This window comes from Melospiza melodia, chromosome 2 (assembly GCF_035770615.1).
Source record: "Melospiza melodia melodia isolate bMelMel2 chromosome 2, bMelMel2.pri, whole genome shotgun sequence".
NCBI classification, from domain to species: Eukaryota; Metazoa; Chordata; class Aves; order Passeriformes; family Passerellidae; genus Melospiza; species Melospiza melodia.
In genome coordinates this window covers 17,316,063-17,460,241 of record NC_086195.1, presented here as the reverse complement: position 1 = coordinate 17,460,241, position 144,179 = coordinate 17,316,063, and the positions used below count along the sequence as shown (strand labels likewise).

General features: G+C 41.0%; 3 protein-coding genes across 4 annotated transcripts in view; 2 read left to right on the top strand and 1 right to left on the bottom strand.

Annotated features, from left to right (window-relative positions):
• TXLNG (taxilin gamma) overlaps positions 1-6,195 on the top strand; it is a 24,389-nt gene extending 18,194 nt beyond the window's left edge. The window contains 3 exon segments of the mRNA XM_063182987.1: positions 1,222-1,314; positions 1,843-1,938; positions 2,933-6,195. Coding sequence (XP_063039057.1) covers positions 1,222-1,314; positions 1,843-1,938; positions 2,933-3,253 — 510 coding nt within the window. The 3' untranslated portion in view covers positions 3,254-6,195.
• A 4,608-nt stretch (positions 6,196-10,803) lies between these two features.
• RBBP7 (RB binding protein 7, chromatin remodeling factor) lies at positions 10,804-19,704 on the bottom strand. 2 transcript variants are annotated; one of them, XR_010031839.1, is made up of 12 exons: positions 19,579-19,704; positions 19,177-19,309; positions 17,273-17,415; positions 16,633-16,806; positions 16,217-16,332; positions 15,504-15,664; positions 14,467-14,593; positions 14,300-14,377; positions 13,654-13,730; positions 12,663-12,736; positions 12,047-12,157; positions 10,804-11,234 (listed from the first exon to the last, which is right to left on the bottom strand). XR_010031839.1 is itself a non-coding variant. In XM_063182972.1 (12 exons), the coding sequence occupies exons 1-12, from the start codon at positions 19,592-19,594 to the stop codon at positions 11,166-11,168; spliced, it is 1,263 nt and encodes a 420-aa protein (XP_063039042.1). In that variant the 5' UTR covers positions 19,595-19,703; the 3' UTR covers positions 10,804-11,165. The 2 variants fall into 2 exon arrangements, 1 of the variants encoding a protein (XP_063039042.1); XM_063182972.1 differs by having other exon boundaries at positions 12,679-12,736; positions 19,579-19,703.
• Positions 19,705-46,914: 27,210 nt separating this feature from the next.
• REPS2 (RALBP1 associated Eps domain containing 2) lies at positions 46,915-143,807 on the top strand. Its single transcript, XM_063182968.1, has 18 exons — positions 46,915-47,136; positions 80,624-80,747; positions 84,186-84,334; positions 85,830-85,953; positions 88,738-88,835; positions 90,499-90,637; positions 92,109-92,172; positions 94,468-94,610; positions 97,688-97,782; positions 100,937-101,006; positions 102,843-102,908; positions 107,205-107,247; positions 110,168-110,304; positions 121,729-121,793; positions 133,140-133,223; positions 135,735-135,880; positions 137,980-138,085; positions 138,677-143,807. The coding sequence occupies exons 1-18, from the start codon at positions 46,915-46,917 to the stop codon at positions 138,743-138,745; spliced, it is 1,944 nt and encodes a 647-aa protein (XP_063039038.1). The 3' UTR covers positions 138,746-143,807.
• Positions 143,808-144,179: the final 372 nt, after the last annotated feature.

Sequence of the window (144,179 nt, the reverse complement as noted above, 5' to 3'; positions counted from 1 at the left end):
AATCATGACAGTGTCTTTGAAAGCTATTCCATGCCCTTTTTTCACACATACTGTACCCAATTCTTTCCTAGCCTTTCCAGGAGTTAGGTTTAAAGTGTGTGTGTATGTGTGTAGTTAGATGTAATCATACACATCTCCACAGGAATATCCAGATACTTCCAAGTAGGTTGTTTACCAGGCTTAGTCTTCTATTACTTTTTTCCAAGTTGGTTACCCTTTATTTAAAATCTAACTGCCTCTTTTGTTGTTTTTAATAGTTACAATAGGTGTAGTTAGTGGTTTCTTGGGGACAACAGATTTTTTTGTAGAATAAGATGAACTAGAACATTCAGTGGCAATAATGGCAAAGAGTCATAATGTACTGCTGACAAGCTAGGCTAATTCCTGTTATGAAATTCCCTTTACTAATAGAGCAAACCACAATATTTCTATGCTCTTAACTGTATTGTCCTGCAACCCCCAGTGTAAGAATTAAGAGAACCTACTACTCTTTACTGAGAGTAAGAAGTTATTCTGAAATGTATTCCTAGAACATTAAATCACACACTGATTAGGAATAATTTTTTCAAAACTGTGTTATTAAACAGATTTTGCAGTTTTTTCTTGGTGATTTACCTTGTGGTGCAGGGCAAGAAAATTTTCTGTAATTGAATGTTAATGCTCTTGACTTTTAAAGGTGTAATTCTCTTCACTGTTCTGTGAATTTCTTTTCAGTATTCACTTTCTTTGATTTTTGTTCACTGGGCAGATTACATTGGTTGTGAATGAGTATTTTGATTTTTGAAATCTGTCCTGTTTATTTTGTTCCAGCCTTGGTTATTAGCTTTGGCTGGTTATGGTGGAAAGGTAGGTAATGCCTAAGTTTTAATTCCACCAACCAGGTGCTGAATTTCCTATATTTGTATATGTCCACAGAATTTTTTTTTCCAGTGGGGAAGTAAAAATGAGGTAGTGATGAACTGTGATGTCTTCCAGCACTTTAATAAACACAATATTCTTTTTACTTCAGAATATATTGCTGTTCTATAAACACAGAACTCTACTTCACATATAATTTGAATAGCAGGTCTGTGTGTTCCTCAAGTGGAAATTGTAGCATAGTTTAAAAGAATATAAGGAAGTTAATGTTTTACCATTTTTAGTTTCATTTTGCCACGTACCTACATATTTTTGTATTTGTATACACTGCTCAGATTAATGTTGCTGCCTTTTTTCCAATAGCTTTCTCTTTACATGGATAAGTTTGAAGAATTCCAGACCACCATGGCAAAAAGTAATGAGCTCTTTACAACTTTCAGGCAAGAAATGGAGAAGGTATTTATAGGATTATCTAGTTTCATAAAAAGTAATATGGAAATGCATGCTGTTAGTGGGTTGTGTTTTAGATTTTATAGACATTGGCCTTCTGAAAATATAAAGAGTATTTTGACAATTTAATGTGGATCATAAGATAGGGTATAAGAATTATGGAAGAGAAATGTAATGTAATTTTTTTTTCTATTTTAACATACTTAAGTAATGCTTAAATTGGAATTTCAGTGTTCTACCAAGTATTGATTCTCATTCTCTTTGGCTGTGCTTATGTTTTAAAACTTGTTTTCCTGAAGGTTTTTATTACTTGTACTTGAAAGTTGATAGTCTGTTTCTTTTTTAGACTCAATATTGTTTTCTTTGAATCCAGAATCTGTAGTTGTAGGGTTGATTCTGTGCAGAAACACTTTCCCAAAATAACTTGTTCAAACTGGACTTGGAAAGTAATACAAAGTTGTCTAATTAGTCATGTAAAACCACCTATGTTGCAGCACAAGCCACAAAATTAAATCTTTTATTTATCTTTTGTAGATGACAAAGAAGATTAAGAAACTGGAAAAGGAAACCATTTTGTGGCGTACAAAATGGGAAAACAACAACAAGGCTCTTCTGCAAATGGCTGAAGAGGTAACCATCTTTTAAGCAGCAATGTAGTTCAGCTGGAGCTTGAGCCCTAGAGAACTTCCAGCAGTTTTTCAGTTTTAGAGAACTGGAAGTAATACACTGCAGCCTCTTCTTGGACTGTCTGCATTATGTTTCATGTTATGTGAGTTATTGTCCTCAGGCATGGAAAATGAAAGGCTGCTATGTAAATCTAAGCTGATGGCACAAGAAGAAACTGAGCTTGGTTATTACTTACTGTTTAATTGATGAGATGTGTATGAAATCATACGAGCTGAAGGAATTGACTGCATTTCAATATGCTGAGCAAAGTTCAGCCAATGCTGTGATAGAAATCTGTTTGAAATGCACAAGACTGACATGAAGGGAGTAAGCCCCATGCAACAGATTGATTGCTTTCTTGCATTGCTGCTGCTTTTGAGGTCACAAAAGGCCATTACTGACTTGCAGGCTGGCAGGAACTGCACAGTGCAGCTGTGCCTGCTCTGTCCAGGGCCTGGTTCAGGTATGTGAGGTCTGGCCTTGGCAAACAGTGCTTGATTGAGTAGGATCTGCTCTAGTGCTGTTTATCTTTCCCTCCCTTCTTATAAGGAGCTAGTTAGGAGAGCCCCGAGTGTGGTGCATTCTGGCCTGGATTCTGCAGATGGATTGTGGATTTCTTATTTCTGTGCCTTCTCCTCCCTACACTTGCCACTATTTGGGTTGTAGTTGACAGTGTTATGGGAGTTCATATCAGGGTCCTGGTTGATGCCCAGCCCTTTCTTGTAGCTAGCATTAAGTGGTTATGTATTTCCCCGTGCTTGTTTTGAAAGGCATCCATTGCCACTCCAGCTCCTGGCTAAGTGAAGTATTCTGAGCAAATTGGTTCTAGTTCAGCTGGAATTTGGCCTGCTGGATTAATTAAGACTTAATATTCAGGATTAAATAGTGGTGATTCTTTTAATTAATTTAAGGGGGAAAATGGTTGTATCACAGAGTTTTTATTTCCTTTGTCCTTCAGAAAACAGTAAGAGATAAAGAATACAAAGGCTTTCAAATAAAACTGGAGCGTTTGGAGAAGCTCTGCAGGGCGCTTCAGACGGAAAGGAACGAGCTGAATGAGAAGGTGGAAGTGCTCAAGGAGCAGGTTTCTCTTAGAGAAGCAGATGTGGATCTGGCAGTGCAGGTGTTGCAGTCCTGCACCCTCAATTCCCATGAGGAGCTGGGAACTCCCATTGACACGGAACCAGGAATCCAACCCGATGCGGAATCACGTGCGGGAAGTAGCTCAGAAAAGACTGTCTCAACAAGTCCTGTTCCTGGCACTGAATCTGTAGACTAAAATGAAGTGTAAACACTGTATTGAGAGATATATTTTGTGTATAACTTTCTCTGTTGGTGGTAACTATTTGGTTTTGTGGTGAAAATTTTCTTACTTTTTCTACCATATCTGTATTTTCTTAGAACTACTGGACTTATGTGGTACAGGAAGCTGCATAGCAGCTTTAAATAGCTTAAACTATAAATTTTCCACAACTGTGTTGCACATCTGCCTCATTTTTTAGAAGAAAATATTTTTCCATAAAAGGATGCATGTGCGTTTCCTCCCCACAACACAAATCACTGTCATGGAAGACTGTGTACAGACCTGATATCGTTTGGGGAAAATGGTGACAGCAGGTCACTCTTTTGTTTTAAAGAACAGCACTCTAGTTTTGTTCATTGATTTGCCACTCGATATACTAAAGATTATCAATTTTTCAGTAAATTTATCTACATGAGGATGTCTAATGGCCAGTAAAAAAGTCAACTTTCCCCCTATATATGTTTTCATATATATGAATGAAAAGCAAAGGTCCAGAATATAGTTAAAAGTATGTTTAAAGGGTTTTATGTACTTTGTGGTATGAAGAAACAACTTTGAAATACATTAACTTGCAGCTGGTGAAACAGGGTGTACAGCTTTTTGCAGATGTCTCAGGGCTGTGTTGTAAAGGTTAGTTTGGACTATTTGCCCTACCTGTGAACATGTTAAATATAAATATGTGGGAAAATGTACAGTGATGCTACCAAGTGGGATTTTGCAGCTGTGGAGCCTATTGCACAGGTCTTGGTCACATTCTTCCCTCTTAGCTGCAGTGTGTCCACCACATGGTTATCCTGACTAGAGAAGTCCATTCGTGTCTGAGCAAACCTCTGGATTATCTGAAGAGCTGGAAAATAAGACTCTTCCTGTTGGAGGTGTGGAAGACAGGAGTCTGGCATATAGACTTCCTCTAATAGCCAGGTATGCAATGTATTTAAATGTTAGTTAAGGCTGTACAGGTTATGATTGAACATGAAGATTCAGATATGTCTCCTGAAGAACAACGTGGAATTTCCTGCACGTTCAACCTCAAAGCTGCACCAGTTGGCTGAGTGCCTTCCCAGGCAGGTTATCTGGTAAAGATGGTACTTCACATTCTCACACTAACATACCACAAGCACAGCCCCCTTGTTAACCTTAAACCATAGTGTATTTTCCTAGAAAATTTGATATCCACATTGTGACGACTTTTCTTGAAAATAACTAGGACCAACATTTTTTGGCAAGGCAATGTGATCTAACTACATGCTACCCCTAACTTTAGTTCCCATGCATTTACTTTCTAGTTTTGGTTGCTGTCATTTTAAGAAATATGAACATGTGTAGCCTTTTCTGGTACTTAAAAGTTTTTTGCACTTACTTGGGAGGGGATTTCTCAGTCAAGCACATCTCAATGAGCTTCCTACCCCCATAGCCCTTGGCAGTTCAGTGGCTAAATTACTTGAATGTTCAGGCTGCACTGAGCTCCCAGTCCTTTTCCTGTAGTAATGTATGTTGAAATACCTTAGCTGTCTCAGAGAGAAAGGTTCTGTAAGGCCTAATACATGTGTTTTAGCTCATACCACTAAAAGGAACTGTGCAAAACATACATTTCTGAAATAGAGCAAATGGGAAGCTGGCCATCCTAGATTGTGTGGGTTTGGTGTTTGTGGTCCAAGCACAATGCAGGAATGAAAAGAAGGTAGCAGTGAGCAGTCAGATTAGATTCAGAGCTTTGAAATGCTGATCATGCAAACCATATGGCGTAAGAATAACTGGAAAGAAATATTTCAGATTTGCTGTTCAAATTACTTGCTTTATAGAATCAAGCTTGAGAAAACAGGTGTTGTGAGAACTGGTTTTCAGCTAACACAAAGTGTGATGTAATTTTCCTGAGGAAAAGCAAAAAACTGTGTATCTGGTGCATCATACCCTTGGCAAGGTAGGACATGCAGTTTTCAATTTTTACAATTTGTTATTTGGACATTTGTATTCCAAACAATTCTTTCTGTAGTGCTTGTTTTACATGGAGGCACGAGTGAGTTTTTGGACCCTGCTGCAGGAATAAATTAAAGGGCTTTTAGAGACACGACAGATGTATGCAACAGCAATACAAGTATCTTTGACACTGGCTAAATATGTAAATGAAGCTGAATGCCCCAAGTGAAAGGCTTTTAGAATGGGGATATTTTCTCTATTTTATACCCTCAACATACCCTTATCATAGCAACTTATCTGGCCAAGGCAAACTGTATTTTGCTTCCTGAAACCAGTCAGCAAAGTTTCATACATTGATTAAAAAGTGTTGTTTTAAAAATACAGACTGATGTTAGGGATAAGCTCAGCACTGTCACTGATCTGCCATATTGCAGGCTATTGCACTGCCAGGCTGCAGCCAAAGGGGCTCCAGTAGGGTTTTTTAGTAAATTTCTATTACTGCCTTTCTCCCACTACTACAAACCATTTAACCTGGATGTGAACTGATGTAGCCTGAGGTGAGTGTGTCTAATTGTCAAAACTGGGGCCTGATGGGCAGTTTCACCATGATTAAGCTGCAAAAAGCTGAATTGTATGTGATTCAAGACCCAAGTACGTGTATACACACACACGTAAGTTAGGGCTGTATCTGTATTGTTTTGTCCTTCCTTTCATTACACCTGGTTATGTTACAGTTCAATTCTCAGGTGTTGCAGAAAATCTACCTCTTTGGACTGTAGATGGAAATAACTGTGAAAAAAGTGATGCAGAAATCTAGTTTGTGCTAAACACACTGCTTTATTTTTACAACCCATGTCTGCTTTCATGAGGAAAAGTGATAAATGAACAGGCAGTCTTTGTTTTGCTTTTCAAAAACATTTTGTAGAGATTTTTCACTAATGTGAATCTGAAATTTTATCTACCCAATTCTGTATAGATTAAGTAAATAAGTATGCTTAATATATTGGACTCTGAGTTTTTCTTTAACATCATACTCATGTCTTGTCACTGAATCTGCTGAAACTGTATTTATTTGGAAAGTCAAGAGTGAAAACAAAAAGATGTGACATTTGATTTCAAGCATATTGTTGGAGGAGCTGCCCTGTGAGGGGGCTGCTCTGGGGTCGTGGCAGTGCCTTGCACATTCCTGGTGCTGTGTGGTGGGAGCAGCCCGGGGCAGGGGGTGAGAGGTGCTGCACTCTGCTCGCCTCACCTGGGGTGTCTTAAGGTGAGCGTCACTTGGACCATGAAGGGCAGGAGCTCTGGCTGAACCTGCCCCTGCCTGCTTCAAATTCTACTCATGCCTTTTCTCCAAAAATTTACCCACCATAGTTCAATTGGGTGTACTGTAAAAAATGTGAGGATTTATGCTAAAAAATAAGGTTTCCTAGTAAGTTCATCAAGTGCTTCACATTCTGTCGTACTCTGTGGGGTCATTTGTTCCTAATGTACACTCCCTTCCAGTTTCCTAATACTGAAAAGTGTTCTGTTTGCCTTTTTTGGTATATACTCTAACATTTGGCAACTTCCCTAAACTGGGTTTTGTTTTGGAGCTGGTTTTGAGTTCAGTTTTCCTTTGTGTCTATTTTTTCTAGGTAGCATTTGGAATTGCTCTACAATACCATACTCTGTGCTCTCTGACTCTTTGCAGATAGCATTAATTTTATTAATTTAAAAACATTTAACTTGTTTGCCAATACCATTGTATAAGAAGTGAGCAGCATGGGTCCTAGCCCTGAGCCTTTTCTAGAGCTGTGCCAAGTATTTTGAAATCCAACCACACTGTCTGGTCTTAGTTGTTCTCCTTGTACTTCAAAGTATTCCTTTGTATCTCAGACTTTGTATCTCAGTCTCCTCAAAGGTGCTGCCTCTGCTGCTGTGTAAACACGTCTCCCCCTCCTTTCTTCCAGTGCATGCTGGTACAGAGGTCAAATCTGGTATTATTTGTTTCTTTGGATCTTCCCAGTCTTCCTAAGTTCTTTACAAAACTGGTCAGATTTGCAAGCTTTTGCTAGAGGGAAGTTTGGTTGCAGTTAATAGCTGGGGATTTTGGCTTTTTCCTTTTTTCAGTCAAGTGCTAAGTCTCTCCTGCTAATGCACATGCATTATGTGCACACACATTGAGCTGTACTTGTCTAGTGAAGAGTGGGTCTGAGGGGAGAACCTTTTTCACCAGCTGCATTCTGAGCCCTTCAGGTACCTGTGTTTGATGTAGCAGAGATATTTGGGTTTAGGCCTTTACAAAGTTACTCCTCACAGATACTTTTTGTTCCTTTCTGGTTTGGTTGGGGGTTAAGTTTTACATTTAAATTTTGATAATTCCACCCTTCTTGTTTAGCTATTTCTTGAAGGAATGCTGTATTTCCTTCTTACAGCCTAACTCAGCCTCATCTAACTGTGCTAGCTTTTACAGACCTTGCTGACTCTGGCACCCATCGAGCCTGAACTTTTAAGTAATTTAAGAATACTGTGGTGCCTGAAGACTTTATTTTAATTTCCTTTAGAACTGTTTGTTATGTTTTAGCTTTGGGGCTGCATGTTGTTTTGGATTTCTTGTTCAAACAGGGATCTGGGCTGTACTTGTCTCATGGACTGGGACACTTGAAGCAGGCCTTTGTGTAATTCCAGACTATGCCAAGGACACTGCTCTTCTTCAAGAAAATAACCTCTTAGAGCCTTTACAAATTTAAATACTCTGTTATATCTTGTGATATTTCAAGCTGAGAAAATGAATTTAAGTCACTCATTTTTAAAATGTATCTGAATACAGCCATGTGACAAATAGTCCATATTGATGTAGTTCAGTATCACCTCTACCCGGTTTATGTCCTGGTATTAAGCATCAAAATAACTACCTCAGTTCTGCCAAGTCCATGATGATACTGCTATTTAATCCATGTAATCTGTTGGAGTTGCTTGGTTGGTTTCTACCCTTTATGCCTGTATTCATATAAAACCATTTGATCTTGGTCATGCTGCCTGTTTTATAAATCCTTTTCATCAAAGCTTTTGCTGGCTTTGTGAATCTGGTGTTTCCTGCTGGGTGGTTACTGACTCTTTTCCTAACCCTTTTCTCCAAAATATGGATTTTATGCACTGTTGATGTTTTATCCATTCCCTTTTAAAGGGGAAGAATAGTTGAACTCTCAAAACATTCTGTTATCCATGTTTGATTCTGCTTAAACTGGGGAAAGCTTTGGGTTTGAAATTCACAAGACAAAAGTTGATGTTGAAAGAATTATGAAGACTCTACCCCACCAACCATCTCAGTGGCCATAAAGCAGCAGGTCAGACTGGGTGTTTGACTTAAATACTTGCTCCCTGTACAGAGTTTACATGGCTTTCCTCAGCTGTTTCAGTGCTGAAGAGGCATCACATACACATGGAAGACAATAAAGTATACTATGGATAATGGCATAAACTGTGTGGCTACATAGAAAAAATTACCTGCTAAGGCTCTCAAGGGTCTTGCATTTTACAATAAAAGCAAATACAGTTCTTCTTACACAGTAAAGGAAAACCCCAAACCTGCTTTTTGCCACACTGAAGCAAAATGCAGGAATGTTACACACACTCTCGGGTTTGTTGTTATATAGATATCAGTCTTCCAAAATATTTCAGCATCAGTTACACTTAAGGCCTTGCAGCTCCTCACAAATACTTCTGTCAAGTATATCTTCAGAGGAGTTGGTGATGCAAACCATCCCATTCTTGGGGAAGAGTGGGAGCAAAAATGTGTGATGCACAACAGTAGTGAGCCTTGGCTTAATTAGCAATAAAAGACCACTCTGCCACAGTGCTGGTTGAACACACAAAGCTGGAATCACCAATTCTATGGATGAGCTGTGCTCTACATGTTGGTGCCAAGCAGCCAGGAGGTCTCCTTGAAGTGAGCACTGAAGAGGACCAGCAGCAGGGAGGGGTCATGTCACAGAGCACTGCTCTATCTGTACCAAGAGCAGCCACCACCGTGCTCTCAGGGAAGTATTTCTGTTCTGTACAAAGAGGAGCCACCATCATGCTCTCAGGGAAGTATTTCTGTTTTTCCAGAAAGCTGGGCCACTGACATCTTCATTTCCTGCTTTTCAAGAGCTGTGTGTGTGTGTCAGAATGATTGCCCAAAAGAATGTAGGGCCAGACCAAAAACCACCCCTGAATGCAGTGTTAAATGCTTATCATGTGGTGTCACTTGCACTTCCCCAGCAGGGTGGGGGAGAGAACAGGAAGAAAAGCTCCTGGGTACAGCTGGAGGAGTTCCAGAAGTGGGTGAGGGAGAATAAAATCACTTACCCCCTCCCTGACACAGGTCACTGCCCTGCCACCATCCAAGCAATGGCCACCAGGAAAGGCCCTCTTCACCTTCCTCACCCATTTTATTGCTGAGCATGGCCTAAAGTAAGAAATATCCCTTTGGCCATGGGGGTCAGCTGTCCCAGCTGTGTCTCCTCCCCAGCCCATGCCCCTACCCGCCATGTGCAAGCACTGCCCAGCAAGCACCAAAGCACAGCTGCCTTTGCAGCATTCCAGCCATGAAACCAAACCACAGTGCCCAGCAGCCCAGCCCTGCTCAGATGGACAAGCTCTCCATCCCAGCCAGGCCAGCACGGGCAGCTCCAGATACACAGCTTGAGCCCAGTTGTCTGCTGACTTCTTACAGCTCCAGGGAGAGGAGAGCAAGGTATCACCCTGTCAGTATCAGTCACCACTGTCATTTGTTTTTTTCAGCTTGAGCAGAAAGATCAGGATAGCCAGCAATTAATTTAGTAAGGTCTTAAGTAGCTAAGAGCTATGAAATTCATTTACACTTCTCTGACAGCTCCCAACGTAACCCATCACCTATGTGTAGATCCATGATAAATATGAACACATTTTGCTTCTATATAGGCAAAATTCTTGAGCTTTTCAGTCAATCCAAGGTTTAGAAGCCAACTGTGTGTTTGTCTATTATTTGTTCAGACACTGATGTATTTTAGAAAACTACCCAATTGCCTCACTTAAGTAAAAAATGCAACAGGAAGGCTCTAACCAGACACAGGTGACACCAATTCACTGGGAGGGCAGTGGCACCTTGGCACTCTAAGAATAAAGGACAGTGCTTTTATCACCACCCAAAAAAGCCCCACAACACACTAACACAGACAAAATCCAAACACTAATCACCCATACACAAAGAAGTTACTTAACTCTGCTCAAGATTTGTACTTGAACGTGACAGGAGATCTACTGGCTCTCCCCATGAATTCCCTAAACCTCCTCCTAGACCCATGCCCTTTGTGAAGAAGTCAAGTTCTGTACTCCAATGGTTTTTTGCATGAAAACAACTCAAATCATCCCAGATTATTAACTGGGCTAAGTTATAAACTAAAAAATATGTAACTTTGTCACCAGGCAGCAATTAAATTCTATTCTATTATTGAATGCAAGAAGGCATTCAACTTATGCCAGTGGATATTAAATAGACCAAACACTTTTTTTTAATAGATTTTATTTATGCAAAACCAATCCAAAAGTGGTGTGGGAAAGTGAAAAGCTCTTTTTACGTATTAATAGAAAAGGTGTTTTTTATACAGTTTCTATGTGTGAAAAGTGAGGATTTCACCATTTTATTTACAGAACACACAAAGTTTATTTAAAAATATAGACACAGGTATTTAGTCATTGTCAGTTTCTCTAAAGCTAACTGCTGTACAGTATACAACAGCTCAAAGTGCCCACAGAACCAAGAGTATCCCATGACAACTTGATTATACAAGCTTTTTGCTTAATCCAATTAGGAGTATTCCTGTTTTGATGCAAGGCTTCTGCCCAGTGATTCTGGGGTTCTTTGGTTTGGTATTTGGTTTTCTGTGTTTTTTTCAGGACTTTATTTTATGTATACAGTAGTCAAATTACATTACTATGTCATTCCCTCTAGTTCCTTAAAGAAGAAAAGTTACATTCCTTGAGCTTCCAGTTCAGCTGCTGTTATATCTGGCTCTTCATCACTGTAAATGTTTTCTGCCTGAAGACACAAAACATTACAAATGATACACACAATTGTTTTAAAACAATCTTCTACACTTCATACAGAAAAAACCCTCAATAACACCACAGTGGCACAGCCATCATCCCCTTCTTGAAGGGATTTTCTCCCTGCCCCTTCTTAAAGGGCTGCCAAATTTAGAAATGTGTACACAATGGCTACATTTTGGCAGCTGCCTTCTTACACTGCTCCATCTCAACAGCAAAAGCACTAGCCACTTAACCACTAGCCCTATTATGAACATTTTATTTGGAATTATTTCAACCACAGTCTAAACACACAAAACAAGAGCAGGTACTAAAAAAGAAGCCTCACCGGTGGCACACATTTTAGTCTGTTAAGAGTTTTTAAACTCAATTTATTCCCAAATTACTTTATTCCACATTTCTAAGGTAGCAGATCAATTTCCTGTGATGTAAAGTAACATGAAATAACTGGGGATTTAAAAGGCATCCTGCTTTAGAGGCAACATAATGGGGAGGGAGTTGGGCAAGAGTAAGTCTTGGCTAATACTGGATATAAGTTTGCAACTGCTTTGTTAAGAATAAATCTTAATGTTAATTAGTACCTAGAACTTGGAATCAAGAATTAAGTAGCAGTTGCTTTTATTCAAGTTGTTTTAGTCTTGGTTTTCTTTTTAAAGTCTTACACTTTTTGATTAGATCAAGAAGTATACGGCACAGACAACTTTCAGTCCTTGAAGGCACAGGCTGCCCCAAGAAGAACAAGCCTTTTCAGTTTCGTTTGTACAACAAGCTTTAGAGTAACTCAAGAGCTGTTGTGACACTCACCATCTGCCATATCTGCATTATGCTGTCCTCTGATACAGAACAGATTACCCAAGGCTCATTAGGATTCCAACTGAAGTCTGAAATTTTGGCAGTGTGTCCTCCATGAATAAACTGTTAAAAAAAACCCCACAAGCTTCAGTAAGCCATTTCAACTTTGGATAAATCTGTTTAAACCCAGGATTTTTAAGTAAAATTCATCATGCTAAAGACTACTCAAAGAAAACCCTGCTACTAGAGATTCACAACAGACATAAGGAAGGTGTTCAAGTGCTTCCATTTGCTGCTTATGGCCACAGATGCAGTTGCTGGGACAGCATTTGAGATAACAGTTCCTACTATGACAGCAACAACTGACATCCTCAAAATGGTCTCTCTTCACACAGGGCTGGGCTGTGAAATCAAGCCATATTTCATTCTGATTATCTCTAAGAGCACTTACAGAGTCACACAAGACATGGGGAAACCTTCAGAACTGAAGAGAGGAAGCCTACAGCAAATTAAAGCACTGGACTGGAAACCAGGGAGGTGAAAAGATTTATGAACAGCTGCAGTTTTAGCAGCACAGTGACAAGACTGCGACATCCCACTGCCACACAGCATGTCAGCACACTGAAACCTGAACAGAAGGGTACCAGCAGCTCAGGAGGCCCATCTTCTGCATCCTCTGCTGACTGCTCTTCTCCAATTTTACTGCAAGAAAGTAGTTTATACTTTTTATTAAAATGACAGTTGCATTCTCTGTCAGCTTAACTGAACAGTTCCTGGCCTTTGTTTCCCATATTTGCAATTTGTGTTTCTCACTGTAAAATATCTATAAGCACCAGGTATAAAACATCAACTGTCTGGCACTGTCATTACTGAAATGGAATCTTAACTTGTGAAGCACATGGAGGCAAAAATCACTTACTGATGTGATGCCCAAAGATTTTTAGCCTTTTTCATATTTGTAACTTTGTAGATTGTTAATATAGAGTTGTATGATTTCTAGTACTTTTTCCTGCCCTCACTCACATTTTAGAATGATTAGTTAAACCTTTCTAACACATCCCTGAAATTCTGTTTAGTCTTATTCTTAAGAACAGAATTTCTGACAAGGACCTCTTGTTTTCCATCAGAAGTTGAGAGACATAACAAGAAATAGGGCAAAGAAACCCCTGGACAAACACCAAAGGGGCAGACCCAAGGGTGTTGTACTGGGCCAATTGATCTCCTACTGGATGTACCTGCTAGATAAACTAATTAATTAACCTTTCTAAAATTGCAGAAAATTCTTTTTTCACACATACACTTATAGCCATATTTGTGCACCTGAAAGCTTTCATTGAAGAACTGCTTTTTATCCTACCACTTTAACACTGCTGCAAGTTTTGTCTTTTGAATCTAGGCAACAAGTGGACAACAGAAAACAATGCTATTAGCAAGAAACCCTGATGGAGAAGTAACTTTAGATGTACTGTGCTGTTTCTATTTATACTCAGAAGACCAGACCTGAGGTAGGCAAGGAAAGCTGGAGAACAGCACAAATGAAACCTGCCAAATAATGCAGGCCTGCAGCCTTTTTTTAACCATCTGTTCACATACACTAAGAGACAGGAATTGTTCCTCACCTCAGATCCCACACGTGCAGGCGACGATCGGTACCACTTGAAGCAAGAATGGTTTCATTATGAGGAGACCGGTAAACCTGTTGAAAGGAAACAACTTCAGAGAGCAGTTACTGATTCCTAAAGCATGTCCTGAATAACCAGCACCCTGGCCACTAATTTTTAACTATACTCTGTAAATCAGTTTCTTCCAGCACAGAGGATATTCAGCAGCTCAAACAAACTGCTTTAGTCTTTAAGATTTCTCATACTGAACAGACAACATTATTTCACTATTACAGATTTACAATATTTAATGAAATTTGTCTAAAAACCACTGTTACATGCATCTAATTAAGTAGGTAAAGTTCACAAAATTAGGTTTGAATCCAAATCCTCTCTACAGCACATTATTTTAGAGAAACATTCTACTTGTATTTAAGGTACTTGTGACACCCAGTATCTTTTTAGCATTAAGTTGTTGACTATTTGCTTCAAGTGGGGAAGGGTAGAAATAAACTACATGATACTGTTTGTAATTGTCAAACTCAACATAGTGAATTTTGATTCAATAGATTTATTTGTGTTGCAAGAACACAAATCTACATGTTTTTGTCCAAGTCACTACTCCTCTTGGGTTTTTCCTACAGATTGTAAGTAGTTTACCCACCTGAAAAATCTCATCCTCATGAGACTCAAAAGAATGGAGTTTCAGCTTTAAGTTTCGAAGATCCCACAGAGCCACCGTCTGGGAGACACAAGCAACAAGAAATTGGTTTTACTATAAAGGCTTTCATCTGCACTGCTCAGGAATGTAAAGTACACACAAGTGAAAACCTTGTCAGCAGAGCCAGTTGCCAGAATGAACTCGCTGTAGGGACTGAAGGACAGACAGTTCACCTCGGCTGTGTGAGCATCTGCTGAGTGACTCAGCTTGGACGTGGCATTAGATCTTGTGTCCCAGCTGTGGCAGTGAAGGGTTTGGGGAAGGGAGGAAAGAGGGAAAGCAAACAAACTTCAGTTTTTATAAGAAGCTCTTTTACACTACAGCTTTTACTACTAAACTCAACTCTGAAGCTACAGCATTCATGCCAATATCTCCAGTATTTTGTGTCTGTTGTATATAAGCAGCTTGCACCATGAAGCTGACACACATATTAGTTACATCTTCTTATCAAGTGATGTGAACACACTAAGTGGAATGTAGATTTCAGTGAATCTGCACCAGCACTGTAGCTGACTGCCATAAAGAACTACATGAATTCACTCCAAAACTCAGACCTTTTTTTAATCCAAGTGCTGTAGACTAGGTCCAGTGACAGTGATGCTGTTTTGGTTTTACCTTTTTTCTTTTATATATTCTCTGTATTCTTTACACATACATTTGTAGCCTATTGTATTAGTGGTTAGTATTAGCCTATTAGTGGTTAGTTTTCCTAGAAGTTTTCCAAGCCCTTTCCCTAGGCAGAAAGACAAAACATATTCCAAGGGCCCCTATCCTATTTTGGTTCTCCCTGGCTACCAAGGTTGAAAACAGCTCATGGAGACACATTTTCATAAACAAAGTACAGCCAGTACCAAGGGGGGTGCTCCAGAGAAGGAGCTTGACCTGGGGCTAATTGCACCAGCACTTGTCCTCCTAATTGGTGTTTTTTTAATAAATGACCATAATTGAAAAACTTATAAAACAATATGCATCCTCATGGGAGGTGGGCTTTTGTGGACATTCTTCCATAACTGCCCTAAAGTCCTCCAATAAAGATCCACTTTTATATTACCTCCCATACTAATATCATCCCAAAAGTGTGTTTTGTTTGTTGAAAAAAGGCATCAGCAGGACACAGCAGGCCCTACCCAAAAATCTCCTAACTTACATCATAAGCTTCTGATCATCTGCCACAGATCCAAAGAGAGACTCATGGAGCAGGTGCCATGCCACATCTTCCACTACTGCAGAGAGCCCAGTGAAGATGGCTTTGGCATCAACAATCTTGCCCTCTTTGGGTCCAGCACTTACATCCCATAAACACACTGTCTGTAAATAAGCCACATTCTATTGAAATGCAGACTCTGATTGTATAATCTTTCAAATAAATAATCAATCCCACACTATATATAAAGAGACAACATTCCTGAAGAAGTTCCTTGCTTTTGAAAAAGAACACTTATTATGCCATAAATGAGAGCTAAGTTATCAATCAGCCTTCTGCAAGTTCAAGGGCCAAGGATTATTTAGAAGGACACAAAAGCAATTTACACTTTTAAAGTTCACAAAGAAATTTATAAGCTATTAGTTATTGATCTTTGAGAGTCTTACTAATTTATGGTCTTGACCTAATCCAGTTTAAAGGGTTTTTTCCAGTAGACAACTATAAAAACATTCTGTTCTTACATCAAGAACCTTAAAAAGAACTTGTGGTTGATGACAGCCTAAAACCAACTGACAGCCTTTAGAAATGTAATTACAAGATGTGAGAGCTTCCCCACGTAACAATACACAGCTGCTCTAGGACAGATTTTCTCCAATTTTCTACTACAGCATAAGGAGTTGGGCTCTTTTTACAGGGGAAAAGTTGTGGTTTTTTACATGATCATCTGATGCACTGAGAAGATGTCCACTCAAATTTGAGTTCCATGATAAGCCATAGCCTTCCTTCTGGTGGCCTCTTAATCTAAATTCAGGATTACACTCCCCACTTGGACCTGAAAGATAGAAAATTCCTTTCATTTAGCATGTGCTAACACATCAATTCATAGAAGCATCATTATCACCCAATTTCTGTTGTAATAATTATATTTCATATATAAACCTCTTCAGAGAGTGCTATTTCTACCAAGATTCTTTTATGAAAGTGAGCATAACCAGGAAATTAAAGTCACTGAAGATATGGGCATTCCCCTTTGGGTTCCAGAGCCCAGCAACTCTGTCCCAGTCACAGTTAAACACAAGTTTACCCCTCTGTGACAAGAGGCATTTGCTTAGCTCCAAGGAGCCTGACCCACCTGGTTCTGAAGGATGTTTAGTGCAGTCAAACACCAGCACATCAGCAGAGGGTGTTTTTGTCGCGACGATGCGGGGATTCTGCGGCATGTAACGGGCACGGTTCACTTCACCCTCATGGTTAATTTTAATCTCCGTCTCAACTTTGCCAGTCACAGATCCAAAGCCACCAAGTTCTACAGTTGTCAGAAAAATGTTAGTTTATTCCATCCATTATTTTAGACTACTGAAACAGGATTTCAGAGCATCTTCCCTACTCCAAGAAACGGTGGTAGCACCTTATTAAACCTAAAGACTAGGAAAGACTCACACCATGTAACATAAAAGCATTAACACTTCTGATATTTAGAATCCTCTTTCAGAGCTTTAGTTTTTATTTGAGGTGTTTATACAGGTTTTATTTTATTTTCAGTTTTCACCACAACTGAGAGTTGGTAGACATACTAGTAGGGATTGCATATCAGTGTTACATAAGCTCTTCTGAAACAAACAGTTTCTTCTTTTTAGTTGTCAAGAATTAGTGTGGACTGGTAAGTATTTGTCCACTTTTGTATTTAATAGAAAGTTAGAACATCATTATCAGAACAACTGAAAGCAGTAATGATACTGCTCAAACAGAACCTAAGAATGCTGCATACCCACCTCCTTTCTCACTGTCAGACTTCAAAGAATCAAACTGATAATTGTTGGGAATCTGGACTCTAGCAACAACCAGGTGATTCTGTTCATCAGACGTGTGTGTTCCCAAAAGCAGCCAGTGCAGAGCATAATCCTTTCCTTCTGGCCTGTTTAGAATAATAAATGTTGGAATAAAATTATGTGCTCAGTTCCAGAAGTTCCATAGCTTGCATCAATAACCCTGAAGGTGCAAACCTCTTCAGGGAGCCAGAAAAGAGACACTCCCCTTTGGTGCAAAGCCTGTGTAATAAAGCAAACTGGACTCTGCCATGGCAAACCAAAGACACAACCAGCAAGGCTCAAGTGACAATACAAGGCAGTAAACATTGCCACTGGGGCTTGAAAGGGGCAGTTACAGTTTGCACAGCAGTTAAAGGAGACACCAGTACCTACTTTGGTCTAATTTCCCTAGAGTCTCACAGTATTGATTTAGGAAACAATCAATACTCCTTTCCATAAAACATAAATCCTGAGGAAACAAATGGCAACCTATTTTAGTTACTTCTCTTAGCAGCTTTTACGAGTTATCTGAACTAGAATCAAATTTCTCTTCTGGTGGTTGAATGCAGCATTTAGTTAAAAGTGAACAGCTGGATGGATGGTGCCATTCATCTCTGAAAGGACAAATGTGAGCAGTAAAAACCAAGCAACCTCTGCATTCTTGAATGCAACAAACTAATTATGTTTCCTGAATCCAAGCAATCCAGAATTGTTTGGGCAATCATAAACTACCAGAGGTACACTTCCAAATGTAGAGGGGGGAAAAAATACAAAACCAAACAAGAAACACAATGCACATGCACTTACTTGCATCCGGAACAGCTGTCCCATCATGTCAGATGCCATACAAAGAGGCAGTCATTGCCTTAAATGGCTAACATATTTTGACACTGGATAATTGGAAATACCAGGTTTTAAAATGAATATTAAGTCAATCTGCAAAATACGAGGCAAGCAGAAGTGTTCCTCATAAGAGCTCCACACCCTCAAATCCCCACTGCATTTTCTCCATGCCATGACTAGCTCGTATCTCTCAATATCAACCCCAAACATTCTGGTACCCCAAATGAAGTGATCACCTAACCAACATGTAAAACATCCCATATGTAAAGTGGAACTTAATAGAAGAAAGAGACCATCCTCTGATAACTGCATGAAGCTCACACACAGGGTATTTTAAAATCTACCTAAAATCCCCATTACACCAGTCCTTGTCCACTACCTCAGTGGAGCCCTGAGTTGTTACTGCAACATTTTAAGTTCTGTAGTAGTTGGCACATGAACAGAATCTATCCTCATCTTCATAATTCTTTAAGAAATTAAACTGAACCCACAGTTTGTTTTTTTTTTTCAGGGGGATGTTGGAAGAATGGGAAATTTAAACACGTTAATTCAACAATGAACCAGGGACAAAACCAGGATGCAAAGAACCAGTTTTAGAATATTCTCTGAAGTGCAGGCTTAAAAGATATCAAGTTTATACTATACTATAGATACTATGGCTTGGATGGAACAATATATACAGTGCACACCAGGAAAATCATTCTTTATGAATGAGCTAATTTAGTAAATAGATTTCTCGATCCGAATTAACTATAGATGAGCACCAGATTTTTTTATTTAGAAATGAACTGAGAAAGATTTCTGTGTTCACACCTCACAACACCTTCTGCTAGGCTAATCTAGACGTCGGTGAAGTATCAACTTGTGACCTTTTTAATGTAAGCAAAAGAAAGTGCTACAAGATAACAAAAAGAAGTCTAACCCAAATTGCTCTCGTCTAGCACGGTTTTTATCCTCAAGGTACTCAGCACACACGGTTAACAGGAAAGGAGCCGAGCGCCTCTCCGGCACCTTGCCTCCCTCACCTGCTGACATCAGGCAGCCACTGCACCGTGAGGCTGGGCCACTCCAGGGCGCGCGTCAGCAGCAGGTCGTACAAGAAGGGGCTGTTTTTCTTCCAGATCTTGTACTCCCCGCTGATGACACGCTCCTCCAGCGCTGCAGGAAGGGAAGGAATGAACCCAGGGTGGAGGGGCTGAATGGGGCCGCAGCCCCGGCCGGGATTCTACCGGGGATGGGACAGAGCGGGGGTCCCGCAGGACCTCGGGGGCGGCCGGCGGGACGAGAACTGCAGCCGGCCATCCCCGCTCCCACCGCCCGCGGGAGGAATCCCGAAGCGCCGCAGCCCCGCTCCGCCATGCCCGGGCACACGCACCCCCACACGCCACAGCCCGGCCGGGCAGAGGGCGAGGGACGGGGGCTCCTACCGTCCGTGCTCGCCATGGCGGGGGAGACGCGGCGGGAGGGAGCGGGGGGGCAGGGAGAAACGGAGGAGGCGGGGAAGGAGGGAGGGAGGGCGCTCAGGAGCCCCTGGAAAGGCGGGAGGGAGGGAGGGAGAAGAGGCGACGGTGCACAGGGGCGAGGAGGCCGCGGACAGGACCCCCGGCCCTGAAGGGCTGCTGGGCTAGGGCGGGGAGAGGTGGGGCGGGCGGGAAGGGGCCGGGGGATGGCGGAGGAGGGGCCGGGGGAAGGCGGAGGCGGGTCCGGAGGAAGGAGGAGGAGGGGCCGGGGGAAGGCGGAGGCGGGCCCGAGGCTGGGGGAAGGCGGACCCGGGAGAAGGCGGAGGAGGGGCTGGGCCGGGGGAAGGCGAGGAGGGGCCGGGAGAAGGCGGACCCGAGGGAAGGCGGAGGCGGGCCGGGGGAAGGCGGAGGAGGGGCTGGGCCGGGGGAAGGCGGAGGAGGACCCGGGGGATGGCGGAGGAGGGGCCGGGGGAAGGCGGAGAAGGGGCTGGGCCGGGGGGAAGGCGGAGGAGAGGCCGGGGGAAGGCGGAGGCAGGCCTGGGGAAGGCGGAGGCGGGCCCGGGGAAGGCAGAGGAGGGGCCGGAGGAAGGCGGAGGCCGGGCTGGGGAAAGGCGGAGGAGGGGCCGGGGGAAGGCGGAGGAGGGGCCGGGGGAAGGCGGAGGCGGGCCCGGGGAAGGCGGAGGAGGGGCCGGGGGAAGGCGGAGGCGGGGCCGGGCGATGGGGGAGGTGGGCCTGGGGGAAGGCGGAGGCGGGGCCGGGGGATGGCGGACGAGGGGCCGGAGGAAGGCGTAGCCGGGGGATGGCGGAGGCGGGGCCGGAGGAAGGCGGAGGCCAGGCCGGGGGAAGGCGGAGGAGGGGCCGGGGAAGGCGGAGGAGGGGCTGGGCCGGAGGAAGGCGTGGCTGGGGGAAGGCGAGGAGGGGCCGGAGGAAGGCGTGGCCGGGGGAAGGCGGAGGCGGGGCCGGGGGATGGCGAACGAGGGGCCGGAGGAAGGCAGAGGAGGGGCCGGGAGAAGGCGGCCGAGGGGCCAGGGAAGGCGGAGGCGGGGCCGGGGGAAGGCGGGCCCTGAGGAAGGCTGGGCCGGGGGAAGGCGGGGCTGGGGGAAGGCGGGGCCGGGAGAAGGCGGAGGAGGGGCTGGGCCGGGGGAAGGTGAGGCCGGGGGAAGGCGAGGCGAGCCCGGGCCAAGGCGGAGGCCGCTGTGCCGCGCTGCGGCCGCGAGGTGGGGCTGTAGCTAAAGCAGCGCCGCTGAGGACACCTCTATTAAGTCAGTCTTAACCTAATGAGCCTAAATCGCACTAGAAACGTGGATATTGATCCCCCTTCGCAACTAGAAATGATAAAATTATTGAGTCGTAGACTGGTTTCGGTTGGAAAGGACCTTAAAGATCAGCTCATTCCAACTACCCTGTTGGGCAGAGGTGCCCTCCACTAGACCAGGCAAATAAATCTGTAAGGAAAAATGGTTACAGTGGCCGCAACTGAATAGTTACTGTTTTTTCAGCAATGGTGCTGAATATTGCTTTATTTTCTAGAAGAAATGTATGTTTTAACGATTTTTAGTTGGAGCTTTGGCATGGAAGGCACTGAACTTCATTACTGAACTGTCAGACACACAGGATCAGTCACTGTTACAGAGTTTTAGTTTCTATCGCTCCCTAATGGTGTCAGTGGTGATGTCTCATACCCTGGCAAGTGGCATGGCTTTGTTTAAGCAGCCATGTACAAATCAAACATACAGCCTTACCACCATACAAATCAAACATACAGCCTTACCACCGTGCCTGCCCAGCCTTGATGATCTCTCCTTTCAGCTGTCAGTGCACAAAAGATTGTTTAAGGCCAGCTGGATGGAGCTCTGAGCAACCTGGTCTAGTGGAAGGTGTCCCTGCCCTGGCAAGGGCCATTGTAACACATGATCTTTAAGGTCCCTTCCAACTCAAACCATTTTATGACTCTATGATTTAATTTCACTGCTTTCAATTCAACTTAAATGAACACTTGCCTTAACCAGGGTAGATCTTTCTGGCAGCTAATAACACTTTCCAGAACAATAATGGAAATAGAGGCAGTTAAGAATCAAGTTAGATTCTCCCAAATGCCCTTAAAGATTCAAAGGAACTTTTTGTCTCCAAATAGCATGTGTTTTCTTGCCATGTTGTAAATTACAGTCTTAAGATGAATCCTTGCTTCAGTGTTAAATTCACAGAGATGAATCCTGTGTCACCAAGGCTCATATGCATGGAGTCCCAGAAGGGAAGGAAATCAACTCTGAAGTGGAACTCAGAGTGCTTAGCGATGGATGGTGGCAGGAGAGAGAGGGAAACAGCCAAATAATAGCTGGCATTTCATTTTAATTTCCCCTCTGTGAGGACACTCTTCATGGACTGAGCCTTCTAGGGTCTGGACACCAGTTTTTCAAACTAGGAATCCAGTTCTGGAAAATGTTTATGTCTAGCAAAGGCAGGAGACTCCGAGGTTCTCAACAGCAGCCAAAGGCTACAGCATGGGAATCAGGGAATAAGAGTGAGGAAGGCAGCCAGCTCCTCCAGCTGGGAGCTTTCCCTAATAAACCATTGCTTTTCTGACCAGAGTGTTAAAAACCAGAAATCTATTGGTGATGTTAAATAAGTATAGATTAACCTTTGCCTTAACCCGCACAGACTGGAATTATGCCTGTGCATGGCTTACTTATTTAAAAAGAGAATCCTGTTGAATTGCAGGAAGCTGTACAGCAGTCAGCTCCATAGGAGTGCACGAGTTAACACAGACACAGGGCCTTGTCCTGCCAGATGTGGCACCAGCTTCCCTTTGGCACTGCTTACTCCATGCTTTGGTGTTTGCTGCCAGGAATGTGTCTACTCCTAGGAAGTGCTGAGGCCTTCCTAAAACGTTTTCAGAGTGAGGACTGAACCTTTCAGAGCCTGTGTGTTGTTACAGAGCATTGATCACTTAAACTTCAGGTAATGGATAAAGGAAATCTCTGTCAGGCTTCCTGGCTTCAAGTGACCTCTGTTAGCTCTCCCAGAGGGGTGATTATGTGGCCCCTTGACAGATGAAGCATGTATAAGCATTTGGCTGTGATGCTCTTTGTGATTTTGCTGTAAACAGCAGTATTTGTGGCCACAGCTCACCTGGAATATGATATGGAAAATGTGAATTGGTTTTGAAAAACGATGGACAAAATTGTTCTTCAATGATATCATGTAGGGCTTGGCTAAATTATAAGTGAAGAATTGCTCCCCAAGCCTCCACAAGTTTTTGTTGACTCTGTTTAGGATCTGGAAATCAAGTTGGATTGTAATAGATTCCAGAACTAGAACTAGCTTTGGTGAACAAAACCTGTTACATCTAGATGTCAAAATGGCTGGTAAGTGACCAGCACAGTTCTCCTTGTTAACAATTACACTTGCACACAACCACATTTTCTCTTTATTTAAATCTGTGCACCAAAAAATCCTGCTATTAAGTGCTCTTCTCCTGTTGAGATTTATCATGGAAGAGACAATTTATAACACTACATCTATCAAAGATAGCACATCATCAACTCTCATGTTGGTTATTTGCAATTCATTGGCCTGGTCATATCTGTGGCCACACATCTAAAACGTATCCTTTGATCCCCACACTTTGTAAGGAAAGCAATTATGCAAGGCTGTTGTTCATCATTTGCAAGATGTGTAAAATGCACCATAAATTAGTTCTGAAGTGAAAGACTGACTTGAATCATAAGCTTTTATTTTATTAAGCTAATACTTCTTTCAAACCTAAGAATCAAATACTGCATCTTCATTTCAGTAAAAAACCATCTTGTGCATCCTCAATTGTATGTGCTGCATCATGCTTCAAATTGCAGATATATTTATAAAGAATTATATTCCCTTGTTAATTTTAGCTTGAAGACAGGTATGCTGATATATTATTCTGCAAAGAATTAGCTGGCTTGCTGTTGCTTCTTTCTCTTATACATTATGCAGAAGAGAGGGATGTTCTTAGCATAACTCAGCAAGTAGGTGTAGGTATTACTGTGAATGACCATCTCAGTCAGAAAATTGTGTAGGGTAAAACAAATTTGCACAAACCCTCAAAATTTGCCATTGGAAAAGTAAAATAGCAGCCCCAGCAGTTATTGTACTCTAACATATTTGCTGTCATTGCATAGTCACAGTAGCCTGTTTGGAATAATGCACAATTTTATTAAAACATGTTAATAAGAAAAGCACACTTCATTTTAATTCACTCAGAATTTCTTGAAATGTGACCATGTTTATTTTCCCCACTGCTCATCCAATATTTCTTTTTATTTATCCAGCAATTATCATCTCTCCAGTATCAATCACACCTAACCAATATCCTGCTGTCACAAAAGATCTGGAGCTGTAGCTGTGTCTTGGACATGTTCTCTGTGATGCAGGTTGGGATTTGTCTAATGACAGCACTCTGACAGCACTTCTAAATATCTGTGACTGTATTTTATCCTGATGTGCAACATCTGTGTGCTGCACAGCCATGTGCAATTGGCAGCTCTTGCTTTGCGTTGAATAAAGAGCATTTATGGCAATGTCAGTGCTTAGGGGAAAGCATGACTCACTGGATTATATCCAGCACTGTGGACAAAAACTCCTCTTGCACCTTCTAGGTGGCATTGCTCCCACCACTGGGATGCTGCAGTGGGAACTCATGAGCTGCAGGGTTTGGGTAACTAGCACTGTTTGTCACACTTGCAGCTGAGTGCTGTAGGTTGTATTGAATTTCAAGCTGCAAATGAGAGGAAATCCTATAGCAGTCTTGTGAACTCTTTCAGTATTCAGGAATATAGAGTGTTTTACCTTTGAAGTGGAATATGTTTATTCTGTAAGAAACAAACCAAGCTTGTTCTCATATAACAAGTCTCTCCTTCACCTCCCAAAGTAGCACTGCACTAAGACTAATCCAACCCTGCTGAACACTTTTTTTGTTGCTTGCATGGACATGGTAATATTCCCTCAACTGGGCTTGCTGGGCTATTTCTGTGCTCTGTGACATTTATTTAGCATTTTCTATACTTTTTTTTAATAATTCCATGTAGACTAGCAGGTAGATTATTTGAGAAATAGATATCAATGTTTAAATAACTGGCTTGGTACACTTTTATTAATTTTGCACAGAGTACTGAAACTGGTTGAATTACAGAAGAGCAGGGGAATAGTAGTTTTTAACATGTCATCTTATGAAACAGTGCTGCAATATGTGCTGTTTTGCATGCTTTATATTTCCAATATGTGTTTTCATTGTTTAATCTGCTGTAGCTCTGCAGCCTCTGGCCTGGACACGTTATTGCCCATATGTGGAGTTGCAGACCTGTAGGGATATTAAAAGAAATGGCAGAGAATATTTTGCTCCGCAGAAAATACTCTGGCTTTTTGATAGATGTAGCAGAGAGGCAAATTTTTACAACAACCTATTTTCCTAGAAGTAAAAATGCTCAAATTAATGCCATCAGGGAGATTTTCAATAAAATGGAAGGAGAATTCTGACTTCTGAAGCTTCCAGCACTTGGCTTAATGGAGTTCCTTGCTGCTTGTTGCCTTGACCTCCCTCTTTGTGATCTTGGAGGAACTTGGGGAGCATGAATTGGGAGTTCCAAGTTTGTGTCTGGGTCACGGGAATCAGAGGAGACTGTAATCCAGACACTGCTGTTTTCAGTTATATGAAAGGAGTCGAGGCAAACTGCTGCTCTCAATGATGTGCTGAAGCACAGGAAAGTCTCAGCCTTTCATGCCAAAGAAGGTGAAAGGGAGTTGTTTATTATAATCCATTTCCTCTTCAGCTTCCACTCTAGGGCTTAAAAGCCTCTGTGAGTATTCAGTGAAGGAAAGTGATCTCTGCTCTTGCCTTCTAATCTTCAGGAATGCCTCTCCCCACCTGAGCTGCCTGCCCTTCTTTTTCAGAGGCTTCTCTGAGGTCACCATATGGTTTCTCTTTGTATTCTTAACTCATACTCTTTTGAGATTTGAAGCAATTAATAATGGCATTATCTTCAAGGTTTGGGATATCTTAGAGGCGAATCCACTGAGACAGGAACCATGCCAAGCTGTTTCAGCTCACTGGTCCTGTTTTTGTGGTAATGAAGGTTTTTGTTTATGCTGTTTGATTTACTCAGTCATTATGGCAGAACACCCTCACATGCAGTCTTAGAAAGGTCTAGAGATCTTGATTTTTATATTGCCTTCTTTCCAAGGTTTGAAATACCAAGAACCCACAGTCCTGCACAGAGTGTGCATTAATGGACAGGTGTCACATCAGACATCTGTGCAGCTTTTTGCTTCGGGAGGCAGAGGCTGGGGCCAGAGGAACTGTGGACTCACAGCATGGGCATCATGTAAGGGAAGAAGGAACAGGCAGACACATCTGCTGAGACCAGGTTGGTGCCTGTTTGCATTTCTGCGGTCACTTCTAAAATTGGTGGCTACCCAAGCAAATAAACTTTGCTGTTGTTTCTGCTAGTTGCTCACTGGTGACTCGGCTGAAGTGGTTTAGCTGCAGGTTCAGAAATGAGAGAAACAGGGATAGTGGCACAGCCCCATTGTGCCAATACTTAACACATTCTTATATTCCCTGTGACCAGTTCAATGCTGCTAAAGCCATCTTGCTAAACATTTCAGAGGATATTTTTATGAACAGTTTAAGCCAATGTAATACCATAATAATATTATGGTCTCCCCTCTTGCTCACCACTCTTCTGCTCTCCCCAGTGCTAACATTCATGAGGTCAGTGGGGAGCTGAATCAGATCCCCGGGGTAGCTGACTTTTGGTTTCTTTGCAGAGTTGATTTTCAGCCAGATGATCAGGCTGAGGATACTCATTGCATGTCTTCCTGGTTTTAAGCTTGGCACCAAGGGGAGGTCATGGCCATGGGCAAGAGCAGGGCTGGTTCATTCAGGCTCTGGTTTCAGATTAGTTTGCACCAGTTGTGAGACTACACCATGGGCCATGAAAGTTAATAACTGTAGCACTCTAGTGCTGGTTCAGTGCCAAGTCTGGAGTGTTCAGGTCTGTGAACCACCCAGCTAAGAGTATTGTCTCTGTGCCACTTGTCTGTCTTCTGCAGATGAAAAACCTGAGACAGAAGGTGAAAACTCCATTCACACGCTTTCATTTGCTGACACGGGAGGAAAGCTTTAAAATTCCTATTTAGTTACTGGTATAAGCGGGATATATAATTAGGACTTTGGTGGGAGACAACTGAGCTAAATAAGAGTACAGGAACTCACATTGTCATGGGACACCATTGAGACCTTATTTGACATACATTTAAAATATTCTTCAAAGAGGTTTCTTTAAAGGAAAAGGGTTTAACAAAATTGCTGCTTTGCTGAGAGGCAGCACAAGCACAACTGGATCAAATTAAATAAAACCTGAATTTTAAAAGCATCTTGTGATTTGAGATACTGCAGAGAGCCTCTTTAAAAGGTATCTGAGACTAAGCATCCATCAACTGAGGAAATCCCTAGCACTAGGGGCTTTAGAAAAATCTACTCTTTCATATTTTAACTATTACTCCATACAGCTGGAAATCTAATGTAAACAGGGCCTAAGCAACTTGGCCAAAGTAATTTAGGAAATCAGAACTGCTGACTGCTAGTCCTAGCTCAGGTTTCTAGCCTCATGCCCAGAATGCTAATGTTTAGCTTTACTGGTTTGTTTTTCCATGATTCTCTGCTGTGAGGTGCAGTGGGGGAAGAGTAGAGCAATGATAACTGTTAAGATAACATCTCTGCCCTGTTTCTTAGGAAGGACCTGTTTTCTTGCTGAAGCTTAGGGAGACAAGTATAGATTACATGACAACATATGTCTGTGTGAAAAGTAATTTTTGGCTCTGTCTTACTTTAAAAACCACTGCACATGGGAGGTTAAGGAGGGCGTGAATAACTCCATTTCTTGGTGGAGGAGTGACGCAGATGCAGCAGGTTGGATGGCAGAATGGCTCTGTTATTAGTGATGTGTTGCTGCAACATCTCCATGCCACAGGCACAGGGCAGCACCTCATTCTGTCAGAGCTCTGCAGACACTGAGGGGAGATGCCAGTCACTGACCTGAAGATCAGTCCTTCTCTTGGATTCTGAGAACAGGACAGTTGGATACAGGAAGACAGGGCAGTGCAAGGTGGCAATTATTGGTGAGCAAAATAAGCAGTCCTCATGGTTGCAACCTCCCTGGCAGCAAAGGAAATATAGAAAGATAATTGAAATTTGAAATTGAAAGAGACACAGTGTGGCTTTGTGAATACTTAGGGAAGAGCTGTGTCTGGATGAAATAAACAAGTAAGAAAAAGGGATAGATAACTTTTCAGATAAACCAGGTTGGGGTTTTTTTGTTTTTAATTTGGTTACCTCTCAAAGGAGTTGTTTTAGAACCCTCACTGCAAGTCTTGTGGAGTTAATATTAACATTTTAGTTTGGACCAGGAGTGAACTTGGAAGCAAATCTTGTGATTGCCTTCACTTAGTGCATTTCAGTTCACACTGCAGACAGAGCACTGCTCACTGAATCCTTCTTGAGAGAAACTAAATCAGAAATATTTTCTATCTGCCAGTAAGGGGGGTCAGATGTACAGAACCAAACAAAAGAAAATCTAAAATTATTAACACCCCCATAAAATATATTTAGCATGGAGTCAACGTCCTCAAAAACAATTGTTTTACTCTACAGATCCACTTTTATTCATGGTACTATTTGCTAGTGTTAGACATAAAGTACCTTGTTTCTTTGATATTTTTTGTTGAAAGGAATATAGCTTTTTGGTAGACTTTCAAGTGCTCTTTGCGTATATTTCTTAAACATGTTAGTATCTGATCATCTGTAATGCCTCAGTGGCATTTGCTTAGGTAGCATTATATGCTGTTTAGTATTTGCAGTGAAATTGCACCAATTTCAGATCAAAGTTTCTGGATTCACAGTAAGCATCTTGTAAGCTAAAATGATGTACTAAAGATAAATCTCAAATGCCTTCTCAGCATTTTGGCAGTGGCACATATGGAAACACACAGTTAAAGATACTGAAGGTCAGAAATTATGTCTCAGGGGATTTTGACTTGAAATGTGAGAGTTTTAAAAAATATGTTACAGGTTTTAACAGAACATTTGGAAACACTTTTCCCTCTTTCCCATGTGTGGCCATGGAGTCATTCATCAGTCTCTTCTCTCCACTTACTTGGCTCAGCAGTGGAAATATCTAGGGGCAGTATACTGTTGATCTTTCATGTGTTTTATTAAGGCCTAGCATGCTTTCAGATCCCACAGAAGAGTTCAGAAGAGAAATATTCTGGTAACATGTGGAACACAAGAAATTGAAGTGGGCTGAAATGTGGAAACACTCCCAAGTCTCCATACACTTAGAGAAGGGGAAGGGAAGAATTTACCACAGGTTGTTAAGGGGCAATGTAGCACATTCTCACAATCAGCCACAGGGAAAAGGAGGGCCCCAGGGAAGTGAAACCTGGTTCTTCCCTCAGACTTTTCCTTGGACTGGTACAGCTACCCACAGCCTCTCCTGTAGTGAGGCATTTGTGTCTCTTAAGGCTTAAGTATGTAGGAGATGGTGGTCAGAGAGTGTGGACACAGAAGAATCCCAGTTTCATTTGGACTGAACTGCTACAAGAATTAAGGATAATAAATTTCCCCTCCTTTCAGCACAAATCCCAGGCACATTTATTTAACAAGGCTTTTGTAATACAATACAGATAAGTAGCAACATGGGCATTTAGTAGCAAGGGGGAATAAAAGGTAATGCCAAAACTGACAGCACAGAACCCACCTCCTAAGAAGGGATAATAGAATACTAAACTCCATGTTACAAAAGTCAGGTAACACTTGTAATTCATTCTTAAGACTCAAAAGTGCCATGAAGACAATAGAGCTATTTTAATATAATAGAATCCTTGAAATACATTGTATTTAAGTAGCATTTTTCTAAGTAACTGATAATGGCATTTATGTGTTGTTCACATAACAATGCAAAATCAGATCTGTGTAAAGACCTGTTCTGAGTGGGGTAAGACAGCATGTAATAATATGCCATAATGCCTGGTTTTTTTCAGACATCAGCTTGCCCTTCTTTTTTCTGGGATAACAGCAGCTTAACAGGAAGCCTGAAGAAATGCCAAAGTAGCTACTGTCTCAGAGGAAAGTGAGAAATCAGCTGCTGCCACTGAAATCTTGCAAATGTTGGGCAACAGAGCAGGTTTGGGAGTTGGTGCCATACAGGAGGTCAAAGTTTTATTCAGGATTCTCATTTATTTATGTTTAGAGTGCAGCAGGACCTTGATAATGCCTACTAAGTGATCTTACAGCATAAAACACAGACTACCAATGGGTCTTTGACCCTTTCTGCTAACAGGATCATGTTCAGTTCAGAAATTCTTACTAGCATAGAGATCTTGTGTTAAAAGAGGACAAAAAACAAACCTTTTTTTAGCATAGGTGTTGCTGCCAAGCAAAGAGAAAAGCAAAATAAGAAACTCCATGAAAATTAATGAATATACTGCGTAGCAAGTAACATTTGGCTTATTGCATAGAGTAATGCTGAAATAGGAAGATGGTTTACAGCATCCTGCAAACTAATTTTCTCATGGGTAAGTGAGGGCTAGAAGCACCACCTATCTGTGCCATCAGCTGGGTGAAGGCATGTCTAACTAAGTTTTACACCAGCAAGTGCTGTGGAGTTCTGTGCAAGTGGGCTATTGGCTATATTTCTAGACTTTTTTGATGGCAATATCAAAATATCTGGGTTTGTGTGCATGTGCACATTGCTCTTCACTAAAATTATCATTTTCTCCCCAAAACAAAGCAGATATGGAAAGAACAAGCAAAGGAATGTGAAAAAACCACAACTCTCATAGCTAAAACATTCTGTTTCTTGTGATGTCCTGTTTGTTTGCTGAAGGGTGAACTGTGAGAGAATTTCTGGGCCATTTTGCTCTACACAGCTGTATGATAATAGCATCTGCACTGACCACACCAATTCAGGATATTGATTTGGAAATTACAGAGTTACCGGAGCCAGCTCTTTCTTTGCATAAGCAACCATGCTATATACTCCATCCAAACTTGTCCAATTTCACTTTCAAAACCATTAACTGAGTTTGACTTGCTGTATATATATATTGGAGAATTCCATTTGCCCACAATTTCCCAAACCAGAAATTTCTCAAGGAAGTGTTGTGAGAACAGAATGAGAATTTCTGATTCATTCAGCTCAAGACAAGAGCATGTCCCCAGCAAAATATTACATAACTGGAGATACATAATCCTCATAGTTTGTTAGTGCAACAAAAGACAGTACAAGACCATAGGTGAATAGAACATGATTTTAATTTACAATTCCCTAAGTAAGTTGATTTTACCCATTCACACTCTCATGCCCACATACTTACAAGCACTGAAATATGTGCACGCCTGACCAGTTTTGCCAGGATCACCTGCATGCCATGGAAGGCAGCAGCAAATAGCTTTCAGGTCCTCACTACATCTCTTGGGTTCCTCTCTATGGGTGACAACAAATGGGTCTGGACAGGTTTTTAAACTCTCTAGGTGTCAACTGTTATTATGGGACAATATTTTCACTGAACAACCTTGTTTATTTTATCCCCCATAAATATTCAATAAGATTGCTCTCTGTTCTGTTTGCTTCTCCATTTCATGTATCTTTATGACTATGGTCTGTCTCAATGCTGAGATAACAGGGAGAGGAATGGCTCTTCCACTGTGCTGCAGCTTTGCTGCTTTGCTCTGTTGTTCTTCCAGTGCTGTTGTGGATTTCCACCCAGACCAATGCCAGTATTTCTGTTATCCAGCTTTATACACTGTAATGGCAAAAAAAGCTTTTCCACCTTTTGCTGTTAAGAAACTTGCAATACATCTGCGCATACTTGGCTGAGTATCCGAGGCTATGGGCCCAGAAAACTTTGAGCAGCATGCCAGATTTGCTCTCAAGTGCATTACCTCAAGGGACATCATTTGAGTGTAACTAATTATCACTCTGCAGTGAAGTCAACTGAACATCTTTTTACATGCCTGGATACCTGCCTTTGACCCCAGGCTACTACTCCTGCTTTCTAACCAGTATTCCTCCTAATATCCCAAAGAAAATGGTGGGTGAGTGTCTCACAGCTTATATAAAAATGCAAAGCTTATATGAAGAAATTAAACTTTTTATTGTCAAAACTGAAACTCCCCCTCCCCCCAAACCAAGCATTCAAACTCAGTTCTTTCAGCAGGTCACTCAGGGTACAAAAACATTTTAATGATGACTAATGTAAGCCTTGCAAATACGTATTTCAAGCTGTTTCTTCTTGCTGCATACATTCAGGGGTACAGATGTGCTGTGTCAGGTCAGCTGCAGAATAAAATGGAGCCTTTCATACATTTTCCCAAGTTCTCCATTTTTAGTGCACATGAAAAAATTTTGATAAGAACCTTTTAAAATCGATACTTCATTATTTTCTCCTAAGATTAGGCACACTAGGGTTTGACACTTTTTCAGTATTATGGGTTATTGACTATTTCAAACTGGCATTCATTGTCTCTGAAAATAAAGAGTATTCAGTTCAAATTGCAATAAATTTTAGTCACAAGACAGGAATTGCCAATATAAGAGATTTACCTCTGAAAGATAACCTGATGGAAAATATTTTTTCATCTGGAATATGGGATTTGTCATCCTGGCTTGAATCAGTCTAGTGGAGCTCTGTCTCAGCAAATGCATCTGGCCAAATAATGAGGACTATGGAGCCAAAGGGAGTAGTTTTTCTTTTATGATTCTTAGAAAGGTTTGGTTTATTTGACTAGATTTATTTAAGTGGCTTGCAAGCAATTAGGAGTCACTAAAATTACACAGCACTTAGAAAATGTTTGTGCAGTAACTAACTTGGTGATCAGCTGCAGAGTTTAACTCTGCATTTATTCCCTTTGGTTTTGCAGAATTGTAGCTTAGGTCTTGGAAACACATTCAGTGAAGAAATAGCTGCAACAATATAAATTGTTATTGACCAACTCTTTGTTGTTCTCTTGCCAGAGGTGAACACAGCCATATTTTCAATGCCCTCCCTTTTGGAATCAGGAGAGCAAAATGATCCTTTAGCCACTTTACTGTGAAATGTAGTAGTTTAGTAACAGAACCCAAATTACTGTGAGGCAGCTGATCCTGAGCTGCTAGATTTCATATGATATTGGCTTAGAATCACATAAATGTTACTTGTAAGAGATTTGGAAAATGTAACCAGGTCTGGGCAGTGAGGAGAGTAAGGATTGGCAGCCTCTTAAATCACTGCAACCGCTTCTGAAATGAAAAAGCACACAAGCCTTGGAATTCTAATCTGCCATCCCAGTAATTTCTGTACCACAGCTTTCTGTCATCCTTTACAAACCCCTTGGAAATGGTGATAAGGATGTTCAGAATAGAGATGATGCTCACTTACATCAGTTCCAGAAGTATGGCCATTAGTCTCTCAGGAGATAATTTACTGAAAAGTTTCTCTTTTCCACCATATGAAAAAGGAGATATTATTTGATTTTTGCCTTGAAATGCAGCTTTCAAAATACTGAATTGGAAATTCTGCATGAAGAATGAAAGGCTAGAAGTTCACTGATTCTAAAATTTAACAGGTGTTATGTTTTTGTCCCTAAATTGTCAGTTGTCCTCAATGAGAGGTAAAAGAATGTGTAAAGTTCTCACTAGAATTTAGTAAATTGTAATTGCTAGCATGCTAGGACTATGAAACATCTTCACAGAAATGCAGCTAGGAGCAAAAAGGGTACCAGACTAAAGAAGCTTGGAGGCTCTGTGAAAAAATGAGGTGCTCTGTTTCCCATTCAGCACTGTTTATGCACAGCATAAAAGCCACAGAAAACTGAGGAGGAAAACTCTGAAAAGACCAGCAGTTATCATTCACTGTATTTTTAGCATGGGATCATAGCCAGACAGCATCACTCAGCAGCCTCCCATGGTGTTCCTTGCTTCAGCCAGACAATCTGAAAGCCCAAGGAATGACTTTGCACTTGTGCTTGTACCAAGCAAGCTGCAGGAGGCTTTCCATCCTTGCTTAGCACAGTCAGTGGTACTAAGAGCTGTATTTGTCAACAGCTTTGTATTGCTCTCAGCATCATGCCAGTTATCCTTGCTCCTGAGGTTTCTGCTGGCAGCACTGGCCATGCTAATGCTGCTAACAGCACTGCAGCTGAATCACTGAGAACAGAATTCTTCACAGTGCACCAAACTCAGGCTGACTCAAAATAGCAGTGATGCACTGTCATCAAAAAGTACCTGCAAGTAGAAGAGCTCTCATTAAAGCTGGTCAAAACCTTCCCAGTGGGATCAGCTCTGCTTCTTGTATCTAGCTGGGGTAGACAGTAAATTTATCTTTTTAATACAGTAGTTTTGTCAGAAGGCAGCAGCTATTTGCAGTGTTCACAAATACACACAGATGAGGTTGGAAATGTGAAAAAAAACATTAGTGGGAGATTTTTAGTGATGCTATACTCAGAATATTCACCTTTCCTTCACCAGCTGTGGTGGTCAGGTCACAGATCTCATGGCATCTCTTCTGTGTGGTATCATCATGGTCAGGTCACAGATCTCATGGCATCTCTTCCCTAAGGCAAAGACAGAGGTATGACCTAAGTAGATGTACTGAAAGTAGCTTGAACTAGCTAAAGAGACAATAGGAGATGATACACATAGGTCAGTAAAGGCCCCAAAGCCCATTTAAAAATTCAGGTAAACATTCGGTGTGCTGGCCACCCTGAGATGCTGCAGCATCTTTCTCCAAACCACCTGACCATAAGTTCACTCTGGAGTGTCTCTGCAGGCTGCAGTCACACACTGATTGCAGTATGGACACATCCTCAGTACTTCTAGTGGTCAAGCTCTCTACATAGGGGTGACTGGAAATCAGAAAGTATTTCTTAACATGGATTTTACATCTCTGCCCAAGGCACTCTACTGACACAAGATTATTCTCAAATATGTGTGGAATAACAGTGCTTCTTTCTGCATTAGTATATTCAACTTTTCTAGTGAGTAATACACTAACATGAACAAACATTCCTAATTCTGTAGTAGTAGTTGTGGACACATGGAATCCCTCTGCAGAACTAGCCTGTAAATTCTCCCTCTTTTTTACTCCAGTCTTGTTTGCAGGTTCCCTGGTTGGAAGGGGGTAGTTCACTGTTATTTCTAGAGCAGCTCTGCAAAACATTTTAAATACCTTGATATGGCTTCCTCCACATGTCTCTCTCTCGAGACACTCTGACTGAAGGCCTGTGCCTCTTCTGCTGGTAATTCAGTATCTTCTTTGCTGTAAGCCCTGTCCCAGCTTTTCTGTCTGTGCAATCTATTAAATGCAATGTTTAGTACCTGATTAAGACATTTGCCTGCTCCCTCACACCTGCCAACAGTAACATTTACATGCTGTGTGAGTTTAGGAGCTTGCTTGAAAGCTGAGAAGTTACTGGATCTGAGCAGGCAGGTATTTTGGAGGAGAGCTGCAGGCTCTAGCCTTGCTTCAGACCCCTGCAGCCTTCTCTACCAACAGAGAAAAACTCCATGCTTCCATCCACACCCAGAGCCAGCTGGGCACTCCTGCTCTGCAGCAATTAACCAAAGTGGCGTCTCTTGTGACGCTGCCAGTGAGACAGCACAAGGATGCTAAGTGCCTGCAGCTTATCCTCTGCCTCATGTGTGTGTGGGGGGGAAGAATGCCAAGGATCTGGCTAGATCCTAACAAAACCATGCTCCAGCAGGTGCTTGCAACCCACAGATAAGGAGCAGAACTACCCCAGGACACTGGCCCTGCTGAGCCAGCTCTGGGGGGAACTTCAGGCACCTCTCAGGAGCACTTGGGAGGGACACCAGCACCGCCTCATGCTAAAAAATGCAAAAAACACGTTGTATGCTGCAGTATGCAATTTGAGCCATATGTGTAAATAGGCATAATCTGCTCTTTTTCACTGGCCACAAGCATTTGTAATCTATAAACCGGCTGATTTTTTTCACTTTGCAGTATTTTCCAGAGTACTGAACTCAGTGATTTTTATATTGAAATTATTTAAACGGTAAAAAATAAACAAAAAGTTAAAAAAATTATACTGACAATAAATTCCACCTTGCTGTCAATCATCATTCTCTGGGGTCTCAAATGGAAACAACATTGCCTTCCTCCCCAGACCCTCTTGCTGCCCTTGACAGGAGGCAATTTTATTTAATGAAGACACCCATACTTCAGTATAAAGGTGTCAAGTGAATTATTCATGAGCTCTTTTGTCTCCAAAGCATTCCGGCTGCTTCATCTCATTGTAAAATTGTAAAAGAAAATGAAAGTTTTTTTGTGAAAGTGCAGCTGTTGCTTTGAAAAGCATCTGTTTACCAACTATTACTGGGAGGCAGAAACATCCTCAGCTTTTGCTGTTAAGTAGCAGAAGTAAAAGACCAACAGAATTGGGCAAACAGATGACACTGGAGAGAAATGAGCACAACTGAAAACATCAGCACTGTGAGGAAATCAATATTCAGATATTTTAGGTGCTTCATGTTCAGCAATTAATATCTTGAGCAGTATTGAAAAAAAAGGAAGAAGCTGAGCTTTTTTCCCCCCTCTGTATCCCTTTTCTCTTAACATATGACTGTTCCTTACCGTGAGGAATTTTGATACAGACCAGCCCTGTCATTAGTGCAGTATGCCGATAGGGATCTTTACTCCTGAGGAAACCAATACAGTCAGCAGGGCCATAGGTAAACACAACAGTCTGCATTTCATCTGATTTCAGAGCTGAGATCCACACGGGCTCATCCAATTACTGAGTAGAATTCCCTACAGCAGCCACGGGCCTTACTCTTGCCTCATTGGCTACATAGTTACTTAAATTTGCACAGATGTGTAAAAGTGTTGCAAAAGAAAAGATAATTTTTTTCCTTTGCGATATTTTAGTACTGTGGAAGTAGAAGCAAGCTGTATTATGAAATGTGGCTAAAAATGCGCCATACCCTTAGAATTCAGACTAGACTGCATATATCTGTGCCTGTGAATATTTGTACAGAGTAAGGCACATCTACCACATTGCAGATCATCTGGTAAATGCCATCACTATTTAGCAAGTATGGGAGAAAATTAAGTAACTTATTTTACCTTTTACTTTTCAGCCTCTGTGCCCATAAAAGGCTAAAAATAACATTGTGTAGGCTTCTTGCTTGTGGTATTTCCTAATTATGGGCCACTTTATTTCTTAAACTCAAACTTTTTTTGGTAAGATGTTTTATCTAGAACAGTCCTAATACAATGACATCTATAATCAGATATAATTTTCAGTTATCATACCAAAGTAACATTTAAAAATGTGATCATAATCTTAAAGGTTTGAACATAAAGATAAGAAAATATATATTCATTTAAAAATTACTCTCTTCAGTGTGGAAGTAGATTTCAATTACTCTTAATTAATTCTGGTTCTGCTGAGATTGGTATCTGGTTTAATATAGCTGCCTTGCCAAGTGCATGCTACTTTCTTCCTCCTGAGCATGAAGATTTTTCTCAGTATTCATTTAGCAGATAATATAGGGTTTGGCTAACAGCTGCTGTAGCAGCTACAATGCTTTCTCTCCAGGTAGCATGGAAAGCTGAATTTCATAGATGATCCAGAGAAGCTACAAGCAAGTGCTTTTGGAATTTGAGCAATACACATCTAGCCAGGACAGAAGAAAGGCAAGAGGGATCAACAAGCTGATTCTTTGCCATCAGTAACCACTGAACTGCAGAAAGCAAGAAAAAAAAAAAAAAACACTGGAAGTTCTACTAAGGAATTAGAAAATATTTCAATAATGGTATGAGATTGCCATGCACTGGCTTGAGTGACTGCTGCACATAAAACGTAATGCTGACATCATCAAGCCTTCAGAAGAGAAAAACTTTTTAACTAAAAAAGTTGGTTGGTTTGGCTTTTTTTTTTTTTTTTTTTTACGTCAGGAATGCTGATAATTAAATTACTTTCCATTTTCATATCTCTGAAACGTTTTCTCACGATAATTGGATTTTTCTGAATCTATAGGATCAAAGATTACTAGAGCTGACATTAAAAAAATCCAGAAAGGAGAATCTGTCCTTCTTGCAAACTTCAGCATCTATAATACTTGTCACAGGGTTTTGATTTGTAACTACTGCAAGCAGCAGACTCTCTGAACATCTGTTCACTGAATGTCCCAGAAGGACTGGTTTTCTATTGCGAATTTCAAGCATCTCTGATATTACCCTGCAATACCATAATCTTTTCTCTCCTTGCTGAAATGCTTTAAATGTGGATATTTTAGAAGAAATATACTTGTCTGAAAGCTGATAATTGCCTATATGTTTTTTTAATTCCTACACATTTTTTAAATATTGAAGGGTTTTGCAGAACTTACACCCAGTCATTCTGCTTAGCTATTCCTTTTAGCTTTCCATTTTGTTTGTATTTAATTTTCTTTCCATGGCATTTCTTTTAACTGGAAAAGTTGTTTGACTTTTTAGATGATGACTTTAATTTATGTGCCTGCTCAGGATGCACTGTCCCATGAAAGCCTCGATGACAATTCACTAAAATAGAAAATCCTACTGAGATCCGGCCTCATCTGGCATGGTCATTTATTACAAATCTATTGCAGTGATATCTATCTTACAGTAAATTTTTAGGCCATTAACCAGCACATGCTTAATTTAGCAGCTGTGTCCAGTCCTGTGCAAATTCAGTATTCTTTCACAGATTTCAGAGGTAAGCATGTACAAAAAAGATCTTGCTCTCAGGGTACAGGATTACCTGACTGTGTTTAGACACCAAGAGTTAGCACCAGAAACACTCAGTTATGCTACAAAGCACAGTAAAATTTCCCTCCCCTGCAATTCCCCCATCCCATACTCTGTTTTACTGTAAATATTCATACTTTATGAAATTATTCATATTGGTTTATTCCAATATTGCTAGTTAATATGTATAATACTGACAGTATAAATATAATATTGACAGCTACTCTTTTCTAGAAATAAGTAGACTCTTCTCTAACTATATAAGAACATACATTTAACAAAACTGTATTTTATTTACCTGTATTTAAGACAAAAAAAACCCCAAACAAACAAACAAACAAAAAAAAAACCACAAAAAAGCCCCAAAACCAAAACTTAGCAAAAAAACCCCACAACTCTCCCACCAAAAAACCAACCAACCAAAAAACCAAACCCCCCAAAAACCAAACCCCAAAAAACTCAAATTAGGATATCTGAACAATTCTTACTCCCTCAAATTAACTACATGGCATGTTCATTAAATTATAACCAACACATGAGAAATATTCCTCCCTTTAAATATGCACAGAGAAGGCAAGTCTTGCCAAATGTTTATTCTTTAAACTAAGTGCAAAGTACAACAGTGTTCAGAAATACAGCTGTTCAAAAATGCTTGTCTGCTTGCTAGTACATATTCACTACAAACCCAGGGATTCCAGGAGCAAGGGCTTTGCTTTTGAGCCATTCTAGTTTGAAATGCTTCACCTGTGGCTTCAGCAGATCCCTTTGAGGTTTCTGCAAGGCTACAAGACATGGACATTATTAATTGCCTGATAAAGCAAAACCACCAGGCATCTGTGGAAGTTTTCATGTAGAATGTCAATCTTTTGTAAAACCTTTTGTCTCTTGCTGTGCTTTTTCAGGACAGAACTAATCTCAAATTTCACTGCACTGTTCCTGCACCTGAACAGGAGTCATTGAAATATTAGTTATGGGCAGAATTGGAATGGTATTGTAGGAAATATTTGTAAACATCTAACTGACCAAGCACGAGAGAGTAGCTACACATCCTGTGGCCCAATTCCAATTGTTTTTCTAATATTAGGGCCAGGAGCAGTTGATGTACCACACCCAGAGTAGTAAACAGGAAAGGCTGCATCTATTGCTTTGTCCTGCAGCGCTTCATGACAAAGGGAGACACAGGATATGTCCAGGAGAATCCATGCATGCAAATCTGAGCTCTTCAGTGCCAATGCTCAGACAGGAGGCAGGTTGAACCAGTGAATAGAGCTTAAACTCTGCCTATGCAGAGATATCTTTTTTTTCTTTTTTTTTTTCTTTTCTTTTTTTTTTTTTTTAATATTTGATCCCCTTCACCCTCTCAGAACATCTCAATGCCCAATAATCTCACAAGAGATTGCCTATATATCACAGGAGATTGCCTGTACCTCACAAGACTGCAATATGATTGGAGAATGTTTCCTTTTACTACTACTGAGATACACTCCTCAGTCACAAGACTAATTTCTCTTTCTTGCACACACCTTTCTTTACCATGATGAGATTCAATATCTCATCTCTGTACTGAATAATAATATGTCAGCTGTCAACTGCCTGGAATTTTTACACTGAAAAAATGATGTGTGACAAAGCAAATAGTACTCTAACAATATTTAGTCTTTGCCAATCAAATACTGGCAGTATGAACACATGTACCTAAAAATATATGATTTTTATAATAGCTGATATGATATTGGCTCAATAGCACAAAAAGTGTATATGCACAGACTAGCCTTTATTTCAGGCCTGATTCTATTCCTATTTTAAATTGTGGCTTTAGATGCCTCAATATCAAATCTATGAAAGACTTTATATATATTGCAAAGAATAGAAGCCATTTCTTTTCTCACATTGCTGGAAATTAAGAATACCTTCAGTGAAGTTGGTCCAGAGCTAAGAAGCAAGCTGGCAGTAGCCTGTGAAGAGTGGGTCAGCCACCCTTACTCCTTCCTGGAGTCTGTGAGCAGGAGACACAGTTTGAAGAGGGATTTGGGGAGACCATCATGCTTTATTCTGCCAGTGAATCCCAGGGGAAAGCTGTTCCTGTGACCCTGCCATAAACCATTTGTGTTCTCTCTTCACTGTGGCCCATGTGTAACCCATGTGGGACCTCTTGTGTTCAACTGTGCAGCGCAGCCTTCCCCATGGGAGAGAGGCGCTGAGTTCCTCTGTGCTACCTTCCCCTGCTGGCTGGCTGCTGACCATGAACGGGCTGGTGGTGTTTGGGCTGGCAGTGACACTGAGAGGCCAGCTGTGCTCTGTGTTATTTTCCCTGTGAAACTCCCAGGCCTCAGGGGCTCTGACTGTCCCTGCTATGGGAGGGCTTTACTAGAAAACAAGATCTTCTCCTGTGCTGCTGAGAAAAAACACCTGATCCAAACTAGCACCACTCAGGTCTCTCAGGTTTCTTATCTTTGAAAACAATATCCCAAGTATCTGTTGTGAACTTAGAGGGGAGGGAGAAGGGAAAGGAGTTTCCTACATGATGGTGTCAGAGTGGTTCTGCAGCTGGGCTGTGGCTGGCACATCTCAGAGCAGTTCCACCACCCCATCCATGCTCCTGAGCCCTGCCCACTGCCCTGCACCAGGCACAGCTGCCCAGCTCCCACAAAGCCCACTTGTGAGAGCTTCTGAGGAGGAGTGAGGCCGGGCCATGGTGCTGTGGGTGAGGGAGATGCAGCTCTGGCTGCTAGGGAACACGAGCCACTGCGGCTTTCCCCATCTTGGCACGTGGGATCTGGGAGCTGGAGCTGCTATCACATTGCAGCACTGGCTGCTGTCACCGTGCCTCTGGCGTAAAGGGCCATGCAGTGACAGTGCAGCCCTTCCCAGGCTGATGCTGAATGAAAAGCTTTGCCATGTGCAGGTTACAAGCTCTGCAGCACAGTGCACACTCCTGCTGAAAGGGCCTCCCTGGATACTTTCTGCAGCTGCAACGGGTCTGTTGTAGCTCGTTTTGGTCTGGCAAAATTAGTCATAAATAGAATTTATTGTTGGTTTATCTCCACTGTCTGTACTAACAGCAGAAGCCAGGGTGAATTGCAGCTGATTTGTTTGTGGTTTATATTGAGTTCATGAATTAACTGAAGGACAAGGTGGACCACTTGCTATGCTAAAATGTAACCAGGAAAATGGCATAAGGGCATATACTATTTGCCCGAAAGGGAACATATTTAGGTCAAAACTACATAGAAAACTTGAGACTGCAGTAGCAGCACTGAAAACCCTTTAGGGTCAATAGGTTATTTGACAACGGAACAATTACTAGAGTTTGTTTCCAAGTCTGAAGGTGAAATTTTGAGTAGCTGTAGGACACACAGATGAATAAATGTACAGTGACTTTTTTTTTTTGCTTGCTATTTCTTCAAATGGAAAATATGCGTTTTGCTTTGCATTAATGGCTTCATGGCTTCATTGCATTGATTAATGGCATTGCATTGATTAGTGTCTCTGTTCATTTCTGTGATTATTTTTCACTTAGGAGTGTGGTTACCAGTAACAGGTAGTTAAAAGAAACAAGCAGTGGTACATGAGCTGCCACACAAAGCACTAAGAGATTTTCTTTAATTATCACCTGTGTTCTTATAATAGCCCCTTCTGCCTAACATGTGTTGCTCTCCTTGTCCCCTTGTCCATGAGAATAGAGTTAACTTTCAGAATATATTGCAAGCTGTACGGGAGAAGACATTAATAAGTTATTTTACTTTATTTATTTACTTTTTTTTTTTTTTTCTGCGTGGGACTTCTGGGATTACATAGACTTTCCCCTGGCAGCATTTCTTGGTTCAGGCATTCAAGTGTCTGATGATAGGACCTTTGGGGATGATCTCCCTGCAAAGTAAGATTTGGTGTGTTCTCAGTTAAACCTGGTGTTTGAATAGTGGCTGAAGGCTTTGTGAATTTCCTAAGCTGAAGGACAAATGATAGAGGAACAACATGTTTTAGTGCTTGGTTTGTTGAGTGACCTTTTGCTTCTGCAGAATACAAAAGTAAGTGGATATTTCAAAACTTAAACTAAACTAAAAACAAACATGCACCTTAATTGTTTTTCAATTTCTCATGAAGCCATTATTTTAAAAGAAGTAAAATGGAGGCACTGTGGTGGAAATCAATGGAAATGTGGCTGTGCTTTCCTGAAAAGCACTGTACTTTTTTTTCCTTGCTCTTACAAAGATGTGTGCATGGGCTTTGCCTTCTGCAACTAAAGCTCATACTATATGCATTAATCTTCATAAAAGGACTTTATAAAAAGACTCTCTAAACACAACTAGTTGTAATATCATTTTAAGCTACAAAACTTTCCTGGAACCAAGAAACTTTACAACCAGTAAATCAAAACAATTCAAGTATTTATTGTTTGCTAGAAAAAATTATGTCAGTTATGTAAACTGGATTGAAATTTGACTTATGAAAGTATGGCTTAGATCTGTGTGTGGTCCTCCTCCCCTCCTTCCCTCCTCTCCTCCCAGCTAATATATGGATATTTATAAAATATTTTGTGACACAAACCCTAATTCTCCATTATGTACTCAGTTGCTTACACAAAACAAACAACCTGCCAGGAATTGCATCTTCCACAATGTGAAAATTATGATGCTATCTAATTTTTGAAAACAGTGAATTGGTCAGAGTAGAAAACAGTTACTATTTCTTAGTCTTTTTCATGCAATAAAGGTGTTAACAAGCTGGAGAATAGGGAATCAAATTGTACAGTTCATTAAGCATTTCTGCTGTTTTTCTTAGAAACAGGAACTCTTCATGTAAGCAACAATGCAAAGAAGAATATGAGCATTTGCATGCTGAATCTATACACTAAACAGCAGGCCTGTCAAGTATATTCCAAGCATGTCTGATACCAAGGTCAGGAAACATGCCCCACCAGTTGCTTGCCATCAAAGTCTTCTTTGATTTTGCAAATAAAGTAAATAAAAAGAATTGTTATGAGGAATAGTGGGTGAGATTCGCTTGAGCTAGTTTGGGAAACGCTAAATCACAGTTTTCCAGCCAACTATTTGCATGAGTTTCCAAAGCTTTACTTGGCGATATATGGAGTGTTTCCATTGTCAGCTGGAATGCAGATCTCGTGCCTTTTGGGCCAGGACAAGTCTGACATGATCTCAATCCTAAGACTTGTGAAATAACACATTAATTTGAGTGACTAGTGTTTGGTTATACTGCTCACATAAAAATTCCCAGAATCTCCTAAATACTAAAATATTGAGAGAATTATTTAATGGAGGTTGTGTTTTATGTCATGGCAATTTCTACCAATTTATATCCTGAACAAAAATATACCTATCATCCATATTACTGTTATTTCCATTAGCACATCCTTGGAAGTAGTATTTGTTTAGGTTGTTTTTTTTTTTTTACTGCAACCTCTGTCTCCCTCCCACATGTGATCACAGAATTGTCTGCAGGACTGCTGCTGGCTGACTTCAGAGTAAGTAATTGCATTACTAGTTGGGTGGGGAGGGAGGGAAGGAGGACCACACACAGATCTAAGCCATAGTTTGATAAATCAGATTTCAATTCAGTTTATATTACTATTTTTTCCAGCAAAAAAGAAATACTTGGATTGTTTGGAGTCTGATACTGACATGCAGCATTTCTTAGTTGTAGGGAAGCTTTGTAACCTGTAGTGATGTCACAATTTCCATGTAAACAGGAAGGCTGAGTATCTCTTCCTATGATATTTGTATGGCTTTTGTTATCATTAAGTGCCTCTTAGTCTGAACTAACGTACCCTCACAAGAACTTTAAGGCACACAAAGGCCACAAATGTCATTGCACAGGGCTCACTGGACTGTACAGAAAGTGGCTCTGGCACATGGGGTGGGTTGGAACTCCCCATAAGCAGTGGGTGCAGTGAGTAAATCGGTGTGGTTGGCACTGCTGAGTGCAGACACCTGCAGGGAGCGGGCAGACACCTGAGCACCCATCCCCTGTATTCCCCAAAGGAGAGCAGGGGTGGTCAGCTCACACCAGGGGCACCTCTCGGCTCACACACACCTCGCAGGCACAAGAGGCAAGGAGCTCCCTGCCTCCCCCCTCAGCTTAGTGTGGTTCACCTCTTTCAGGTCCTGGACACAACATGTTGGAGACAACAACACTGGGGCAGACTGGTTGTGAACACAGCCACTGTGTAACTTCTGATGAGAGTGGGCTGTGTGGAGAGAGGAATGCAAGTTTTAAAGGTCAAGGAAGAAGAGAAAAACGTCCAAAGGAGAAAAAAAAAAAAGCAGCTGTGTGTGTTGGCAGTAAGAGGTGTGGCTGGTGAAACAGACTATTGTGTTCTGGACAGTGTGTGTTTCCAAAATCCTCCTGCCAGGTTCCACCTTAGAAAAACTTTGAAAAATTGGCTAATACATCAACCAAGATCAAATGGTGTCTGCTGGAGTGTTGGCAAAGGGCGTGCTCGTTGTGATGAGACATCACAAGTATTGAGCTGGTCAGTTACAAAGGAGCATTTTCAGGCACAGAAAATTGCACAATTAGTACAAACTATTGACAGTGTTTTCTTTTGCTTGTCAGGATAACATCTCTCCTGTTCAAGTTCACGTGGAAGCCAGCTGTTCTTCCATAAGCTGGGTTGAAAGATATTCTATCATGAGTCATACAGTTAAATATGGCAATAGCTAGGTATGGTCCTACACCCTCTCCACATGGCTGGCACCATTTCCTCAGAGCAGCACCTTGTACCTGGCTAGAGACACAGGAAAAGGCCAGTGACATCTCAGGACTCTCCAGGTGATGTTTCTTGCAGTCAGGGGGTCATTCACTCTCTGCTCTGCAGAGCCTTCTCAAGAAGACTTGCTTTTTTTTTTTTTTTTTTTGTGCTACTACAGATATTTGCCACTTTAAGTTGGGCTACAAGATTCAATTGCTGAAATAATCTTGCCCTCCTGCATAACAATATGTTTTAAAATGAGAAAATACCATGACAATCTCTGTCCCTAAAAGAAAAAAGATTTCTCCATAAAACTCTATCCTTAAACACATGTATCAATTATTCACCTGCTAATAGCTGTATCTAACAACCCATTCAGCTTTCCACACGTCGAGAAGCCAGGAACAGATCTTCAATTTGGATTAGAGGAATTAAGAGTTTGCATGTTTTGTGCAAGTGAGAAGGAGGCACACATATGTGGTGTGAAGATGATAAAAGTAGTTTAAAAAAGATTTTAAAAAGAAGTAACAATGTTTGGTTTACAAGAACAGAAGTGATGAGCTAGTAATTTTATTTTTGACTTTACAGATCATAAATTGAACTATTTTTTAGTAAAATTGTTCTGTAAGATAATTAAATTTTGATTTTTTTTTCTGAATTAATAGTAAAGAAGCATATAAAAATTAAGCCACATTGACTTCCCAAATGTTTTGCATTCAGGAACACAGGTAACAATGTTGGCCTGACATTGCTAATGGTACAGGATGGAAACAAACAAGAGGTAGTCTGATTTCTCCTGGACCGGGCCACGTCGATGCACCAAAGCTGCTGTGAAAAGAATTTGTTGACTCCTCTGTGGATCACAGATATTTACAAGGATCAGTCAGAGATATTTATAAGGATCACCTTGTAAATATCTGTGATTAGCTTATGCCTTGAAATTCCCTAAAGAACTGCTGGGAAGAAAGGCTGCAAAAACCAGTATGAGGTACACAACCAAACTCCTGGCTGAGGAACAACCTCCCCAGCCCTCCCACCTCGCTGGTGACCTGCCTGACTTTTGAGGTGTTGCTCGACTTGTAAAGGGAACATTTACAGTGCCACTGCTGACAAAGGAGTAATAAAGAGGAATCTCGTCTCCATGAACAAGGGGCTCTTTGCCCTTCACGTTAAAGCAAAAACTAGAGAGAGAACACGGTGAGATGCTTCTCTCTCGAACCGTCGTGGCTAATCGATTAGGACTCACTGCAGGGTATCGAATGACGCCATTTCTTTTCTGTGCTACCCACGAGGCACGTTCAGCAGCAGGTGGAACTTTGAGAACGCTCCTGGTGAGGGATGCCCCGTCCCTGGCAGCGCCCAAGGCCACGCTGGATGGGGCAGCCTGCTCCAGCGGGAGGTGTCCCTGCCCACGGCAGGGAGGTGGGAACGAGACGTTCTTTGAGGTCCTTTCCACTCCAAGCCATTCCGTGATTGTGCGATCCGGGGAGAAGCCCGTGTGCTGCTGAGCGCCGTGAGGGCGGTCCCGCGGCGGGGCAGGAGCGGGAGGCCCGGAGCGCAGGCGGCAGCCGGAGGGGCCGCGGGAGGGCAGAGGCGGGGCCGGCCGGGGCACTGCGGAGCCGGCGCGGCGCTCACCGGGCGGGGACTGCACCTTCGCCGCCGCAGCGCGGCGCCGCCCCCGGGCCCGCCACACCTCCCGCCCCGCCGCCCGTCCCCCCGGCCGTCCCCCCGCTCCCCGGCGGCGCGGCACCCGCTGCCCGCCCGAGCGGCTCTGCCTGCGCCGCCCCGCCATGGAGCAGGGGCCGGCGGGGGGCTCCGGCCCCGCTGCCGCCGCCGCCGCTGCCTTTGCCGCCGGCACCGGGGGTCTGCTGCTGCCCCTGAGCGAGACCGAGCAGCAGCGCTACTCCGAGCTCTTCTCGCGGTGCTGCCCGCCCCCAGAGGCGGCCGCCGGGGGGAGCAGCGTGGGCGAGCTGTTCCGGGCCTCGCAGCTGCCCCCGGACACGCTGCACCAGGTGGGTGCGGGGCTCTCCGGTCCGGCTCCCCCCGGAGCTGCGGGGCGCGGGCGGTTCGGAAGGTGCGGGACGGGACCGGCTCCCGCAGCCCTTCGGGAGAGGGGCTGGCGCTGCCTCCGCCGGCAAGCTGGGGGCTGCGGGCGCCCTGTCGGCGGCGGGGCAGAGCGGAGCGGGGCCGGTCCGGTCCGTGCGGCGGTGCTGGGCTTGCTCCGTGCCCGCTTGCCTCCTCCGGACAGGCGCTGGCAGTGCCGGGGCAGCGCTCCGCGGTTCCGAGGGGTTCTGAGGGCCGGCCGTGCCGCCCTGTGCCGCCCTGTGCCGGGCTGCGCTCCCGCGGGCTCTCCCTGTCAGGTCGGTGGTGCCGTCGCCTTTCTCAAAAAGGCCCCGAAAGTCATAAAAGCAGTTGTATGAAAGGACGTGCCATGTGCTGAATTCCTGATTTACCACTGAAGGCTCTTGCCTAAATGTTGTTTCAGCGGATAAAAAGTCCGCGGGTAAAATGATGTTGCGGTGTTTTCTGTCAGTTCTTGAGCGCGAATAGAGGGTGCGAAGTGCGGGGCTCTCCCTGGTAAGAGCAGCAGAGCCCCAAAGTGTCCCCAACAGGGGCCGTGGGGCAGAGCTATTGGAGTTATTCCTGACTTCACACCGCAACACAGAGCCCTCCTGCCTTTTGAGGGAAAGCTTGTCCGGGGTGGCAGAAAGCTTGTGGCAGCCAGTTTCCAGGAACAGGGAGGAACCGGACTTGGGTCCTCTCCACCTGCGGATTGGTAATTTAACTAACACACTGTAGTTACCTCATACTTCCTGAACAGAGATAGGAGATTACTGATTGTTTATTTATTTATTAATTTAACTTTTATTTCCAGGAATTTAGTTCTTCAGTAGCTTTTACTGATCAAGCAGGAAAAAGTTACAATGAAATAGAAATCAGGTACCTAGGCACTGCCCAAAGGTACTGAGCTCTGCTGCTGTCCTGGTAGCTGGCAGCTCATCTCAAAATGGGTTATATAAATTCGTATTGCACAGGGGATTCTGAATGAAAATTGTGGTGTTTCAAGGATATTTTTCTTCCTATTTGTGCTCTTTACCAGTTCAGTTAAACAAAAATCTTACCAAGCACTATATTACTGCCTTGTATTGAGCCACAGTGTGACCTTGGTCTTGCAGGTGAAGGGAGTAGTGAAAGTAGAGATTTCGCACAGATCCAGCACCAGGAGTGTTCTTCCTCTTTCCTCTTTTTGCAAAGAGGAAGAACAGGACATTTAATTTCAAATAAAAAGGCTTATCTAAATAGCCACTTAATTTTTCAAAGTATGGAAAAAAACCTCATATTTTAGCTATGTAGTTTCTTACCCTATCATTTAAGTGAAATTTATCATTTTGTTATTATCATAGTTTGTTTTCAGGGTTGCTTTGGTACTAATGTGCGATTTAAGCCTGGAAAAGGGTCAGGTATTGATTTTGGTTTTGTTTTGGGGATTTTGTTTTTGGATTTGTTGGTTCGTTGGTTTTGACATTCAAGGATTTTTTTAAACTATTATTTCCAGGTATATTTATGCTGTGGTGAGAACATTACTGGCAAAGAAGCCTGTAATTGGCTTCAGGAATATTCAGATAATAAGTCCTGCGGGATCTGGGTCTGTTTTTCTTTTTCCTTCCTTCCCTCCCCCTCATGTTTATAGGGCACTAATCACAGTGGCATTCTGCTCTACTGCTGGTGTGCCTGTCCTCAGAACCCACCCCTGTCAGGTATTCTTACATTTACTGAGACTCCAGGAAAAATGAATTAATGGAATGAGTTAAAAAGAATAAATTGCAAATGGGGATATTTTAATAGGGAAAATCCCACAATGTTATTTGAGATGTTTCGTCTTACTAGATTCCAAAAATGCAATTGAATATTTTCCCATTAAAAATCCTACTGTTCTATCAGTTAGGGGAGCAATACACAGAGATTCCTGGTATTCATTTTCTGCTAGTACAGGGAACACCTATTTTAGGCCAAGACAGCTCATTTGGGTTAAGATAAAATGCTTTCTTTGAAATAATTTTTGAGTATGAACATTTTTTGGTCTTTTTTAATGCTTTTTAAAATCCCCATCTGTCACTTTTACTGCTTTGTATACAGGCAGCATCCCTACTGACCGACTGAGAAATGGTCATGCTGAGTTTATTCATGTCAGAAATGGGGAGATTTGGTTTGGAAACCAATTCTGGATTTCTACTAAGCAGAGCCAGCACAGTCCAGAAGGTACTCAACACAATTCTCTGGCCTTGCATGGGTATAGCAAGAGACAGTTATGGATGGTTTTGTTAGCAGTGTGCAATTTGCAGCTTTTTATTCTCAAAGCATTCATTGAGGAGTGGTTTTCCAAATCAGGATGCTTCCAGAAGTGACATTTAGTGCTGTGGCAGTCTCAAACCTGAGCTGTTGTCTTCAGTTGTACTTGTGGGATAAATAAGTGGGATAAATCTTTGAGAAGGAAGGAGCTTTTCCTTATACTCTTTGATTGAGATTTATTACTCATCAGGATGATGCTCACAAGCATCACAGGAAATCTGCCTCCACTTCCTTACCTGTAATGGCAGGGTTTGCTGTTAAGACAAAAATCAGTGGGTGCATCCTGGCTGGAGTAGTGCCCTTTGGGATGTCAGTTCCTAGGGGAAAAGCAGTGGTGGGTGCTCTCAGACAGCAAACAGACAAGGCTCTGGTTTGGTTTAAAGGTTAGTTGGTTAATCCAAGAAGTTACATGGATGAAATAGGCTAGGTAACAGAGAGCAGGTAGGGAATGCCAGAGCATGTGGCAGAAGAGGAAATGCTGGAATAGATGGAAAAAATCCAAGAGCAGCCGGGTCAGTCGGAGCAGATGGCGTGCACCCGAGAGTGCTGGGTCTTGCTAAGAATGAAGTGATTGAACACAGATTCATTACACCCAGGCTCATTAAAAGCAGCAATTCTGCTGGGCAGTAGGGCTCAGCTGAGCTTGTACTGATTTTGCTTTACTTACAGACAGGATCGAACAATGAACTCAGCAAGTTATTTCAGTTCTGGAAAAAAGGTTGCAGTTAGCACTAAAATTAAAAATGTCAGACACTTCATAGGACAGAGAAGGGCATGACAGGGACAGAACAGCGTGGTATAATCATACCTCCCCAGTGTACTGGAAGTCTTTGGATAGACATATTGTTTCGTTAAAGGCAGAGCTATTAAGATTGCATTTAGACTTGAACAAAACCTATGGCAGATCTTTTACCAGGGGCATTTAAAGTAACTCTGCAAAATGTTTGCAATTATTTGCCTGAAAGGTCTGTCCTAGGTTGTTTTTATTTTTTACAATATTTATGTTGAAGGAGAAGGAGCAGACTGGTCATGCACCAGGCACTTATGCAGACTGTCAGAATGAGAAGAAATTCAACAGCATCTGCTGGATTTATATGAATGCAAATGTGTTGATTAGGTTGAAAATGGTGTTCCCTATGGTTTAGGCTCCTAACAAAGGAGAAAAGAACTGAATTTCTACAAAGAAAAAAAAAATTGAAAAAAGTAAATGTTTTGAACACATTGGGCCCACAAAAAATCAATGCTCCTGCATCATGCTTTGTTACATAGATCAGTATCAGTAACCCTTCTAATGAGGGGAAACAGCAGGCAGAGGTGTGGGAGGAAGGCAGGAGGCACCACTGTTGGTCATCAGTGGATTACTAAAGCAGGTCTGTGTGGCCATGTGGGCAAACTCTCTGGGGGTTTGGGTCTGTTCCTTGTTAGATCTGTTGGATTATGCTCCCCGAGTGCACTGGATGTCAGTACCCCACACTGACAGCTGTGCCAGGTGCTGACCGCGTCTGGTTTGCCCAGTCTCATTGGGGGCAGCTGATTTGTGACCCTGTTTTGAAGCTGGCCACCAGCAAGGACATTCAGTCTCGGCTGCTTGAGTCTGGGACCCCAAGTGTGCCTGTGGTGGCTGCCAGCTAACAGGGGGCTGATGTCTGTAGGCATCTCAGGTAAAATAATGCTTTACAGAGTCACTGCCCTCTGATCAGCAAAGGCAAGGTACCTTGTGCTAGTTTTACTGTCTGTTGACATTACTATTGTCTCTGAATATTTTGTCTTAAGAAATTGAGGAGCAGAATTGGACTCAATATTTACACTAAAATGCATATTTCTTTTCATTAGTTTCCAACTTATTAATTCTCGCTTGGTTGTCTGACAGTATCTTTAATTCTCACTTTTATAAACCCTAATCTTATTGGTGGACTTGGCACTATCAGTACAGAGATCCAATTTTCTTAAGAAAACGCATTCTTTCCTCTGCAAACGAACACACTGTGTTATTTTGAGCTCCAAGGATGACAAGTACTAATTGTGTGATGCTGGAGCTGTACAGGCACTGCATTTTTTAGCTGGGACTCTCCTTCCAGCTCTGTGAATAGAGAACACAGACAAACGGTCGTGCTTGTCTTCCACAGACTTCGTGAGTTAACTTGTGTTTATTGTGCCTTGTCTCTATAGCTACAACTCTACACTTTAACTGTATTATGTTCAAAAAGCAGAAGTGTGAATAGGCTAAAAAAAATGGTTAAGTTGATATTTCTTTGGAAAAATGCCAGGAGGGATTGGCTTTCTGAAATTTGTTTTTCTTCATTCCCCAGGTATAAGTTATTACCTGCATGATAGCTGGGGTGGAACTAACAGTCTGCTTCGAACAGGCAGAAAGGAAAAAGAGCTGTGGCAGCTACAATGTGAGCTGTTTGAGTGAGGAAAGTCTGGACTCAGTGTTACTTTACAAAAACCAAGTTCCCTCTGCTGCAGCTGTTGACAGAACGTGGCATTATGTTTGTGCTGGCTGTGTGATTTTGCTGAGTGAACAGTTGATCCATAAAAAAGTGGTGTTAGAGAGAAGTTGCATCGTACTGACGTCTTTGGGTCAGGAAAAAGCCTGGTACATCACCATGTAAGCACTGCAGCAAGAGGAGGAAAGGGAAACTGACATTTCAGCATCAGTGTTTCTGACCACAATCTCCTGAGTTGTCGTTGCCTTTCTAGAATCACAAGCAAACCTGTGTTTATGTAAGTAGGGAAATAAAAACCCAGATGTAAAAGCTGCAGCGGTATTGTTAATGAGAAAATTTCTAACTAGTAACAAACTAAAGGATAAAACTTAAGCTGGAGCTATCTTGCTGATGTGTTCCATTAAAAAATATAAAATGATGATCTTAATACATCTTGAAACTATTTTTTATGATGTAAACTATCACTTCATAGTTGCTGCTTACACAAGATTAATAGTTTTGAGTGCCTCAGTGTTGACATACACAGTACATGATTTGTAGAAGCCATTCCTTCCAAGTGTGTTTCAAATCACACTGTAAAACAGACTCTTGGACCTGCTTGTCACAGACATCCAGTGGGATGGTCAGGGCCTGCAGCCTTCAGTAATTAACACTCATAACAGCCAAGTGTCAATTAATTATTGAATATGCCAAGAAAATAATGCTTTGCTGTCCAGTGACTTCAAATAACACAAAAGGGGTGAGGGAAGAAGATCCACTGGGGTGAAAAAGAGTTAACTTTTTTCATGAGAGGTTGCTGCAGTATGAGGTGGGGACAATGAAGAATGGTTTTCATTTTTGTGTTTCAGTAAGTGGTTTTGTCATGGTACTTACATAGGTGCAGTGGGGTTCACCAAACAGTTGAGTATAACCTCTTCTAGTCTTGTGTATCTCTACAGCACTCTGCTGTCAGTACTGTGATGTTTATACACAGATTGATGGTGTTGCCACAGTCTGTTTTGCAAAGGAGATGTTGAACACAATTCACTTCAGTGGCTGAATTTGGCTCAACAACCCCTGTGAAAGAGGGAAAGTCTGAAAATATGAATTTAGCTGAGGTGAAGAATGAATTTACAGAGATGGAACAAACATTTCTTAAGCAAGGAATCAGGATAAATGACCTATTTAAATTTAAAATACTATGATATGAGAAATACATCTGATATAATATTTGTAAAGCAAGATTCTTTGATGTATTAACTTCTGAACATACCAACAGTATGGTAAAATAAAACTTTAATGAGCCATATGTGCTAGTTCAACTTTTGAGACAGTCAAACAGTTTAACAGCTGAGTTAGTGGATAATTAACTAGAAAAGGTTGCTGGAGTGGAAAATCAGCTGTGGGCATATAGCAATCCCCTCTTCCTGAACAGAGGGAATATTTTCTTTATCCATTGTATTCAGCAGCATTATTGGGTGACACTACATAAAACTGAGAACTCTGTAGGGAATAACTTATTTTTGGTTGTAATTTTTTTAAATTTCACTTTTATTTTCTATTCCTGCCTTTTAGATAGGATGACGAGGTGGAAAGTTGTGGTGGGATGAGATCCATTCTGTGACCTGGTAGGAGATAGGGACCAGAAATCATCAACTAAATCATTAACTGCAAATTATATTTACTTCATTTATCAGCGTGTTTGAAAGGCAAAATGTGTTTATAAAGTTCCAAATCTTTGTATATATGAGAAATGCGTAGCTTTTGGTTTTTCAGCAGATGAAGACGTATTTTTAAATGAATTCCAGTTTTCAGCTAAATTTAACTTTGCATATGTCATACATACCCACACAAGTAGGTGTGTCTCTTATTAACAATTATAATGGAGCAAATTTCGTATTATAATTAAGAATTAAATTAATTCTTATAATAAAATAATTAAATAATTAAATGAATTCTTATTATAAAATAAGTATTTAGATGTTTATTAGGTGATGTGGTTGTGCAAATATATTTTAAATTATTACTTTGTGGTAAGAGCCAAAACGTTGCAGTAATTTTTTTTTTGTAAACATAAGAGTCTTGTTTTAATGATGACCAACTAACAAGACAGGTCTTTATCTAGATAAGTGTGAAATTAAGCTCTTACCTCTTTGGACTTAAATAATGCTTTAAGTAGCTTATTTTTCCCATGAACCTGCCCTGCAAGCACTGCAGTTCAGACACCTGGTGCTGCCAGTTGCTTCAGACTGGGTGGGACATTTGCAGAGGGGTGTTGAAGGTGTTGAAGAGGTGTTGAAGGTGTTGCAGGGGTGTTGAAGGTGCTCCTCTGTACCCTGGCACTCTCTGGTCTGGAGCAGGCTGCTGAGAACCACTCTGAGGTTACACAGTGTGGTTCCAATTATCTCCTGTGCCTGTTTGGGCCATGCAGGCCTTTACAAGGAGCACACATTGCTGAGCAGAGCTACAGCAGTGCCCCAAGTTCAGCACTGCAAAAAATGGGGGATCTGAGTAGCTTTGGATAGCTTGGCTACCAGAGCACATCTTCAGTGTTTTCTTCTGCTTTACTTTTTATGTCTGTAGGATTTTTTTCTGCCCTGCAGTCTTTCCCCCATCCAAAAAAGCTGCAAATATTGGTTCTAGTATTTTAGCCCTGCACCTGTGTAGTCCCCCAGTCTGAACATGCAGGACTGGGTTGGTCCCCTTCACTGTCAGGAAGTGGTGGGGAGATGCTCCTTTGGGCCAAGCCATAATAAAGTGCTGGATTTGGGCCTCATAATTCCCACTGTCTTGGTGGCACTGAAGGTTTAGTGTTGGCTAATGGGAAACACTTGGCTGAGCTTGAATTCAAACTGTCTGAACATGGCCCATGGTGTCTGCTTGCTCACTCTGAGTCATGAAGCTGAATTCTACTTCTGATAGCAAATATCTGTAGCATTACTTTATTATGATGATTATAAATTTCAAGTGGTTTTTTGGTGTGAGCCTTTCAAATGAATGCACCTTTTTTTTTTTAATAGTTTCTTTTTCTTAAAGTCTCTTTCCACACCGAGAAACATTAGATCAGCTTTGGCATAGGCAACATTTCACATTTCATGCATTATTTACTTCTGGCATAATTTACACAATGATGTCCTATGGAAGCCAAGATGATGGTATTGGGAACAAAACAATGTGTCTAATCATTTGCAAAACAGGGTGACTGCTGTGGGCTAACAAAGAGAGTCAGAATTACTTTGTTGTGAACAGTAACAGCAGTGAAACAGTAAGAGGTGAAGTACTTTGAGATCCCAAATGCCAAAAATAAGAATAAAAGGGGAGGGAGGCCAAAACTCAATTGTGTGATTCTGTATGTATTTATTTTTTTTATAAGAACATCTGTGTATTTTAATAGCCATAGGCTGCTTTTCCTTTACTGTGTACAGATAGAATTGCAAATACAAATTGTGGTAGGAAATGTGCCATAAACGCTGACATACTGTGCACAGGCACAGGAGACAGTGTAGTGTTTGACAGTGTTGCTGTTTTGAAATCCTGTGCTCTTTTGCTGAATCAAGGACAAACGTTTGGTTTGGACACAAACAAGTAGATTCTCACTGACAGAAGGATGCATTTCTGCACATAAGGTGCAAGCATGTTGGGTGGAATTGTGATAATTTTAGTGTTTTGTTTAATTTTGTGTAATTTTGTGTGGTGTGGAAGAGAGAAAATTTAACCTGCTTTTCCAAAAGATGTGTTGATTCCAGCTAGAGGTAAATGGGATATAAGATCAAGGAAGGGCAGGAAGTGTCTTCAGCATACGCCATGTGCAATGGAATTAGCAACAAGGGCACACCTTCACTTAAGAAAACTTGTGACAACTCTTCAGTCTTATAAAAGTAGTCCATAACTGTCAACTAAAGAAGGGGTTTAATACATGTTATTGATTAAGACAACTGCACAGCTGTAGAAGTAAATGTTTTGTGTGTTTCTGCATTGTCTTTAAAAGGACCCGCTGTAGTTGTAAGCAGTAGGGAAGTGAACTCAGGAAACATGCCAAATATGATAAAACAGGAGGGGTACAGGAAACATCAAGGTTTTATTGGGGTAGCCAGTCCAAAAGTCACATAACAGTAACTGTGGAAGAAAGAAGCTCATTTGAAAAAAAAAAAAAAGTGATGGAGCGGGAGATATGTCTGTAAGAAATTTGTTTGTGGCAAAAAGGCATCATGTGTCACAGAATTTCTGTTTACTTTTGTATTAGTTAAGTCTCATTTTGTCTGAGAGCAGAACAAAACCCAGAACTGCATTTTTATGGGAAATGCCAGAATTTGTTCCTGTCTTGTAGGGAAAATTTAATGATGTTTGCACGAGAAGTTGCTTTGGAAATGTTTAAAAACTTGTAATTTGTTGAATTAAATCAAAACCCTTTGTTTTGAACTGCTTGGATGTTGAAGCATTGTGACACCTTAAACACATGAATTTTGGGAAAGAGTTTGTTTGTGTGCATCACCTCTAGTTCCTTTCTGTTCCTTACACTAATTCTGCCCTTACAGGTAAAGTGGTGGTGGCCAGGCAGAGCCTGTTCAGAGGGGAGACTGTGGTGCCTCAGAGATGTCGCCTGCTGAGGAGCCACAAAGGTGTGAAACATCAAAACAACAGCTTCCATGGGGCTCTATGGTTCCTTTGTGTTAAGGTGACCTGGAAAGAACCCATTTCATTTCCTGGTAGAAATTTGAAAAGTTTATTGGAATCCAGTTAATTGGAATTGGTTTGGGTTTTTTTTTTTCAGGAGAAGATTCAAGATGTTGCAGTATTTTCATTTAGTCTGGTTCAAGATGACTGGATCTGGTGGCTACCATCTAGCTGGGGAGGATTTCTCACCTTTTGCATGCAGTGTTTGCTGCTTCCTGGATATTAACTCCAGTGGTTTTTGCAACTTTAAATGATTTCTGCCACTGCTTTTGGGGTGAGGGAGACACCAGCTGTCAGATCTGCCATGCAGCATTGTCCATAACTCATTCTGATAAGCAAGAAACAAATATTTAAACCTCTGAAGAATGAGCTTATCCTCTATTCTTGCTGAAGGTTGTAGTTGTAGCTGCTAGAAGTGTTCTCCTATTTAGCTACATGGACATGTCCCCTGCCTTCAGGCTGTCTCTTCTGTAAACTCTGACTTCGGTATTAATGGAAACAAATTTTCCTTTGGACCTAATATATGGTAATCCCCTTTCAAAGAAGCATGAGAAGGAGAAGCAAGCCTATTCCAGAGCAGGTAGTACATTTCTGTGGGTCATGGTGGGCTGATGTCTGGGTTACTGGCTGGGTTCCTTTCTGGGTTTGGTACTTGTGAAATTCATGCATCCCAGCAGCTTTTTGTGCTTCTGGTGCACATCAGGAGATCCCTTATGGTGCTGGTTGGAAGCATAAAGAGTAGATAGGCTGAAACAAGTTTTCCCTTTTAAGAATGTATAAACAAAGACCTCATCTGAGGCTGAGGGAGATGAGTAGAAGCAGGACAGCAGTGAATGTCATTGCAAGCAGTGGATGTGAAAGAGATTGAGGGAGCCTGAAGGAGTCATCCTGGTGGCCAGTGTTTATTGGGACTTCTCTTTGGGAGGAGATCAGGAGGCAAAAATAAATAAAACCCAATTATTTTGTTAACAGCTGCTCTCTGTTGTTGAGTAACAAAAGGCAGGGTCCAGGAAGCTGCTTGTTTCTGGTTTTTATTAGCTGCTTTAGGTATCATGGTGATGAGCAGGTTATAAATATAAATATCTGCTGCAGAAGGAAGGTGAAACAGGCTAGAACCCAGTGACCTTTAAAGAGAGATAACATAAGGTTTAAAACTCTGCTGAGATCTGAAGCTTCCTAGAGTCTTTGGGTAATCTCTTGGAAAGCCTGGCAACAGCAAGAGAAGCACCAAACCCAAAACAAATAAACAACCCCTCAAAATTCCCCAAAACAACCCCAGTTTTGGAACCAAAATGTTAGCCAGTTTTTAGGTTGAGTTTTTCACGAGGTGCTGCCAGGGTTAGGAATGAAGAGAGCCTCAGCTTTCTGTTTTCTGTGCCTGATGTATGATGGAGATGTACCCCTGTAACAAATAGTTACGCTTGGGGTTTTTTGCAGTTGTATTGTACCCTGCTAATACCCTCGCTTAGCCATGGACTTCTATTTAAAAACAGCACTATATTATCATTCTGGAGATACAGTGTACCTCTAAAATAATACATCTGTGAAGTCATATCTGTCAAAACATACTTTGAGTGTTGTGAGAGGAAGGAACCAGGATGGGGAGCCCTGGGGTTGACTGTGTTGCAGCACCTGCTGCCTCGCAGCCTGACAGGTACCAGGTTCACTGGCCAGAGCAAATGTTGCAGAAAAAGAAAGAGCAGCATTGGGCAGTACTGATGTCAGCAGGAAAATAATTCTTAGTGTTATTTACATCAAGTTATCAGTCCCTTATTTTCTTTCTCCCTCTCTCCTCCCCCTCCTCCACCCACAGCTGTATTATAGTAATTATATCTTTTATTTGATCTAGTCTAAATCAGGACTGTCCTTGAGGAGTATATTCTCCAAAGGAGTATTTTTCCATAGGAAATACTCATTAGCTGTTTTTAGATTGCATTACTTACTATGCATATGTTTGATTGCAGGGGAAGTGTGCAAGAGGTAAAGCTTTAGTTAAGCCTAGCAAGGCACTCTGTATTCAGTATAACTACTGAATTTAAATCCTGCAACAATGAGATTACTCTGGAAATGGAATGAAGGTCTTCTGTTCAGGTACTGAAGGATGGACCTTAAGTGAGGGAGAATTGCAGAAGGGCAAAAGTAAAAGAGGCATTTGTGAATATTTTTTCTTTTTTTTTTTTTCTTTTATCCTTACTATATAGTTTAAATTATTTGGCAATATGTAAGTGCACATATTAGTCACCATCTAATTAATAGCTGAGCACCACAGTACTTTTATAGTCCTTCTAGTAAGGTCAAGTTAAGTTTCAAAACATTGGTGTTTCACATTTTAATGAAAAGAAAGAGAAATGATGTGTCAGGAGCTGTAGATGTGAAATACATTTAAGAAAGTGGATGAGTAGTACTGTCTAGCTTTATGTGTTCCTGTTTCCCATCCATATGGAGAATCCTGGTAATATTTAGGCCCCTGAATTGGGAGTTGTAGGACCATCCTATGATCAAATTTGCATTGGCCCAGAAAAGCATTTCTGCAGTTTTCCCAGCACTGTCTCATTGAATGGCTTGGGTCATATGGGACTCTACAGATAAACACTTCATTTGGAGCAGTGAAATTATTTGGGCCAACTTTAAATACCTGAAATTCTGCTTTGCTTCCTGATTACACTTTAGGGGAAACATTGTACAGAAATTTTCCTTTGTAGAAGAATATTAACCTATTTCAAAAACATTTCACCATTGCTCTAAGGTGGCCAGGGCCATAGTTTTATAATGAAAGAGCATAATGGAGTTGTGTAGTTCCAAGGAAAGGTGTGTTTGAATCATAAGGTAATACACATTGCCATAGTGGACCTCTTCCCAAACTTAACACCTAAAAAATGTTTAACTTCAGATGGCTGCTCAGTACTATGTCATGTAAAATGTTTCTTTTGCTCTGCTGCTGATGTTTCTATTCTGTTAGAATTGTCTGTCAATGCTTTTAATGATAGTCTTGCTCTCTGTTGAGTTCCCCTTTTCTTGTGGTCTATCTAGAACTGCTGCAAGCTCAATGCTAGAAGTACTTATTTGCAATAGAATATTCAGTTTACCCCTCTGTAGCAGCAGTGGCTCAATTATTACCAAGGTTGCAAGGAGAATGTGAAGGCTATTTATATCCTTGTGTGAACACTCATCAGTCTCATTAACCATTAAATGGTCAGATGGCTGAAGACACCTTTGAGTTTCTGAATGTGCAATGTGTGCTGCAGAAAAGGCATCCCTCATCTGGTTTCACCTTAGGGGCTGGCTTAACATGTCACCCTGTTCTTTATTCAATTCAAGATTTTATCTCCTGCTAGCAGTGACCTATCAACTAATGGTCTGTTTGTTATCACTGTATGACTAACCACAAACCTATATTTCTGAAAGGTTTTGCCGTTTCCTACATAGCTGTGTGCTTTCAGAAAAAAAAAAAAAGGTATTACTACTTATTCTATTTCACCTTTCTTACTGTAATCTAAAAGTTGTCAATTTCCTATGTCCTGGGCTGAGGTTTCTTTGGTCTGATTTTCGAAAGAGGTGAGGCTTGTGCAATGATGCTATTAATTCAGCCCTGTAATAACTTCTGAATGTGTTAACTATTTCAGCAAAATTTCAGCAAAATTTCAGCTAAATTTAGAGACTTTGAAGAGTACCTAAGAGTTATGTGGAAGTCTTAAGTCATCTGGTGAAAGAAAAGCCTATTAATTATGCTGCTGAGAGGAACATTCCCAAAAGAAATAAGCCCAATCCCTATAGGAATATCACCTCAAGACAAGGGTCTAGAGAAAGTTGGGGTTTATTGGTTCTGCTGCTCGAAGACAACTCCTTGACCGATGTTGGCTGCCCAGGGAGGTCAAGTCACTGTCTCTGGAGCAGTGCTGGATTAACAGCTGGACTCTATTAGGGTCTTTTCCAACCCAAATGATTCTGTGATTCTAAAGAGTGTTGTGGGCATGAGGTTAAAAATTACTGTCAAATAGCATTTAAAACCCACTGTAGCAGTGAGTGGGGAAGAGCAGAGGGGCGGGCGAGTGTCTCCCTCTCTGCTCTGTGTCGCTATTTTTGTGCCCCTCTCTGCTCCCCCGTCTCTTCCCACAAGGCTCCACCTGCGCTGCTCTTTGTTCCCCGAGTTTCCAGCTGGCGGCTTCCACCAGCCAAGAGAGCTGCTGCTTCAGCACTTCTCTGCATCTGCCAGGAAATAAATAAATAGAGGGATGAGAAACGGAAGGGATGCGTTCTTGTTCTTTTTGTCAGCTTTACATAGGGCTTTTTTTAAACTGTATGCCTGGCTAAAATGCATTACTTGAGAAGATTTACTTGAAGCGAGAGCTGAATCCTATCACTTCCTTGGTTTCCTTAGTTTTCTGGCATTAAGAAAAATGCGAGTGCTTGGACATTGGTGGAGATGGTTTCTCATATATTCTGTTATGTAATAGGCCACAGCCCCTGAGAGGTTTAATGTTGTCCCCTGAGGGCTTGCCAGGAGTTCTGTTTGCAGGCACACCTTGCTCACAGAGTGCTTTGCAGAATGACCTGCACCTGCACCCCCATTTGATCACTGCAGGGCTTTGGGAGCTCTCTGTCCTATAAATTCCCTCTAACTCCCCATAAAGCTGAAGACAGTGTGCTCCAGCACTATTCCTGTTCCTTTTGTACCGTTTCTTTCTCCCAGTGTTTCCAGCCTTTGTGACAGCCATCTGCCTGGGAGCTGGAGAGACTATCTGTTCCTTTCCCCACTCCTCCCCACTCCCTTTTTTTTTTTTTTTTTCTAAATTGTATTTAGGCTCAGGTTCCCAGTGACCCCAAGTGATATCTCATATTGTGGATTGATATGAACAGGTAGATTATCCTTGGCACAACAAGGAAATGAAAATGAGCCCCTCACACACAGTGAGCCAGCTCAGGATATTGCATTTGATGGTTGCTTCTAAATTAAATACACAACATCATTGCCATTTGCTCATTCCTCACTCATTTATGTGAGGAGGCATTAATTTCTTCAGCTATGTCTAAGAAGTCTGGGTCATTTAGCATTGATTTCACTGCAGGTTTCAGTGCCTGTGGTGAGAGAACTGCCCTAGTTGTGCTGGTGTGCAGGAAATTCTTCTGCTTGTTTAAGTCTCCTTTGCAGCAAGATTGTCTTATTACAAAACATTTCTCTTGTGATATATCTATCTCATTAATTATCTCCATCTCTATTTCATCCTTAATTAAGAGGATTTTGGAACCTTCTGAAAGTACTTACAAATTTATTTATCTTTAAAAAAATCCAGGGTTTTTTATTATGAGTAAAAATGAGTAATAGACTTTCCTAATTTCTTACTATTCCTGTGCTGTCAGTTTTTCTTTACTTGGAAGGAACATTTGTCTTTTAAATTTTTGTTATAGAAATGTTTAAGTATAAACATTGTAGGAAAGTACTTTTTTTGTATAAAACCAGCACAACTATGCCCAGTGGAATTTAAAAATAACAAACTCCACCATTCATTTCATGGCAGAAGTATTTTTGCTGATACTAAATCCTGGAAAAATTATGTAAGGTTATCTATTTATGAGCCAAACTTACCTTGACTATGTACCTTTTGACTTTGTAAATGTGTTTTTAGATCTTGAGCTGTGTAAAGTGCTTGTGACGTGGTTTGTTTGAAAGACTATGTGGAATGCAAAATAATTTCAGAGGATGTATGCTTGTGTTTAACCAGCCTCCCCAGTGTAGAGGGATGTTTGTGCATGTTCTGAAAATGCCAGGACTGAGCTTCCTCTGAGAAGCAGGATACAGGCAGTGGCCAATGCACACCTTCATCCCTGTAGCCCTGCTCAGCTGGGTCTGGGTATTCCTCTGCTCTTCATTACTGACTCTGCTGCTTTTGGGGCAAGAAGCTGGTAGGGAGGAAGACCAGTGAATCTGGAGTGGTCAAGGATCACTTTAGTGTACAAAAGGAAGAGGGTTTGGTCATTAGTAAGAGAGGCTGCCCAGTGAGACCAGACTTCGTAGTTTTCACTTTTCAAAGCATTACAGGGAATAAAACAAAGCATAATCAGTAAAAACATGTCTGAGGTTTTTGTAGATGTCAGGTGTCATTGAAAATCAGTGATCTTTCTGTACTTTTTTCTTTAAATGGCTGCTGAGGTATGGACCAGTGGACACAGCCTTGTCTTTCAGGCCTTAGGACTTGTGTCCTCAGTTCCCCCTGGGTTGCCATCCCTTCACCTGGCCTTTCACACAGCCTTTTCATAGGAAAGGCAAGTGGCAGCCTGAGCACAGCGTAGCACTTTTCATGTGCCAGTGGTAGCAGAAACATTAACTGGTTCAGAAACAGCTTGTGACACCTGATGGCTGTGTCAGCACAGAGAAGGGGCTGAGCTGCATCAGCAGTGCTGATAAGACTGTGAAAATCATGGTCTGGGAAATGCTTTTCTTGACACCTCTGCCCTTCTTTCAAACCAAATGGACACCAAAGCTTATGAGTTCTGAAAAGTGTTGGAGAGAGTATTGTGTGGTGTGATAACATCAACCACATCTTTACAGGAGGCTGAATAATCCACAAGCATGGAAAGGACCTTGGACCATCCCTAAATAGCCTTTCATGCCCATAGCAAAATCCCATTGCCATGTATTGAGCAATTTGTTAATCCTTGCTGCTAACTCTACAACTTCTATAGGTAATGGACTCTACTGCTACCTTATCTTTGGGTTCTAGGTGGTTTTAAACCCTGATGTTGTTTGTATCTGGTGTAAAGAACAATTATTCCTCTCCTTTTTCAAGCCTACTGCTACCATGCCTCCTTTTAGTTTAGTGCTGCAAACTGACATTTACATTTGGACATTCCTGCAGGATGTCTTGGGAAAGTGCAAGCAGAGAAAGTTTTTCATCAAGAATCTTCAGGTAGCATTTTCTAGTAAGACAGAAAACCAGGCAAATGGTCACATCAGATGTCAGAATAAAGGCCAGATGCAAGTGATTCTTCAGAGAAGTGGGAATTCCACTGTGGCTCTCCTCTGGGTTCGAGTGGGGAGTCCCTCGTGCCTGAGGCACACTGGTATGGTTTCAGAGGCCCCGGGGAGCTGCAGTGCCAGGAGAGGTTCTCCCTGTGGACGAGGCTGTACTGCCCATCCTGCTGATCAGAACCACTGACCACAGCCCTCAAGATAGTCAAAATGCATCAACCAGCTGCAGGATTTTACTGTCCATCACTGAATTGTGTCATTGCCTGCCCCAAAACTGTCTCCTTGCCCCAGTGGGCTAATCCATAAAGAGTTCATGAAGAGTTTGAAGTTCATAAAGGCATATTAGCTCCCAGAAAGTCAGGGTTGGAGTTTCTACACATGTGCTGAAATGGTGGATTGTGTTGTGTGGTGTGTTCACCTGTGTTCTTTCCTTTAAGTTCTAATTTTAAAAACATACTACTGTTAGTGGCTTCCTTGTGTGATCTTGTACACTTCTTGTTCCTGAAACCAGCATTGGTTGTGGACCAGAAAATAAAAGCCTTGTAACAGCCCCTAGTGTCCAAAGGGCCCTTAGCTGGAAATACTGGCACCAAACTGAGCAAACAACCCCAAAATTAGGTTTGAAACCCCACCCCCCCCACCCTTCCAAATCATCCCTCAGGAAGGGAATGAATTCACAGTAAGTTCCTTGTTGAGTCGGAAATGATTCTTATTAATTCCTTTAAAACCAAGTCATATATGAAGCTCTTGGGAGCAAAATAATGCCATCTCATATGTCTGTCAAGACTTACAGAAGATCAGCAATTACTATGTAAACAATTTCATTGCAGAATGCTTAATAAGGAGACTTAGGAGAAATGTTAAACTCTAGAATTGGTTTTTTGTTACCTTCCATTTAGTTCTGCCTATTCTCAAAGTTTCATCCGATGTGGACTCGTTCAGTGTGTTGGGTTTCCATGTGCTGCGCCCTCATCTATGGGTTGTGTTGTAGGTTGGGACCCAAATGGAATATAAATGTCTTACTCAGGAATCCAATGTGAACCCTTCCCAAACTTGTTGTAGAAAATTAGTTTCCTCTGTGGAGTGTCAAGGTTTTTAAAGTTACTCTGTGGAAGTACCTCCAGCTTTTTTAGCAAGAAGGGAAAAAAATAAATCTGGTATTCTTATGCAATCTGAATTAAATTTGTACTGTTGATGTGCAATAAGTGCAATTATATACCTCATTAAAAGTTCTTGTTTAAAAGGACAAAAGGTTTTGTATTCTTTCAGTTTGAATTAATTCCTTTTGACATTCAAGTATAGTGCCAAACATTTTCGGTGTTGTGGGAATTATTATTCTGAAAGCAGTTCTGAGGGATTTAAAACAATAACAGCCTGGGTATGGTGCCCAAATATTGTGACATTAGAAAGAAAGGTACAGAATACAAATAAATTCTGTTATAAACTGTAGTTTAATTGACTCATTTCTGCATGACTTGTTCATTGTGAATAAAAGGTTTTCTGTATTTCTGAATCTGGAAGGATGAAACATACAGGTAAGCAAATAAAATTCTAAAAGGGCATGGCTATTTTAAGAAAAAGGCTATCTTTCTGAAAAATATTTTTTAATTGGTGTTACTAACTGTATTATTTATGTGGCATTTTGAATGCTTTTTCCTGCATAATGCATTGTGACATTTGCAATTGTCACAGTTTTTCTGTAATTGTTTGCATAGGAACATACAGATTATCAGTCAATTTATGTAGTTCTAAGGGTCTATATGAGAGAAAAAAGTAGCACAGTTTGTTTTTTGTCAGAGTTAAAATCATCCTGGTTTTGCATGTACCTCAAGATCAGCTGAATCTATAGGCACAAAATTCCTCAAAGCTGTATTTTATGTGTCAGCATTAAATACCCTCTTTGTGCCAGTAAGGTAAGTACAGTGCTGAGAGTCAGAATTATTTGTGACATCAGTCCCAAATGGGGTTTTGAAATCATAGTGAGTAAATGCAGTGTATCTGCCATACATGTTGAGAAAAGGCTTTTTTTTTTCCCCCAAATATTTTAAGAATTTTTACTTACCAGAAATTTTTCTGAGAATTAGGAAGTTCACATTTTTTGAAATGTATAATGGACAGTGCTGCTTTTAATTTCTTGTTGCTAGTTAGAGTAGGCAAGTTGTTTTCATTCAGAAATACTGTCATACCATAAGTTATTTTAAAAGTAATTTTATCTTGATGTTTCACTTTTATATAAAACCAAAGAGTCTTTCAGATAGTATTGCAAAATTATTTGTTTCTAGAGTAAAAGTGCTTGTCGGTAAATAGTTTGATTTTTTTTTCTGCTTAAAACAATTTTTTTAGAGATTGAAACTCCTCAGTACAGATTCTGTAGAGCAACGTAGAAAGTTATTATGGCTAAGGACTTAAAGAAAGAAGAGACTTCCATTCATGCTTGTCAGCAGTGAGCCCACAACTGTGGTAAGAAGCAGATCATCAGTGGAGGTGCTTTTTTGTTTTCTTGGTGGATGGGTCACCAGGAGAGTAGATGTTAAACTGGCATTTTCCCCCTGCCCCTGTGCAAGCCCTAGCAACTTACAACACCTCCCTCTTCCCCCAAAATTCCCAGTATCTTGCATCAGCCCTTCTCTCCCTGTCAGCCTACCCTCAAAACCAAGGATGAAATGTAATCTATATTTATTTTAAGTATTTACACAGGGAAAAACTACTCCTGATTTCTGACTGTAGACCTGGTTTCATCAGCAAAATAAAACTAAACCATAGTTGAAAAACGACAAGTGAAGAAATGTGGCAATAATGTGTTTACTGTTGTATTTAAATATTTTCCTCTTCCATTTAAACTTACTTTCAGTAAGTTGTCAGTAATAGGAACACCTGAAGTTTAATTTCCCAGTGTAAAATAAAACTTGAGATATCCCAAACTGGCAGCACTTTCTGTGCCAGTCGTGCTGGGCAGCAGCTGGGGAGGTAGAGCAGTATTTGTTAGGTGGGACCAGGGTGAAGGGCAGTGTTGGGAATAGGACTTTCCTTGTTATCTTGCTTCTCATGCCTAACAAAGTGGTTGTTGTAAGTCTGCTAAGCCAACAGATTCCTGTGCAAAGGCACTAAGGGAATTAAAAGCTCAAGCGGTTCCTGCACTCTGAGGAGTTTAAATGGTTTAGTCAAGGAAAATAGGGGAAAGAGTATATATTTGTTAAGTACTTCTGCTTGTTCTCAGTTAGGCTTCAAACTGACCTAGCAGTTAAGAAACACAGGAGTTTTCAACCCTTCAGCTTTCCTAGTGAATTTCCATGGGGTTGTTTTAGTGTGAATTTGAGAGAGAAATTTAGAAGAAAAGAATTTCTAGCTCAGTTATTCAAAGACTACGTGCTTAGTAAAGTATATTTTCATTAAAATCGTCTGCAGTTTGTTTTTTTTCTTTTGAGCTGCTGTACTTTGACTCCTTTTGTGAATATGTTGTGGGGTTTAATTGCATGATAAACTATTTGTGCTGCAAGACTTCTCTTGCATTTAGTGCAGAAATTGTGCAAAGTGTAGGGCAGAGGGCTAGGAGAGGGAAGATAGGCTGCTGCCTTTAAGAATTGTTGTGCAACACAGGCTTGGGTTCTGGCATTTAGTTTTCATTTACTTTAAGCAATAATTTGCCTGGAGACTTCTGCCTAAATATAAAACTTCCCAGTATTAAAGAACAAGAAAGAAAATAAAGCATTTGAAAGGAAAAATGATTGCTAACTAGTTCATTCACTGTCCTGGTGCATAGGCTTAATTTTCAATACTGAAGCAAAGTAATGCTAAAAATGAACAGATATTTAGAAAAGCTGCATGTGGCAAGCTTTTGCAAATAACTTTTTATTCTGATATGTAGTAATGTGTACAGATGTCCTTTTGTTTTTCTAGATTAATGCCAGAAAGTCCTGTGAAAGTCATAAAAGCCTTACAGCTAATATTCTTAAATGCTTTGCCTGCTGTGTTTTCTCCTCAATAATGGAGGTGCATTAAAATAAGCATAATGTTAATTGTTGCATTAAGACCAAAGAAATGAGAAACTGAATAATTTTGCATTTCAAATACCTTGAGCTCCTCTTGCACACGCAACTGTGCTGGGAGCTGGGGAAGGTGTTCCAGCAACAGCCTGAGTGGAACTGGTACACGGTTGCTCTTTCCCAGTGCATCTCTGCTGAGTTTCTTTTTCTTGAATGATGGGCCAATGCAAAGTAATTGCTTTATAGAATAGTTATTTAAAGCAAATTGTAAATATTGAATATGCAGCACAACAGAAGACAAGCAGAGAACTGCCTTCTGATGGCAAATGCAGACTTATTGTCCTGTTTTTGGGTTATGCTCCATTTGGGAATTGTCCCAATTGATTGTAGAAGGATTTCTTGTAGGGTTAAAGAAGTGCTAGCTGATGTACTTTGTGTCAATCACAAATAGATTTCAGTATAGCTCTTTGTGATTCAGGTCTCATTTGATACAGAATGCACAGAGTTTTTTGAATTCTGTGTCAGATGAAGCCTGGATCACAAAGAACTCTACTCAGATCCTTATAAAATCACTAAGATTTGACTGGACCTTTGTTTCTTGCTTTGCAGATAGTAGCACATTTCCTGCAGTGATCTTTAGTGCCTTTGGAGAGCTGAAATCAGCATGCAACACTGGTCACAGATTTCTCTCCATTTTACCCATCTCTTCAAAATCGAATAAGTCAGCAGTCTTTTCTTTGCACAATGCTTTAATTTCTCCCTTATTAATTTGCAATTTTGAGCCATAAATTTTTGTCGAAAGTTGTGCCAAGAATGGAGAAATGAAACAGGGATTTGCATACCTATCACAAACCTCTGCCATTGGGTTGCTCCCCTCAGCTCTGCAAGTGTGAGTTCCTTGGTTTGGTGCACAGATTAACCTGTGTGGAGAATTATTGATGTCTTAGAAGTCCAAAGCAGTATTTGACAGTGTTTTGCAAGTGTAAGTTAGGCTATCATTATCTTTATAGAACAAGGGAGAGAAGTTGAGCAGGAATGGCTGCAGCAGTGATGGATCATGCAGCATCTCTGATAGCTGAGAGATAGGCTGCGCCATTGAGTGACTTTTGCCTTTCCAGAGTGAGCCAGCCTGAGCTGTTCCACACAAATTGCCATTGACCTGGTGGTTAGAAAACCCTTTGACAGAATTTCACTCCTGACTTACCTCTTTGTCAGTGTATTATGCCCATTTCAATTGAGTGCAATGCTCCTAATAACATGTCAATTAATTTTAAACTGCAGAAATCTTCAGTCTGCCATGAAGACTTGGAAAACAGGCTTCATCACTTGCTCCCTCTGGGGTTTTGGAAAAGGCATAATTTAAAACACTGTAAGACTTTTGGTCTCCTTTTATAATGTACAGAATTTAATTTTTGTAACCACAAATTTAATTTTAAATTAAATTTAATTTAATTTTTGTAACCACATTGGTTAAAAAAAAAGTAGTTTTTAAAAATAGTTTCTGAATCTTTAAAACCATGTTGCTTAAGTTTAATTTTGGACAATTATCTCTTTCTGTAGTGCTATGGAAGATTTTGCAAGACAGTGTTCTTAAGTGGTGTAATATTTATTTTTGCATATTGTGTTGTTTGGGTCTTAGAGTTGTTTTAGGCAATTAAAGAGTAGGGAGGAAATGTAATGAAAAAAGGCATAAAGGTGATGTGGAGCTGAATGTTTAAACACTCATCTGTATTGCACTGGCTGGAGTGAAAAAATCTGGTGTTATAAATTATATGTTAAAGAAAAATGTATAAGAAAAGCTTTATTCCATTTCTTTACTGGAGTCCAGTCCCATTGAAAACAAATAGATCCAGAGGGGTCAACTAGAGTTTTGTCTTGAAGAAAAATCTTGCTGTTGAAGAGTCGTGCGTGGGAGAGGCCATCCAGCTTTGATCCATCTGCCAGGCTTTCAAAAGTTCAGTCCAGAAACCTGGAGCTGATAACTTCACTGCTGTATCATTTTGGCCAGCTCTGCTGTGTATCACAGGTTGGGGTTGGGTCACTATATTTTTGGGGGGTCTGAGAATATTTCCGAGATGCATATCCAGAGTCTCAGCTCAGTTTAGGGTCATTGCTTCTGCTTTAATTTCTTTCAATAATTATGGAAGCTGATTACTACTCTTGCATTTTAAAGGGTTTATCCCAAAAGGAATAGGAAACCTGACTCAATTGCTAATTTTTTAGAGCAAAATGAGCCTGCTCTAAGCCTTTGTCAGCACATCTCCCAAGGGAGGGGTTTTCCAGACTCCTCTGAAGGCCCTCACTCAGGGATATGAGCTCATGGATGTGAAGATCTGCAGCTGGGCACTTTTGGGTGCAGCCTGGCTGCCTGTGCCCTGAGCTGCTGGGGCATTCTGGAAGGCACACAGTGCTGGCAGTGTGGGAATGAGAAGTGGAAATCTCTTGAGCTTTGGACTGGGATTTTGTAAGGGTATGTGGAAGGAAACCTGAAGAACAGATCAATGCACTTACAGTCAGCGGTGCTACTGCTGCTTGAGGCCAAAAGAGCTTGGCAAAGTTAGTTAAGCGATGATGACTGCTGAAAGGGGAGTTTGATTACTGCCTCCGCCAGTGACCTTTGCCTATGGCTTTTCAGTTTTTCAAAGTACCTCATTATTTGGGTAATACTCTGTGTATTTGAACTCAAACAGCAGAAAAGTAATGTTTATCCTGAAACTTCAAAAGATTCTGAATTTCTTTACAGGTCTTGTACTGCAATGATGTGAGTTGTCACTAAAATATAAAGAAGTTAAACACTGGATTTTTTTCTGTAATCTCTCTAAACAATATTAGGTGTCCTCTCTGATCTTTTGTCATCTACAAACATCTACAACCCACACAAAAGTTTGTCCCACACAATTAAACCATGGCCCGTGTGGCTCAGCATCCAGGTGTTTTGTCCCTGTGCAGAGGGGAATTGAGTGAGGTGCATTGTTTAAGTATGATCAGAGATGAAATATTTAGTTAGACCTAATTTGTGACTGGATGCATCAAGACTGCAGTGGTGGCTGGAGGAGTTGTGTCCCATCAACAAGTAGGAAAATGTTTGCTAAGAAGAAAAGGCTGCCCACCTTCCAAGATAAGTAGAGAAATGTTTTTGCCTGGATATGAGAAGATAAAGGCAATGTCATGAGGTTTGCTGTTGGTCGTTCTTGGTATGCTTTCAGATGTGAGAACGCCTACAAATGGAACAGATTGTAAAGTTATCCTGGCATAGCACCTGAGAGTGAAACTCCTGAAGTATTTCCTTGTAGTTACAAAGAAATGTGGAAATAATAAGGCAGCTGTTGTAGAGGCAGCAGGAGCACGCTGCAGTACTGTCTGTAGGCAGTCCTCTAGACCTCTCGGTGGTGACCTAAAACAATTTTGTTTTCTGGGGCTCACTTACAGCAATGCACTTACTTGGACAGATTAGGAAGAGAAAAATTTGACTGTAAAGGCACGTATTTTGGGTAGCCTTGGCTTGAGTTTCACAGTAGAACTGTTGAAAGAAATTTCTGATAACAGTTAATTTTTATACTTTTGCAAAAAAGATTACAAGCCTTTCTGCCCATTTTCCTCCATATTCTTGACTTCAGCATTTATCTAGCAGGAGTCTGCATTGTTTTTCCTTAGGTGCTAGAAGGGTCTCTGAATTTGAGAAGATGTTTTGATTGTTCCTAACACATTATGGTGTGTCCACAGGAGATGTTATTTCCTTAATGCTAAGATTTTCCAGATACTCTTTTTCAAGATACTCTTTGCACCTTAGGCGAGCTTGGCAAGCTTCTTTATGGGTGGTGGGGCAATGATTTCACAGACTGTTACTTATACTCAAACTTTTAATGATGATGTTTTAACATAAGAACAAAATGGAGTTGTATTGCATATGTTGCTCATATGTTACTCATTTATTGAAGAGTAAGTTGCAACAAAGAGTTGATGTTTGCTTTTTCAAAGGGTAAATTAAATCCTGTCTAGCAGCACCTTATGGAATTTTCTGTAATACACATTTGTTTTGTATGAGTAATACCCCAGCTGAATTTGTACTCCAACAAGAAATAAGGCATCAACCCAGCCAATGAGGGTTTATTTTTTCTTCAGAAAAATCTGTTATTTCTCAGTGTGTGGTACGCTGTTAAGAGACTGAAATTTAACAAAGGTAGGATAAGAATTCTCTTTATGAATGACAAACTAAAAGATTCATTTATATGCTTTTGTGCATACTTGGAGAGTCCAGCATTTTAAAGGGTTTCAAGTTCTATTATAAAATATGAGTGTTTTCAGGGTTTTTTAAAAAAATCCCTGATGATAGGTGTTTTAGTCCATATCTGAACTGCAGCAATGAAGAAACAATTTTTCTTTTTGTAAAAAAAGGCTTGGACAGATTGCAGAAACCTTGCCTTCAAAGGTTTGATTTTTTAGGCTGAATTTCCAGTTATATTTAATTTCAATTTTGCATGTGTATAGACTCACAGCAGTTTGAGTAGATTTTAAAAAACATGCATTTTGAAATATATTGGACTCATAGTGAACTCAAGCTTATAAATAAGTGCCGTATTTTTAAGTCAGTAAAAATGTACTCTGAAGATCAAAATATGCTAATGGATATGCTGCTTGTGTAAAGCATTACTTGAAATAATAAGCAACTTTGTTGCTGAAATAATCTAAAATGCCCAAACCACAAGGATTTTGCGTGGCAAAAGTAGTGTTGTGCTTTAATTTTCCCATCATCATCCTGTATTTCCATAGCCAAAGGATATGGGTGCAGCTCCTGTGCAAAACATGGCATTTCCACTTGAGCTAAAAAGCTGCTCCCCATTCACTCTCACTAAGATTTAGATACTATTTTCGTTCAACCTTCAGAAAATGAAAGTTTTAGGAACAGATGGATATTTTGGTTGGCCTGGTTCCAGCCCTGGCCAAATTTCAGTTGGATAGTTACATCCTGCCTCCCTCAAGCTCTTGCAATGTCAGTTGCTTGTGGGTAACGGGAGTTCAGGATAATGTCACTGCTGAGTGGACGAGAATTGGAGAGTCTGAGTTCTATTCTGTCATGTCCTGGACCTTCTCTGTGTTATGTCCCTAGATATGCTCTTGAAAGAGAGGAGGTGCGCAGGAAAATGAACAGAAATCCTGGGATGACTAGTGCCTTTACCATATTTGCAGTGTATAAAATATATAGTGTTAGCCATCTGTAGGATGATCTTTATGAAACTCATGTCCAAGAGAATTAAATGCTCTTGGCAGGGACTTGCATCAGAAGAAATCTGGATAACCCTTGTGGAAATTTTCTGCAATTTACTTGTTTGGATGAGGCAGTGTGACAGCTCCGTGCTTGCCCTTTTACTTGCTCCTGCTCCCTTGCTTCCACAGTCGAGATTTGAAAAGCAGATAAAGCATCTATAACTCAATTTGGTTTATTTTGCAAATTTCGGTGGGTTTTCAGATTTTAACAGTGATTTTTGGCAAGATTGTGCATGCAGCATTTCAGAGAGTGACCTGCTGAGTATCTGTGTTGCCATATCTAGATGCAAACTGATTATCTACAAAGAATGTGAGGCAGTTCAGTGAATAAATGGATTTAAATAAAAAATCTGTACTGATTGTTGGCATCTTTGTGCCAAGTTCTTAAAGCTGGAGTAACCTGTTTTCAGACTTTATTTTTGTGTTCCAAGCATTACTAAAATTTTACTTGTACTCCTACACATGTTTATTGACATATGCTGTATTTATCGAGCTTGTTAATACAAATTTGATACAGCCAGGGAATATGAAACACAGAACAACTTTAGATGCATGAATGCTGTTCCTGTAGCATTCATTTTCCAAATAGTGAGGAAAAAAAAGGCAAGGAGGTTTTGAAAATAATTTGCTTCATCTCTTTCACCTCTGTAGGCTTTTCACATACTCCTAAAGGTGTGTGTTTGGTGAAGGTGGTGCTAGGTTTTCTATCAAAGACAGAATGGAGTATCAGCAAATGTGTGTAACAGCCTCTGACCTAAGGCTGTTATCACGAAAATAATTTACTTGGTGTGAGGATGGTCAGATATTTCTCAGGAATGGGGCTTCTTAAACTCCCCTGTGAGACTGACATGAGATGAAAGTTTCCAGATTTTCCACTTTACATGCAGGTAGATGGTTGAGTAGCCTTTGTGTATTTAAGAACAAAGGTTGAGCATGGGAGATGGCATTTCAGGTGTATTTCAGTGGTTATAAGTATTAGCCTGCCTCAGCAGCCTTTATTCTCTGGCAGACTTTTTCTTGTCAACACTCCTTAATAATTGAAATCTTTTGCTTATCAGTGCTGACTCACATGTCCTCATAGCTGTATAATTCAGATCAATATTTTGTGACTTGTGGTATGCTGGCATTACCAGTCTTCCCACTTGAAGAGAAGTACTGCATGATTCACATGCTTGGTTTTCCTTAGGCATTTAGAGCTCACTGTTACATGAGAGAGAGGACTGGACAGAGCCTTGCACTGACCAAGTGTCACTGCCCTGCTCCTGCCCTGCTCCTGCCCACAGGCTCTTGAACGATTGAAACCAGTTGTGTTACAGGTTGGGGTTATTTTTAACCTCTGCTAAGGAATCAGCATTTTCCAGTACATAAAATGGTTCTGCTGTTAAAGCTTCATTGTCAGACTTGGAGTTGCTTGAACCAGGTTTTGTGTTTGTTTCATGCAGTTCTGTCAGCAGCGTTGCAGACAACGGGCGCTGAATCGTGACCCTTGTGGTTCTCAGTGTTGGTGTAAAATGTTTGGCTTAGAGCTGATGGAAAAGTGTTTCCCTGTTCCCAGAGTGAAGTGCTTTCCCCCATATGCAGAGGGGATATGCAAAGGTGTGATGGAGCACTAGTGCAGGCAGATGTGGATGGTTCTGGGTCATGCCAGGAGGAGGGAGTTTAGGGAAATCCTGATGGTGTTGTCAACAGGTTTTTGCCTAACTCAGGGGGCTGCTCTCTGCTGCTTTTAGCTCGCTGTTTGTTATGTGAAGTTGCGAAGTTTTGCAGTTTATCTGTTGCTTGCCTTGCAATTTAAAATTATGGTGTTCTTAAATGTAAAGTGATGATCATGCAGAGCTTAAGCCATGAGAATGTATTATAGTTAGCTCTTTAAAAATATACTATGTATGTGTTGTCTTCTGTGCCATAAACTAAGCTGTTTTAAGTTTTGTTTTAAACATTGGAACCCTGCTTGTTTAAAATAGCTTGGTTTTTAGTAAGCATTTCAGGTGATGTTTAAAAAAGTCTCAGATAAAACATCTGTTTTTAAAAGACAAAATGACAGAATAAAATAAATAGTTACAGAAATACCACTGGTACTGTGGAGCAGAGGTAAAGAACCAATCCATGGCAGAGCCTCTTCCTATGTCCATCTGGGAATGTAATGCCCCAGCATATTCCTAATGCCTTCCCAGTCAGTAATCCTTGATGTGTTGTTTCTTACTCTGCTTTAAATATTGAAGAAATAGATATGTAGCCCTGAGCTCCAAGTAGTATTACAAATGTCTGAACAATGATCCATTGAGAGAGAAATACCTGTTTAAGAATGTAGCAAAACTTGTCTGTAATAAGCAGATCAAAGAGTCTGTAAACACAAATTAAAGAAAAAAAAAAAAAAAGAAAGGGTAAAGTGGGTCAGATGCATGACACAATTTTGAGATAAGCTGTTGATAAGCCACTGCTGCAAATATTTGTCTTTGAAACTATTATAAGCAGCTGGCTGACCCAGAAGGGAGCCTGAGGTCACTCTGGAGTTCAGGTCTGAGCTGTGGCATCACAGTTGGTTGTCCTTGGGAGAGCACTGGGTGAGGTGTGCATTGGGTCATGGCAAAAGCTTTTCAACACCTTCCCTAAAATTCAGAAGCAGTTGATAAACTGGAAAATATTTCTGCTTCATTTTAGATCAGGCAAGGACAAGTAAAAGAGATGTTGTGCATTCTGGGGTTGCACTGAGATGGAAATTGTAGTGAGAAAATTTCCTTCAACATAGGAGCCAGCTATGGTCACCTTCTTTTTCTCTCCCAATGAGGTGACTTGTTCAGCTCACCTGTGCTCTCACAGGATCCCACAGCCCACACAGAGTTGTGAGAGCCTTTGAGCTGGATGTGCCCCAAATGACAAGCAGTGACCGTCTATGTGGCAGGTATCAGCAGGGTGACAGAGAACAGACAAAAAATGTGTGCCGGCCTGATACAGAGGGTGCCACAGCAGCTAAATGGAAAAGCAAAAGTGCCAGGTCTACTTTTGCCTTGAGGCTCCAGGATGATCATTTCAGCCTGTCCATAGGATTAGGGTATAATTATTTCTGATTATTCTTCTTTTTCTACTTACTAAAAACAAACTTCAGCTCTTGGCTCATATTCAGTTTCTGTAGTTCTTGCAGTCTAAATTAGACCTGCCCAGTGTGTTTGTGAGGTCAGTGCTCTTGGAGACTGCAGTGGAAACTTGTTTGGAGAGAACCGGGGAGAGCTGGAAAAATGTCAGATTGGCTGGGAAAAGCTGCTTCATATGGGATGTCTTCAAGGAGCAATTATAAAAATAACACTTGATGTCAGCTGATAGAGCAGAGCAGTGAGTGGATAAAAAAATATAAAAATCTGCTCTGTGTTACAGTACCTGAAGATGTAGAGCTTTTCTGTTAGAGGTTTGCATGGAGCACAGTGGTTCCAAACAGCAGCTCTTCTGAAGAGCTCATGGTTCATTTCAAATTTTAATGTTTACGAATTGGAGATTTTTTTTTTAATACTACTAAAAAGTATTTATTTTTGCAACCCTAGAAAAACTTCTTACCTGTCAGTAGGTGTGCAGGCTTATAGATCTTGCTCTTTCTCCCCTTCTTATGGTGCTTGGTAGAGAATGTGGTGTGATTCCTCAACAGAGCCAAGTGTGTTAAGGTTACCTGCTGAATACCCATTGTTTACTCAGCAGTGTTCTTGCCTCACAAACCATTGAACAAGGCAATTTCCCATGACTGGAATATTGCTGCAGGCCACCTGATTAGGAGAAGGAGTTGATGAAGCCCTCTAAAGACAGTTGGAAGAATTCGCATGATCACAAGCCTTCACCACCTTCTTCAACCACTCTGGTATCTTCTGGAAAGACAACACAGCTGTGCACACAGTCCAGGAGAGTCCTGGTGATCAGAGCACTGGTGATCAGTTTTTGATACAGGTAGTGGAGGAGCCAGCATGGAGAGGTGTGGTGCTGCACCTTGTGCTAATGAAGAAAGAAGGACTGGTTTGGGATGTGAAGGTTGGGGCAGCCATGGCTGCAGTGACCATGACATGGTGGAGTTCAAGAACCTGTGTGCAGGATACAGGGCAAAAAGTAGAGTCCCAGCCCTGGATTTCAGGAGAGCTAAGTTTGGCCTCTTCAGGGATCTGCTTGGAGGAATCCCGTGGGTTGGGGGTCTGGAAGATATGGATGGATCCAAGGGGTTAAAGTTCAAGCATCACTGCTCCAAAGATGACCAGGGGACTGGAGCATCTCTTAGGAGGGGACTGAGGGGCCAGGACCTGTTTAGCCTGAGGAAGATGGAGAGGGGATTTTATCAATGTTCTGTAAGTATCTGAAGGGAGGTGTCAAGAGGATGGAGTTGGGCTTCTTGGAAGTGCCCAGCAACAGAACAAGGGGCAACAGGCACAAAGTAAAACACAGGAAGTGCCTTCAGAATATGAGGAAAACTTCTTTACTGTGAGAATGGCACATTCTCCTTCTCTGGGCATTTTTGGAACCTTCCTGTACTCAATCCTGTATAACCAGCTCTAGGTGATCCTGATAGTCTGAGCAAGGAGATTGGACTCACAGATCTCCAGAGGCCACTTCCAGTCCCCACCATTCTGTGATTCTGTGTGATTTTGGACTAACTCTGTTTATCATCTCGAGGTTAGATTTGGCAAGTAACATCTGTAACCCACCACCATGAAAATTATTTCCAATACATTCTTCATTACACTTCAATATTTTGCTATCACTGGAGGATTAGAGTTTTTTGCTGGAGAATTAAAGGAAAAATTGTAATATGAATGGACTGTCAATAGTTTTGCATAAAAATCCTTTGAAGTATCAAGGCATGCAAATTGTTTCCATTTATACATGTGTCTGTTTAGCAATGCACAAGCAGAAAATACCAGTTCTCTTCTAGCTGACTTGCTAAAAAGCATGCAGCCCAAACTGACAACAGATTCAAGGATTTAAATGAAAAATTACCATATCACATTCATATGCAGTGCCTTTAACTTGGATGGATCTTGGGAGACTCCTAATAGCATATCACACAAACTAGTTTAATTTCAGAATTGCATATAAGTGTAATCTGCCCATCAAAAGCTATGTGCACTGACCCTGTGAAAGGTAAAACCAGGAAACAAAAAAATAATGCAGTGTTCAATTTAAGCTGCTGTGGAAATTTGAGCAGGCAGCATGTTCTGAGGATTTACTTTTGGATAAAGGCTAATCTGATACCAACTTCTGTGATTGCTGGAGAGAGGGGCTGCTCTCTTGTCACCTCTGAGCAGGGTTCTGATGCAGGTAGTGTGAAATGCTGGCTGGAAGGAAGCCAAGACTCTCTCCTTTAACTGGACAAAGAACCTGATGTGAGTAAATGCCTGTACCTGCAATTAATCTGTATAAATACCCACAATTCATGGTGTAATAAATTTAACTATTCTGTCAGCTTCCATCTTCTGCTCTGGACCATTAACGAAAATTCAGAGTCTGGTTGCACAAATAACAGAAGCTTGTGTCTATGAAACTTATTTCTGTTGTTATCAAAAAGCAAAATTACGGAGAGGCAGTTTCTGCTTGGTTGGCTATAAGTGTGTACATGATAAACATAATTGTATTTTTGAGGGGTGAGATGTCCTTGATAAAAATTTTTAGTCTGCTTGTTCAGAATAAAATATTCATGTTTCTGTGTGAGGAACAAGTCGAGCATTTGCAGCATTCAGCAACCTTAATTTTTCAAAGTATAGAAAATTCATGGAAAATGAACTCAGGAAGGTAGTAGCATCTCTGTGAAAGTCCCAGCTGCTCAGTATTGCCTTTTTCCAGCAGCCAGTGAGAGGAAACACGTCATGGTGACACTGTTGCTCCATGTCAGCAAGCATAGGCAGGGCAGGAAGTGTAGCCATGGCAGGAAGAGAGCCTAAGAGGAGAAAAGTCCCTGTAAGATATACCCTGTAGGTACAGCCAGGGACTTTGTGTGCCATTTCTGCCCCCCAGCAGGAGCTGGGCCAGGCACTGCCCGTGGGTCACAGCTGAGCACCCACAGCCTCCAAGGGAGGGCCTGGCCACCAGTGGGTGCCCAGCTTTTGCCAACTGCCCTGTTCTGCACTGGCATGTTTTATACAAACATCTCCTGTAACACACCAGAGCTGTGAACCCAGATGGAATTTCAGCTTGGTTGTGCCCCTTCTCCATCTGCATCTCCCCAGGCTGTTGGATAAGCTGATGACTTCTCACATGCCTGCCACCACAGCATTGTCCCCAGAGCTGCCAGATCCTGGCGTGCCTGGAGGTTTTGCCCATGAGGAGCAGTCTGAAGTGAGCTGCTCTGCACATTCCTGCTCCACAGTCCAGTCCAGTCACCTGTACTCCACACCACTGCACCAGGGCTGCTGGCTGGGGAAGGACCGTGCAGGAGTGGGTGGTGTGGGCAGTGGGACTGGGTGAATTGGGAGCATCCAGGACCAAGGGGAGAGCCCTGCTGTGGAGCTCAGAAAGAGTACCAAGGGTGTGCCCAGCCATCCATCTCAGGCACATCCCAAGTGCTTTGCTTTCCCACTGGAAAATAAAAGAAGCAAGGCCAGTGATAGAGGGAAGGGCAGAATAAAAAAGGACACAGTAACAGAGAAAAAAGTAGAGGAAAGAGAATGAGTCTCTGTATAAGGACAGTTTAAATTAACCAGAAGCATTTGTCATTCTCCCTTTTCCATCAAGCAGTAGGAGGAAAAAAACCTATTTGATGTGTCTTGGTGACCAAGTCTGATACTTGCAGGAAGAGCAAGTAGCCGGAGCTCATTCAGTCAAAGCAGTTTTGAGAGAGACTCTCAAATCCAGAGAAGAAGGGGTTTGTTTGAAAACAGTTGTCTTTGATTAGTAAGAATTACCATTCCAAAAGATTTGATTTTTTCATTAATTTTTTGGCCTGTCATTTTTCCACTATGTATGTATGTGTATATATACATATAAAAATAAATCAGAAAAAATAGACAATTCATTTGTGCTGTTTGCTTATATGCAACTTAATACTTTCTGTCATGCTGTTGTAGCTTGGGAGCTAATCCACAGACATGACTTTCCAGAAGTAACAATTGCCCCTGGAGGGCTGTCACAGAGGCTGCACCTCGCCAGCCAGTAGACATTGCTAATCTAGGTGTATTTTCATGATAACAATTTGAGATTTCCTATTATGTCTGGGGCAAATGGAGTTTTGTTCTAACCCCAGTGCTTGTCTGAGGTTGTGAACATCTGGGAGCTCCAGGCATGGGAGAATTGGCACCTATGCTTAAAACCTGCTGATACCTGCTGTTTGTTTAGGCATTGTCTGAGTGTGTGAACATGGTGCTCTTTGCTTCATGAAAGTGGCAGAGTGAAGCAAATAATGAAATGTACATAGAATTTAAACTTCAGTGCTAAGACCATGGTAATTTTTCACACAAAAAATCGTTTGCTGAAGTGATGTGCTGGGGTCTTTTGTTGTGTTTATGTTCCAGTTACGGTGATTATCTGAATTGTTGTTGTTAGGGCTAATAGTAAGTATAATTTTCATGGTGGAAATGTTTTACTGGACAGGATACTTAAGAACTTCTAATTTCCCCTTACAAAGTGTGAAAATCCATAACTTGTTGTAGGATGGAAGTGTTAACCAGCAGTGCTTCTGAAAAGTATAACAACTGCCAACCTGTCTCTGGTGTACTAATGTTCTGAGTTGAAACAAATACACGTAGTAGAAAACTTCAAAAACAACAAGCGTTTTGTGTTTTTAAAGTTTTTTCTTTGTTTATGTGGAGATGTTGACATCTGGAAGAGTGAAATTCATTTAACTGACAATGTGTGTCTTCTCTCTCAGATTACAGAAGTTTGTGGAGCCAAGCGTATGGGTTATTTTGGTCCTGCCCAATTTTATATTGCTTTGAAGTTAATTGCAGCAGCACAGTCAGGGTTCCCAGTACGGATTGAGAGCATTAAGAATGGTAAGTAGCAAATTTTGCTTGCAGTGCTATGCACTTGTTTCTCCCTTTCTTTAATTCTTGTCAGCTCTCCATGGTGGTAAACTTTCTTCTTATGTTTCTCCGAACAATTTTAAGGAGCAGAGAAAGAGTGGGAGGTAATTTTACATGCGCCAGGTGAGTGGTGGAAAATTGCAGGGAATTACGGATATGGGAGATCTGAGATGACATCTCCCTCTGGAAAAGGCACTGCAAAGGAGCAGCAGGAATGACAGATAATCAGTGTGGGAGATGCATTTCTCCCTCACCTTCAGTCTCTAATCTTGACAGCTGTCCAGAGTGAGAGCTGATAGCTGCTTTGGGTGGAGGCACATTGTGGGGGATGTGGGCAGGTCAGGGAGTCCCTCTGTGCAGGGCACATTGTAACACTCATCTGCTTTCACAAATAATCCTGCCAAAATAAATGGGTAGTGAAGATAAAATCATAGTGCTTACTATGAATAGGTGTGAAAATGTATATTAGATGTATTTTGAAACTTTATTCTTCCCAGTGAATTGACAGTAATATTAAGTGTACCATTTTTGGTGCAGAAGAAAGCTTCTTGAAAAAATCTTACCTAACTCAAGCAATAAAGAGAGAAAGGTCCCTTTCAGCTGTGAAACCTTGATAGCAACTTGAAGGAACTCAGTGTTCTTGCTTCAGTGGTGCACACTCTGCCTCAGCAGGGCTTGGGCTTCAAAGCCACAGGGCTTTTTGCTGGAGCTGGATCAGGTTGGAGCCCTGTCATGGTTTGACCCGGAAACAGGATTTTGGGATGCTGTAGATAGGGCCAATGAGTGCTCAGATTTGAATATTGCCATCTGGCCCAACCACTGGGCATTGGATCCGCCTCTGAGAACACAGGGTAAAAGCAGGGCTCTCCCCCTGGCAGGCCTCTTTGGATTTCCGGCGGGAAGGAGTTGGGTCTCTCCCCCGGCCCAGTTGCTGGCTGGGCGAGGGGAGGGGAAAAGCCATGCGGCCCGGCCCGGGAGAGGTAGGCCTGGCCCCCCCTCCAAGGGTGGAAGGAAGAAGTAAAGAAATGCCGGGAAGCAATGGGCAGCCTGTTCCCCCCCCGCCCTTGGAGACAGACAGAGAGAGAGTGCAGCCTGTTTTTGTGGCCGTTACCTTGAAATTTAGTAAACATGTGCTGGCAGCAGGCAGCCCGGCTGAGGAGATGGGGGGTGTGCAGCCAGGAGTGCAGCCGCTCGGAGGAGTTTTTAACCCTTCTGGGACAATGAAAACTTCACAGAACATTAACCCTTCCTAGACGAGTGATGAAGGTCTGGACCAGAGAGGGAGAGAGAGAGTGAGAGATGTTGGAAAAATGGAGAAGATGGAGTGGCATTTTATGGTGGACTCTTTTGTGTAGCCATGGACAGAGCCATGTTTCCGTGTGATACAGAGACTGAGTCCAGGGGGAGAAATGTCCCAGAGCCAAAGAAGATTCAGTGTGGGTACCCCTCGGCCCCAGGGGGTATATAAAATATGGGGGGGACAGATGTCCCAAAGGTGAGAAGGTGAGATACTGTGCTTTTCTGGAACTGGACAAAGCATCCTTAAAAAGACAACCCTGGAAGCAGCCCTGATTCTTGTTCAGTGGTGAGAGCACCGGAACAAGGATGGAAAAGGCCACCACGACACACGGAAGGACTCCCTCTCCTCCTCCTTCTCCTGAGGAACTGAAAGTTGAGCATTCTAAAGGGTTGTGCTGGACCCAGAATTGGTGATTTTGGAAGATGTATTGTATTGGGAATTTAGGGGGGAGGAGGAGGAGAGTGTTTTTTGTGAGGTTTTCATTTTCCTTGTCTTTTTCTTTTTCTTTTGTGTGTAGTTTAGTAATTGTTTTTGTAGTTTAGTTAATAAACTTTTCTTTTTTTCAAGTGAGAGCCTGCTTTGTTTGTTCCTGGTCAAAATCTCACAGCAGACACCAGAGAAAGTGTATTTCATGGGGGCATTTGGCCTTGTGCCAGTGTCAAACCTTGACAAGCCCTTAGCTCCCATATCCTGGGTGGGTGTTCAGGCCATGTCCTGAGGCTGTGCTTGCACCATCCCACTGGAGGAGCAGTGCAACCAGCTGCAAGATCAGAGACAGGGCTGGAAGGGCAGCACCTGCCTACAATTCTGCAATCAGGTCACTGCTCCCAGCACAGCTCCTGCCATGCTCTCTGTGATAAGGGCAATGAAATGTCAAATTCATGTGCATTGCAGGGCACAGGGAGGGGGTTCCCAGGTCTGCCCCATCCCAAGGAAGGTAAGGCAAGCACATGATGACCTGTGTGAGCTGAGCTCCCGTGGTGCAGAGCTCCTGGCCAAGTGCAGGGGGTCAGATGCAGCTGACACAGTTCAGTGCCTTGCTGGAACAGGAGTTTGAACCAAGAGTGAAGAGGAGTGGCTTGGATTTGCCTGTCAGTTTTCCTTATAAACAGCTTGTGCACTCTCTCTTGCATTGCTGTCCTTTTAAAATATGTTAATTAAAAAGAAAAAAAAAACAAAACCAAAAAACCCCAAACAACAAAAAACTCCCAACAAACTAAATAAAAAACCTGGACTGAGATTTACTCTGTATGTTTTACTAGTCCAGCATATGTAAATAATCCACAAATTTGAGTGAAAACAGGTACTTGCTTACTTATTGTTCCAGTAAAATTTCAATAAAGCTTATTCCAGTGCTAATTACGTTTTCTCTAGAAAATATGTATGAGCGCCTTTAGAGTGGAGTGAGTAACATGTACCAAATTCCAATTGATTTATTTTTCTCATGGTTGTAACTGTACCTGTAAAAGATTACAGAGGTGATGGATGAATGACTTTGCTTGTGTTGAGCATTCTGTTAATTTTAATTATATTGATCTTGTAGGGTGACTGTGCACAAAAATAAATGGTGTTTCTGCAAAATAATTGGGAATTGTTTTAAGGAGTGACAAAGTGTCAGTCTCTTGCTCAGCACAGCAGATGCAGCATGGGACTTTTTAACACAGCTGTCTCTCTAGGCTTGGGTGTGATCTCTGAACCCTGCCATTTTTGATCTGTTCCTTTTATGATGGCAGCATTGAGGATACTGTGATCCTGACTGATTAATTTATCTGTCCCACAGTTTCTGTGGGAAACTATTATTTTCATTACAGGCAAGGTTTTGAAGGCAGGAAATGAGTTTGCTGCTTGCTTTAATAACATGCGCAAGGCTTATTTTTTCTCTTTGCATGGAGAGATTATATATTAAGCTAGTGAATGTAGCTTTGTGTAACATTCACATTTTTATTAAGACACAAAATAATCAAAGTAGTCCCACACTTAAAAATGTTACAAAATATAATTAGCAGTCTTTTATAGATAAACTTTTCATTGGTTTTACAAGATGATACTGCTTAAAGTGCTTCTTATGTTCTGTAGTCTCAATTGAATTTTTCTCTCTTTTAATACAGAATTGCCTCTACCACGATTTATGGCGCTGAAAAATGACACTGAAGTACGTTATGGGACTCCAGCAGAATTCCATGGAGTTAAGTTTCAGGTTCCACATGCAACTTTGGAAAAAAATTCCTACAAAAGAGCAGATGAAGGGGAAAAACAGGTAACAGCCTTGTCTCCTTCAGGCCAGCATGTCATTATGCATCCTCCTTTTAGGTCCAGTCCTGTAAATGATTACACTCACAGGGGCTTACTCAGTTTTCCAACACTAGATAGGAGATGAACTCCTGATGTGCAAATAATCCCCATCGTGCCTGTCTTCTGGTTTTGATGCATCCCAGTTGCTTCCCTGAAGAAAATTCTCTATATGAGCTTGTATAAAGCTGTCAGCCCTGTAATATTCTATCTAAGTTCTTTCAGTGTTTTCCTCCTACCTAAACCCACACTGTTTCTCAGAGAAGAAGTGGAAAAAGCAGCAAATAGAAATCTGTGAAAGAGAACAGGAAAGTGAGTGATTTCCCATGGCCAGTATGGTAGTGGAGTAATGGTCCTCAGTCACTCTAGAAATACTCAATTCAACAAGGTATTCAATCATGAGCTGCTATTTTTGGGTGGGGTAAGGCCCCCAAGTTTTCTTTCATTTTTATCTCCTCAAGAAATAGTCCAGAAGACATCTGCTTTTCTTTTTTCTGAGTGAAACATGCCAGTTTAATGAAGCATCCAAGGGATGTTCCTGTTACCTGTATTTAGGAGAGTACAGAGCAGTTGTTCAGATACAAGAAGCTTCACAATGCTGCATAATTTTCACAAAAACTGATTTGCATCATTTTCCCCAGGCTTGACACCTTCTCCTGTGGTACTGTATCAGGTCATGTTGTAAGTGCCTGGTGGAAGCACTTTTATCTTCCCAAAACATGTGCCCACGTTTATCACGGGCTGCGCTGGCGTCGGTAACGGCGTTCCCAGCCCGAGGTCAGCCAGCAGGAGGGAGCTGATGACAAGATACACAGGTGGAATAACAGGATCAGGAAGAAGAGCATCTATGCCTCTCCTCTGTGTACTGGCACCCAAGCAGAACACTGCCCTCAAACCCCTGGCTCCATCTGGATTATCTGTGTTGTGTTATATTTTCCTCTTTGTTCAGTAAAACCTTTCAGACTTACATCCTTTTCTCAAGCAATCTCAGTAAATCAAAGGAAAAAGGAAGCTTTAGGATAGTTACCCAGTGATACTTACAAATCCACAGTGTTTAAAATACTGACCCAGAGATGTATTTTAATTTTTTGTAATTTTTTTTTATTATGAAAATGATCTCCCACAAAGAATGCACTCACACTATGTAAATTCAAAGCTATCCACTCACACTGAGCCTTCTACATATACTACTTCAGGCATCTCTGGAAGTAAAATACGTTGAGCTGACCATTGTAAAGCTTTGTTACAGCACTGCCATGTTTATCCCTAAAGGCTCAGTACCAAATCCTGTCTTGTCCATTTTAAGCCTTTTCTTGGAAATAAAGGGCCTGAGGATGCTGCAGTGATTTTTCTTGTTTGTCCGTCACATTGTATGCACTTGGACCACTTTGCAGCATTACTTGGTTGTTTCTTACAATTTTTGTCTCAGGATTGTATTTTGTGTTGGTGTGTTTTTGAAATAGGAACCCAAGTCTCCTCCAATGTCTCCAATTTGCTCCCCTCCTGCTTCTCCATCTACCTACCAGAGAATAGCCCAAAGTTATGGATATGGTAAAGCAAGGAGTACGCTGGAACAGCAGCATGGAGGTAGGATAAAAATGGCAATGCACATTGAATTCAAATACTTTTTTCCTTTTTATTTTTTTCCCTTATCAAAAGTATCCAAATTCTAAATGCTAGTGACAATCAGCCTAATGATTTTAAAATTCAATTAGACTCATGTTTTGAAAAATTATTTGATCAATATATTTTGACTGTTCAATTCTGTCTTCCTATTCACTTTCTATTAAATTAGATTTATGTCTGACTGCTCACAGATGCTAATACCTAATCTCTGACAAAGCTCTGCAGTATACCCCAGTGGCAGAGAGCCTGCAAGGATTGTCAGAGTGCATGATGGTTTTGGTTTCATTAGAGGGCAAGAAAAGCCTGCTCCTGATTTCAGTAGATGCATATTAATTTTCAGATTGGAAGTGAACCATCCTTTGCAGGAATGGATCATATCATCTCTGGTTTTGTAACAGAAATAATAATAGGATGAGAGTGTAGAGGCAGTCCCACAGTGTAACTTCAGGAATTCAGACAAAAACTAGACACTGCATAGATTATTCTGTCTCTCATTTTGGTGTCATTACAGTAGGTGGGAAAACATTCAGACTTTAATAAGAGGCTAATGGGGCAGAAGCCCGTTTAACTATGGCTTTGCAGGTTCCTCTTGTAGTAAAGGACCTGTGCTCTTGTAATTGCAACATGTGGTGACCAAGTTAATGGCAATAGGAGGCATTGGTGTATACCATCATCCCTGCTGCTTTACATTAGTGTGTTTGCAGTGGGTGAAGACTGAAGCATGCTAGTCCTTCACCTTTTGTCCTTATTTACAAATGAGTGACAAAAGAGCTATTCAACATGTTGAAACTCAGTACAGCTGTGATAAGAATGTGTTTGACACTATAAAGTGGGCTCCACCTGAAAATTGTACCAGTACTGAGTCACAGGCATTCCCCTGCTGTGCAGGTAAACTACACCTTGTTCAGAGTGGGATTAATTCTGAAAGAAGCACACTAGTGCAGTTGCTTTCTGGTACAATGCATGTTCTGCCCCAGTGAAGAAGAGTGGCAGAGAGCCCATGCTGTGGAGATCTGGGCAGGGAGTGTCTGTCTGTGTACCTGCCGGGTGCTCTGCTCTTTTCTGGCACTCTGTCCCAGATCTGTCAGTGCTATGAGGGAGGGGAGTATTTTGGGTGTTGTTTTTTGTTTTTGTTTTTTTTTTTTTTTCTTCTGAATTTGGTTGCAAATTTAACTTCTGTGAAATTTCTCATGGACTCAGCAGCTACACAAAGTGACCAGGGACAGCAGCATCCAGTCCAGCTGTCAACATCTTCCAAAATTAATTATTTAACTGCTTGAATTTCTAAGGTAATAAAATCTTAGAGGTGCAGAACAATGACTATTTTTCAAAAAGCAATTTTTCCTATTTTCCAGAAAAGGAATCACTCCTATTTTAATCCCACTGGGGGTACTTCATCCAAATGTATTCTCAATGGCAGTGAGCAGTTAACATTTTGTGACCCATGCTGTACCACATGCCAGGCCTAATGCAAGCCCTGCTGGTTCTTCCCGGCCTTTAAGATTAAAACCCTTCCAGTTTCCTGAGGAGCGCTCCAAAGGGCAGCTGTGTGTAGTGCATGTGGAGGAGGTGCTTGTGCCCCTGCCCTGGGCTGGCAGGGCTGTACTGCACATCTGACCCTAAAACTGGACAGGGATCTTCAGGGACAGCCCTGTGCACTGCAGCCATGACTGTGGACATTTTATCGTTCTGAAAGTTTTTCGTGCTAGCAAGCATGTAGACATGAGGCTTCATGCTTAAATCTCCCCTCTGAGGGCATCTAAATGTTTCTCACCTTTCACCTTCCTTCCTTTTTTTATTTAATCTGAAATTAGCAGTGACTTGTACAGGAATAGAAATAGATAACAATACAGGGTAAGACACCTTAGGAAAACAAAGGGGTTTAGGGGCATGATTGTTAAGCTCTTCCTAAGATCAAAAGTTTTAAGATTTCTTGGACTCCTTTTTCATCATGAGTCTTTAAGGTTCTGACTATCTAATGTAAACTTCGTAATGGTAAATTTTAAATAGGCTGGCAGCAGTTCTCAGCTGTGTAAGGGTTTGCAAGTGACTTGCCTTTTTGTTTGCATGCTTGCCCTATTTTTAAACATTGTTCCTAAATATGTTGTTGTGTCACTGCTTACTATATTTGCTGCAGTGGAGCCTAAGTGACTTATTTTAGCAAAAGAAGAAATTGTTACTTTTCTTCACTAACTTTTCTCCAAATAGCACAAAGTGGTGAGTCGTGTATTTTGATTTTCAACAGAAATTAGGGAAGGGGGAGGAAGACTATATTGAGAAGTAATGGTTTGCTATTTGATAGCATTGTCAAAGCATATTTTTATAGACCAAATGAATTATTTCTTCTTACTTAAAATAGTTCTTGTGCTAGATGTGGCTATAAGTATATAAAATGTATAAATGCATGGACAGGCTGTATAAGTGTATATTTAAACATGATGAACAGTGATTTCTGTGGTCTAGCAGTATATGAGTGACGGTGTCTCAGTAATGTCTGAAGAAGGACGGTGCAATGGGAAAGACAAGTGTGTGGCTGGAATTTTGTTGCATAAGACAAAATGGACTTTGATACTGTGATAGTGGGTTCACTTGGTAGGTGCTTGACCAAATGGACTTTGATGCTCAGATACAGTGTTCACGTTTATACATTCTTGATCTTGTGGTATTTAATTATTTTCTTTCGCTTAGCAGCATTTTTTTTATTATCCTGACATTTATATATTTAATTTTAAATGTCTGTTGTAGCTCCTTATGAAGTCAGACACTCTACTCACCAGCAAGATGGACCATCTTCAGGGAATTATGGAGCCAAATCTGCACTCACCTGTTCAACTCCTAACCGGGTAATGAATTGCATATTTTCTTCAGTAATACTAGTAACAAAACAATAGAGAAATTTTAAAAAAGGCACAAAGTTCTCACTTTGAAAGTGAAAAGTGTTCTCTGTGGTGTTTTTTGACTTGAGACTGAATTGTGCTTTTTTTGGTAAATGAGGAAAAAAGCTATGAGATGGAGAAATTACAATAAACAAAGAAATTTATTAAATCACTATAGGTAAATTGAAGTAAAACATTTTCATTGAAAGTACATGAGATTTCACAGAGATTCCTTCTTCATTTAGATTGCTATCTGTAACATATGCACAGTATTTATGGCTAACATTCTGCATATTTTGGTTTTTCACCCCAGTTGGTTAAATTGCACCTTAAACTGAACATATTAATTTCAGAGCATTTGTTTATTTTTGTGAAAATGGGTCTTATATTTTCCTGCTGGTTGTAAAAGCAGATCTTTCCTATGTTCCAGTGTGCTTGCTGTGCATTTATTATGCAAACAATTAGTTTGCCCTAAGGAAGGGCAAAGCTCCCTTAAGCAAGAGATTTTCCTAAATAAGAAAGACTCAGAGACTCTACCTTTTCCTGAGTGCTCAGCACCTCACACCCACAAAAAAATGTCACCTGAGCCTCCAAAAGAGATCTACAGGTAGTGTCACATAATTTGTGCTAACTTGAAATTAAATTGGGTGCATTTGTGTAGCACTTTGAAATGAAAATTAATTTACAGCTTTATGATGTTGTCTGTTTCAGGGATCTTTTGATGTATTTCAGAACTGGTGTTTTGTATTTGATTCTTGGAAAATAGACAGGTGTGTCAGAGAAAGGGTTTCACAGCTGATTGTTGTTCATTCTTGCCCTCCCTTTTTAAAGCTGTTATTATGCAGGCTTAAGTATTGAATACTCATTTATTCCATTTTAACAAAGACACCAGCTGTACTGGCAGCCCTCTTGTAGATACCTCCATCCAACCTGTAAAAGGTACAGGCCCCCCTTAAAAAAGTTAATCAGAGAGCAAAGACAGAGCAAAGAAATAATGGGTTGAATACTCTTCTCCTCCAGAATATTCCTTTACCCAAAGGCAGATTTTTACTTAAACCTTGGGAAGTGGTAGAAGTTTGAGAGGGTCTCTAGGGGCTTGTGTGTCTCTCTGACTTAGCATAATGGGTGCTGAGTTACTGGGGTGAGCAGAGGGTCCAGAAGTGGAATATTTCCATTGCTACAGCACCATTCCTAGATTAAATATGTAGCTTCATAATGAACATAAATTTTCATGCATAAAGCTGCATAAATGCAGCTTTAGGGCCTTTACTGGTTCCATCCATTTGAGGTGTTCAGTGTGCAGTTCAGGGCTGTAATGCATTGCAGAAAAAAAAGTACCCTCAAAATGAATCTAGAGGTAATAAAGTATGACTTGGACTTTTAGTGGTCAGCAGTAGCCAGATTTCCTTTGACCACTGGTCATGTAAAGCTTCCTTTAATTGCAGGGGTAAAGATACCTAATAATAGCCTCAGTTTTCCCAGTGGGATGGTCATCAGTGTGGCCATTTCTGCTTCTTGTGTTCTGAAAATTTGTCTGTGCTACATAGAAGAGTGAGAGTCTGGTTTCTTGAGGTTCCCAGTGCCCTTGTGGTGCCCTCCCTGTGGCTGGTGCCAGTGTCCCTCCCTTCAGTCTCTTTCAGTGGAGCGGGAGCAGCAGGACAGCAGCACTCAGTACTCAGATGACCCTTGGAGGATAACGGAGGAGCAGCGAGATTACTACATCAACCAGTTCAGGTCCCTGCAGCCCGACCTCAACGCCTTCATTTCAGGTAATTTTATCAAACACTGTGCACACTTAACAGGGGGACCAGGCTGGGAGGTGAAAAGTGTTAAGTAAATAAATTCTTTTTTGTCTCTGGCAGCGCATTTGTAAGAGTTGATTATGTTTTCTTTTTAAAGGCAGACTGTTCAAATCAATATTGTGGCCCATACATTTTCTCCTAAATATCCTGATTTTAGAAAAGTAATTGCATCTCAGGGAGAAGTGTTGGGAATTTGGTAAAAATTAAAATGAGCTCTTTGCATTTCATGTGCTGGATTTGTGGATCACACCTGCAGTGTATATTGAGTTGAAAAATCCCTGAGGGTTGTGCTGACTTATCCAGCAGAACTGTGGCAATGTCCATGTGATGAGAGTGAAGCATGCTCTGGGCAGTCAAGCCTTTATGGTTCTGGGGGACTGAGATTTTGACCTCTAGGTAATTAGGAAATAATCCTGGAGAGCACACACATGGTAGAATTATTGTTAAGAGCATACTGAGATGACTCTGATCATACTCAGATTTCCATCCTGAATAGAGGGTCCAGGCTGCTTGTGAAAGGAGACTTTGCCACATACAGACAGTTGGTCTGGCAAGGAATATGTCACAGGTTTTAAACTGAGACAGTTGTAATGAACCCTGCTGTGTCACTGGGGTTCAGGAGGCCTTGATCCAGCCAAAAGTTTAAAGAATGACCTGCTGCTAACTGAAATTATTGCTTCAGCAGTTCTTCACCTCAGTTAAGTCTCCTTCATGCAGTTTGCTTCCAAGAAAAAATGATTGTTCAGTGTGGGTTCTTTCCCCAGTGGTTGCCCAAGGGGAAGAGGATTTTTGTCCCTGAAGTCTGTCTGTGCTTTGTTTCCTTATGATTTGTAGCCTGTACCCAGGAAGGGCTTCCAGGGTACCCCTGACAGCCTGTGCATATGAGATGGTGAAGAAGTGTGTTAACTAGAAGTATGAGAAGGGCTGCTGTGGCAGGGTGCCTGCAGCAGGACAAGAGCTGTGTGCTAGCTGAATCTTCGGCAGTTTCTTTTTTATTTTATTTTTTTTCTCCTCTGTAAAATTTTCACTGCAGGAAAAAGTCATGGTTGAAGCAGCACACTGGGAGAGCAGTGCAGATGTCAAAGCACTGTACTGCTGTGCACATGACTTCTGGGTGAAGCAGGGCCATTTGTGTCTGTTATTTCATCATTGGTGACATACTTGTTATGCAGGTTAGAGTTACTAGTACTAAAGTAGGTTTCCCTTGATTTATTTTTCCCATATGGAGGGAATGGAGAAATGAGGTCAACAGCTCTGTCTGGCTTTCTCTGTCATTTACTCAGGAGACAAATGGTCCAGCATCTATAGGAGCACCTGATTAATCTGGGCATCTCTTGGACATAAATTAACTGTCTGCTTCTGGCATGGCAGACCTGGTAAAAGGGAAGAATTTGGAGAATTAATTCCCAGTGGTTGATGAGGCATGCTTTCCCAACAGGTTCTGTAGCAAAGAATTTCTTCACAAAATCAAAGCTGCCCATCCCGGAACTTTCTCACATCTGGTGAGTACTGTAATATTGTTGGGGATGCCTATCACACTTTTTAAAAAGATGCTTAATTCAAGAGTTCTTGTTAAATTTTAAAAGTGTCTTCAATTATAATTATTGCTCTTATCTCCAGAATCACTTAGAGGCCCAAGCAGCAGGGTGGTCATTGGTCTTCCTGACACACTTGTTTTCTGGAGAGATGTTCACCTACTCAGCAGGACTGGGAAGGTTTGAACCCCAACTAGCTGAGAGCTCTTCTTAAGTGTATTGTTTGCAGCATCAAAGAACTGGCATTTTTCATGAAATGACACAGAGGAGAAGCACCTCTGGAATGTTTTAGATGTGTTGTTGGTTTTTTGTTTCTGTCTCTCTTCTGTCAGAGGAGGCCTAATTAAACAACTACATAATTCATTAGTGCTTTTCTAATGAACCAGTGCTCTTACTTTTAATGAGCTTATTGCGAAACAATTGTGGATGGAACTGTACGTGATAAAATTTGACAAGGATTCTATTATATTTTCATCAACAACATGGTGCTTTGTAATTTGTTGTCATCATTGCTTTTCTGATAGGAGGAACAAACAATTTTAAGCATGGATCAGAAATGCTGATAGTGATTTTGTTTTTATATATGCTTTTATGAAGAGAGATGAGAAGAAAAGCTTGCAAGAGCCTAAACATCTGTCAGGGTCAAAGGATATGTCTGGAATCTTTTCAAAGCGGATTGTCAGTTGTGAAAATAAAAAAAATAAAAACCCAACTGAAGAAACATAGTGCTGGGGGAAGTGAATATTGGAATTTAAATTTAAGATTACTTAAAAAGAATGGATTAACCTAATATGTTAGCAAATCAGATTTTATTTCTATTGCTGACACAAGTTGTTCTCTGTGCGGAATTTCAAGAAAAGTATGCCTTTCTAGTAGATGCTTGTAATTTTGTGGCAATGTGATTTATCAGGTTGTGTTGCTGTGTTAAACACATGGGATGTTTCAGTCCTTGTCACTGTAACCTCAGTAGTCTGAGAAATGCTTGTTACTTTCCAAGAGTAAGGAATTATATGTTTATTTTAGACCATGTGCCCATGATAAAATATTACTCAATATTTGCAAAGAGTTAATTTATAAAATTGAATTCCTAAATTTCTGAAGTTTAATTTTAGTGTTTGTGAAGTGTGCTAGATTAAGAGAGAACCACTTAGTTGGAAGTTAACAACAATATTTAAACTTGTCAAGAGCATTAATTTTCCCTCTTTTTAAAGGTTAGTCAGTGGTGCTAAGTAACCATTGCTAAAGTCCATGTTTAACTTTTTCTGCTTGAACTGTTTTAAGATCCTGCATGGATTAGCCAAAGTGCTTCCTAATATTGGAAGGTTAATTCCACCCTTGGAACAATGTGCAATTAATTGCTGCTCAGATGGCCAACTACATCCTGGGCTGCAGCAAAAGAGGTGTGACCAGCAGGGACCCCATCTGGAGTGCTGCATCCAGCTCTGGGCTCCCCAACATGAGAAAAACATGGAGCTGTTGGAACAAGTCCAGAGAAGGTCCACTAAGTTAATCACAGAGCTGGAGCACCTCTGCTATGAAAACAGGCTGAGAGACTTGGGGCTGTCCAGCCTGAAGAAACGGGTCTGGGAGATCTTCTAGCAGCTTTCCAGTGCCTAGCAGGGTCCACAGGAGAGCTGGAGAGGGACTTTTCACAAGGGCATGTAATGATAGGACAAAGGGAAAGGGCTGTAAGCTAGAGGAGGGCAGGTTTAGATTAGATATTAGGAAGGACTTCACTGTAAGGGTCATGAGGCCTTAGAACAGGTTGCCTAGAGAGGTTGTGGACTTCCCATCCCTGGAAGTGTTCCTGGCCAGGCTGGATGGGGCTTTATGTAGCCTGGTCTACAGGAAGGTTCCCTGCCCATGGCATGGGAGTTGGAATTATATCTGGAATGATCTAATGGAATTAGTTGGAATGATCTTTGAGGTCTCTTCTAACCCAACCTCCCCTATGATTCTATAAATATAGATTATGTATTTCACATTCTAATATACACATACCATCAAATTCAATGGTGTGATGTATTAAAGAAATGTACTTTACTGAAAAAGAAAAAAAGTGGCAAGTCAATTTCAGAAAATCAACTTGCTTCATCTTCCCCAAGACAAATGTGCAAGTCAAGATCAAATGACCATGGCAGAAATACTTGTCTTGTGTTAAAATATCCCTTCTCAGAGCTGCATTTTTGTTTCCCACATGATGGCACACATGCGTTTCCCTGAGATCACATCTTGGAAAACGTGTGCCTGTTTTACCCACAGGGAGCTGAGTGACGTGGATTGCGATGGGGCGCTGACACTCCCGGAGTTCTGTGCCGCTTTCCACCTTGTGGTTGCGAGGAAGAATGGCTACCAGCTGCCCGAGACACTGCCAGAGACACTGCTGCCCGAGTACCTTCAAGCAGGTAAAGCTCCTGGGCAAGCCATGTCCCTGCAGCCATCTCCGAAATCCAGTGTGTGTGTGAGACAGGTTCACCTTCCATCCTGGAATGGGCTTCTGTGCTCTCTAATGATTCTCCAGCTGCATTTAAGGCCTGTGTTTTTAATTGTGCTTATGAGGTGATTGCTGTAGAAGTCCTAGATCAAAGCAGAGAGATAGGGATGCAAAGTGGAGCAGTGACTTGCCTCTTAATGTCTGCCCCTTTGCTCCATTGTGCTTCAGGTGTCAGGAGAGATGAAGAGGCAGTTGAATGCCTGTAAAGCCAAGGGAATCCAGCAGTGGCTTTAAATTGAAATAGGACAGGTTTATGTTAGATTTTAGGAAGAGATTGTTTACTGTGAGGGCAGTGAGTCACTGGAACAGGTAGCCCAGAGCAGCTGTGGATGCTCCACCCCTGAAAGTGTTCAAGGCCAGGTTGGATAAGGCCTAGAGCAACCCGGTCTGGTGGAAGGTGTCCCTGCCCATGGTAAGGGAGGTTGGAACTAAGTAATCTTTGAAATCTCTCACAGTTCAAACCATTCTGTGAATCTGTGATATAGCTTTTAATTATTTTGATCATTTTTCCTTAAAGTATCTATGTCTTGAAGATTTGTTAAAAATTATACTGGATTGCATTAGAACTTAGTATGCTAGTGTATTTTTTTAGATACTGGTTATACTGGAGATATTGGTTATATCAAAGGTTGAATTTTTTTTGTAATTTATTTAATGTAATCCACAGGTTCTTCTTTGAGTTGTTTGCATTAATGACGGGATTACAACAATTTGTGTAGCACAAAGATGAATTAATCCAAAATACAACATACTTCAGTAACAATATGCAGTGAAAGACCTGCCCTTTCATTTGTTCTCTTCAGTTATGTCTCTTTTAATGATAAATGAATGTTGGAATATATACTGTTACATCTAAAAATGTGCATGACTCTTGAGGGCAAGGAGGATTAATCACAGATGATAATTACAGTGCTAAGGGATAATATTTAAGACCTAATAAAATCTCCATTAAATTTGATGACACTGAATATATTAAAAGGCAGGAAAAGAACAAATCAAGCTGCAGTTAGGAAAATTAAATGTTGACCCCATATCAGAATTGTGAAATAATTTCTGGTGGAGTCATGTTCCCTGTAATCCACTATATTCATATCCAAAGCAATAAGCTCCTGAAAAACATGCACTTCCAAATCTTCATCATTTTAGTCTCTCTGATTACATTTCCCTGTCATAATTACAACTACATTTTTCCCTCCAGGACAACCACTTTTTTCACCACTACTTTCATGCCTGGTCTCATGATAAATTGGCTTGTAAACTCATCCATGCAGATTCTTTTTGATGTGTCTTCACATTGAACCTTTTTGGAAATAACTATCTCTAGTAGCAGGGAATCATTATGTCAGTGGGAGAAATAGCATGGTAAGCTGCAGTTGTTCCCTGGGAGTTTTCTTTTTCCCTCTTTGTTCCTTTCAGCACTTAGTTCTCCCAGTTTCTTAGATTATTGTTTCTTGCTATTGCATGAGACCAAGCATTTCAAGCAAATCTACATGGAAGAGGTGAAAGGACTAATTATTTCTTGTGGGTCCTTTAAATACCCCACCTAATAAACTAATCCTGGTTAATCTGAGGGTCTGAAAATATCTCGTGCTCATTCTTCTATCTGGTCAGGATTCATGAATCTGTCTTTTGAAAGGCTTGCATTAATGAAAAGCAGAACATCTCAAGACACTGTGAAACTGTGAATAAGAGAAAAGTGTAGAGCCCTGGTTGTATTACTTCTGAAATAAAACCATTGACAAAAATGTAGGTTCCTCATACAGTTACCTAAAATATCAAAAGCAAATTTCAAGAGAAATCTTATGTATTCATGTTCTCATAATTTGATTTCTGTAAAATTTAGACTTTTTTTTCAAAATTTTTTGGCTTCTTATGACTCCAAAGAAGAACACAGTTTTTCATTATGTTGCTGCATTAGTTTCAGATTGAGGCATAATTTGGTTCAATTGAAGTATTTGCATCTGATAAGAGTGCTGTTAAAGCTTCAAATAAAATGACTTGTAGCAAAAAAGCATTTAAGAATGCATTAATCTTGCTAGTTTTATGGCTTGTACCATAAACTACAAGCACAACTGGTCCAAATGCTCTCCTGGCACAGCTCCATTGACAATTTGACCCACCACCTTTTTTTGGAAACTTTTTATTAAAACTAATTTGCAAAATCTCAAAAGCTATTTGCCCTGTGTGTAACCCACTGTACTGCAAATTAAGACAGGTTTCTAAGAGCTTAATTTATTGAGATAAAATAAATGCTTGCCAAAAACTAGAAATGTGGTTGTTCTGCCTTTTAATATATTGATGTTTAAAAAAAGATGTTTTCCAGTTCATAAGAGAGATTTATCTCAGAGGAGCTAATCCCAGAGTGATACCAGCAGAAGGACCTGAGCTTGTGGGATAGAAATCAGCTTGTTGTGAATATTTCTTTGAGAAGTTAGATGTGATTTTTTTCCCTTTTTTTTCCCCCTGCTCTCAGTGTTGTTTAGTTGAAGGTGGCATATACTACAGCATCTACAGTGTTTAGTGCTTTGCTTTCTTCTGGCCTTCAATTTTAGAGTATAATGTAGATTCTACTATACTTTTCAATACTCAAAAAGTCAAAATTTCAGCTGAAGGTAATGTAAGTACCTTTAACACTGCTAAGAGAATAATATATAAACTATAAGATAGTTGATACTAGATTGGGAGAAGAAAACATTTCTTCCAAATTTCACCATTATTTCTACAACAGAAATTATACAAACTATCCTTTTCATGACACTGACTTACTTAAGATGCAAAATACAAAGATTTTCTTCATGATATTTCTCATCCATGTCTTATGGATTAGGTCTGAGATGTAGAAATGAAAAGCAAAATTATGCTAGATCAGGTTTTTAAGAAGTATGTATTAACCAAAGACTTGGTGTGTCTCTGTGTTTGGCTTTGGGTTGATTTTTTGTTCGTTTGGGTTTTTTTCACTTTTCTCTTTTATTTTTCTTTTCCCTGCAGCTTGTTTGAAGCCTGTGCGTGACTGTGCACTGTTTGACTCTTACTCTGAGCCCTTGCCAAGCAGTCAGCAGACTCGGGACTTCAGTCGGACAGAGGTGAGAGGCTGTAAGCTGGGTCCTTACCTTGCAGACTCTGAGTCTCTGAGAGGACTTTATGATCTCTAAACCTCTTATTAAGCCATCTCAAACCCCCAGCTCAGCCATTTTTTCTGTATATGGAAAGGGCTGACAGGCTTTTCAATAGGTATTCCCACGTAGCAGAGTTCACAGTAGTCACTGAGGGACTTGTGAGACGCTGGAATCTTCAGAGAAATAGGCTCTGCCTGCTGGTGTCCTGCAGGGCTGCTGCAGGAGGGGCAGTGGGGCACATGGGCCATGTTCAGGTGAAGTATCTGCTCAGTCTGAATTGGTTGAAAATATGAGGCTTCGGGACAGACCTAGAATCATAAAATCATGTAGTTTGGAAAACACTTCCAAGATCTTCAATTCCAACTGTTAGCCCAGCACTGCCTTCTTACAGATGATTGTACAGAGCAATAAAGTCATCCCTGAGCATCCTTTTCTCCAGGATAAACAGCCCCAGCTCCCTCAGGCACTCCTGTGCTCTGGACCCTCCACCAGCTCCACTGCCCTTCTTTGAACGCACACCAATGTCCTTTCTTGTAGTGAGGGGCCCACAGCTGTACACAGTAGGTCTGTTTGGATGGAACAGGGGCTTTGGACTAGATATCCAAAGCTCCCTTCCAAACCCAACCATTGTATGATGCCATGAAGTCTTCTGCGAGCAAAACTGAATTAAGGAAAAGAGTTTAACACTGAGGTTAAAATCCCAAACTGTTAAAGACCCTATAGAGCTGAACTAGTTGTGCCAGAATATTGCAACTCTCAATATATGTGCTGTGGGATTTAAAGGTTTAGTGTTAAGGAAGTAAATCAAGTGGCAGTGACTGCAGGAACCAGCCCTTCTGACACTCTTCCAAGTTTAAAAATAATGGTGTGTCATGGCAGCTCAGCAAGGCTGTTCTCCAGCTATTTCCTCCCAGTGCCTTGCTCTGGGGAGTCCCTGGGTCAGAACCCAGCTGCTCCCTCATCAAATCCATCTTGGTAGTGGTACCACCAAACAGAATCTCCCAAGCTTCTCTGGAGTACAGTGTTCACTTTGGGCAGTGCTGCAGCCAGCAGGTTGAGCACCCAGTGTATCTTGTGGAGCTGATAAAATACTTGTTGTATCCCTGGGAGGTGTGGCTCATGCTGCAGCAGCTTGCCCAAAGCACAGCAGCGACGCGGGGCTTCGAAAGCATCACTGCAGATCTGGTAGTGCAGGGTGCTTGGTATGTTGGCAGCATGGGCAGGTCCTTTACCAGAATCACCTAATCCCTTGTTTGTGACCCTATTTTGGGTGGCTTGAAACCTAAAATATAAAAGAAGATACAGATATAATATAGAATTAAATTATATTTGAAATGCAAGCAAACATATGATTATGTATCTTTCATACACATAATTTAAAAGCTTCAGTTTACATTGTCCAAGATTAATGGACTTTAACATCTCAAAAGTGATTTGACAATAATTTTGGCTTGATTTTTTTTGTTCAACTTATGTTTTTACATTCAGAATTAATACCCTGAATGAATATCATTTGGAAGGTCAGTAATTCATCTTCCATTCATCTCCCTCAGTGGGAAGTGCAGCAATTCACTGTTGCAATTTCCTTTTTATCTTGGCTAGTGGAGGAATTATGCTTTAGATACTTGATCACTACATTAAAAATATTATATTATCAATGCAATCTGTTATGCATTACCTCCATGTCTTTTTAAATTTCCACTTATCATCCATTCAGGCTATTTAATTTCATTTCAGATGCCTGTTTTTACTGTGACTGCTGAATTACAGTACTGCAATAAAATAGAAGCAGTTCCTGAATGCATTCATAAAGAAAATAATGGCAGGAGACATGTCACCTGCATGCTAGGCTCTGTTAAACTTGAATAACACACCAAGGCTGCTGATATTATGCTTGGGAGTGCCATGGGTGACTGATTTCTGTTCATCAAGGAAGTTTTGTCTTCACTGTTGTTTTTTTTTCTCAAGTTTTTTTGTCTCCCACTCTCCTTTGGTTCTTTTCTACAAGTTTTCTCACTGCCAAAATCCTAAAGTTAAAACATGCATAAAATGACTGGCTGGGGTTCCTCTGGGCTCCCTCAGAAATGCCATGCTCACAGTTCATTGAAATCTCTGAAAGTCATTCCATCAATTAAAGTTAGGTCTGTGGTCTCATGTTCTTCATTTGAGTGTCAGGGCTAGCTATGGGTGTAAAATGTTTTGTTCATACATTTTCAGAGTCCTCAAGCCATATTTTTGCTGTGTTGCTCTCTCAGAAGTACTAGGGTATTCCATTCCTCAGAAATTTTATAAAAGAAATCTCACTTTTACTGTGGAGTTTTCCTTTCTAAACCAAGTTGAGATTTTTGTGGTCTTTTAAAAATGTCTATGAAATCTAGGTTTCTCAATTAATTTGTTTAGGCCAAATTTATTTCAGGACATTTTCAGGTCAAACCTCTTCCATACTCCCTGGGCAAAAACCAGCATCACTTAATATTTAGAGAAGTTTAGAGTTTCTGATGTTTATTTGAATATTTGGTTACAGAGGGTATTCTTGTTCTTACAGATAATAGAGGTAGGATTTGTTCCAGCAGAAGCTCCAAGAACAATAAATGCTTATAAGTTGCTGCTGAAATAACAGAAAATCAAGGAATAAGACTGGCGAGAAATTCCCTGTTCTCCTATCAAAGGCTTGAATGGGCCTCCAACAGACTTGCTAATGAAATTTGTTTTTCCCATCTCTGTGACTGCAAGTTGAAAGAAAAGAGTAGTTCAAGGATCAGCCACACCAGCCAGGAGCCTTTAAAGCATAACCATCAGGCTCTGCAGTACAGCTGGAGTTCTGGTTAGAGAGACTTTTCTCATGGAGGCTGGGGAAGCTTTCATCTACCCTTACACAGGAGTTAATATGGCTCTGTTGGAAGAAGCCTCTCCTTACAATACAGTCCTTACCTCCTTTAGTTGTTCACTGCTGAAGTGCTCCTTTAACTCATTTCTGGTGTGGAACTGCTGTGCCTTGAAAAGTGGAGTTATAATGTCTCAAATGTCACCATTATTTGTGTTGATCTGTATTCTTAAATATTTGGCTGTGGAAAGGTACGAGCTGTACAGTCAGTGTAATTAACAAATCTTCTATCTTTAGAAGTCATCAGCTGAAGAGGTACCTGATAACTCTGCCCTATTACAGGATGGAAAGAAAGATGACAAACAAGGTATTCAAATAAATAACTTTTTTCCATTAGGGATTAAATTATATGTGTTTTTAGTGAACCCCTATGTTTGCTGGATGTGTTTCTAAGCTGGCTGTGTGTTGCTAAAGATTTAAAGAGACAGCTCACGGCAGATGAGATGAAGACAAATAAATGGAGGAGTTTGCTTCAAAATTCTGTCAAAGTTCTATCATACACCTTCTAAAATATGTCTAGCCCTAAGGCAATTAATGTTGTGCTTCTTACTTAAACAAATTTTAATTGTTATCAGGAATTTTTTAAGAGTAAAGATTGCACTGTGCCAAATTTTCAATTTCCTTTTTTGCAAGAAACACCAACACTGCAAAATCAGTTTTTACTCCTATTTGAAAAAAAATAATCCCTGTATTTTCTTGCAAAATGAAAGTTTTAGTCAAATTGGATTGAAAAAATTCATCGATCCATTCATTTCAATAGACGTCCATCATGTGAAATTGAAGTGATCTTTCTCTCTTTTGCTTCAGTAGCTTTTATGGCTTCCAGAATTGGCACTGGATCATCACACATATTCTCTTTTCCCAATTCTTACTTGCTGTCCCTCTGTTGTAGAAACAAAACAGTTGTGAGTATTCTGCTGCCTGATTCTCAGAGCTACAGATTATGTATGAATAAAAATAAAAAATATCTTGGCCTCCCAGATGTCCACATGTTAAGGTTGCATCAGAGCTGTGAGACCAGGTAGTCCACATTCCTGATTCACCTGCCACACTCAGGTGTGACAGAGTTTGACAGATTCCCAGTGTACCCTTTTCAAAGAAAGTTTGTCAAGGGTTGGTGTGTGTTTGTAAAGCATTTTGACATGTCAGCATATTCCAAGTAATCAGTGTTTTGTTGACAAGGTTTGTTTTGTTGCAAAATGTATAATGAACCAGAGAAGGACATGAACCTTGAAGGTTATTGCTGTGAATTGTCTAGGGAAGATTTACTTCTTACTAAGGGAATATTTTTTCCCTGTTCAGATGATGAAGTTGTGCTTTGATTTTTGTAGCTGACATGTTAAATCACATGGGAACCTGTTTTGAGACATGCAGTCCTCCTTCAGGGCTGAAGATATGCTGTATTTATGACACAGATTGCTACCTTTTCAGCCAAAGAACAAATACTTTGTTCTACCTTTTATTACTATTCTGACAAACATGAGAACAGATCACTGTCCTAACTGAGAGGTTCCCCCAGAAGTGAAAAACCAGCTATTCAGGGCAGTAGAAGCAAATTTTCCTGCATTTTCAAAAGTATCCAAATTGACTGCACTTTGGTTATAATGTAGTTGAATTTGGAAGATAATGTAAACCCAACTGGGTTACAAGACCCAAAACTTTTCCCACATGTTTTGGTAGATAAAGGCAGATCATAGAGCAGGTCAGGTTGGAAGGGACATCTGGTTCAACTTCCTTGCTAAAGCAGGCACATCCTAGAGCAGGAGAGATTTCATTCCAAGTGGTCATTTAACACTGAGTGTCACAGTTCATCAAAACACACTATGGTGCATTAAAAACTCCATTAGAAAGGATGTGAAGGGGAATGTGGAAGGGGAATAAGCACTCAACTCCACAAATTCTCAAAATCTGAGATTATTTGGGAACTTGAGCATAGGTCTTTCTTTCTGGTTTTGACTTTTGTGCTCTTGGAAATCGTTACTTGTTTGAGTACTTCAGTTTTCTGAGGCAATTTGGCTACTTTTCAAGTATTTTTGGCATTATAAGATGTCTAATACCAGTTCAGGTGTTCTTTCTCAGACCTGATACTTCTAGGTTTTACCCACACATACTTAAAGTAATTATCTTTTTTTTTTTTCTTAAGCTGTTAAAGTAAGCACTACTTTGAAAACTATACCAAAGGAATTTCAGCACTTGACTGTGAAAGCAGGTAAGGAAAAAATTGTCATGTGTTACTTGCATGAGAATTTTGATCCAGTATTTCTACATCACATGAAGCCTAAATTAGTGTAACTTGATTAATTTTTGAAAGAACTTTTTGCTCTTGTACTACTTTCCTACTGGCACTAGCTTTTATCTCATAATGACTACTATTTGTAAGATAAATATTAATTACCTTTTCAGGTTGTCAAAAGGTTTTCTTGTTTTCTTTCCCTCATTGTTAGTGTATGGGTTCTTTCTGTGTGGAAAATGTTTTCAGCTGTTTTAAAGATTCTGAAGTTCTTCTGTGCTACAAACAAGATGCAAGAGCATGAATATTGTACCTCTTGGTAAAAATACATTTAAGTATAGAATAACTATGTAATGTTTTGGTAACTATTCTGAAATTGCCTGTTTCTTTGTGAAAGCTCAGCTTTCCTATTTTGTGTCAAGGAGTTACAGGACAGAGAGCCTTTGGAAACACAGACCTTGAGGCACTTAAGACACTGCCACAAGCTTTTGATTCAGGGCTTGTTTCTTTGTTGAAACCACTCCTGATTTTTCTCTCTCTAGCTCCAAAGTACACTCCTTGTTCCTGTCATTCTGGAAAATGTTGGTTTTGGAACAGCATATGTCAAAATTACTTATTTGATCCAGAAACTTCCCCTGCCTTCAGTTCAGTTCATCAGACCTCCCTTGCCTTCCTCTTTGTTAATCTCTTTCTACAGTGGTAAGAATGTTTGCAAGCCCTCCCTGGTCCCAGTCAAGCTAAAACCTTGCTTTCTCTTCCTTTTGCATGAATGCTTTTTCTCATGAAGATATCCTTGATTAAGAAAATAGACCCCACATGTCTGTCACAGCAGTTTTGTCTTATAGCTCGATTTATTCATGGCTGCTCAACAGCTGCATGCCTCATTTCCCAAATCTTTTTTTCCTGGCTTCTTCCCAAACACTTGGAAGCTGCCAGATTTGCTATCTTCAGCTTCTATTCTCAAAAGATTGCTGCTTCTCCTTTACACTCACACACACTCTTGCACATCTCTCTCAGGGAAAGGAGAAGGTGGTTGCCTGACTTTCCATTCTGTTCTCCTTCCCCTGGTTTTGCCCAGGAGCACAGGGGAGTTTTACTTTCAGTTCAGCAATTCTGTCTTGAGTACATGTAGGAAAAAAACTTACTGTCACCTGCACATCTCCTTCCCCTGGGTCTTTCATCTCCTGGTCAGGGAGTCTTCCCCATGCTGCTGTGCTCTCCAACAGTGTTGCTGTGTTTGTGTACCAAGGGACACAGTGGCAGAATTTCACTCCATCATCGTGGCTCCTGTCCCTGCAGGGTTCCACTCTTGCTGTGCTGCTCATTGAGGATTTGAGCCAGCACATTCTCAGGTTGCATGCTACAACTGGTGTGAAAAGTAAAAATGTTTGTCTGTCCAGTCGAGTTAGATGCAGCACAGTAATTGAGTGCTTGTTTGAGAATCAGTTGCCATTCTGAAAGGTCATTGTAATCATTAACCTCCAGCATGAAAACTCATTTGGGATGAAGCGGGAGAAATTCTACATGCTTCTTTGGTTATTCATTTAGGCTGTTTATGTAAACTCAGGAAAGATGATAGTCTGTGAAAGTTTTCTTCTCCATCAGAAGGTCTGGAAATTTGAAATCAGTAAGAACTTCATATGCTCAGCATTCTGAATATCTGGACAGTTTGTTTAGATTCCTAAGTGCAGGATCATTGTTGACCTTAGTCTTTTAAAGGATTGAGGGCCAAATTTCCAAGCGTTTAAATCGTACATTTCTCCCTAGATGACCAATAAGAGATGAGTCGTTGATGTTGACTAGTGGGGAATGATTTGTTTTTTTCTTTAGCTTTTCACCTTTTTCAACACAATTTTTCCACCTGATCTTAAGCTTGTAAAACAAGGAGGGAGCTGTTGAGTGTAAGATGTTAGGCTACAGTTAAAAGTTATCAAATCAGCATCCTTCAAAGTGTTAAAATAAAGTTGTCTTCCAAGAGCGCTGCAGGAGCAGCTCAACACCCAAACAAGGAACTTCACACCCTCTGTAATTACTGCAGACCAAGCTGCTCATTCCATCAGGCTCTACTACTCCAGGAATTGTGTAAACTTTTGAATAATAAATGTAAATCATTTACTCAACAGGTTTAACTTATCCATTTCATAAAAGTTAGGCTTTTGTAACCATAGCAGTAAAAATATGGAATACTCGTGAACTGGAAATAGTTTAATTAACTGGAAATAGTTCTGTATCATCTTGAATGATTTTGTCATGTATGTGTATAAACCTGTACCTCAGACATGAGTGTGCACACACTGGATGTACCAAAATAGCTGCATGTTTCTTGGAAAACCTGCCACAATTATTTGTATGTCCTAATAATGAAGTACCTGCTTCATAGTATTTTTCGTATTATGCTACTTCTTTTGAAAGCAAAGCTAAGTCTGGGTATTCTGTAATTGTAGCCTTGAATTTCCTACTTTTTCAAAAGCTTAAAAAGAAAATCCTTGGCAATGGCATTCTATTGCCATCATTTTTTATTAGTAGTCATTTTGGAATTCTCTCTTCCTTATGTGCTTTCCTGTTTACCTCAACAGCATGTCCTTGGGGAGTTTGAATGTCAGTTTTACCTACGGGTTTTTTATTTGAAAGGCTTTCTAGAATAGAATTACAGTCTCCATAAGAAAAGGAAAATTTGAAGAGTCTTAAACATGGTTTAGCTTGGAAAGGATTTATACTTCCTATTTCTAAGTGGCATATTTAATAATTGTGCATGTAATTTAATAATCAGCAATTTCAGCATTGGAAAATTGGGTCATATGGCTGTAGGGAAGCAGTGTCTGAAGTTGTATTCTCTGGGAGTTTGACACAGAGAAGAGGGAGGAGGATTATCACCACTGCATATTTTATATTAATTCCCTCTCCCTTCTTTAGTTGCTAGGAAGAGTTTGTTGCAGAGAAATCTGGAATGACTGTGAACTAGTTTGGTGATGACAATCTACTGGAACTTGGTTTTTAAGTGGTCACTGCCAGCTGCAGTGGGTGTATTCTGTCCAAAACACCAACTAGCTCTGCATGATCCTAAAAGCAGTTTCTTTTGTGAAGGGCTGTTGTGTGGCTGTACATGTGCCATATGCTTGTCTTCTGTGAGCCTAAAGCCTCCTATGGATGGTCTGTGCAGCAGTACAGTGCAAGCCATTAAAAGCTCAGTATTTGCCAGCTGCTGCCACAGGCACCTCCTGCTCCGTGGTTTGGAGGATCCATTGTATTCTCAGGTAGTGCTCTGTAATAGCTGATGATAAATGCTCTGTAGTAGCTGGTGATAAATGTCTGACTTGAAAGTAGGCATAAATCTGAAGGGAGCTAGAAATTCTGACAATTATTTTTTTTATTTTCTCTTGAGTGTTGTACCTTGATTAGTAGACTGAGAAATATACAAGGATTCACTTTGTATGTGCACTGGGATAATAGATGCTGCTGTAATACCTTAAGGATATCTCAGTGGGATGAATTTGAAAGCAATCGTGAAGATATGTTTTCTCAAAATTATCTGATTGTAGTAAGGAGAGTAACAGAAAAGACAATGTAAAGCAAGGAACAGCCTCAAGGAATTACCTAGAGATGATAATTCAGCACTGTTGTTTTCCTATCACATAAAACCTGCATGTGGTAGGATATTTGGATTTCATCCAAATAACAGAAACCCATTTTTACATTGATGGAAATATGTTTGATCAACATTTAGACTTAAAAGCTTTCTTTCATTCATATACCTTTTGTTCCCAAGGTGAAAACAGTCTCAGCATGACATGTTAGTATTTTGTACTGGGTGATGTACATTTATACTAATTAATTGAAGTATTTAGGAAGGACATAAACCTTTGTGCTTTTGGAAGCAGACGAAGTAATAGATTAAGAGTTCTGGACTAAGAACAAGATGTTTTCTATTACAATTTTATGTTGTTCCTTACCTTGCTGTATCACAACTACATCCATGACTACAGGTCAGAGCTACCAGACCTATTCCTCTTCCTGTATTCTGGTAACCAGATTGAAAAGGTGAAGCTCTCACTACATGTTGGCTTTTGGATTCTTAGTATATTCACACACTACAAAAACAAAGGGGAAGAAGAAGTGAGAATCAATACCCATTGCTCATGTGAGATGAGTATACTCTCACATCCACATTTGCAATGTGAGTATACTCTCACATGTTTAATGGACACTGATTCTGAAGCTAAAGGAATTTATTTAAAGTATGATGTTTTAGCAGTTCTTTTCTCTTTTCTATTCCAGCTGCTCAAGAACCTAATGCACACAGAGCCAGACCACGATCCAGGTACTGCTTTCACTCCTGTTTCAGGAAAAGACATATGTTCCTCTGGTGTTAGATACCAGGCATCAGAACTGGTGTTGGATTTTTTTTTTTCTAAATTGGTGTTGTGCTGGAAGTACAGCTCAGATCAGACGGATTTACCAGAAGGAATCTGTAAGCTATAGACCCTACATGAATACTGCACTAGGGCCCCATGATCCCTGGTCATAAGGTGCTGGAAGTTTTGCCTATCTGCCCAGCCCTGCTACCTTGTCAGGGGGGTGACTGCCTCCAGGCCAGCCCCAGGGGTGTCGTGGCAGGAGAGCTGGGACCACCCCATTGCAGGGAACATCCTCAGCAGTTCCGTGCTCTTGCAACCTGCCCGGTGATTTCAGATGGAGGAAGGCACTGCACGTTCACATGGAGGGAGGCACTGCAGAAACAGCAGTGGTAGCTCAGCTCTCGGCTGTGGGTGAGTGAATTCTTTTGTTGGCATCCATGTGCTTGGCTCCGGTTGGTTGGTGTGTGATGCAAGGACTTCAGGACTGTTGTGTGCTAGAAGTGACACCTGCTGAATTTGGGTGTTTGAAAGAAAAGGGACTGTGCCAGAAAACACTGTGTATAAATGGATTATATCTTGGGTCGGTTGTCACCTACTGGTGTGTAGCCATATTGTTAATTCACATCCAACTTTTAATTTTTGGTGCTAGTTAGAGGGCTCTGCTTGGGATTTTTTTGCTTGGATAATGAAGTATAATCACAAGCTGTCTGCTTACAGTCTTGTCAAAGCCTGCTAGTAAGAGAGGATCAGCTATAAGCACGGTGATTGAGGATTGAAATCCTCTGTTCTTAGGACCTATATTCAGGAAGGCTGAACTGCCTTGTGTGCTGTTTTTCTGCTGCTAGCCAAAGCTTTTTAGTTTCTGCAGAGTTTTAAATTTTCTTGCTGTGTTAATAAATTGAAAATATGCAAAAAATGTGCACAAAACATAGAACACTGAATGCTTAAACAAGCTCAGAAAAAGTCACTTGAATGTGACTGCTCTGTCACATGTGGCTGTCTCACATCTGACTGTATGCCACTGCTTCTATGCAGAAGTTGAGACTAAAGGTGCTAGAGCACATCCTTGAACTCAGACCTGCTGTGCTTGTTGGGATGAAATACCATAGAGAGATTTATTTTTTTCTTTAAAGAATGATTGGGATGTTAGGAAAAAGTGTGTATTAATGGACTTCAAAACCAGATTGGAATATATTCAGTAACTGAGAAAACAAATAAAAACAGTTAAATAAATTGTGGTGTGGAAAGTAAATTTGGTAAACTTGGTGGTGATAATGAACAAGTAGAATTGTTGATGGCTCCTTTAGTGGGTCCTAAAAATTCTGATTCAGAGGGTGAGGATGACTCTGATAGTCCTATTGGAGAAAGAAGTAAATCAGGAAGTCTTGTCTCTAGCAGAACCAGAACAAGAAGGTGGACTAAATCAGTGATTCAGGCTCCTTTAAGAAGAATTGTGGGACTGCTGGGAAAGCCATCTATGTGCATGTACTGTTTACTAACTGTGAATTATTGACTTGGAAACAGGATGTTGCATCTCATTGTAACAATCCAAATGATATGCATAGAATTATTAAATCTGTGATGATGACACATGACCCCAGCTGGGGAGATACGTAATTTTGGTTAGAAATTTGTTTATTTATGAAGAAAAAAAAGAATAGTTCTAGAAAAAGCAAAAGAAGGACTGAGTAGGAGAAAAGTTGTGGAGCTAGATCAGAAAACTGGGGGAGCAGGAATGTCAAATCCTGATAAACCTCTCCCTAAAGAAGATCTTGAATGTGATTTGAATGAAGATGTTGGATTAAAAGGAGTAAAAGTGTTGATTTTATATGGAATTCATAATGGAGTGGAAAAACCTAGGAGTCTTGCAAAGTTGTATGAGGTAGAGAAGGGAGACCGAGAATCTCCATTAGCTTTTTATGAGTAGTTGTGTAAAGTGGCTCATAAATGGACAAACTTGGACCTGGAGAGTGAGGGTAATAGGATGTTGCTCAATATGCTCTTAATTGGACAGCTGGCACTGGATATTAGGAACCTGTTTGGCCAAAAAAAGAATATCCTTTTGTCATTAGTGGGAATTATTTCTGTTTCACCCAAATGTGCTTTTGGTCTTGCCGTGACATGCAGTATGACAGTAAGTCTAACATCTCGTGTTGCCAGTGCTCGTTTTGAACAGTCTTGGTCTTGCTTGGTCTTGGTTTTTCTAAACTCATAACTACAACAGCTGAAAAAATTGAACAGTATTTGGCAAAATTCTCAGCACATCCATCACACCACATTTGGATTAATGTGCTGTGGGAGGGCCTGGAAAGAGGTACTGACCATGTATTTGACCAGTTGTAGTCACTTTGGAGCCATTCATTTTTCTGAATTTTGTGCAATTTGGTGACTGTTTCCTATCAAAAATTTATTCCAATAGTTAAAAATTTATTCTGCTAGTGAGAATGTCACAAATTACAAAATGCAAACCTGCAAGAGATAGGTTGAATCTATACCTGTATAAACACTACCCTAGCAGTTGGGGAAGGCAACAGAAACTCCAAGGGGTGTATGTGGGGAATTTTGCTTTGGTTTGTTCAGAATAGTTGCTACAATTATCCTGCTGGCAAAGTTACATAAGAAGGCCTCAAGCTGTGTTACAAAAAGCCTTAAAAAATACTAGCCCTGTAAGCATGACTCATTCCTTTCTCCACACGCTTACATCCCTCTGTTGCCAAATAAATCTGTGTTGTTATAAGAGGGAGCTCTTAGTCATTAGGGCAAGGAATTTCCACCATGAACCTGACTTCTGGTCAGTGTAATTTTATGTACTATTCACTACAGTTGTTTAAAATTAATTTTTGAAATAAAATATTTTCTCCTTTTCCCCATGTTTTTCCTTAGGTCTTATTCTAGCACGTCAATAGAAGATGCCGTGAAAAAGGGAGAAGAGCCCCCTACTCCACCTCCAAGGCCACAAAAATCACATTCCAGAGCTTCCTCTTTGGATCTGAACAAAATATTTCAGCAAAACACACAAGGTAAAGTTGGCTTTCTTTGCTCCTTCTGAGACCATTCAGGTTAGCTGCATGCTTGGCAACTTGATGTGTTTGCAGAAATGCTTGGCAATATGTGCATATGCTGGCCTTGCTGCAGACAGTAATGCACTGCAGAACAGGAGTTCTGCTTGTGCACTTGCTTGTGTTACATCGCCACTGAGGGGAAAAATCACTGTTTCTATAATTAAGGTGATTATAATGATTTCTGGCACAGTAATGTGAAGCTTAACATATGGTAGTCTGTCATCACTGACTGTTTATAACTAGTCTGGTTGTTTAGACAACTCTCATCAGTAACTAGAGTATAATTGATTTTTATTACTATTTATTTTTTGTAGTTCAGAAGCAGGAAGAAAACCCTTAATGTTTAAACTGGGAGAAAGAAAGCAAACATTTTTGATGTTAAAGTCTGACATATGCGTGAGAACAATCAGAAGCCGCTCTGAGTTTAAAAAAAAAGGGTAATTTCTTTTGACATGAGTGCATGTTGAGGGGAGAGAAAGAAAATGTAGACTAGTAGCTGGGGTGAGCTGAAAGAAAATGGCTTTTCAGCACATTACCCTGTGAGTGTGCCTCTTGCCTTGAAGTGGGAAGAGGAGCTGTTTGTTCAGGGCAGCAGTCACCCAGCGTGGCTGTGCTTCAGCAGTGTCCTTGAAGCACACCAGAGATTTGTGTGCTGCACACCAATCATCTGACTCAAGGGTCATGCTTATGCTTCAGAAGAAAGGCAAGGTTTGAGTGTGTCAAGGAATGTTTAACTGGGCTCTCTAATGTGGTTCTTGGAGTAGAAAAGAGTTTTACCTCTTGCTATATAGGACTTTTTGTGCAAACACTAGAGGGAATTCAAGAGTCCTGTTATGTGTGCTGATTCCTGAAACTCAGTAGGAGTAAACTTTTTTTTTGCCTTACACAGAGCAGTAATTCTTTATTTTCTTTGTTCCTGTTGAGGAATCTGGTGCCTCTAATTTTGATTTTGTTATACATCAAAATAAAACCACAAACAGAGCCAAGTTCACATTTTCTACTGCAGCAAATCTTCTTGGAATCCAGATAACAAGTATAACTGGAAGGAAATAAACTTGGGTTTAAATTTCACTTGGAACACAAATGAAAGAAGGATTTAAATTCTTGAAGAAGAAGTCGTTCTGTGAATGAAAATAAACATCTTGTTTTTGATGTTAATTAAATAGTTAATTTTGAAAGTCACAAAGCGGTTTCTTTTGGGGACATTAACTGTGTGCAGTTTTGAGTACCACAATATAAAAAAGACATTAAGCCATTAGAGAGTGTTCAGAGGAGGGCTGCAAGGATGATGAAGGGTCTGGAGGTGAAGCCGTATGGGGAGCAGCTGGGGTGCCTTGGTCTGTCCAGCCTGGAGAAGAGGAGACTGAGGGGAGGCCTCATTGCACTCTGCAACTTCCTTGTGAGGGGAAGTGGAGGGGCAGGCGCTGATCTTCTCTCCGTGGTGACAGTGACAGCACCCGAGGGAATGGCCTGAAGCTGTGTCAGGAGAGGGTTAGGTTGGATATCAGGAAAAGGTTCTTCATTCAGAGCATGGCTGGGCACTGGAACAGCTCCCCAGGGAAGAGGTCACAGCTCCAAGCCTGAGTTTGAGAAGCGTGGGGACAATGCTCTCAGGCACATGGTGTGACTGTTGGAGTGTCCTGTGCCGGGACAGGAGTTGGATTTGATTGTCCTGGTGGGTCTTTTCCAGCTTAGGATATTCCGCGCTGCTGTGTATATCCAGCATGACTAGAATAATCCTGTTTTAGTGCATTAGTTTTTGTCCTATTAATTCTAGTTCAGAAATAATTGTAGTTAGGGAGATTGGTGGATAATCTGCTTCCAGACCCACAAAGGAGTGCTCATTAGTACTGAGTTTTGTTTTCAGTTCCACATAGGTCATGTTGATCTATAGGTATCATTTCTTTAATTGTAAAACCATCTGTGTTTGAAGAATTTGTTTTGTTTATTTCCATTTTAAAGGTCAGAAAAAGAAAAATATTTCAAGTAAATTCAGTTAAATACTGTGGTGAATCCCTGTTGTGGTCACTGGATTTTTTTGTTTGTTTTTTGTTCTTCATTTACTCCTGCTATATAATGCTTGTAATCATCTTATGCCTTTCTCCTGGCCAGTATACACACAGAATATTTATCTGTGATGGCTGGGATGTCCAGCAATGGATTAGTCATAAAAATATGCTTTAAAATTGTTGCATTATGGGGTAACTGGACTGGGAGAAGAGACCTCCATTCATACTTCATAGCCGCACTTCTCTGGATTGCTGCAACGAGTGTTACCCAGGACAGACATAAAAAAGCATGAGAACTTATTGAAAAGCACACCTTTCTGAAATATCCAAATGATTTTCTGTTAAGAGACAGAAATCTCTCTTGTTTTCTTCTACATGTTTTTATTCATGTAGTCTTTATGTTAGCATCTGAGAAAAATCCTGTGCTGCTACATACTCAATGTATTTCTTTAGTGGAATGTGTAATCTCTGGCATTTGGCCTGTGTTCATGTTAAGAAAATACTTGGCTAGTTCATGCATTCCTGGAAGGACAACAGCAGGTTTTAAGTAGAAACAAAAATGTCATTTTAAATGCATACATGACCTAGTTTACTTCTTCATTTCTCCCCTAGCCCAGTCTCCAGTCAGATGCAAGCCAAGAGCTCCCAGAGTAAGACCTGGGTATTGAGGGGGCCAAAACTGGGGCAGCTCAGAGATTCTGCAGCAGAGCCCCAGCCACCTTCTAGCCTCAACAGCAGCAGTAAGCTGGAGTCTGCCTTGGGGGGACTCCAGGGCTGGGGCAAGTCTCAGTTTGAGTGTTAAAACCTGAAAATGCATCCATGTTCTTCTGATGTTTTTTTTTGTTCAGTTCTGTTTGCTACCCATGACAGCCAATAAAGAATTTACTTCTGGGCAGTGACAACAGTCTGAGTCTTGTTAGATTCATACAGTTCCCTCTGAAATACATTTTATTTCCCATTTAGTTTCATTTCTGAGTCGCATAACTACTTTTTATTAACAGTTCTGGTGAACAAAGGATACTTGTTAGGAAAAGAGAATTTGCTTTGATGAAACAACAAGCTTGTCATAAACAGTGTAGTTTTGTGTTATCTGGAAGCAGATTGAACAAAACAGCCATATAACTTTTTACAAATGAATTTTTGACTGGAGGTTTTCAGCACTCATTTGCTTTGGAAACTCACCTCCTGCTGTGGCTGTCCCTGTGGTGAAGAACACGTGGAATGCCAGCACCATTTTTTACATAGGCTTCTAAGGAAACACTCACTGTAGCTTGGATTCTCTGTTTCTGGGGTGCTGGCTCTAGCCAGCAACAAGGGGCTAGTATTTTGGGGTTTTTTTCCCCTTTTAAAATGTGAGGTCTTAAGTTCCACACTTTATCAGCAAGCATTTTATTGCAATAAAATGTACTTTCTGTCACAAATGATGTTTTCCTGCAGTCAGATCTGTAAACTGTACTTAGCATTGCTGGGCTAGTGATGGCTGCCAGACAATAAAACATCCTGTTTGTTCTAATTCGGCGCTCACAGGAAAGGAACGAGGGAATAGAATTTATTGGTGTGCATCAGCATTCCCATCAGTGACATAAGTGTGTCCCCACATCACACCTGTATTCCTTCACATGGCTGTTTCCCAAGCAGTTTGAAGTGGTACTTTCAGATTCTCTCAGTACAGTTGCCTTCCTGCACCCTCTCATTTTCATTAGTGCTAAAGGAAGACTGTTCAGCATCACATTTTACCCTCTTTTTCATACCTTTGAAGAAGACTTTTCATTACTTCTTTACTTCATCAGACTTTCATTCAATTAGCCTATTCTTTCCTTGAGCTTACAGACTTGGTGGGTTTTGTTTGCCAGGTGTGAGATTTGTGAATAGTTAAATGTATATTGAGATATCTTAGCTTTTTTATATTTGCCTTAGTTGAATTCTTTGTATTTCTGAATGGTTTTAAGTCTACATGTAAAATGAAACAGTTCATAACTGTGTTGGAAAGAAGATTTTGAGAATTAAAATTATTGTCGCTGTGGTGTCATAGATGCTTTGATACAAACAAGCCCAAACAGTTACCATGATACTGTTGCCCCAGTTGTTTTCAGGAATATCTTTTCAGCTAGATTGTCTTTTTAGGTTAGTGAGCCAAATGCAAATGACTTTCCCTTTTGTGTATGTGAAACTGAATACAAAAAAAAATACAAAAATTAACCTAGATAGGCATGATTACTGTATTATCTTCTGAATTCTTTTATCCTTAATTGTATTTGCTAGGAAATGTCTGTGCCCAGTGAGGTTAGCTATCTGAAAGATGTAGTTGCTAAAGAGAAGCTATTAACAGGTGGTGCAGTTAAGTTTTTTTATTACCAAAATTACAGATATCTTAAAAATTTTATTTGAAAGCCAAAGTGACAAGGGGGAACTTAGAAAAGTAATGTTCTTTTTTAAGGCTAAATTTAATTAAGTAATTATTTTTCAGGACTCCCTCCACTCGTTGCTCTTACATTAGTCTTGATTTAGTGAAAACCAGCTATTTTCTTGGGATTTTGTTTGTGCTGTAATACTGTACTGTCTTGCATGTTACTGTGTTGTGCTTATTAGTCAGACCATTAAACATTAAATTAGGAAGATGAAAATTTACTTTTGAAGGACTTTTATTTTAGAGAAAAGATAATGGCAAATACCCTCACCAAATATGACATTTCACAAATTATTGTTTGCATAGTGCACAAGGACTCTAATATTGCAAGCTTAATCGAGTGAGAAGTTGTAGAGTCACGTGAGTGACTGCTTGTAAGAGTTGTGACAAATTTAAATTAAAAATGTCTTCTACATAGAGCACAGAGAACACAAAATTGAGCTGCTATTTGTATTTATCTCTATGAAATACATTTTAAAAATAAGTGCTGCAAAAATACTTTCTTGATTCAGAAAATAATTTTTTTTTGGGACTCAGCCCCTGATCTGGTACTGGAGCTGTTGGTTTTTTCTAGTCCTGTTCCCTTTCAGAATATATTTGATTACTGAACTGAGCTTATTCTGAATAAAATATTAATATCTTCCTTCTGATTTGAATGGAAGAGTTTTGTGCCTGTCAGCCTTTTAGAATTTTTTTATGAAGGACTTATATATTTACAACTGTGTAACTTCTTTGCCCAATTGGACAAGAACATAAGTAAGGTTAAATAAGATGGAGAAAATAGTGAGGGTAAAAATGGATGAATAGTTATTGCATGACAGGATTCTGATGGGGTAACATATTTTTGGATTTTTATATTTTTATGTATATCTCTAAGGGCTGAGTCTGGACAGCACTGTACTGGGGTGGTTCTTACCAGCCTTTCAAGTGTATCTGCTGTTTTTACAATTTATGTGAATGAATTGAACTTTTAAAAAATTATATTTTCCCATTTATCTAAGCTTAGCTCTTTCAGGGATTGAGGAATGATTTGCAGTCTATTTTCATCCTGTTGCAGGTTGTTAAAAATTAAATTTTAATCCAAAGACTCTTCTACAGAAAATTGTGAAGGTTGAAATATTCTTGACTAGCCCTACCAGCCCCACTGGCCTTTTTCATGATCCCACAGGGGTTATTTTGTTCTGTGAAAAAATGCTCATCCATCATGGAACAGCTTTATAGGTTCAACAAGATGGGATCTGCTGCGTCCCGTGTGGAACAGGGTCAGGGTGCCTCCCTTGTGGGGAGGACCCTGGAGGTGTCCCCAGGAAGTGTGTGAGCCCCAGGAGGGACCCGAGGGGTGATCCCTGGCAGCCCCCTGCTCCTCCTGGCTCCCGTGTGCCTGTCCCGAGTGTCCACGTTGGAAGTGGCCACAGATGGCCAGGGCTGGAACCTCCAGCTCTGCCCCCCAGGTCTCCAGAGTGGAGAAGCTCTGGCAACATGGATCTGTAGGAGGAAGGTGGAGGGACTGTGCCTCCCTGTGGGTGGAGAATGAAGCTAAACGTGAAGTGAGAACAAAATCTTGGATAGTTTTGTTTAAGGGCAAAGGCAGGAGGGAGAAACATTCCCCAGACAGAAACACACAGAAAAGGAAAGGGTAGAGAAAACAGTAACTAGAAAAGTAAATGGTTTAAGGAAAACGAGGGACAGGGAGGTAAAAATGCAGATGTGGATATATGACGTAAACCAGAAAATAGATGTTTAAAAAGAATTTGTCCTACAGAATTTCTTAACACATGCTGAAATTCATGGAAGGGACATTAAAAACAGACATCATAAAAAAAATCCTCTAGTGATATTTTGCTTGTTTGATTTGGAAGTGACCCATCAGATATTCTAGCACACGATGTCCTAAATGGTCACACGTGTGAGTTCATAGTGCAAAAACATTAATTACTTACGGCCTGGATGTATCTCATCCTAATTACTTGGAAAGTACATGGATCATTTTCCACTCACTTAAGGTACAAATAACATTCTGTATGGTTAGCACATGAAACAGACTTGTCACAAGAGTGTGTGTCTCTAACATCAGGTGTGCATCATTTGCTGTGACACAATAAACTGCCTGCTGAGCAGGTTCCCCAAACTAACTGTGAGAAGAGAGGTCATTCTGCCACTGACAATGCTTTCTGCAGCATTTCACAGAATCACAGAATCACAGAATTTTCAAGACTGGAAGAGACCTATAAGATCATCTAGTCCAGCCGATGTTCTAACCGTTCAGCTAGATCATGGCAGCAAGTGCCACATCCAGTCTTTTTTTAAATTCTTCAAGGGATGATGCCTCCACCACCTCACTGGGTAAATGATTCCAGTTTCTGACCACTCTTTCTGTGAAGTATTTCCTTCTTACTTCTAACTTACATCTACCTTGACGCAACTTGAGACTGTGTCCTCTTGTTCTATCCGTTGTCGCCCGGAGAAAGAGGCCGACCCCCAGCTCACCACAGCCACCCTTCAGGAAGTTGTAGAGAGTGATGAGGTCACCCCTTAGTCTCCTTTTCTCCAGGCTGAACAAACCTGGTAACAAAGTTAGTGTCAGGAGTCTAAAACAGGGTGTTTTTTTTTTTCCACAATGATATTACCTTCCAAGGAGTCATTAGCAAGAATTATTGAAACAGATCCTGGGATCAGTGGTATTTCACAACCACCTTACTATAATCCTTTATTAGATTTGTATTCCTGGCTACAGCTTTGCAGTTTTTTTGGTTTGGCTTTTTTTGGTATTTTTTTTTTTCACATACCAGTGAGAATTAATAAATCAGATCTCTTGAGAAATGGTTATTTCACAATCACTTGCTAATGCTGCTGTCAGGAATGTAAATAAATGAATTTGTGCAAAGAATGGTGTTAGTGTTAGGGGATAACCAAGTACTAATTTCACTGAACAAGAATAGAAGTTCAGGAAGAAGGAGGTAAACAGAAACCAACTTAGACACAGAACTTCTCTGTGCTCTGCCTTTGGCAACCGAAGCAAGAAAAATATCTCAGAAACCTTCTCCAGAACAGTGGAAGGCTGAAATTGCTGGCTTTCCTGAGGAGCCAAAGACTTAGGTAGTTGGGAATAGAATAGTAGTAGAAGAATAATTCATTCTGTTAGCTTATCTTTTTGAGTTGATTGCAGTGTCTTACTTCCTTTGCTTGCTGATTAAATTAATTGGCTGGTGTTTCATTAAATCTGCTCTGGGAGCTCAGGACTCCGAAGCAGCATAAACTGATGGAAATCTACCATGCAGCCAGGCTCTCCTTTGATCCAGCAGTGCTGTAACATCCACTTGAAAAATGCCAAATACATCAGCCAGACTCTCTTTTGGCTTGAGATGAGGTCGGTCTTGATCCTAGGCAGGATCTTTGTTCAGTTTGGTCTGCAAGGTAAAAAAGGGCCCTGGGAAAGCACCCTTCCCTTCTTTCAGGAGACTGCTTACATATGTGTCCAATTCAGATGGGAATGAGGGTGTACTTGTCTGAGGTGATACTCAAGCTAAGGTGATAGACATTTAAAACTAAGATGTCATCCACATGTAGGGAATTAATATTAAATATCTGACATGGAAATATTTCAGGAAATGTAGTTTTATATGCTGCTATTCTAATATGAAGTTTCAAAAATAGCAGGCATCCAGAAGCTCAGTGTATTGTGGCAGTTTTTTCTTCAATACTGAAAACCAAGAGCTTAAGTGACTGTCATTGGGTAAGAGAAGTACAGCATTTTGCTCTTACATTGCTCTAAAGGATCCCATGGGCCCAGACTTGTTCATCCTAGTTTGGGATTCACCACTGCTGCTATATCTGGTGAATCCTATTTCCATAGGTTTGTGTGGGCTGTTACAACTTCTGTTGTTCCTTCATATTCTCTTCCTACATCAAATAAGTAAAGGACTTACCTGAGTGGTTGCTAGGATTGTCATTTTTCAGTGCCACAAATAATGACTAAGTGCTGACTGTTGTCTGCTAGGGAGGCTGGAGGCAGAGTGGTCAGGTAAGATGGATTGACCAGTTCTCAGGGTATACAATTGCAGCCTGCTGTTTGTTTTAAAATATTAATCTACCTTCAGATTGGAAAACCTGTTTTTTAATCTGGTGTGGTGTCATGTTAGTACTGTTAGACCTTTGTGGTTTCCAGAATAGGGCAGAAGAATGGTCTTTGAAGGTTTTCACGCAGATAGTCCATCTAAAAATGTAAACATACTGAGTAGAGAGCAATGATTTTTGAACTGAAAACTCTGTCTTTGTCGAAATGACTACTGCATGAAAATGCTGTCAGAATACATGTGACATGGATACTTAAATCTATTTCACTGGTACCTGCATGGGCTTTCCACAGTGCTGTCTGTAGGATTTGCCTTTTATGATGGGGCTTTCAGCAGTCTGGTGTAGGGGTAAATGTCCCTGCTCATGACAGGGGGGTTTGATTGACTCTAAAGTCCCTTCCAGCCCAGACTGTTCCATGATTCTGTGCCTCAGCCTGGTTTGAGTGCCAGCACATTGCTCAATAGCAAGAGGAGCTGTGCAAGGCCCATCCAGCTCCCTGGGCTTCTGCACAGGGTGAGAAGATCAGGGACACGAGCTTCTCCAAGCTCTGAGGTGTGCGCCTGGAAGCACATTTGTCTATTTGTCTATTTGCTGCTCAGCCCTAGGGTACTTGCTTTTGTTTTGGAAACAGACCTTCCCCTGTATTTGTGTTTGCTCTGAGGTAAGTGGTGCTGCCACCTCTGACAGCAAGAGCCGGTCTGTGCTGGGCACTGTCCCAGGAAGGAGAGAGGAGCCCTGTTCCAGCCTATTCTGGAATAGCTGGAGAGCACAAGTCTCCTCCAAAGCACATGAACACCCACGAGTGTCTGTTCACACTGCCCTCTTTTAGGATAGTAGCACCAGAGAAGGCTGAAGCCTGGGGCTTTTTTTGTAAGTTGTTACGAGTCCTCCAAAGTCAGCTAACTTTTGCTAGTAATTGTGCTCACATAAGCATGATTTCCTTCTAACAACAGGCCAAAGATCTTCTGCAACAGCAGGAATTCTATGAATATTTCATGAGTAGCTTAAGCTAGAATTTTTAGGATTAAAAAGAGGAAACTGGGTCAAATGCACATGTTGTAAGCATCTAAGTTCTTTAATGCTAGATTCATATATGTTGCATTTTGAAAGCTAAAGAAGGAGGTTTTTTGCGGTGGCTTTTTTTGTGTGGTGGTGTGTTTTTTTTCATTGGACTATTTTATGGAACAAATTCCTTTCCCCTTTGGAATTTTGTGGGCCAAATCCCAAGAGACTCGTGGAGTTTCACAGTATGTCCAATGACTTCAGGAGATTCTTTTCCAGCATGTGGTGTCTGAGCTGGGTGTTGTTTTCAAATATTGTCACAAGCCAAAGCCACTGCCAGTGCCCAGATAAATGAAGTAACAACCTAAAGTTCAGATTAGAGGAAAGGAATGTTTCTTCCTTTCTAAAGATCAGTTGCATGGGAGAGATGGAATATGTAGTTACTACATCATGCTGGTACTGCAATGGTCTTATAAACAGGAGTAATCAAATGCAAGAGAAAGATCCTGATGACTGTTATTTCAAATCTCTCTTACACCTGTAGGTGTGTTAGTGGTTCCCTGGCATAAGTTCAGTTCTGTTTTAGTTGTTTTAACTCTCTCTTTGGTATTGTGCACCATATTAGGCTTCATTTTATAAGATACAGGAGATGATGAAGGAGAAAATGGAAAATCCCACCAGTGTATTATAAGTCTCTGGAGCTGTAAATAATCAATATGGTTGTTCTCAATGTTTTCACACATGGTTTTACTCTCATGTCACAATTATCTGTAATGGTTAGTATCTTTTTTCTTATTATTTTCAGCCATGTAGGCATTTTTAGATTTGGTGTATAAAATATGTAAATGGCTAAGCTATAAGACTGCTCTTAATGGTCTTTGTGGTCTTTTTAAAATATGTATGGAAACAGAAAGTGTATAAATGTAATTGATTGCTTAGCATTATTGTGGTAAAGAGCATTTCTAAGCTGAATACTGTTGGAGGTTTTTTGTTACACAAAAATGCACCAGTGCAAGATGGACTGTCTGGTGTCTTTGCCAGAGCAAGTGCTGAGCATTCAGTGCAACAGGAGCCTGGGGAGGGTAACCCTGTTAGTGCTGGTTGATGTCTCTGTGCCAGCCTAGTCCTCTCTCTGCCCCCTCACAGTTGCCTTTGGGAAGCTGTCATCTATCCTCTAGTTTTGTCCCAAATGGGTTTTAGGTATTTTAAGGAAACTAAAAATTACAGCATTGCACCTACATGATTATTACCCTCCCTTTTGCTGGCTCAAACTCAAAGCTGACATTATGTTGTCTTATAGAGGCTTGATAAAACTGTTAGGATTTGCCTTCCTCCCTTTGAAATACCTCTATGGAGTGCTAGCATGCAAATGCTAAATATAAAAGCAAAGAAATTGATTTCTTTTTGGTTAATTTATGCTTTTGTGCTATTAATTCCATGGCAGATGTTTTCTTTTTAAGGCTGTACTCTGTCAGGGAGTGTGTTTTATCCAGAGTGAGTGCTAGTGTCTACATTGGGTGCTAAAGTGTCACTTTTAAGAAGGGCAATATTTTTAATGACAAAGAGCAAAGTCCAAAGAACAAATGGACCCTGTTTCTGGGTTTCTTTAACTGGAATTGGATTGCTTTACCTGCAGGTTTGGTGGCTGACTGGCTTCTTTCTCTGCTTTTTATCATAACATTTAGGGGTTTACAGCAACTAAATCACTACTCATGAGGTTATTTCAAACAAGCTTTTGCTCAATAAAGATCAAGTTTGGGCTTTGTTTTTCACTAGGAGGAATTTCCACTTATCCTGGGAATTAATTCTGGGTTTATTTGGAATTAAATTTCAGTAGTTTGGTTTGGATGGGGTTTTTTATCATCATCTTCTTCTTTTCCCACTGTTCAGCTGTGAGGTCTGGCTGGCTGCCCCCACCACCACCTGCACTACCCCCTCGACCTTCTGTATCTCAGGTATGGACAAAGCTTCAGTTCTTTGCTGTGTGTTACTTGTTTATTTATGATACCATTGCAGTGGTTAGCACTGGTTGGCTTGGACACAGCAGTTGATCCTGCTTCCAAGTCAATGAGAATCTGTAGTTTGCAGTTCCATGTCCTCCTTTCTGTGTCTGTCTGGCCAGTGTGATGCAGTGTCAAATTACAGACTAATGAATTAAACCTCTTTGCAGTGGAGCTTACATGCACCCACTACCCTTTACTTACCTAACTGTAAATGAAAGGCTAGCAAAGTTAGTCTACTAAAAGGAGTTTCATGCCTGAAGGCATGGGCTTGATACCTGCTGTTGCTCTTTGCTTCTTGAGCTTCAAAGCTGAGGGCATCTGCTAAGGGAACCGTGGCATGGAAGTGTGTGTTGCACCCATGGGCTTAAAAAAATAATGCTGACAGGAAGTGAATGCCATGTCAGCTATGTTGTTAAGTTTCAAACCATTAGTGGTGTGCTTTTATTTTGCATTTTGGGTGAGTTTTTGGGGGGTTTGTGTTTTTTAGAGCATGACAAAACTACAGCACAACACAAATTGACAAAATCGTGCATGTCTGCATCAAGGTAATTCTTTGCCTTTCAGGAGATCATGGAGTATCACAATATTTTTCTGTGCTGTTGGCTGTGTTAAGTCTTAGGCACAATATGCTTTATGTATTACTCCTTTAGATGAAGTGTATGATAGGAAACAAATCCACAGGGGAGCTGACAGCACTTACATACTGAAAGCTGGTGAGGTACCTTCCATAGGCCATGATGGTCATCACTTGAGCTTACCCTTAAGAGTGTGCTGTTGAGCACCTCTTATTGTACAGTGCTTATGGTGGAAATGATTAGAGGCTTGTTGCCACACACAGCTCCATCAGCAGCTTGTTGTGCTCTCCTTCTCCCCATCCCTTGCTAGCACTGAGTGCAGTTCCTGCCTTGAGGACTGTAGAACACTCTGGTTTGAGCTTGCATGTTTCTCCAGTCAGGATGGCATTAGCCATGCTGCTGCCAGCACACACCCCTTGGTGCTCCCATCACATTCCTGCTTTGTCTGACACAGAGAGAGAGCAGAGCAGTCTTCCCCTCTGGCTTCTCCAGATCCCACAGCACAGCTCCCACCTCCCAATCCCAGATCAGCGCAGCTCCCACCTCCCAATCCCAGATCAGCACAGCTCCCACCTCCCAATCCCAGATCAGCACAGCTCCCACCTCCCAATCCCAGATGCACAGCACAGCTCCCACCTCCCAGTCCGAGATCCACAGCACAGCTCCCACCTCCCAATCCCAGATCAGCACAGCTCCCACCTCCCAATCCCAGATGCACAGCACAGCTCCCACCTCCCAATCCCAGATCAGCACAGCTCCCACCTCCCAGTCCCAGATCCACAGCACAGCTCCCACCTCCCAGTCCCAGATCCCACAGCACAGCTCCCCGCCTCCCAATCCCAGATCCACAGCACAGCTCCCACCTCCCAATCCCAGATCCACAGCACAGCTCCCACCTCCCAGTCGTGTGCCTGCAGCAGTTGCTGCTGCAACCTATGCCAGCCCTCCTGCCACTGCTGCAGCTTCCCATAGTGCAGTGCAAGCCCTCTTGCTGCCATTGGGAAAAGCACTAAAGACAACAAATCCTGGTCTCAGAGAACAAAACCCTTGGTTTCAGCAAGGTTCTGTTAATTGTGCATTTTCTTGTCCTGTGATCAGGTTGTGTTTCCTTAGCAGGGAAGTGACAACTTAATTTGTGTATGCATGTCCAGCATCTTCCTAACCAAATACTGAACCAAGTGCTCATCCTACACTTCGACATGCAGAATACAGGACCCTCCTAAAATTAAAAACACAAGAAGATTGTCATGTGGAATTTTTGATCCAGTCCTCTCCATTACAGAGGTCTGGTTTATAAAAGGAAAAAAAAATAAAAAAAGAGTGGTTTCTCTGTCTGCTCAGTAATGAATATGCACCTGATGCTTTGCTAACATGCATCACTTACATTTACTTAATTTATTTCTGATGATATTTAAAGATATTGGATCAAACATCAAAATACTGTTGTACTCATGTCTCTCAAAAGTATCTAAAACTAGTTCTTGAAAACATGAATACACTTCATGCTCATCACATTGTTTATTTTTTCCCCAAGGATGCCTTTATGTGATAAAGGTAACAGAGAAAAGGTAACAGGGAAATATGTGTGATGGGGTCATAATTCAGCTGACCTGACCTTTGCAAATAGCATGTAAGCAATAGTGGCATATGGATTACCATAGTCCATTGGGGCCCTTGAATTAAAGAGCACAGAGAAGCTGGAGGAAGGGATCTGCTTTCAAAGCTGAGACAGGATCAAGACCCGAAGAAAAGCCTTGAGGCTGAAACTGCATATTCAGCTTTTTCTTATTTCAAGATTTACCATACTCTCCTTAAATTTCTGTTTTAACTTATTTTTCAACAATGTTATTGAAAATCATACTTTAGTGTCATTTTGCTGTACTCTTGCAGTTAAGCACTGTTAATGACAAATGTAGCTTGGAAGTGAAGCAAACCCTGCATATTTCAGGTGGCTGTGCACCTTAAAGTATGCTCATGATATGATTATTTTGGCTCAGCTTTGGAAATCAGTTGATGGAGGAGGAGAGGGAAATAATTTCTTTCTGAGGTCTATGGTTTTCTATGGATGACTGAGAAGCAGATTGAACCAGTTGGCTTTTCAGAGTGAGATTAAAGGGCTCACGGAATGCAAAGACCAAAGTGCATAAAAGAGAGGTACCCAGGGACAGGTGTTGCATTTCCGTGGACCACAAGTCCAGAATATAGAAATGGCACCTTGACTTTGCTCCTATGTTGTAGTGCTTTTTAGTAGAATTTATTTCAACCTTTAGGAAAACATTATTTTTCCTGTCAGAGCCTCCAAGATAATCAACCTTGGTGAGTTACTGAATCACTGATTATTCAGTGTGCCAAACATCTTTACTCATATCACAAACGTCCTACATTATGTCCACATCCAACTCTGCTTCCATAGTCCAGCTGTATTACAAGGGACAAGGATTGTGTCACTGGGTGAGCAGAGCACAAGGTGATGCAGCTGATGCTGGTGTGGCCTTGACTTCACAGCTCAGGGGATGTACAGGATTATTGTGGCAGGCTTGAGTCTTGGGATGCTGTGAGGATCTGGCCAGTTTATGGCAAATAGCAGCAGGACTGGCTTCTCTGCTCAGCTTGCTGCTGCCAGCCCATGCTGTTCCACACCTCTGCTGGGCAGACACCTTTACAGGTGGTGGCTACGTCTCTTTTTTCTTCTATGACAGCTGTTCAAGCTGGTGGATTTAACTCTGTGTTTCTTTTTGCTTGATGGCCTCAAAAAGGCTATGGTAGTTCCTTCTCAGGATCTCATTATCTTCAGTTCACAATCTTTTAACCCAAATTCCAACCCAATTCTGCACCCCAAGCCATTCTGAATTGATGTTTACAGTAAGACATTGTGAATTGCATGAATCTAATAAAAGAATTAACTCTTTTATTAGATTCATCAATTCATAATGCTTTCCCATTAAAAGTCATTCAAATTTTGCCTCAATTTTGTAAAAAGTTCTTGGAAAGAATATGTATGGAAAAGCACTTACACACAAATGAGAGGGTTTTTTTGGATATGTTATTTTGAAGTATTTTCCTTTTATGCTTAAGGCTGTGTGTAACTTCACTGGCACCTTCTGTGATCTCTAGTAGCACATCTCACATTTAGCAAGTCTGCAGTAGCTTCTTGGATTTGAGGATAATTTTATCCATATCCGTTTCCCAATTTTATTTGCCATAAATATTTCATGTCCTACAAACTGTTGTAGACTTGCTGGGATACTTGTAGGATACTGGCATGCTTATTTCCCATGCCATGCTGTAGTATATAGAACAGATAACCTGCAGCTTTTGGAAATAACTGTGGTTTTTTTCTGGGCTTGCAGAGAATGGGGTTCAGCAGCTTGGGTAAGTTTTCCTCATCCTCTGTTCCTAACTTGATGGTAAACTTAAGTAATCAAGGAGAAATGGCATAAAGGTGGCCCCAAAACTGTTGTGCAGATCCAGGGCTGTGCAGAGAAAATTTGTGCAACATGGAGGTGCAGGAATCACGGTAGGAAAGCAATAACTATACAGCTGATTTGCAGTGACACAGATTTCAGATAGAAAGTAACTTTGGGTGCTCATGAATAACTGGAGCCAAACATGTATGCACATTTCATATAAGCCCCTGTTGTTATTTTTTTAATGGAAAACAAAATAATATTTTATTACTGTTGGCTTTTAAGCCTACAGAAGTCATTTACCACAGCTGCTTTCTCTGGGAGATTTTGTAACATATTTATGTTAATAGGAATTATGGATGAACACCGAAAAGCAAATATAACTTTAGGAGTTTAGCCAACATCAGCTAACTATCTGCAATGTTGCCCAATTAGATCAGTTTTCCTGTATTTAAATTACTGTATTTGAGTACCTTCCTGTCCAACAGTGAAGGCGTATCTTCAATCCTGCTTGTGCTGCATAAGGGAATTTGAAAACAGTGGGACTGGAAGAAAACTCTGTGTATCTTGGCTGAAAAAACTGATGTTCCTGGTCTCTTTTCCCAGAGTCACAATTTTAAGCCTGTTGATTTTGTAAATTCACAGTGGTTTGTGCTGCACTTTTATTTCTGGAGACCTTGGGATGTGTTTTTCCCACTGATTCCATGATGGCAGTTTTGGCAGGCACTGAAAAAATTATGGGTGAAGGCAAAGCATTCAAGTGGAGTAGAGTAGGTAGGCAGCTGTTAACATTATCAAACTGAAGTACCCTGAATCCAGTGCAGCTCTGAAGATTAAAATCTCACTGTGTTACATGAGCTCAGAATTCAGCTGTCAGTTTAGTGGCCATCGTAACCTTTAGATGTTATTGATTTGGTGAAATCCTGGAAATGAAGCACTGCGAGGGGTGATGGGTGGGTCACCCTGCCCAGTCACAGCCCCTGGTGGTGTCGGAAAGCAAAAATAGTGCTCTTTTTAATATATGAAATGTTCTGCTTTCCAAATGTTACTTGATACTTCATAGCTCCTTGAAGCTTTTTGGCCGTTCATCATCCAGAATTGCAAGTGAAAACTGGGACCCATTTCAAGAAGTTGTCTCTACTAACATGCCTCCACATCCTGCTGAATCCATGGAGAGCCACGAATGTGGCTCAGGCTGGATTTTAACCATCAATTACACGTGCCCATGCTGAGGCCAGGAGGTGGGGAAGGACTCCCATCCATCCTGCTGAGACCCCTGGGCCTCCAGAGCAGGATGGCCACGTGCCGGCTCCGTGCTGGGAGGTGGCCCAGGTGTCCCCCCACACCAGTGTCTTTGGCTACAGCAGAGATACATGGAGGCTGAGGTTGGACTTGCTTACAAGGTTGTTTGGAGAAAATACTCAGGCATTCCTTTATTCTGCAAAATTACATGAGGAATTTCAAGTGCTGGCAGGACACCTTGAATTTTTCAGGAAGGAACTTTTCTGTTGCATAAATAAAAATTGCCCCTGCAAAAAAGTGAATATTTTGCTTTTGGCACCATGCAATTTTATACAATTTTATACTCTCCCAAATAACTATTTTATATTTAATGAAAGGAATACTTTTCAGCTTGCATTTACAACCATTGTGCAAGGAAGGGTTGGGATTTTTTTTATTATCTCCATGGCTTTGGCTGCACAATAACATATGTTGTATAAGCCGTGCAATAGGTACTGAAGAGGCATGTAACAGTAATGAAACTGAAAGTCTTCTATAACATGAAAGATTTTGCCATCTGCCACTTTAATATAATACAAATGGATTATCTTCCTCTCATGAAAATTATATATTAAATCTAAGACAGCCAGACAAAATAAATTACGATTTAAGAAGTGGTGGAAAGTAGCACAGTTAAAATTGAATTTGAGGAGTAGTTGATGGATGCTGTAAAATCCTTTCTAAAGAGGTTTCTGGAAGAGTGGAAGAAGGCAAGTGTCTTAATTAAAATATGTTGTAACAATTTTTTAATTTGGCTTCACATTTATCATAACAACAAAGAAAGAAGCTAAGAACCCAATGCCTGTATCTCTAGTGGAATGCACATATGCCTTTCTAGCTTACGTTAATCTGGTTTTGTGGAAGTTGAAGTATTAAAACAGATTGTTAATGCTTCCATCTGGGTCCTATTCTTTCCTTGTGAATGAGCTGAACATTGCAGCAATTTGTTTGTATTTACTGCCTTTCTCCTCAACCTTATCACCAGCCCTCAGATAGCTCAGGGAAAGAAAAAGCTTATCAAAACTTCAGGGCTGCACAGTGCTGAGAAAGCAGGCAGCGCACTAAGACCCTGGCAGCTTGTTGCATTTGCATCCCTGTGGGGTTTTTTTTTTTTCTGTTTTACCATTTTCAGTTTTTGTAATAAGCAATAAAAAGAATTGATGATTCGGTGTGGGATGCAGGAGACTCACAGAAACTGGAATTGAGATGTCTCGACTTCCCAGAAATTGGCTTTAAGCACAAAAATACGAGTGTTTAGAAAGGAGCAAAGTACCTCTTAAATGAACTTATGCAAAGATGATAGAAGATTGCAATGGGCACATGCAGAGTGTTAAGCATATTTAGTAGCCTACTTTTCCTTACAGATAAGCTGTTCTCAATACTTTTTTTGCAAAGCTAAGCAGTGGCACTATATAGGTAATGATTATGGGCTACTCCAATGAATGCACAAAGAGAATTTCATTTCTATGAGTAGTGCCAGTGACTACAATGGGACTATTTCCATGTTTAAAGTTGGCCTGGAGCACAAGTGTGGGCAAAATTGAATTGTGGCAATGATTGAATATATTGACTTGACCTCTTGAAAAAAGGTAGAAATTCCTATCAGATGACAGGAATTATGAAGGCTTGGTGTAGATCTTCTGTTCTGGAAGATCAGTTACGGATTGTCTTGAAAAGTGGGTGTTTAATCTACATATAATCCAGCATTGCAAAGTGATAGAACTGGAAATGTAAGTCAAGAACTAGTTGTTAAAATGCTGTGTTCTCTTACAGTCATGAAAATCTTTCATCTGAGGCTCTCGAAGCACCTCAGCGATTGAGTGAGCATTACATATTCTTGTAGAAAGGAACTGTTAAGTATTGTCACGTGGAGCAGTGAGGAGATTATCAATGGCTGGTCAGGGATCATGCCATGAAATAATGAGCATTTGCAACTCTTAATATTCTTCTTAACGATGAGGAATTATTTGTTCTAATGCTCAGTGTTGGCCATAGGCCGCAGGTTGGGCTCTATCTATGGCCATTGCACAGAAACTTTGTTGGCCAGTTCTACCTTCTCCCTGGAAGAATGAGAAGGGTATGGCTGTTCCTAGAAAAGTCAAGACTGTGCTATGGAAACAGGAGATACTGTCTGCTGGTATAACTGGACTGGTCTCTGCAAAAAGAATCTCTTTAGGAGATTTGGAATAAGAACACTCTGTTGCTCTTTTCTGTGGTGTCTTACCCTGCTTCCCAAAATCAAGATACCACAGGCCCCCTCTGCAGACTCTGCAGTGCACTATAGGCAGTGCAGAAGACCAGAACATTCTTTGCCCATCTCCTATAGCCCTGTATGTGCTCCCAGCTATACCAGATAGCACAGCAGCGTTCCCAGTGTCAGTAGTTTACTCCACTCTGAGGATGTGAGACACCTCCATCAAAGCCCTTCTACACTGCCATAAATGGAGGTTCTCTTGGAAGACCATATTGCATAATTTATAATTAATAAACCAATGGTGAAGAATTTAAACCCGAAAATAATAGTGTGAAAAATTTAAGACGTTTCTGTGATTGGAGTGAGGTAATTTATTGCCATGTTTCTGAATGAGTTGTGGGCACACTATGCTAAGCATGGTATTAAAATGATGAAGAACTAAGGGCAATTCACCTCAGCTGCTCCTGAAGGACATCCTTGTCCTGTACTCCACTAGAGCACCAGCGTACTGCTGAGTCAGGCTCTCTCTGCCCAGCAGGCTACAAATACCCCACATCCAAATCAGTGAAGGAAATCTGTGAAGAATCCCTCTGCCAAAGGAAAAAGCAAGAGTTATTTTTCCTTTAAAATCTGTGTGGGGACACATCAGCTTGCAGATGCTTTCACAAAGCTTTTCAGAGAGGGCTTTGTTGGGTCGGCTGCACCAGCAAACCTTCTTTGCAGTGATGCCAGGCACTCAGAAGTGGCCTGTCCCACGGGCCGCTAGGTGGCACTTTAGGGACGTGGCAGTCACTTGGTTTTGTTCATTAGCAGGAGCTGATCACCAGAACTAGGGGAATTTTGGGGGGTTTTTTTGTTGTTTTTTTGTTTGTTTGGGGGGTTTTGGGTTTTTTTTTCTGGTTTTTTGGGGGGTTTTTTTGTCTTGGTTTGAGGGTTTTTTGTTTGTTTGTTTGTTTTGTTTTTTCGGGTTTTGTTTGGTTTGGGTTTTTTTTAGTTGTTGGGGGTTTTTTTACGTGTTTTTTTTTTGTTGTTGTTTTTTTTCAGTTGGATGTAGCTATTTCTTTATTTTTACCTGCCCCTGCACCTCTGGCTGCCGAACTTTGCCATCCTCCTGTCCTGGCAGCAGGGAGATGTGGCCAGCCCAGTGACCCAGCCACGGCCAGCAGGTGCCACAGCCCTGAGCATGGCTGCAGGCTGGCTCTAACAGACACATCACAGCACCCAGCTCACAAAAAATGGCCCGCTCTCACAGATTTTGAAATCTTACCCTTTTTGACATTTTCGCTGTGATTTATATTTGCCTTCACTAGAACACAAGGTTTACCCTTTCTTTTCCTTTCCAGTTCTCTTTGGTTTAAAACAGTACTCAGCTGCAATGAGACCATAAAAAAAGATTAAAAGGAAAAAAGAGAGGGTGGTTCTGGAAAAGTTTGAGTTCTGTTTTTTTTTAAATTTTCTTTCTCTCTAGGCCCCTTATCTGACCATGATTTCAATTTTTTCTGATTATTTGAAATTGACACTGTAGAATACTAATCTGTTCAGTTACTTTTACACTTTTGGAACAAACTGGTTTTTCAAAAGCAGCCTTTTTTTATCTATACATAAATAACATGGAGTTGGTCAGGGTTTTTATTTCCTCTCCATTCTGTGGAATAAGTGAATATATTCTTGCTTTTGATGCAAGGTTTGCTGTAGACTCCAACAAGACTGTGAGCAACAGAAGCTGCCTGCCTGGCCAGGTTAAGGCAGGTATTTAGTGCTCCCTGTCACTAAAGGGTCATTAAAAGCTCTCTTTCCTGTACCCTGGCACTTTTATGTGTTATGCAGCAAAGCTATACCCTGAGGACTTTATAGTATGTGTATTACATATCCCTCTGAAGGGCTGGATTTACTCTTGCTGTCCCTAAATGAATGGATTGGTTGTCAAATTTATGTGGTCCAGACTTACTGTGTGGTTCTGTTCATTATTTGAGCTTTACCATCCCCAGACCATTCATGAAACCCTTGTGGACTTTGCCAGTGCTTAGAGCCTTCATTTCTTTCGAATATATAAAAAGCTATTGTAGAAATCAGGGAGGTTGTGGGCTATTCAGCTTGCTGATAAAGAAATATTCTGTTGCATTCAATGGACTTTTAAAGGTCTTTGATTTTTATAGATGCACAAAAAAATTGCTTTTTCCATTTCACTCTATTTGACCAGAAATCTACATTCACAGAGGAAGACTTTCAATATATAAAAACCTTTTCAAAATTCAAATGTTAGCATGCAGTAGTTATTAAAATTTTTAAAAATTAAGATATTCATATTCAAATACTGGAAATATTACACTGCGAGGGGCTCTTTGGGTTTTTTTAACCATCAGGTAACACTGCAGATGTAACACACTTAAAAAAGGGTGGGAGAGAAATCTTGTTAGTCCCTCACTTCCCTCTCTCCTGAGGAATTTCACATGTGTTTTAAAGAAATTGGTTTCAAAACTTCCTCCTCTGTGCACATGTTTGATACTGTATGGTTGCAGAAGAGCAGTACCACAGAACCACATTGCCCTTGCACCTTTCTGTACAGCTCTTATTGTGTCTCTTATGGAAGAAATAAAAATGCTATGGAAAAGTTCCTCCTTTTTAAATATACCAAATCCAGTGCTTTCTGTTGTTTTTATTTAACTTGCAGTTGGGCACTTGGAAACTTGTGACTGCTGCAGAGCTTGGTGGGCCTGTGCAGAAACCTCTTTGCAACAGTGAGTTAGGTTCTTTGGTGTGCAACAAATTGTTACTATGGCTAAAATCCTGGCCCCTTAAAAGTTTGAGATTTGTGAACTTGGTTGTAAACACAGGCTTTCACCTGTATAGAAATGAGCCTCATTTGAGGAGGGAGCAGGATGGCAGGTTGCCCCTGCTGCCTGGGGCCATTGCCAGCCTGGCTTCACCTTGGCAGAAGCTGGGAAAGAGGAGAAGAGGCTGTCTGTCTGTCTGTCAGGGCCAAGTGCCTCAGCCTCCTGCTCCTGCCTGCCTTCCCCATCCTGGGGAGACAGCCCATAAGTTCTGGAGAGAAAACAGCCCCACCATGTTTACAGTGCCGTGTTTGCTGCTGTGCACCTGGGGACAGGCAGTTCTAAATCCTGCCACCCTCACTGGTGCTGGGCCCTGTCATGGTGGAGGACATCAAAAGAAAAAACTTTCATGAGAGGCAAAGCAAGTGATTAATCCTCTGCTTTAATTTGCTTCTCAGTCAGGTATTTTGGGAAATCAGGTGTTTTGTTTTGCAGATGTGTAGATCTGGGTGGTGAGTTTTCAGCTGGGTTTCTGTTTGAAATGTGAGAAGGGAGGAGGGAAGACTTGTCTGTTTTTTTATGACTTGTGTTTTCAGTACCTTTGCTGGAATTTTTGGTATGATACTGGCTTTGTCACTTCAGCCTCATAAGTTTCAAAGACAGAGGCTTACTCCTGTGAATCTTCATTGGTTTCAGGTGATAATAAGGTGACAGGGCATATCCAAGGTCTTTCTAGCTTTTTTCTATTCTCTCATTTTTTTTTTCTCACAGTATTTAGGCCATAATGGTAATTCTAGATTGTTTACATTCAGAGACATGGTTCCTAATGCTTCACTAAAAAACTTTTCTCCCATTTTCCCAGCACAATAAAATGCAAGAATATAGTTTCATTAAAAATCTGCAAAAGACATATGTCATCCATTCAGCTGTCACCCTAGATCTCCATTTTCCCTACTGTTGAATTGTTAAAGTAACTTTTCTTTTGTGTGTAACATTTCCTTTCACTGACTTTATTGTATGTGACTGCTAGTCATTTTCTGGGTGTAGCAATGACTGATTTGTTGTTGCAGACAGAGCAACCATCTGAGGTTGAATTACATCCTCAGATGAACAGACCCCCATCACAGGCAGAAGAAAACAGTTCAGCAAAAAAGGTGAGATCTGCACACATTGTATCATTATGAAGTGATTTTCCTTAACCAAAAAACGTGGTTGTTTTAAGTTTAAAAGCAATTAAACAGAGGGCTAGGGTTATGTTTTCATGTGTTTACTTTCTCTTGAGGTCAAGACAGTGGAGGAGAACTGTGATCATATGTGACATCAACTCACATAAATCATTAAGAAACCTCTTAGTGTGTACACATTGATGCACGTGCTTTGAGAGTGACAGTTTGCCATTTATTTCAAATCAATAGGGGCTTGTGGAGCCTTAGGGAAAACAAAAAAGAGTTTGATTGTACTCCAGCCCCGTCTCACTGTAGTTCCTCCAAATTGTGATGCACTTCTTGGTTTCAGTTATTGAGGATTTGATTTTGATGTAAACACCTGTTTGGTAGAGGTCAGGATCTGCCACTAAATGTACATAGAATGGGAGAGATTTGCTCAAGATGTGCAGTTTCTAATCTGTTTTTGTATGGACCTACCAGTTGTAAAACGTAAGCACTGAAATTAAAATGGCACACTCCAAAGGGCTTTGCTTAGGGGTGGAGTGGCCTTAGCAGTGGCTGTGAGCATTTCCTCTCTCCTGATCATGTTCTGACCACCTCCTTCCACCAGCCCCAGCCAGAACAGGTTTGGATAGGGAGCAAATACAGATCCTCCCCATTGTGGCCCCTCCTGTAGCCAGAGAGCACCTGCAAGACATTTACTCAGCCCAACCAAGAACTTTTGGCATGTGCTGGATGTACCTTGCCCAGGGAGCACCATCACAACTTCTTAGTGTAACATGGAGCACAGGCAAACATCCAGTGTCATCATTTTTTGCATGTGACAGTGCTTTCTGGGCAGTGTCCTTGCTCTGCTTGTGCTCATCGTGTGCTACTTCCAGCCTGGCCCTGCTCTTTCTCATCCCACCCCATGCTCACTCTCATCCCACCTGGTTCCCTAAAATGCAGTGATGCCCCAGGCTGTGGGGTGTGGGAGGCAGGTGGGTGTTGCACTGCTGAGCCACCTTCCAAAGCAGCAGCAGAAACCAGCCAAAGAGCCCCTGCCGAGGGATCTGCCTGCACCATTGCTTACACTGTTGTGTTTGGAAGGGGAGAGGGAGTTACCCTGTGGATTTGGTAGGGTTTGAGGTAGACTGGCAGTGTGTGTTGGGCATTACATTTATGGAAGGTATATGCAAGTTCCTCCCTTGCTGTGTGGGGCGTGTTCCACCCTTGTAGGGAGCTGTGCCTGTGCAAAGGATTCCAGAGCATGGCATTACCAGATATCTGTGCAGTCATGATGTGCTGACATCCTGATCAGAACATCTGATAATATTTTTAGATGTTTTTCAGTAATTGCAAAACTGTTTTTTAATGTTTAAACCTTTTCCCTTATAATTAAAATTATTTTAAGAGTTTTAACCCTTCTAATATGAATGATTGATGGTCTTATATTGGTTACATTTTGTATCACTTATAGAAGTTTCTTCTTGTGAGTCAGGCTGCTTACTACAGTGTTATTTTTTTTCCTTGTAATTGCTTTGTCATTAAATGTTTCCTCATTTTTTTTCTTATTTTATTAGCATCTGGTGAAAGCACAGTAGTGATGGTAATCTAGCACAGTAAAGTGTGTGATAGTGAAATTTGGTCACTGGTTTTGTCTTTGATGCTGAAAAATCCTGTCTCAAGTCAATTCAACTTTTTGAGTCCTAGCTTTCTCATTCATGAAATGAGGCAGTAATAGCCATATCCCTTGTGAAATGTATCTAATAACAAAATACACTGAAGAGGATACATTTATGTTTATCATTTAAATCAGCTATAAGGCGGTAAAACTACTTCTCATTGCAAAAGAAAGGATGTCTTAATTTATAATAATGAAAAACACTTCTTACCACTGAAGTCATTAAAATGCAAGACTCTGCTTTACCTAGAAAACACAGACTATTTCTCTGATGTAACTTATCAAGAGAAATAGCTGGCCTTTATACTTCAACATGCTAATTTTGCATGGATAATGTATTTGTATTTCAAAACTATTCAGTGTTCCTTCGTGTAAGAGAGGAGGGGAGAAGGGAGAGGCTCTGTGCCAGACGTGTGAGGCAGTAAGTTCGGATGCAAGTGATTAATTATTGATTCTTTCAAACTGAGCATAGTCAAAAATAAATCTTACTCTGTTTTTAATGCTTTTGGGTCAACTGGGGGCTAGTGCAGGTGTTTATACCCCTCCCTCCACCTCCACCCAATGCACACTAAGCTGTACAGCCGAGTTGTGAAGAGCCTGTCATCCAGATGAAGGTAAAACACCCTTTCATTCATGAAGGGATTGCAGGAGTTACTGTTCCTTTTTCAAAGTCAGAAACCTGAGAGGCTATTACCAAATTGGAATTAAGCTCTGTACGTCTTTAAATTATGAAATCTTAACCAGCTGTCAGCAATTTATGTGACACAAGTATTTTTCTAGCCTAATGATGGGACACATATGGCCTGACTTAATGTTGCTGTGCTTTTTCCTTTCAGGAGGTTGTTCTTGCTCAGCCACCCTCCAAACCCGCGCGCAGAAAGCTCCGGACGGAGGCACAAGGGCTGGAGACCCCTGAGCTTTCTCCCACTATAAATGTGACTTCTTCCCTGCCAGCAGTCAAGCCTCACCTCCCAGTCCAAAAGTAAAAACCTGTACCAAGCATGCCAAAGTGCAGCGTGAGATCTGATGTAGCAGGGTTTGCTCTTTGTATAATTTTGGGCTTAGCAGTTCTGTTTCTGAGAATGCTTCACAAGATACAGATTCTGAAATCTACATCTGCATTCTGAAATCTACATCTTCTGTAGATTCTGAAATCTACCTCAGTCTTCTCCAAAGCAGACTAAGCCTGTAGTGACTGTCAGTGGTATTTGATAGGTAGATAACCTCATCAAAGGTGTCCTACTTCTGTACCTGCTAGACAAGCCTGAGGAGCAAGCCTAGCGATTCAACCATCTCTAACACAAGCTGTTTTATATGTGAGGGTCTCTGTTTCTGCCTTGCACGTGTCTTCTGGAATGTTGCTCCTTCATGTGGACAAATATGACCAAAAAATGCCTGGGAAGCTGAGTCATGAAATGCTTGGTGTTGGTCATATCCTTGTGATATTGTTTCATTGTGAGGCATGTTGGAAACGGGCTTGTCAGTGGTGTGAGATGAGCCACAGAGCAGTGGTCTGATAATGGTCAAACCCAACATGTGTTGTTTGCTCTTGTAAATACAGCTGTCAAAGCTGTCAGCTGACTTACAGGGATTTCACTCTATGTGTATTTAATAGTGATGGAGAAGGGGCTGTACAAGTGGTAAGCAAAGGCACTTGAGGCCCTGTTGGGTCTGTGCGTCTCCTTCAGCTGAAGCACTGTGCAAGCATTATACCCCACCATCACCCAGGCCTTGCAAAAGATATCTGATTCAGTCTGAAACAAAATCAAGCTGCCCAAATCAATTGAGCGTTTCTTGGCAGACTGTTCATCAGTAGACTGAATCTGTGCTGCATAATTGGAGATTACAATAAGTAATAAGACTCCTAGGATGCTCTTAAAGTACTGTTTTGTGCTTTGGGAGTACATATTCCATAGTGGTTCAAAGATAACAGCATTTGTTAACATCTCAATCCTGACTTGTCTATATCTTTCCTAAAATGTTAAAATGGCCACAGACATATATTGCTCTTCTTTTATTTTTTTTCCTAACATTTATTACTTTCTAGCCCATGGAGAGTAGTTTGCAGGAAAAAAGTGAAGCAGAAAACTGACAGTTCACTGGAAGATAACAGCATAAAGTCCTGTCACCATGCTGAGAGAGAGTCTATTGCAAAAATCAGTGTCATCAGCTCTGTTAAGAGAGAAGAGCTAATGGGGACTGTGTGCCACTGGACCATATTTAAATAGGGCACCTGTTTTAGATCTAATCTGGCATTAAAGAGCTCTTGTTTCCTCATGTAAAACTTTAAAATAATTTATTTGGAAAGGGGCTTGGATATTCAGTCAGTATTTTGTGTATTTTCTTTCTTTTTTGCTGTTGTTATCTCTCTTGCTTTGAATAGGTAGGTCCTTATCTACAGCTGTCTGTTTTTATACCTGTCTGCATAGCTGTCATTTCCTCCACATAAGTTACCACAGGCTATGAAGCAATAAAAATTCTTAATTAATAAAATAAGTTCTGAAAATAAAAAAGGTACATCCTTTATTTTAACAGCAAAAGAACTGAGGGAGGTCCATCAGTCATCTTCCCGTTTATGATGTCAGATGGTTTTGGTGGAAGTGACTGCTTTGAATAAAAGTATTAATTTTTGAAGAAACATTAGAATCAGCAGAACTCTGAGACAGAATTTTCATGCCAATGTCCTTTCTTTCTGTATAGAATGACTTTTGTATTTTATGTTAACCACTCCTGACTCTTTAAATTCTACAAGTCTCTGAAAACAGCTAATGCAAAGAAACTGCAATAAGCACAGCTATGCAGGGATCATTCTTGAGCTCAATGAGAATGCAGTGATCTTGAAATAATTGAGACAGCCTAAAATATTTCTGTCATTCAGGTTAACAAGTTTCAAATATTCCATCCGATTCAGGCATCTTATTTCAGTGTTACATTTTTCTTCTCTTAAATCTGTAGTTTGTACCTTGTCTTTGACACATAGTCCAGGGTGCAGGGAGCTATGCAGAATGAGTGGCTGCTCTTCTGGCATCAGCCAGGGCTGAGACTCTTAATTGAAATGTCTTGTATTTATCTGTCTGGCAGACAGTCTTCCAAGCAGAAAAGGGCTATTCAGACCGCTATACGGAAAAACAAAGAAGCCAATGCTGTGCTCGCCAGGTTGAACAGTGAGCTCCAGCAGCAGCTGAAGGTAAGGAATGCATTGAAAATCAGGGACAAAGCTCCCTGCAATCAGTTCTGTGTCACCTCCAGCAGTATTGAAATCAGAGCAAAAAATAGGACAGTAGTTGTAATAAGCACAGAGATGAAAGCTTTTAATGAGAACACATTGCCATCCTTCCTTGGGTCAGGTGTTACTTGCTTCCATCTTCAGCAAGCCAGTGCTGTTACCTGTGTTTTGCAGCAGGAAAAGACAGAGAAGTTTGTCTAAATTCACTAAAGAGAAGAAAACTGAACTTGTAATTCAAGTTGTATTGCTGACTGGAAGCTTTCTGATAGAGCAGAGCTCTGCTGTTTTAATGGAGAGCAGAAGGCTTGATGGGTACTCCTCAGGCACATTTTGTACTGAGGCTCAGGGGGGTTCAAGTGCACTCCCACTCTGGGCTCTGAGCCTGCCCAGATGGGGAAGCAGACCCTGGAGGAGTTGCAGTCCAGCCCAGCTCCACACTGGCAGTGAGCCCTTTCATGGGAGGCCAGCAAGAGCCTGCCTGGCTGCCCTTTCCTGGAGCAGGGTGCTGCATGTGAGCATCCCCAGAGCCCTAACACACCTCTCCTCCTGCAGGAGGTTCACAAGGAGCGCATTGCCTTGGAAACGCAGCTGGAGCAGCTTCGTCCTGTCACCGTCCTGTGACTGCCTGCATGGCCGTGCACGAGCAGGCGCAGAGCAGTGTCCAGCAGCCCTGCAAGGAGAGGAGTTCTGTGCAGCTGAGCAGGGTCTCTGCCAAGGCAGGGGGGAGCACTGGCCTTGCTGGCTCTCTCTTTGCCCCATGACACACTTTTTGCCTTTGCAGGTGAGGAAGGTACAGAAAACAAATACCTGACTATGGGATATTTCTGAGTGGGGGATGCTTTGCCTTCTTTCCTCCCCCCTCCCAGCCTAATGTGTAAATGCAGTTTATCACTGAAATGAATAACCTGAGAGTATTTTATTTATGTAAAGAATTCCTGATTTATATGCGTTTGGCAGCACCTCCTGCCCGGATTGTTAAGAGGTACAGCATTCCTCAGTTCTTGCTTAAATTGAAAACTCATCCTCTGAGATGGGCTTCTGGATGTTACTGATTCCTGTAGGATTGTATCATTGTAGAGTACCTGAGGATTTAACATACCACAGGAATAGAACTTGCAAGATGTACAGAATCTTTATCCTCAATCACATGTCAAATAATTATTTTCTTAGTACTGTTTATTATGCAATCACGGATGTATTTTAATGTTAGAGAACTTGTATTTTATTAGTTCAAGTCATATAAGAGAACAGTAAAAAATACTAAAATATAATTATTTTGGAAATTAGGAAAAAATCTTTTTGAGCTACAGCTGTTTCTAATCACCAGTATTTGAGCACTTGCTTGCAACTACCAGTGTCTCTGCATTCTTTTAGCATGTTTGAGATGGCTGGTGTATAGCTTTTTTCTTTTCTTTTTTTCCTTTAACCAACAGTGTATTTCTAACAAGAGGTTAAAAATGCGTTCAGGGCATTTTTATAAAAGCCATTCTATGTACATTTGTATTAGTCTGCTTTGTTGTCTTAATAGCTGCTGGTTTGTTTTAAGGATGTGTACAAGAACTGTATTTCCAGAAGAGGGAAGATAGCAGAAGTGCTATGTATGAGGCAATAAAATGTGAGATGGAAGTAATTGCCTTTTACAGCAGGCTTTTGTTAAGGTTCCTTTGCACATCAGTGGAGATGCTGCTGATAGGAGAAAGCTGCTAATGCCCATCTGTTTTCTAAAGGAAGAAGCAAAGATTAATCTTTAACCTGCATTTGATCCAGGGCCAGCTGAACCCTGTAGGGAGTTTTCCCTGGATGCAGTGGTGGCTTTGGGCTCAGTTCTTACAGTGGAAGCTGGCTGTGAATGTTGCAGTATTTCTTGGGGCAATACTCTTGGATTGGGTGACTTCAGACATAATAATGTCAGCCCTGCTCCCACCATGGCTATGATGTGCTTTACTGCAAGGGGATGTCACCTACCTGTTGTCCACCTTAAACATGACCCTGCACACGTCTCACTGATCTGATTTAAGTGTATGTGGTTGCCTTGCAGAAACCTTGCAGCAGTTTTGTCACCCTTGTGGGTGTATTGCTTGCTCCCTGTAGCTGTGGGATGGCCTGGGGCTGAGAGGAAGGTTTGAAGCAGCTGGGTAACCTCTCCTCGGGGTGTGTCATGGAATGGCTGCCGTGGCATATCAGAGGGCACCAGAGCAGCCAAAAGTTTTGTTGAGAGATAAGAAAGGCATCACTAGGAGTGTTTGAAGTGGTAAGGAAACAGTCTTTCAACAGAAAGGAATGTGGAAGGGGGACAGGAATCCAGAAGTCTGCAGGTGAAAATAAGCATTGGCAGAATTGTTACTGAAAGTCAATTTTTGTAATGCACTAGTTTTGATTCAATTAAAGATCACTATGTCAACAAGCAACAACTGTTCTTCTGGATTTGGGACTTCTCTCATGTGGCTGTTGCATAGCTGGGGTCAGATGGTCATTCTTGGTCAGTGACAAAATGTGAGGAATGCAGGCTTTTCTGGGAATCTGCAAAAGAGCCACTGCCCTCTTGCTAATAGTGGTATTGCTGAGAATTTATCATAATTTATTTCATTTGTTCATAATACTACTGAGTCATTCCTGAGATTTAATGAGGTTAAGTGCTTGCCCTGTTTGCTTTTTAGTTCATACATTGTAATTTGGTTAATAAGACCTTACTATTTCATAGGAAAAAATCATATGGCACACTTGTCTTTTGTTTTATGGGTAATTTTTAAGGAAGGCTTTTAAATTACTGCAAAGAAGTGTGTACATTGCATTTTTAAGGCAGTAGAGGACTTCTTCATGTTTGAAAAACATTTATTTCACCTTTATTTATTTCCCATTTATTTCACTTGAGTTACTCGTGGAATAGACACTCTCCAAGGGAAGAGTTGAAGAGTCTCCTTTATACTGTCTTTTTCAAATGTCTCCCTTCTAAAATCCATGATTTTTTTTTATTCACTGGAAATTATGATACTTGCTTAGCCAACAATGAAATACTTGCTTGGCTGTTACTTTACCACTGGATTAATAAATAAAAGTATTTAACAATTCCTACATTTTTAGTGTTGCAATCAAATCCTCCACTCAGCTTCAATGACTAGAATGTGAGTTGATTTGTATTCTTTTTGGTGAAATATCAGCCATGATGATGATACACCACTTCACACATCAGTAAAGTGAAATATTCAAGGAGAGGTGTTGATGTGTTATACATATGAGCAGGAGGTTGCTCTTCTGTGTGTCTCAATGGTTAAGCATTTATGGCAGCCCACACAAAATGAAAAAATGTGTCTGTTCTTGGGAAGCTGTTAGCATTTTGAGGAGAGAAGAAGGCATCATGGAGCTGTGACAGTGCTTCTGTCCATGGCTCCATGCAGCCATGCTTATGACTACTGTTAGCAGGCCCTGGCTGGTCCAAATTCACATCTAAATCCAGTTTTACAGATTTTCTTCAAAATTACTTTTTCTTTAGAAAAATGTGGGTGGAGCAAAATCATAATTTCTTGTAGAAACCTTTACATTCTCAGACTTTGGATGGGAGATGCTCCAACATCCAAAACCATTTGGTCAGAAAGTGAGACCTCACAGGCTTGATGTTCAGGGTGCTTTCTTGAGCTCCAGGTGAGTGATCAGTGTTAAGCCCCTGACATCCCTGACCCAGAGCAGCAACTGAGGTTTGTCTGCCCCAGCTGCCAGGCTGCTGAAGGAGTGGAATCACATTCCCATGCATGAGTTGTCACTGTCCTCAGTTTTTGCTTTCTGTAGGTACTTGGGCAGAGCACAACATGCCCAGCAGGAGAGGAAAAGTGGGAACAGGAGCACATCCTTGCTTCTGAGTGGATGTGCTGACCATGAGCCTGGTGCCCCTTTTAAAGTCTTCAGTGGGCAAATAAATATTTTTGTCTACAGAACAGGGCTAGGCAAAGCAGATAAGGATCTTCCTCAGTGTGTCTGTAAGTGTGCACTCAGGTGTATTCCATTTGTTCATGCATTTCTTTATGGATCTGTTAACATTCATATCACCTGATACCTATATTTGTTTCAATTTATGGTAATTCTGTGGTGAAAAAAGAAAAATGCCCAGCTAAGTGTAGTGACTGATTGCCTTTGTAGATAAGCCATTTTTATTTGAGCCTTTCAAAATAAATAATGACCTGGTAATTAAGCAAGGCAAACAGTTTCCATTTCTGAGGCATTCCTTTATTAAACAACTACCTGTGAACACACATTAATCCTTAAGGATCAATGTCCCTCTCCTAGTTATTAATATTATACTAGGATGCAGTGGAAACATTACCAACTCTTTCCAGAAAGTTCCCAGTTCCCCCTTCCAGAGAGTTTTGGTGATGTAACAAAAGTGTGTTTAGTAAAGGCAGCCTTGTTACTGGTAAATTGTTGGATGTCCTGTTAAAGTCAAAATATTATCTTCAGACTGCATGGCAGTAGTTTTCCTGTTGAAAATTCTGTATCTACATCAGGGAGAGGAATTTGTTTGGCTATCATCCAGACAGTTCCAGCCTGATGGATGATCAAAGGGCTGGAGCACCTCTCTTGTGAAGATAGGCTGAGTTCAGCTTGTTCAGCCTGGAAAAGAGCAGCCTCTGAGGAGACCTTAAAGCACCTTTCAGTACCTAAAGGTGCTGCAAGAGAGCTGGAGAGGGACTTTCTGTAAGAGCATGTGGTGATAGGACAAGGGGGAATGGCTTCAAACTGAAAGAGGGCAGGTTTGGATTAGATATAATGAAGAAACTCTTTACTGTGAAGGTGGTGAGACACTGCAAGAGGTTGCCAGAGAAATTATGGCTGCCCATGCCTTGAAGTGTTCAGGGCCAGGTTGGATGGGGCTTTGAGCAACCTGAGCAGTGAAAGGAGCCCCTGTCCACAGCAGGGGGGGTTGGAACTAGATGATCTTCATGGTCACTTCCAATCCAAACCAGTCTCTGCTTCTACAACACTGCCAAGGCTAGCCAGCATAGGGTGATGAGGCTGTGCATGGTAAAATGACCACAAAGGGATGGTTGGGATTTGGAAACCTTCATGGGAAGCATTCAGGATGGGCATAATGTGAAAATTGCCTGTTGGGGGTGCAAAGGTTGCTTTCCTCTCAGCTGAGCTTCCAAATCAGGAAGCAGAGATCTGCAAAAGTTGCTAGCTGGGAAATGAGGGATGTCCATTTTCCAGTACCATCAGCCTTTCAGTCTCCAGCATACACAGCCTTTGACAAGAAAACACATGGGTTCATGAAGCCACATATTTTATTGACTAAAGAGTAAAATATTTTTTTTCAGGAAAAGAAGTAAATTTTAGTGATTTAGTATCTTTGAAAAGAGATTATGTATTTTGAAGCTTTTTTCAGCTATCTTGATATGTGCTATGAATATATGCATTATGTTTTACTCTGTTACAGATTTTTTGATACAAAAAAGTTGTATTGCAAGCATTATGGTTGTTAATCTAAAAAAATGCCCCAAGGCTATTATATATTTGAATTTTAACTTAAAAATTAGATAGCCAGATTTAAGTAATTTGTTTTCACAGCTGCAGACTGTCCCCATGGTAAGCTGCAAAATGTATAGTGTTCTCTACTATGCCCATCTAATTTTGGAAAATGTATGTGATATGAAGCTGGGTGCTACATTAAAATAAAAGTGTCCAATGGTTCAAATTGCCTTGCTTTTGTGGTTTATTTAGGATGTTGATGGTACAGATCTGCCAGGAGACCAGAAACTGTGACACCCAGTGGAAAAAACACCATGTTGAAATGGCTGACCTTCAGCTTTGAAAGATGAAATCACTTACACTGGAATTGCACTACACAATAGAGACAGAGAGAGACTTATTCAAAGTGAAATCATATTTCCTTAGGCTCCAGTTAAGTCAAAACTTCATCTTTGCTTTGTCAGGCCTTGCTTTGTCAGAATTCAGACATAACTCCCTGATTTAGCCCAAAGAGGGACACTCTTTCACTACTGTGAAGGAAAAACCATTCCCAGCCTCCAAGAGACCCTTAGTCAGAGGGTGGCCAGGCAGGACCTGC

Excerpts from the sequence above, each read along its gene's own strand:
- RBBP7 (XM_063182972.1), bottom strand. Across the intron at positions 16,333-16,632 it reads TAAACATCCTTCAGAACCAG|GTCCAAGTGGGGAGTGTAAT; the intron begins GTGGGTCAGGCT and ends TCTATCTTTCAG. Across the intron at positions 15,665-16,216 it reads TCAGTGCATCAGATGATCAT|ACAGTGTGTTTATGGGATGT; the intron begins GTAAAAAACCAC and ends GCTTATTTACAG.
- REPS2 (XM_063182968.1), top strand. The coding sequence starts at position 46,915 with ATGGAGCAGGGGCCGGCGGGGGGCTCCGGCCCCGCTGCCGCCGCCGCC. Across the intron at positions 92,173-94,467 it reads CCGGAACTTTCTCACATCTG|GGAGCTGAGTGACGTGGATT; the intron begins GTGAGTACTGTA and ends TTTTACCCACAG. Across the intron at positions 101,007-102,842 it reads AAAGAAAGATGACAAACAAG|CTGTTAAAGTAAGCACTACT; the intron begins GTATTCAAATAA and ends TTTTTTCTTAAG.